This window comes from Aotus nancymaae, unplaced genomic scaffold, assembly GCF_030222135.1.
Source record: "Aotus nancymaae isolate 86718 unplaced genomic scaffold, 86718_ANA_hifiasm-v0.15.2.pri h1tg000002l, whole genome shotgun sequence".
NCBI lineage: Eukaryota > Metazoa > Chordata > Mammalia > Primates > Aotidae > Aotus > Aotus nancymaae.
Genome location: NW_026988413.1, coordinates 12,764,810 through 12,908,988, shown reverse-complemented (window position 1 = coordinate 12,908,988; position 144,179 = coordinate 12,764,810). Strand labels below are relative to the sequence as shown.

At 36.5% G+C, this 144,179-nt stretch overlaps 1 protein-coding gene across 1 annotated transcript; it reads right to left on the bottom strand.

The window, feature by feature from the left end:
* Positions 1 to 37,641: 37,641 nt before the first annotated feature.
* Positions 37,642 to 38,781, bottom strand: LOC105713670 (rho guanine nucleotide exchange factor 5-like). Its single transcript, XM_064381063.1, is given in 3 exon segments — positions 37,642 to 38,141; positions 38,144 to 38,679; positions 38,681 to 38,781. Coding segments are annotated over 3 exon segments (1,137 nt in total).
* Between the last annotated feature and the right edge of the window lie 105,398 nt (positions 38,782 to 144,179).

Here is a 144,179-nt window from a genome sequence, read left to right as displayed (position 1 = left end):
TCAAAAGCAGATAAGGATTAAGCAAAACCAGAGAATTTAAAAGAGCAATCATCTGGGAAGAACAATTCTGCCTCATTCTTTGAGATATTCACTCTGGATTTAATTCCAGGTAGAGTTGCGTGTTTGGCTGATCTGAGGTCCCATGCCCATGCCCAAACAACCAGAGACACAGAAAAACTCATAATTTAGACATTTTACCTTCTGTATTTTAAGTTGTATATTGCTTCCCACAAGACTTATATATTCATATGCTATAATCACTTAATAATGAGTATCATTGCTTTGAAAGGAAAACATCTATTTGACTACCTGATGAGAAAAAGATAAAGGATATGTCCATACTTGGACACATATACAGAGGGATATCAGAGTTTCCTGAAAGCAAAAACATAGTCTTATCAGAGTGTTGGTCAACAAGAAATCCAGGGAAAATGAAGGAAAACAGCAGTCAGTGAGGCACACCTTAGAGTGGATATGTAGTCATGATCGTTGTTGTGTTTTCCACAGTGTGCAGTAAAGGGTTAACTCATCAGGCCTGGTTTGCCCAAACCCTACACATTCTAAAGACCTTCAGGATTGGCTCTTGACTGTCTTCTGGAAGATAACTTCTGAACCCTTGGAATATTCTGCCTGATAAAAATGTTTTAGTATACCTGAGATGTCGGGCCACACAGGTATGTTATGCTAACAGTATGATTTATGGTGATTGTTTTTGTAAGAATTTCTAGGCCTTTGAACCATGATAAAGTAGTTTACCTCCTGGGGAGGGTTGAGTGTGAGTAGCTAAGGTCAGTCACACGGGCACTACACGGCTGGGAGACTGACTCCCAAATAAAACCCTGGACACCAAGGCTCAGGTGAGCTTTCCTTGTCACACTGTTGTTGGGAGAACTGAGTATTGACTGGGTGGCTCCCCTGGGAGAACACAGCTCTAATGTAATGCCTGGTTTATTCTGGAATCTCCTTCTATACCTTTTTCCTTCGCTGATTTCAATCCCTATACTTTTTCTATAATAAACTATAACCATGACTATAATAAATTTCTGGGTCCTGTGAATCCGTCCAGTGAAGCCTCAAATCTGAGAGTGGTCTTGGGGACCCCAACACACATGGGAAGTGAGATTGAAAGACTCAAGCCATTCTCTCTAGTTATCAGCCTTTTCTCCAGGGGTTGCTATTGTAATGTGTTACTCAATATTATGTTCTATTTTTATTCAAGATACATACAATGCACATTGGATAGGAGGAAGAAAACAATAAATTGGAGACTTAGTAATTGACCAAATGCTTCCAAAAACATTGTGTAATAATATAAGAAGCAAGATCAATAAGGAGCAAACAAAAAATATTTGGAAGTTGACATTGTTCATGAAAGCAAAGCAATAATACAATACTTCATATCATTTTCTTCTCAGAATGCAGTTTATCATACACTGTTTTTGCATAAAATGTTTTTCGTTAACTCTCCCTTTTGCTACCTTCTGGAAATATCCCTTATTTCTTTATGGGGTTGAGTTGGCAAGATGTGAGTTACAGTGACAAAACAAACATGATAAATTTCTGCTGCCCTGTGAAATTCTTTCAGTGTGGCGTTCTTTTGCTGTTTAGAATCTTAATGTTACGCTCAAGCAGGCCTTTCCATCCATCAGATAGCAGGCTGCCATCTGTAGAAGTGCCAGAGTGCTAAGATTTATGTGTTACTATTTAAGGAATTTAGGTTTGGCAATTTCATGCTGTTCATTTGGCCAAACAATAATATGCTAATTAACCTGCTTGACCTAAATTATACAGTACTTGGGGATGTGCGGCCAACCCAATTGCTCAATTGGCTGAGCATTCCTGACCCTACAGTTTTGCATATAAGAAGTTTTACATCAAAAAACAAACAGTTATTGGATTGTTCCACTTCACCATCTGAAAGGAAATTCATTCTCTTCAGTTTACTAAAGGAAATTTATATTTAATTTGGTTTGCTATGATTATACCAATATTTTACAATTAATGTGCATCATCAAGAACAAAAATTTTACTTTCTCAGAATCATTTATGTCTTTTATTTGGCTAACATACTGATAACAAGAGTAGATATTCATATTTATTTCAGCTTGTGCTTAGGACATGAAATTAAAGATACATATGTTGGTTTCAGGTTATATAAACTCCCAAAAGCTATGTACAAAAATATATATATATGTGTTTATGGTATTTTACTAGGAGAGGTTTTCTTAAGATTCTCACAATGGATTCTTGCTCCCAAAATAAAATTTTAAAAATAGTTATTGGATATTAAAATTAGAGGTCCTTTTTAAAATAATTTCTTTCTGTGGGCCCATATCTCTGGTTTATTATTTATTCTGTAATGCTGGAAATTCATTGTGGTATTTCTCATTGCCCTCTCCACCACCACTACCAAACTGTTGATCTGCTTTTTTAGCAGAACTCAAATAAATGAAACTCTCTGATAATCAGAAATAATTTAAAACAATAGAAAAATAGAAGAAAATTATCGCAGGGAATCTCTTTGAGGGTTAAACTCCCTAGCACAGTTCATATTAGTGTTAATAAAACTGCTCAGATCCCAAAGATTAAAATCTTTTGATATCTTAATGTCAGAAGGAGAGAAAAAGCTTAGAAAAACATGCAGTAGGGAGATGAAAACTTGAGAGAATAGAGAGAAAAAGAAAAATGACAAATGGAAGAGAATGTGGAAAAATATACAGATATTTTTAAATGTAAATAACATATGCATGTAATAAAGACGTAACCAAAGCAAAAAACTAGGTGCATATTTCCTGTAAATCATTGCTTTACAAACTTTACAGGGTACAAAAATTATCTAGGGCTCTTGTTAAAATGTAGATTCTGACTCAGCAGCTCTGGGATGGATTCTTCCATTGTGCAGGTCTAACAAGCTTGCAGGTGATACTAATGATGGTCACAGGCCATATTTCAATTAACAAGCCTATAAACTGTCAATTTCTACATACTGCCTGAATTCTACAATATCTGTAAGGCAAAATTAAAGCTAAGACACTTTCAAAAAGTTGTGCTAATAGTAAAAGAAAATTATGTGTTTGATGTATTGAAAAGAAGTGAGAATAAGTTTAGTGGAAGAATGCAGTATTGGTTCATCTATGATAATAGGCATTACATAACGAATGCCTGCTGTCTTTGCTTAGCACAGTATCAGGTAAAGATGATGAAGGTCTCTAATCAGTGTGATTGAATTAGTGCAAATGAGAAATAATATTTAAGTGTTTTCCATTAAATGATCCATTAAATGTATGTATTTTTGCCCTAGTTCTTGCTAAGAAAGCATTGCTTTAATTTTTTTCTTTTAATTTTACTTTAAGTTCTGGGATACATGTGTAGAATGTGCAGGTTTGTTACATAGGTATAGATGTGCCATGGTGGTTTGCTGCACTTATCAACTGATCATCTAGGTTTTAAGCCCCAGATGCTTTAGGTATTTGTCATAATGCTCTCCCTCCCCTTGCCCCCCATCCCCTGACAGGATCTGGTGTGTGATATTCCCCTCCCTGTGTCCATGTGTTCTCATTGTTCAACTCCCACTTATGAGTGAGAACATTTGGTGTTTGGTTTTCTGTTCCTGTGTTAGTTTGCTGAGAATGATGGCTTCCTGCTTCATCCATGTCCCTGCAAAGGTCATGATTTAAGCTGATAAGCAACTTCAGCAAGGTCTCAGGATACAAAATTAAAGTACAAAAATCATAAGCATTTTTATACACCAAGAATAGACAAGGAGAGAGCCAAATCATGAATGAACTCCCATTCACAATTGCTACAAAGAGAATAAAATACCTAAGAATACAACTTACAAAGGACCTGAAGAACCTCTTCAAGGATAACTACAAATCACAGCTCAAGGAAATAACAGGGGACACAAACAAATGGAAAAACATTCCATACTCATGGATAGGAAGAATCAACATTTTGAAAATGGCCATACTGCCCAAATGCTATTCCCATCAAACTACCATTGATTTTTCTCACAGAATTAGAAAAAACTATTTTAAATTTCATATAGAACCAAAAAAGAGCCCGTATAGCCAAGACAATACTAAGCAAAAAGAACAAAGCTGGAGGCATCACCCTACCTGACTTCAAACTATACTACAAGGCTACAGTAACCAAAACAGCACAGTACTGGTACCAAAACTGATATATAGACTAATGAAATAGAACAGAGGCCTCAAAAATACTACACATCTACAACTATCTGATTTTCAACAAACCTGACAAAAAATAAGCAATGGGGAAAGGAATCCCTATTTAATAAATGGTGCTGGGAAAACTGGCTAGCCATAGGTAGAAAACAGAAAGTGGACCCCTTCCTTATGCCTTATACAAAAATTAACTCAAGATGGATTAAAGGCTTAAATGTAAAACACAAAACCATAAAAACCCTAGAAGAAAACCTAGGCAATACCATTCAGGACATAGGCATGGGCAAAGACTTCATGACTAAAACACCAAAAGCAATTGCAACAAAAGCCAAAATTGACAAATAGGATCTAATTAAACTAAAGTGCTTTAATTTTTTAAAGGCTATTTACCAAGCACTGTAAGTAGCTTTAAAGTTCTTCCCCATGTTTCCAGTACTGTAGCTTTTATTTATTTTTTTTTTACAGGTGACTATTTTTATTAATACCCAGCTTCTTTATTCAAATATAAGCAGAGAAATATATAATCTTTCCATTTTCTCATACAAATTGAATACTGTACATTCTCTTCTAAACTTTGTTTTCTTCATATACTATATTTTGTACACCTTTCTATATCAGTATATAAGATAGGATGCTTTTATTCTTTTTTACAATGGTATAATACAAGGATTTATTTAACCAGTCTCCTATTGGTAGATTATTTTCCTAAAATATATGACAACATTAAACCCAATATACTTTGTATATTTCCATATATTCTTTTGTTTAATTTAGATTTGTTTTCTTTCTTTCTTTGAATGATCCATATATTTATGGACTGGTGCCATATCGCTTCGGATATGGAGGCTTTGTATGTGTAAATTTTGGGGATGTTTAAACCTTCTTCACTGGCTCTTTTATAAAAACGCACTTAATATTCTTTTTAAATTATACTTGAAGTTCTGGGGTACATGTGCAGAACGTGCAGGTTTGTTACATAGTTATACATGTGCCATGGTGGTTTGCTCCATCTATCACCCCATCATCTACATTAGGTATTTCTCCTAATGCTGTTTCCTCCCCTAGCCCCCAACACCTGACAGGCCAGTATTCTGTTTCAGTTCATCACTGATTAAAGTTTAACAAATTCACCACTATGATATACCAGTGCTAATCAGAGCTTTGCCTGCCACAAGTGATGGGGTCCTCATTATCAGCAGGCTAGGTAGTGATCCAGCTTAAGCATCTAATTTTAGAGTCTTCCCCTTGAGTACAACATTGGCACCAATTGTCATAGATTGTGTTCTTCCAGAAACACTCTAACATTTGTGTGCAAGAGGTTTATTGATGGGGTCAGTGAGATCAACTCCTATGAGATTTAAGACAAGCCACATAGGGCAGAAGAAAGGAGATGGCCTGTGATGTAATTCCAGCAGAAGTTATAGGAAGATCTAGAGCTAAGATGTCTTTTCAATGTTGCCCTTTTGAGGAAAGAAGCCCAACAATTTGCTCCTATGCAAGTTTGATAAAAGGTAAAAATTAAATTGATGTCTGTCTCTGCATATACATATTTGTTTTTTGATCTCTCTTATTTCAGCAGCTAAAAGATCCAGTCCCTTATGTTTGCTACCCATTCCTGCTGGGATATATATATATATATATACACACACACACACACACAAACATACACACACACACACACACACACATGTTTGTGTGTGTAGGTTGAAAAACAATAAAGATAAGCAAGGAAATAATCTGTGCAAAATTTACTGTTTGATATGGTTTGGCTGTGTCCCTACCCAAATCTGACCTTGAATTGTAATAATCCTCAATTTCAAGGGTGGGACCAGGTAAAGATAATTGAATAATTGGAGTGGTTTTCCCCATACCGTTCTGGTAGAAGTGTATAAATCTCAGGAGATCTGATGGTTTTATAGATGAGAGTTCCCCTGCATGAGCTCTTTCTTGCCTGTCTCCATGTAAGACATCCCCTTGCTCCTCCTTCATCTTCCTTCATGATTGTGAGGCCTCCCCAGCCATGTGGGACTGTGAGTCAATTAAACCTTTCCTTTATAAGTTACCCAGTCTCAAGTATGTCTCAATTAGCAGCATGAAAACAGACTAATACGCTATACTCAACTGGATGAAGAGAGGGATTGGTTATCAGGGAGGTCACACAGGAGTTTAAAAGAATAAAGTATTATTATTGTGATAGCATTATTAATATTATTTAATAGTAAAGTATTGAAGTATGATTCTTTATTCTTTTAAAGGAAGAGGTTAATATAAAGCATTATTTCTGAAGCTGAGTGCTTGATACATGTGTGTCCATTTTATTTTCCTCTGTTAACATATACATTTAAATGTTATGTATTTATATTTTTATTTATATCTTTTTAAAAGAAAAAATAATGAAAATAAATGAAAATGATTAATTTTTTAACATAACATTTAAAACAAGTCAAGAATGTGGTGTGACTACTAAAAGTATTAAAGAAAGGGATTTCCAGTATCTCAAATAAGGGGATAGATAATGCTAACCTGATGGCATTAGTCAGTGAACTTGAGGACTGCTAGGCACTCCAATCAAGGCAACCTTTATGGAGAAGAAATTATAAATTTAGCCATGAATATCTTCTCTAGGGCAGGAAACACTTTATCTGGACATTTGTGCTTCCTTCAAACATTCTATATAAAAAATTCTGATCTGTGAAAATGTTTTTGACTTATCATGACGACATGAAAAGGTGAGGTCAGGAGCAATAGGAAAATCAGAAATAAAAGACAGTTGGTCTTACAATAGGAAGAATTTCAAACCAAACACCAAAGAAAGAATTAATTCATTTAGAAAAATGTATGTTTGCTGTTACTAGAAATGAGAAAATATAAGCTGGACCACTACTTGATCTGAATACTACAGAGGGAATTTAAGAAAAGAAGCAGTTACTAATTCTTTCATTCATTCAACAGATATTTATTGAACATTGTGGCAAGTGTTGGAAATAAAATGTTAAACACCAAAGACACAATCCCTGCCTAATCATGCTAAAAATCTAGTTTTCAGACATTAAGAAACAGAATACTTTTATTCAAATGAAATGTATACACAGTCCCAATATTTAAAAGAGATGAATGCAAAATACATTAATTGAAGTGGAAGCAGTGAATCCTGTTCATTGACGCCACCCCCCACCCCAATATTTTCACTGGCAACACACACACACACACACACACACACGCACACACAGGACATAAAGAATCATCACAAAAATTAGGGATTTAAAAATTATTGTTTTTATTAAAAGACTACATGATATTTAACATAATTTCTAATTTTCAGATTTGATAATAAAAAAGTTGCTACATGTGTTTGTGACATGCTCAACTCAGTCTCATTTATTTTGAATTAAATGTTCATTCTCTAAAGATATCAAAATATATTTACATTTTAGTTCATTTATTTGATCACATTCTTTGGCCACAATTAATAAAATCTTAAGCAAATTAACCATAAAAATTATTTATTGATGTTTTTAAAGGTTGAGTAGTAAATCTAAACCATTTTGATTTCTTAATGATAAAAAATTTGGTGAAAGCTAATTTGGAAACCACAATTTTAGCAATAAATACTAGTTCTATGTAGAGAAGAAATCTGTGGGTAATTGGTCTGTTATGTTTAGTAAAAAAACTTTATGGAGGCACAGGATAAATTATAGTGAAATTTAATATTCTAATTAATGGATGTGTCTTATATTTGTTTATTTGACAACAACGAAAAAGAAAATGAGTAACTGTTTTTTATAATGTGTAGGCATTCACATTCTCATGCCCTTTTCCTCTTTTCCCTTTCTTACATCAGAGGAAATGCTATAGTCTTCACATTTCAGAGCTTAGGTCAGGACCTAGGCAGGAAAGCAAAATTATTTGAATAAATAACAGGTTGCCACCAAATGTCACTATGGAAACACAAGAATGAATGTTTCCATAGAAACTCTAAGCCTCCCTACTATACTTATAATGGTATTTATTTGTGGTAATACTAATTTTTTGTTGTTTTTTTGTCATATAGAACAAAAATAAGAGGTATCCGTGATAGAAGAGTTGAGACCATAAATGTTTCATAAGTATGACCTAAGGAGAATCTATTTATTCATACAGCCAGTTATCTCTTTGTGCTTGTATTCAATAAATAGTGTCTCCTGGTTTTGCCAGTCACTATTCTATGTCCCTGGTATACAGCAGTAAATAAGAAAGATAAAACTTCTAAGCCCTGAAAACTTTGGTATTTGTGAGAGTAACTGAAAAATAGAATGACATCCAACATAATTCAATTGTCTAGTTCCACATAGGGCTAAGAGCTCAGAATTAATGACACAATTTTGGGTACATTAAGTCAGCACTCAAGCCATTTAAATTTTTTTCCAGCATCTCCATCAAACTAACCTATTTACCCTAATTACTTACATAAGTACTCACCTACTCCTCAATACCGGGGCTGTTTGTTAGAAATATCATTTTCTTTCCTCTTTTCCAAGTGCCCCTAATGTTGTTATATGTTAATATTTCTTTACCCTATTTTCTGAAATAATATTGCTGTTTGGTTAACCTTTCACTAGACTGTGAAGTTTGAGTTGAGTGGGGATATGGGATCCCAGGGGTAATAAAGAGGAATGCTATCCTTTTATGGCTGGCTCTAGGACGTTTGCTGGAAAAATGGAGAATAATGTTAAGAATTGTCCTTGACTGCAATCATTATTACTGTGTTTCAAGAGCAACTTGTGTAGGTGTTAGAGGAATATGTGTGGATTTAGTACAACAACCCAGGAAATTTTCAATAGAAAGGGGTAATATCTTAGAAATTATTCTTTTCCTTTCTATGTGTAAAAATAATAGTTAACACTTATTTAGTGCTTGCAATGTGTCAGCCATGTTTAAGTGATTTATATGTATTAATTAATTTATTTTCACAATATCCCTAAAAAGTAGATCCTTTTGATTCCTATTTATTTTACTGCAGAGGAAAATTAGGCATAGAGTTACTAAAGTCATGTAGATATTAAATGGCAAAGTGATAACCAAACCCAGGCATATTGGCTTGAAAATCTTTGTTCTAATGGCTATGTATACTACTTTCCTCCCTCTAAAATTAAAAAATGAAAAGGGTAGAAGAAAAATGAAAAGTAAAAGTTATGTTAGTCGAGTGTCTAACTCACTCTGCATGAAACACTTCAAATGCATTTTCTGATTTAATGCTCATATTATTATAAGTTTATTTTACTATTCTTATTTTTAAAGTTAGAGAACTGAAACTTGGAAATGTCACATAATTTTTCTAAAGAGACATTGCTAAAAGTTGGAAGAATTAGTATTAAAATTCATGACTGCAGTCTGATCTTACTCCTCATGGTATCTCCCTAGCTTGGAATCACAACAAATGGAGAAGAGTTTTTTTTTTTTTTCTTCTTATGTGTCATCCCCTTCATCTGCATTTTCTGCCTAGCCCAGGATATCCTTCCTTATTGATACATGTACAAAATGAGTTGTGGATATAATAACAAACTAGGCTAATGATTGTTTTTCTTGAAGTTATCTAAGTGGAAAACATGATACCATACACTTTTCTCTCAAAGAATCATGTTTTGATCAAGTGTGTCATAGCATTTAAACTACAGGCCATTGACTAATTCCAGTCCTATGCTTAGTGTTGGTAACTGTAGGTCTTAGTCATAAGCTATTTATATGAACCAGGAGGCAAATTTTACTTGTATATTTTGCAAGGACACATTATGGTTAATTGAATCTACATGATTAAAATTAAAGATATGTTCTCTTAAGAACTCTGTTTGACAGTCATAAAGAAATAAAATAAACAGAGATTGCCAAAAGTTAACTTTCATTCATATCTGTTAAATGCACAGTAAAGTATTATATAGTGACAAGACATTTCTTCTGTGTCTTCTTGGACACAAGAAAATAAACCCAAAAAGAAAACTTGAACTGAGGTTCAACTTTTACTACTCATAACTAAGTAAAGTTGAGTATGCTTCAAAGGAAAAAAAAGAAAAAGAAAACAAATGCCTTCTGTATATTAAAATGTGTTTTTATCTCACTAATTTCTGAAGGTGTATTAATAGTAAAATTTTGAAATTTTACTTTCTCTCTCATACATGCACACACAAATACAAGAAGATACAAGAACACACAAATACTGCTCTGCTATTCTGTAGAGCAATTACACGTACGCCAAAGACCTAAACTCTTATTTGAGTTTTACAGGCTTACCATTGGAACATGAAGCTTAACTGACTGACAAAGTGTAAGAGCCTCCTTGCTCTACAAAGATTACTTTTAAAACAGAACTAACATTTGGGCAGATATTATATTTTTCTCCAGCATCATGCATTGAATTTCCAAGAGCAACAACTGTTTTTTAAGTTATTCTCAACACCATCATTTACTGGCACACCATAATCCTTCTATATTACTGAAGACAAATCATTTCCAGACGTGTCTAATAAGAGAGAGTCACCCATCCATAATAGTTACAAAACCTATTGATATCTTGACATTTTATTTTCATTACTTGTGAATATGCCCTCCACTAACTGAGCAAGGCCACCTCCGACCACAAAGGTTAACTTGTTTTTCCTGAAATAGAGTTAATGTAGCCTATGAACTCATGATTCATATTTGTGAAAGACAGAGATTGAAAGAGGCTGGTCACAACTAACTGTGATGAGAGAGGCAACTATGTCATCAAGGCCACAGTTCGCAACTCACTTCTGGAGGCAGTGAGGTAATTTTAATGCAGATAATGTAACTGTAGAAAGAAATATTTTTCTGACCTTTGATCTTGGCAGTGGATGCATCCGGGATTCTCAAGCCATAGGAAGCACTCTGAGTAGCAATTTCTGGAAATCTTTAGAGAATTAAGAATCTCTAAGACATATCAAAGCACATGCACTTATTATATTTATGAAATTTTACAATATATTCTACATGGCTGACAGTATTTATAGCTTTTTAATATGTGTCTCTGTTTGCATTTACTGATTGTGATTTGTCTTCTTATTCACTAAACTTGTATCTCAATGACATTTTACAGTTTCTAAAAATGAAAAAAACACTCTTATAGTAAGAATTTGCTATCTGTAAAGGATATCAAAGACCCCAAAGCAGCTGTAGTTGTCCCACACTTTTTTAAAATTAAAAAATACCAGTGTCATTGGAATAGATGCATAGTTGACTAAGGAAATGACTTTAAGGAAATAAAGAATTTGTACCTCAAATTTCTAAAAATTGTGTAGATAATTTGACCACATTACCTTAAATCTTAGCCTGTTTTAGCTTGATTCATCCTCAGTCAGTTTATCAGCCTTTCTCTGAAAGTTACTTCAATTCCATGGATATTCTCTTGGTGATAATCAAAAGATAACCCTGAAGCATGCCTTCCTAATGCTGGTAAATGCTTGTTCTGCTCATGACTGAACTTTATATTCTTGAATTTTTAATCTGGTTTTGCAGCCTTATTTTTTTATATTTGAAATGATGAACGCTGGGGAAAAAGTGACCTGTATGACCATAAGCGTAAACTGTAAAATCCTTAAATTGCTTTTAAAATCATCATATTTCAGACTGCAGGTCTGATTCAGCACCTAGCTGTCAAGGGAAGCTGACTGTGGCCTGTAAGCACCATTGGTATGGAAGCCCTCTTTTATCTGGAGTGCAGTACTTTGGAAATACTACTTCGTTACTTTGCCAGAATATATAGAAATCAATGTTGGTTTCCCAAGCAAGAGGAAAAATACTCTTCCTTGAAAGTACTAAATTTTTATCCATACATGTGGCTTTGCATGTGGAGCACAGATCAGAGTCTTTATCATAATTATTTCTTTTCTTTAAACTAACTGATAAGTTCCTGAATATAAGGTGTTTGCAACAATCCATCACACAGGTTTTCTATCACTAGTCTCACATTCTACAAATAAATACCAATTCTTTTGGAGAGGAAAATTCATGACAGCATTTACTTATCGTTATTTTCTGTGAAAGTAAGAATGAGTGACCATCAGAGGCATTCCTAATGGTAAACATTAGGACAATAGTGAATTTTAGGACACATTTAGAGTGAACAACCATTAATTATAATTTTAAACTTTTTCTTCAATAATTATGAATTTGATAACTCATTCACTTATAGATGTCTCTTGAGAATAGCCCGAAGCCACTCTGAATGCTCTATTCTCTAGCAAAGTGAGAGTAATCCCTGAAAGCAGATTTCAAGAAAGAAGACAGGAGCATAAGAACACAAGGCATTTAGTGGTAGATGCATGGATTTAGGGTTGAGGAAGGTTAAAATCAGTATATATGTTTTTTAGACTTTCTGAGGTTAATGTAATTTTTGCATGTACTGTTGTCTATATAACCCTCCTTTCCCTTACTGTATTCTAAAACATAATAAGCAGAATGCACTGTGTATATTATTTCTAGGGGTGGCAACATAAATAATTTTTGTGTTTTTCTGTTGGTTAGATGTCAAGGACTTGAGATTGAGATCACATCAATCTCTGCCTCTGATATCACATGGCCATCACCCTCATGTGTCCCTATCTCTGTGTCTTCCCATGATCTTCTTGTAAGGACACTGGACATGGATTTGGAACCACCCCAATTCTGTATGACCACATCTTAACTAAGTACAATTGAGCTGACCCTATTTTTAAATAAGGTCACATTCTGAGGTTCTGGATGAGCATGAATTTGTGGGGACACTATTTAACCCAGTAGAACATGTTTTAAATTTCCTTGAATAGATAGTTGTGTAATTATTAACAATTCATAATATAAAATTAATGTGCTTTCAAATTTACTTAAATGTCATTTTGCAAAATTTTTGCTCTTGTATTTTAACACTTTAGCAAATTGATACATGTATATCAGTTTTATGAATTTCAATTAATGTATGTCATTTTCTAAATAGAACTGGTTATTAATCTATTCTTTTATTAATGAAAGTATAGTTTCCGAGTTTTGCCCCTACAAACGATACTGCAAAAATCCTCATTCACGTTTCACTTTAGGCATGGGTAAAAAGTCTCCAGGTTAAAATATCTAAGAGAAAAATAGGGGGGTCAGAAGATAAACAAATTCTGTCTTTCTAGACATATGCAAAGACTACATTTTCAGCCTTTCTCACATTTAGATTGGAGTCACGTGACTAAGTTCTGACAGAGAAATGTGAGTGACGTGTAAAATACCTTTGGAACCTCTGTCCTTTTACTTCTTCATCTATGCACTGGAAAGCAAAAGACCAACATGGCAAGATCACCAAATTGTAGAAGCACATGCCATTCAATAGCCACTAAGAGTAGACCTCCCAGGAGAGTTGCCTGATGGAAAATATCCATATTTTTGGCATTTAAGTCACTAAGATTTTTGGGTTGCATAGCAGCTAACATTATTTATGCTAATTAATACATAATTGGTACTTTAGGATGGGAGACTACCCAAACGAAAGCCTAGGTAACAGGATACTGTTAACATACCCTAGAGAGATGGGGACCTGTGTTGGCAAAACGTTTAGTAGGGTTGTTGCCTACGGAAATTTGGACAGCAAATCACATTCTGATTTAGCTTGTGTGTGTAGGGGAGATAGACGGAAAAAATAAATTTATGTTTTGTAGACTGCCTACTACTAATTTTATTACATGTAAAAGATGATCATAGCAGTGAAGTAGCTGGTTTACAGGAAGTAACTGAAGAGTTACCCTAAGAAAATGGAGTTTTGCAAGGTTGGAAAAGCCTACCATCTCCATATTCTTAATAAGAGGAGATGGAACTTAGATATATTTTTAACCAATAAGGCCATACTTTTATCAGTTTAATAACATTATTTAGGCTAAAGATAAAATTAACAGTTTGACTTCCCAACCAATTGTTTTTCAAGATAGACAAAATGTAAAAAGAGAAAGAGATGGAAAAAAAAAATAAACATTGCTAGATACTGGCACACTGAATAACCATAAACAAAGAGATGAAAAGGTTATTGAGTTTTGAGGAAGCTATCACAAAAAGATAGCTTTTACATGTTCTTTGAAAACAAAGAACGTGTAAACCCCAGATTGAAAACATTGCATTTGAAACTTCAAGATTTAAACTGCTTTTGAGCTGCCAAACCTCCATGAAGAAGGGGTAAGTTTTCGAGTTGTTAAGACCACAAAAGGGCATGCATCCACACTTCTTGAATAATGGAGAGCAGGTACAGCCAGAGACCATGGAAAACAATGCACCAAGAAGTTACGTTGTTGAAAACTAATCTTGTTTTCTGTTGCTCTACTGTCTCCCATTAGAAGCCGTGGCTTGGTTCTGGCCAGTTGCGTGTATGCAGAGCTTTTATATGCCACTTCCTGGCCTCACTCCTGGAACCTCCTGTGTGACCTTCCGTACTGTATTCTCCATCTGTGCAGCTAGACTGGAAGCGCTCTGTGTTGGGGGAGCCACAGGATACAGATGCCCAGTGTCCTTTGACGCACTATGTAGGAGAGCTACCAGGAGTGTCGTCCTGTGAGGAACATTTGTATGAGACTTGTTATGGGATTTGAAGACTGTTGCAGTAACTGGCATTAATTAACCTGTTTAACCCTCACATTGTCAGTCTTCCTGGAACTCACAGATTGACCTCCAAAATAACTATATTGATTTATGTAGTTCACTCACTCAAGGTGGTATCAGACACTTTCATTTATGATTATCTTACTGGAATTGTTTACCCCTTCTATGTAGATGTGCATACCCTGCCTTTACGGGAGATTTTCTTAAGTTATTTTTTCTTCCCCTTCAATTTTTACGTTCTTTCTCTTTCTGGAACTCTTTTCCCCCAATGCATTCTGTATAATTTCCTTATATTGTTGCATAGTCTCTTTTCATTCACTGGGGTATTTTTTAAAAAGTTGTAATGGCTTTATATTTTGTTCATAGATGTATATATTTTTTCTTTTTCATTATATAGCCATTCTGTTTTCACAATGCCCTTTTCTTTTCGTATGTCACTTTAAAACTTACTTTCTACTTTTAATAATTTTGGCCCAAAGTAGTTTTCTATTCTTTGGAATTTAAATTTCAAATATACTTTACTATTTTTGTACTGCTTAGTTTCACTTACAGTTTCTTATTTTCTCATCAGTTTAACCATTTTTTACTTATAAATAATTTTCAGAAGGGAATATATGTATTTTTTGTGATATGACCTATTGCCTGTTTTAGGAAGAGTCCTTTCAGACTGATTTTGTATCCCGGAAGTAGCTAAAAAAACTTTTGGACCATAATTTCTCAGCATACGTATTCCCATATCACACATGTAGTGCAAATTCAAACCTCAAACCTCTTCATTGAGTAGTGATCTCAAAAGACATACATTTTTCCTCTACTCAGTAGTTTGGGTAACAAAAGATTCTTTGAAGCTTCCTTAAGGTATTTCTGGTCCTATACTTTGAAATTTCTCTAGCACTGACCTTTACTGAGATTTGAATATTTTTGTTAAGTGCTGTAGTTTCTGCAGAAATCTCACTTTCAACTTTCTGTCTTGTTTGGGCTCAAGGTTTTGTCTACCTACTGTCTCTGAGGGAGTGCAACAAGCCAAGAGAAGTATTGAACATTTGCCTACTATGCCGAAACATGATAAAAATCTTAATGTAGGAATCCATAAAAACAGGCACTGTGGGGATGTACCAACAAATTTACAGATTTATAGTTTACACACTCCTGTGAAAAATACTGCTCTTCCTCCAGAATGCAGCACTTTGGCTTCAGTGAATTTATAATTCGTTGAATTTACTACCTACACACAGACACAGACACACACACACACACACACACACACACTCACACACACACACACAGGTTAAGTATCAGTGTCAACCAAGCCTTCACACTACACTCCCATTCCTCTGTGGCAGCTGAGGCACATCTCTTTCAGATAGTACCATTCAGGGACACAGTTTTAAGATGCAAGATGCAGATTTTGTTGGAGGAAAGGTTCCTTTGAGAGTGACTGACCATTCTTTACAGCAGTAGACAATCCGTTGCTGGTCTACTTTGCTTGTGGGAAGAAAGGAACTATGCATCAGAAATCTCCTTCCAAATACTTTTTGAATACTTCACAATGAATTGCTAAGGATGTTCTTGTTGGAGACTCACTCTCCCCGATCTGAGTGAAAACCAAAGTGTGTAAAGTGTGTGTTTGTGTGTATGACGTGCATGACATGTTGCAGGGAGAGGGAAGTAGTAGGTGTGTTTTATACTTGAAAAACTGCATTTTGTTCCCGTTCATCAAATTCATCTTTCTACTTAATTAACTTCCCCTAGTCAGTTAGTGTAGGCATATAGAAAATGCAGACTAGAATAGATTTTCAATATTGTTTACTACTTTAACTAGATTTTTTACTATCATGAAGCAAAATCAGGTGTTGAACATGTAAGTCAAACATCGTACCAAAAATAAATCCCTGCCTAGTCTCTAGAAGACATTTGAGAGTTTGTATTTTCAAGTAATTAATTCTTCTAGACAAAATAATCTTGACTTCGATTTTACCTGCCGTTAGACTATAGCAATTTGACACTCACCTTGAGGTTTTGCATAATCTGAGTTTTACATTTTATTATTTGTCAAAACTAAGGGTCATGAATTCATATTAGTCTACATAGCCTACCTACTAGGATATCATGAGTTTGTGAAGGCGCAGACTTTGGGGTGCTTATGTTCATAAACATTTTAAATATTAAAGTATTTTTAAATGATTAAGAAATAATTTCAAAATAATTTAAAGGATTTGAGTTATTTCCATTAATTTAATTTAAATAACCAATATGACTCCTTTTGGAATTACCTTACTCTGAATAAGTAGGTTAATGGCAAACAAGCAAAAATAAATCAGACTATCTACTTGCCAGTGCAAGTGAGAGGAGAAAATGCCATTAGGAAAATGAACTAAGCAGTGATGACCTCTGCCTTTGGCTATCAGCACCTTTGGGTGATGTCAATTCCTACCGAAATAAATTAAGACAACTACAAGCTGTGTTTCGGAACAAATTTTATTTAACTCAGTGCCTAGATACCTCGTCTCACTATAGTAGCAATCATTTTATTTGTTGAATTGCAGAGTAAAGTGAAGTTAAAATAAGGAAATGTATCTCCTCAAATCAAAAATAGATTATTATACTCTCTTGTATTGAATTACTTAAAATATATGGTACAAAGTGATATTATCTAAAAATTGTTTTCTGTTTCTTTTAAAAGACATGGAGCGTTTTTACGTTTGGTCAAATGGAATACTGCAAAATAATTCACTTTGAGACTGTTGCTTAATTCTCGAAATGGTAGCCACAGAAAATGAGCTCTCTTCTTTTTTTTTTTATTTCTATTTATTTATTTTTTTTTAACTTTTTTTATTGTATTTTAGGTTTTGGGGTACATGGGGAGAACATGCAAAATTGTTGCATAGGTGCACACGTGGCAGTGTGATTTGCTGCCTTCCTCCCCATCACCTATATCTGGCATTTCTCTCCATGCTCTCCCTCCCCACCTCCCCACCCACCGCTGTCCCTCCCCTATTTCCCCCCAGCAGACCCCAGTGTGTAGTGCTCCCCTCCCTGTGTCCGTGTGTTCTCATTGTTCAACAATGAAAATAAGCTCTCTTCTTAGTCTACTTTTATCACTGAAGGAATTACAAGTAATATTGAAGAATGATATTCAGATAATCTCCATTATAATTTTGATGGATCTAACATTTGATAAATAATCTTTGTATTCACCAAAATTTGTGATTTTTTGGTCTCAAAAATAAAATTGTCTTCATTATGAATGCCATTTCTTATGCCTCCAAATTAATATCTACATAATTATAGAATCTCACTCATTATGTCTAATTTCTGAATGTGTATATACATTTCTAAAATATCGAGTAAATTTCTAAAGGTAAGCAGTTTGGTTAGAAACTAAGGTTTATGTTTTTCAGCTCAGTGCACACCAGATTGACCCTAAAAAAGTACAAATTTGCATCATATACAACCAGCTATTAAAGTATGAGGATCTGTGATTATAAAATTAGGTAAAACCAAAGAGTTGTACCGCCATATTTTTATAGTTTCGAGACTTTCTCCACTTCAGTAACTTTAATTACTTACCTAAGCAAATAAACATATGAAAAGGTGCTCAAAATCACGTCATTAGGGAATTGCAAGTTAGCATATGTCCAAACCCTAATCCCAGTGTGATGATATTAGGAGATGGGGCATTGGGGAAGTGATTAGGTCATGAGTGTGAAGTCCTCATCAATGGGATTATTGCCCTTATTAAAGAGACCCCAGAGAGCTCTCTAGCTCTCTTGCTGCCTCATGAAATTCCAAGAAGATGGCAAGCTGCAATCTAGAAGAGGACCCTCACCAAAGACGGACCATGCTAGAGCCCTGCTCTCAGATGCCCAGCCACCAGAACTGTGAGAGGTAAATTTTGGTTGTTTATAAGCCACCCTGTGCATGTACTTTGTCACAGCAGCCCAAAGGAAGACAGCAAGTAAAACATAAAAGGTATGCAGATTGGAAAAGAAGTAAAACCATCTTTATGTGCAGGTGACATAACTGTCTATGTAGAAATCCTATGATAAGTAAAACAAAGAAGTAACTAGAATAATAAATGACTTTAGCAAAATTTCAGAATAAAATATAAAAATCAGTTGGATGCAGTGGCTCATGCCTGTAATTGCAGCACATTGGGAGGCTGAGTTGGGAGGATCTCTTGAGTCCGGGAGTTCAGGACTAGCCTGAGCAGCATAGTGAGGTTGTCTCCACAAAGCAATGAAAAGAAATAGCCAGGCATGTTGTGTGCCTGTAGTCCTGGTTACTCAGGAGGCTGGGGTAGGAGGATCACTTGAGCACAGGAGTTTGAGGCTCATGGTCACAAATGAAGGTCAGAAGATATAGTGAAAAACATCACCCCATTTATAATAAACACAAAATGTAAAAATAGTTTTGAGGCATAAGGAAGGCTTCACAGCTCTGACCAATGTTCTGTGTTTTTTATTTGGATGGTTGAAACTTAGATATAATATTTGAGGTTAAATTACTGAACTGTATTTATGTTTCATAAACTTTTAAAATACGTGTGTTATTTACAAATAAGAATAAAAAATAAATATCACTAAAATGCTAATGTATTTTTCTCATTTTACAAAGAATCATTTTGTGAACTCTGAATTGCCGCAATTTACTTTGAAGATGACTCGATTAGACAATGGTAACTAAATTTGTATGGAATTATGTATCTTATCAAGACAATTCTACTTAAGACAAATTCAATATATCCTTATGATAATTTTTCTTGCATCATTTAACCTTTTTTCTCTATAATAGAGACTTCTATTTTCTTCCTGAAAATATGTGGAGTCTTAGTAGAATGTATGACAACAGGTAGTAACTGGAATGAAGTGAATATCATTTAAACAACACTGATTTTTATTTTAAAACATCCAAGAAATAAAAAGTATGAAGTGTATTTATTATTATTTTTAATTATATGTTAAGATCTGGGATACATGAGTATAATGTGCAGATTTGTTACATAGGTATTCATGCGCCATGGTGGTTTGCTGCACCCATCAACCCGTCATCTACATTCGGTATTTCTCCCAATGCTATCCCTCCCCTAGCCTGCCACCCTTGACAGGCCCTGGTGTGTGATGTTCCCCTCCCTGTGTCCATGTGTTCTCATTGTTGAACACCCACTTATGAATGAGAGCATGCAGTGTTTGGTTTTCTGTTCTTGTGTTAGCTTGCTGAGAATAATAGTTTCCAGCTTCATCCATGTCCCTGAAAAGGACATGAACTCATCCTTTTTTATGGTTACATAGTATTCCATGGTGTATATGTGCCACATTTTCTTTATCCAGTTTATCATTGATGGGCATTTGGGTTGGTTCCAAGTCTTTGCTATTGTGAACAGTGTTGCAATAAACATACATGTTCCTGTGTCTTTGGAGTAGAATGATTTATAATCCTTTGGGTATATACCCAGTAATTGGATTGCTTGGTCAAATGGTATTTGTATTTCTAGATCCTTGAGGAATCGCCACATTGTTTTCCACCATGGCTGAACTAATTCGAAGTGTAAGTATTTATATTCAGGTATTATGGAGTTTAGCTGATCTTACTCCTTCCTATTAGCACATAATTATCATTGGTCCAGGCAAGGTCTCTACTTTATTTTGCTCTGTTTGATTTTATTATATGTATTACTATTTGCCCTCATTCCCTAATTCCATTATGATCCTGTTTTGTTATTTTGTTTTTCCTTCTCAAGAATGATGTCTCATTATTATTCTTACTATTCACAATATTTCCAAGTAGACATTATGATATGGAAAATTATTTTTAGCATTATTTGTGCAGGTGTATGTATCTATATATGTATATGCCACTGCAAGGTTATCTAACAGTTTCCTTCTTTTTTTCTTATATTTTATGTATCCTGAGCCACATTATTTTGGTAGGATAATTTTCTAGTTTAACACAAGGATTTTGACCCTTTGGTAGGGAACATGATGCAGTGGAAAGAATTCTTACCTGGGAAGCAGGGCTGGGTTACAATTAGGATACGTCAAAAACCTACTCTGAGAATCGGGGGAAAGTAGTTCTTCATTTGGAGCCCATTTTCTCACTCATCTTACAGACTAGTTGGTCGAAAATATTTGTAATACAATGTTTTCAGATGTTAGAATTTCAAAAGCAATTAATATCAACAAAACCATGTAGGCAAACATATGACTGACAGTTTATAAAATTTTGCTAAGTCAAGATAATTTTTTTTTTTTGAGACAGAGTCTCACTCAGTCACCAGGCACCAGGCTGGAGTGCAGTGGTGCGACCTCGGCTCACTGCAACCTCTGCCTCCCAGGTTCAAGCAATTCTCCTGCCTCAGCCTCCCAAGTAGCTGGGACTACAGGCACGCCACCACACCCAGCTAATTTTTTTGTATTTTTAGTAGAGATGGGGGTTCCACCATGTTGGCCAGGATGGTCTCGATCTCTTGACCTCGTGATCCACCCGCCTCGGCCTCCCAAAGTGCTGAGATTACAGGCGTGAGCCACTGTGCCCGGCCTAAGATAATTTTTCAAAAATATATGTCATCACCACTGGCATAATTTTATATAGCAATATCTTCAGTCCCAACTTGTATTTCCTCTACATACTCATCCATTTAGCAGCCTAAACAACGTTTACAACTTTGAGTTCCAGAGTCTCCTAACACATGACCAGTCCTAAATTAAATTCACTTTCATTCTGTAGACTTGTTTGATAAATAATATCGCCATTCTGCCTCTCAAATTTGAAATATCCAAGTATTTGGCTTATTCTCTCTTTTACCATCTGTTAAAACCTTCACAATTATAAAATCCCCTTAATTCCAGCTAAAACACATCCTGTAAATTACCTCTCTTCACCCATCCTCACTGCCACTGCCTTAACCTTCTTCTTGAGTACTTTTCAGTGCTGTTATTCCAGCAATTTTCTAATTGTTTCTGTTCTTCTCACTCCCTTCTCAAGTGCATTTTCTAGGCTGTCACTTTTCAGAATATGGAATCCGATTATGTCGTACATATGCCTAAATTTTCTGCTGATTGATTAGTAAGAATTAATATCTGAACTCCTCAGCTTGGCACCTTGGACCTTTAAAAGTATTTTCCTAATTTGCCTTTCCAGTTTTAATTCCCAGTTTCCCAACTGGCACCTTATACCTTTTTCACACAAATGTTTTCTCTTATTTTCTGAGAACAACATAATGATTTTTGCCATCCTGTGCCTAGTTTATTCTTCCTGATATGCTGTTGTCTTCTCTCTGCTGGCTAAATTTATTCTATTCCTCAAAGAATTAAGATAAATATTTCTTCACTTTATAAACTTGCACAGGATTAATCATTCCTTCCTTAATTCCCTACCCGCATTTGGTTCTGTGATATTCTGAGAGAAGGAACATTTTTTTTCACTGTTGTGTCCCAAGAGCCTTGTATCACCTAGAAAAATTAGATAAATTAAATAATATACTTATGCAAAATGTTGCAAAAATATCAAGCTGTTGAATGGTGTTGCCTTTAATATTTAAAATAGTGGAGCTGAATATTAAGCTTTTGAGGTCAGTTAAATAAGTGTTGAACAATGTTATATCCTCTGTGCTCAGTGCAGTGTCTGTCACATAGCAAATTCTCAATAAACATTTCTTAAGCAAATGAACTACTAAATGAGTGAAGGCTGTGAGCATAACAGAATAGAGAAACTCTTCACAAAAACTGAGTTGGAGGGCTATGAAAGAAGTTCCATTATCCTCAAATTTCACACCTACTAGCCTGAGACAAAGGCTTACCCAGCAAAGCTAGTACACCACTGACCTACCAGGCTTGTAACTGTACTTTCACACCATATATTCTTGATATCTTCAGTGGGCAAAATTATGAATGGGCTGCTTTCCAGGTAAGGTAATTGGTAATTGATTTGATTAAGACATGCTGTTTTTTTTCATTAAAAAAATCTTATCATGAATATTAACAAATCATTTCCACTGATATTACCTGCTGAAACATGGTTTCCAATAAGGTATACAAGAGGAAACTTTAGATATAGGAATAGGTAATTATAGGTCTGGAGTCAGGAAACTTCCTAAAACAGGGAGGCATATCCCATATGTGAGAACCATGAATATCTTTTCAAAAAATGCAAAGATTATTCTTATGCATATTAAAGATTAATCACTGTAGTCTAAGGGTGAGGACTGAATATGACCTTGGCTAGGATCAATCCCAAATAATGGATTGTCCCCTAGCAAGTTTTAGAGTTTATTTTTTACCAATGTTGGAGAAGTCTTAGGAGAGTCAACAAGTATTAATATAGCTTTGAAAGTATTTAACTGAAATAAATGGAATAACAAAATTTCTCTTGCATTGTTTATTGGAAAACTGAGTCAATCATCCATCAGGTTCTGGAAGCTCTGCAACCACCAAAAATTATTATAGAATTTTGTGTGGGATTGATAGTTTGGCAAGGACTTTTTAAAGGAGAAAAAAACACACAGAAAAAATTTTTTTGCACAAACTAGAATATCATTTGTTGAAGTTGAATACAATATACAAATGAATCTCTAAAAATTTTAAAGAAGAAAACTTTAAAACATTTCTTTGGGAAGCAAGAATTGCAGCTCAGAGAAAACACACAGATAAGATGGTGTTTAGTTATCTAAAGAACAAAGAGAAGGATAGATGTTTTACAACGAAAGGAGAAACCCCATCTCTACTAAAAATACAAAAAATTAGAAGGGCATGGTGGCACACACCTGTAGTCCCAGCTACTTGGGAGGCTGAGGCAAGATAATTGCTTGAACCCGGGAGGTGGAGGTTGCAGTGAGTCAAGATCACGTCATTGCACTCCAGTCTGTGCAACAGAGCAAGACTCTGTCCCTGCCCAAAAAAGGAAAATCTGCTTTCCAAAAATTTAAGGATATTTCTTATTAAGTCTAAGATTGATCTATTTGTGAATTTTTCCTTACCTGAGAAAAAGTCACTAGATCCCATGAAGTCTTAGTAACCAAAAAACTTCTGTCATGACTCCAGTGGAAATAGAGATGGCATAGCATTTCCAACTAATTGCTTTGATCTAGACTTTAATTAATTAATTTTAACAATTTCTTTTTCCTTATGCTGTCTCATTGAGTCAGTTCTTCCAGAAACTCAAGAACAAAGAGAAATTGTTTACTTTTTTTTTATATTCAAGGGGTTTGATTTTTTGTTAGAAAATCAGTAAAATTTGGATTTCCACCAAGATTGCCGAATAGGAACAGCTCTGGAGCGCAATTCCCAGTGAGAGAGATGCAGAAGGTGAGTGATCTCCACATTTCCAACCGAGGTACCAGGTTCATTTCAACGGGACTGGTTGGACAGTGCATGTAGCCCAAGGGGGGTGAATCAAGGCAGGGTGGGGCACTGCTCCACCTGGTAAATGCAACTGGCCTGAGGTTCTGGGACATTACCCCCTCTGCACTCCAGTTCAGATACTGTGCTTTTCCCATGGCATTTGCAACCCACAGTCCAGGAGAACGATGCCATGTTGAAAAGTGCTGTGAGTTACCAACACAGATCTAAGCGACAGCTCTGGCCAGCCTGGCGCCACAAGTTGTTGGTATAGATCTGGGTGGAAGTTTTAACTAGTGCAGAGAGGGCCTGTGGGATGGATCTACCCACCCCCCCAGAAAGAGGGAGAGCTGAAAGCAGGGAGACTGGTGATGTGGCTTGGCAGGTCCCACCCCCACAAAGACCAGCAAACTAAAGCCTTCTCACTTGAGAGTTTCGCAGCCAGCACATCATTTCGAGCTTGACCAGGGATGATCGAGCTCAGTGGGGGGAAGTGCATCTGCTATTGCAAAGGCGGGTCTAATCGCAGCTGTTTAAACAAAAGCCAGAGGAAGCCTACACAGCAGCCTGCTGAGTACGAGGCAGCCCAGCAGTGCCTTTGCAGGCAGACAAGGGACAGACTACCTTCTCAAGTGGCTCCCTGACCCGTGAATAACCAAAAAAAATGACTCATACAAGAGAGCTTGGTCTGACATCTGCCTGGTACCCTTCTGGGATGAAGCTACCAGAGAAAAGATCAGGCCACAATCCTCACTGCTCTGCAGCCCCTGCGGGTGATTCCCAGGCAAGCAAGGTCTGGAGTGGACCTCCAGCAGTCCTACAGCAGAGGGGCCCGACTAGTAGCAGAAAACTAAAAAACAAAAGAAATAGCTTCAACATCAACAGAAAGGATGTCCACTCAGATAACCCATCTGAAATCACCGACTTCAACAATCAAAAGTAGATAAATACATGAAGATGGGAAGAAACCAGCACAAAAAGGGTGAAATAATCAAAGATCAGACTGCCTCTCCTCCTCCAAGGGATCACAACTTCTCACCATCAAGGGAACAAAATAGGACGGAGAATGAGTTTGATGAATTGACAGAAGCAGGCTTCAGAAGGTGGTTAATAACAAACTTCTCTGAGCTAAAGGAACATGTTCTAACCCAATGCAAAGAAACTAAAAACCTTGAAAAAAAGGTTAGAAGAAATGCTAACTAGAATAACCAGCTGAGAGAGAAACATAAACAACTTGATGGAGCTGAAAAACACAGCATGAGAACTTCGTGAAGCATACACAAGTTTCAATAGCTGAATCGATCAAGCAGAATAAAGGATATTAGAGATTGAAGATCAACTCAATGAAATAAAACGAGAAGGTAAGATTAGAGAAAAAAGAGTGAAAAGAAATGAACAAAGTCCCCAAGAAATATGGGATTATTTGAAAAGACCTAATTTATGCTTGATCAGTGTACCTGAATATGATGGGGAGAATGAATCCAAGCTGGAAAACACTCTTCAGAATATTATCCAGGAGAAATTCCCCAACCTAGTAAAGCAGGCCAGCATTCAAATACAGGAAATACTGAGAACACCACAAAAATACTCCTTAAGAAGAGCAACCCCAAGGTTCATAATCATCAGATTCACCAGGGTTGAAATGAAGGAAAACATGCTGAGGGCAGCTAGAGAGAAAGGTCAGGTCACCCACAAAGGGAAGCTTATCAGACTCACAGCAGATCTCTTGGCAGAAACCCTACAAGCCAGAAGAGAGTGGGGGACAATATTCAACATCCTTAAAGAAAAGAACTTCCAACCCAGAATTTCATATCCAGCCAAACTAAGCTTCATAAGTGAAGGAGGAATAAAATCCTTTATGGACAAGCAAATGCTGACAGATTTTGTTACCACCAGACATGCCTTACAAGAGTTCCTGAGGGAAGCACTAAACATGGAAAGGAGCAACCAGTACCAGCCACTGCAAAAACATACCAAAAGGTAAAGACCAAAGATATAATGAAAAAACTGTGTCAACTAACAGCCAGTAACAAAATGGCAGTATCAAATTCACAAATAACAATATTAGCATTAAATGTAAATGGACTAACTGCCCCAATCAAAAGACACAGACTGGCAAACTGGATAAAAAGTCAAAACCCATCAGTGTGCTGTATTCAAGAGACCCATCTCATGTGCAGAGACACACATAGGCTCAAAATAAAGGAATGGAAGAAGATTTACCAAGCAAATGCGGAGCCAAAAAAAGCAGAGGTTGCAATCCTAGTCTCTGATAAAACAGAGTTTAAACCAACAAAGATCAAAACAAAGAAGGGCATTACATAATGGTAAAAGGATCAATGCAACAAGAGGAGCTAACTATCCTAAATATACATGCACCCAATATAGGAGCATCCAGATACATAAAACGACTTCTTAATGACCTTCAAAGAGACTTAGACTCCTGCACAATAATAGTGGGGGAGTTTAACACTCCACTGTCAATATTAGACAGATAAATGAGACAGAAAATCAACAAGTATATCCAGGACTTAAACGCAGATCTGGACCAAGTGGACCTAATAGACATCTATAGAACTCTCCACCCCAAATTCATAGAATACTTATTTTTCTCAGCACCACATCTCACTTACTCTAAAATTGGCCACATAATTGGAAGTAAATCACTCCTCAGCAAATGCAAAACAAAGGAAATCATAACAACCAGTCTCTCAGACCACAATGCAATCAAATTAGAACTCAGGATTAAGAAACTCACTGAGAACCGCACAACTACATGGAAACTGAACAACTTGCTCCTGAATGATGACTGGATAAACAATGAAATGAAGGCAGAAATAAAGATGTTCTTTGAAACCAATGAGAATGAAGAAACAATGTACCAGAATCTCTGGGACACATTTAAAGCATGTCTAGAGGGAAATTTAAAGTAAGAAAGTTTCATTTGTTATATTGGGTTCATGATCTCATTTCTTGGGTGGTAAAACTTTAAATTATATATATTCACACTGCCGCTACTCATGGAAGACTGCTTTGACCATTTCAAAGTCCACATGTTAATTTAGGCTGTGTTAGACAGATAGAAATCCCTAGCACTGTATGGATCAGAGTAGATTCAAATATGGCAACCTAAACTAAATACATCTTGTTATACTTTAATGTATTTTATTATGTCCCAGCCATGAAAGCATTTTACTCTTCAGTGGATTTGTGTACCTAAGTGAGTCATTGGCTTTAATTACCCCACAATGTAAGGCAAAAATGTCTGTAATAAAATGTGGTTTTTACTTATATATTTCAATATCTCTTTATTACCTATGCAAAACCTTGAAATTAGCCCTCACCCTCTTCATTGTTTTGCTAGCAGAGTGCATTATTCCTTTGGCCTTGGAGTCTTTACAGTTTAACTTAATGCTTAATATGGTAGAACATGCTTCTGCCAATTCTGTCCTTAGTTTCAGCGTAGATTACTGTGTAGATGAAGGAAGAAACTGTGTTATACCTTCAATTTGTGTTTCCAATTATTCATCCTATCCCAGGAGTCAGCATTTGTTAATGTTGCCAAAGTACAATTAAGGTCCACTAAATGAAGTCAGGAATTTTCAAGGGAGTGATTGTTCTTGACTTCATTCTCTTCCTCCATCCCATTTTCAATATTGGGAATGAATAAACAGTTTTAGGCACAGCAATTAACCAACAAAATTAGCACTCTTTTGTTGTAAACCTAGCTAAAGTTAAGTCAAAAATAATAAAGTATTTCCTCACAAGGGGTGTGTCCTATGTGAGTGTGTCTGAATGCAGGTAGGTGTAGTGAAAATGGAGCTTCTGTTCTGGGAGGACCATTTGCTCTGAGGATCTCACCCACCTCTGCACAGTTTTGTGCATATCTTGGAAGGTCTCAGCTGTCAGGACCACTTTTCCATCATGAGATCACCAAAGACAACTGAGCACTGCAGAAGGAAATTTTAGTATGAATCCAACCTAGAGAAAGGCTAAGCTGTTTGTCATTAATTTGGATTGATGCAGATACAGCTGGAAGGTCTCTTGACTAACTATACTCCTTTATGCCTTCTTTTGTTAGAGATAGGAACAGAGAATGCCTGTCTGGAAAGTGTTGGCATATATTTTTACTACCCGATTTTGGTGGTAATCTTGGCAATATTAATAATTTAAAGAGATAAGTTTTACTATAATATTTTCTTTTTCTTTTAAGACATGTGAACTCTGTTACTAGTTATTTTGTAACAGGGAGGAGCACACAAAGATAGCATCAGGAGGAAGAGACTCAAATTTCAGATTTTCACTTTATTTAAACATGTCAATTACTGTTACTCTTTCTAATCTTCTGTTTCCTTGGCTGTGAATCGAAAGTCTGGATTAGAAATTTCTAAGTCATTTACATATATAAAATTAGTAATTATTTCATGTTAATATTCCCATGTAAAAATTCCTCATTTTAAATCATGTAATTTATTATGCAACTAATATAGCAACCAAATTAAATATTGTAAATGAACTCTACCACGTTAGTTTTCAGATGGCCCAAAATCCAAAACTATTTTGCCAGCTCTCAAAACTTTTATCTGCTTTCTTCACATTTATCAATGTTATAACCATGAAACACAGCTTGGCGAGAACATTGGTAGCCTGAAGAAGTATAAAAGGGAGATGGGTTGCATTTTCAATTTTATTAAAATTCTTATTTTCCACTAGCTATATGCTTTTTATTCTTGGCCTAATTTCCTTTTGGCTGTGGGCAACTTTTCATGGGTTTTACAATCTCTTCATAAAACACAACCTATTCCATTATCACATTACATACCTCTACAGGCATGTAATATTTTTCTCAATTTAGAGGTGGAGAAATAAAGGCAAGAACAGTTTTCAAGGTTTTAACTTTTCATTAAAGTGCAATTTATTGGTTTTTGCCCCTAGTCACATGTTAACCAATATGCATGATAAAATGTTTGAAACATTTTTATTTACTGATTTATAAATCACTTATAATAGGTAAGAATGTTTTTTAGATAATTACCAATCAGTAAATTATAACATAATTTTAATTTTGTTTTAATTTTTATAAATTACATATATAAATTGATATTTACTATGCTAACATATCAAGGTAAAAAATTAAAAAAAAAAATCACTCTTTGTTCTCAGCTGTGCTGAATAAAGTTTAGATTTTATAATCTCCAATCGTTGAAACTCCTGTCCACCGGATGAAAAGAAAACTTGATGAAGTTCTCTGTTTCCTGGGTTAATGAGTTTCTTTTTAGACTAAATAGTCTACTGAAAGCTTAACTCTTCATCACAGTTGGCTTTATGCAGTTACTTTTCAGTTTTCTGTTGGTTTATTTTATTTTTTATTTATTATTATTTTTTTGAGTTGGAGTTTCATTCTGTTGCCCAGGCTGGAGTGCAGCGGCACGATCTCAGCTCACTGCAACCTCCTCCTCCCAGGTTCAAGTGATGATCCCATCTCAGCCTCTCAAGTAGCTGAGATTACAGGCATCTACCACCACGCCCACTAATTTTTGTATTTTCTTGTAGAGGTGCGGTTTTGCCATTTTGGCCAGTCTGGTCTTGAACTCCTGATCTAAAGTGATCCACGTGCCTTGGCCTCCCAAAGTGCTGGGATTACAGGCATGAGCCACTATGTCTTGCCTATGCAGTTACCTTTTTGTTCAACATGCTCTTTAGGTTATGAGTATTTGGAGTTTCACCCTTTTCACTGCTGCCTTGAGGATCACGTCTCAGTGAGTGAGTGAAACACTGCTTAAAGGTCCTTTGTGGATGGGGAATGGGTCTGGACTTAGCATATTGCTCTTGGGATTTTGGTTGCTGGCAGAATTTATTTAGTTCCTTGCAACAGGAGACTGAGGTTCCCATTCCTCACCATCTGTTGACCACAGATCTCTCTCTCAGCTTCTAAAAGCTGCTTAAGTTCTTTCTCATGTGCTCCTTTTATCCTCAAACCAGCACCAGTGTGCCAAGTTCTTCCCACAATTCAAATCTTTGATGCCTTCTGCCTCCTTCCAAGTGCAAGCTATTGGCTTTTAAGGGCTTTAATCTGACTGGATCAGGCCCACCTGAAAGTTTCCATGTTTCAAGTCAACTGATTTGGGACTATACATCAGCAAAATCCCTTTAAAGCAGTACCCAAATTAATGTTTGGAAAGCTAGAATCGTGGAAGTGTTATCTTCAGAATTTTAGGTGTCACGATGTGCCTTCTCATCCCCAAAGAATCATGTCCCTCATGAAACCAAAATATATTTACCCCTTCTCAGGTTTCCCAAACGTCTTATTTTATGACAGCATTATTTCAGAGTTCCAAATCTCATCTGTACCTTATCAGCTCAAAACTCTAATGTCTCATCATCTACATCATCAGAATCCGATATGGATGAGAGGCTAGCTACCTCCCTTTCTGGCTTGGAGAGAGAATTTGTTTCCAAGTTCATTCAGATTGTTGGTGGAATTTAGTTATTTGTGGTTGTAGGAGTAAGTCCTGCCTCCTTGCTGGCTCTCCACCAGGGCCTGCACTCTGCTCCTAGAGGCCAATGTCATGGCATCTGCAAAGTCCCTAGTGCTGTATAACCTAACATATCCATGTGTGTGGAGAGTTTTCCAACACCAGCAACCAATTATCTGATTTTCCAGACACTGGGTGTCCAATAATTCAGTTTGATGCTAACACTAACTACCGGGAGTTATCACAGGTGCCATAGCTTAAGGACTCAGTCCTACAAGACTGCTGGCAACTTCAGACACCAGTCACAAGTCCTGAGCCTTCCAAACTTCTGACTGACCAAGCTGTAAATTGGGGGTTTCCATGACCTCTTCCTAAGATTGAATAATTTGCTAGAATGTCTCACAGGACGCAGGAAGTCAGTTTATGAGTTTATAATAAAAGATACAGGAACAGTCAAATGGAAGCGATGTATAGGGTGAGGTACAGTGGAAAGCACTCTACACAGAGCTTTCATGCCCTCTTTGGACACACTGCTCTCCCAGAACCTAGGTGTATTCGCCAACTGGAGAGCTCTTCGAACCTCATTGTTCAAGAGTTTCGTGGGCTTAATCTGCAGCACTGGATCCCTTTCCCAAAAGTCAGTAGGTGGGGCTGAAAATGTTAATACCTAGTTATTTGGTCTTTCTGGTGACAGGTCCCATCTGCAGCTATCTAGGGACTCCCACCCTAAGTCCATGAATGAGCATAAACACAGGTGTGATCAAGTGAGGCTCATGAAGAATAATAAAAGATAGTCATATCACTCTGAAAATGTCAAGGGTTCTAAAACCCTTGACAGAGACCAAACACATTTCTTACTGCAGTTGGTCCTTCAGATTCATGGTTCCACATTTTATAATTCAACTAACTTTGGATCCCCCATTTTTTCATCTAATTGTTTTCATCCACAGTTGAGAGACTTGAGCATCTGTGGATTTTGGTATCTGCAGGGGGTCCTGGAATCAATCCTCTACAGATGAGAAGGGCTGACCGATAACAGCATAATATCACATTCAGTTTCTGGGGGTTGGGGAAGGACAACTTTAGCAGTCATTCTGGAGTTCTGCCTCCTGTGGGTGGGATGCTCCTTAAGGATTTCTGGAGCTCTTTCTGCTCTCTCCCTACCCTCGCTACTCCTAATCAGGCCTCAATTCTGAATATTTGTGGAGTTTCCCATACATATCTACTAGTTCTAAAAGCAAGAACTCTGTTCAGATTTATTTATTCCACCTTATTGTTCTTCTTCTCATAATACACTTAAGTCTGACAGTACAGACTTTTCATTTGCTCTCTGTATTTTGTTGTGATTTTTCTTAAAGTGAAACTCTGCAATTATCTTTGCCAAGTTTGGTTCTTATTATGGTTGCCATGAGATAATTTGGTTCTTGGGAGTAGGATGTTCAAACATGACTGTACATTCACTTTGCTCTGATATGAGTGAGGGAATCTAATCTCTTTATCCAAAATATACAGAACATATACAGGAGACAAATGGAGATTCATATAATTGAAAAAATACTGCTATGAGTGGGCGGGAGAAATTAAATATAATACACCAGGGAATGAAATGGCTACCATTGTTCATCTAGTATAATATGTGAGAAGGCAGAGAATATGAACCCTGATACTACCAGTTGGCAGGTTAATGTGGTCATGGCTTCAACTTTCACAGTGAAGTAGGAAGCAAACTCATGCACTGAGAATGAAGATGATGGAAGAAGTGAAAAAAAATGTGTTTGGATTAAATCAGAGAGAAATTAGATGAATATATGCAGGATTTTTATTGCTGTTGCATATTATATTAATTATTGGGTAATGCTTTTACATCTGATTTTGTTTAGCTTACTTTTGACATCTTATGGTAGAACTTTGAGCCAATATATTGCTTTCTAAGAGTTTTTTCCAAGTGCTTTGGTGTGCTGAGATAGTATTCTGTCAATTCCAGAAATCAGGGTATTCTCTGTGTTAGGTATTTGCTTTTATGCTACAACATGCATGATTTATTTTTTGTTAATGACTTTTAGTCACTTGCATTACTTTTTGTTTCTAACATAGCTTTTTCTTAGAATGTCAGTGCCGTTTGTGACTAAACTCTTAAACATCGTACATAAAGAGGAACCAAATATGTCAAAGGCAAATTAATCAGCATATTTATTCCAGCCACAGATTAATACTGTGATGATAAAGAAAGAATCTAGTATTATAAAATAATGCTGTATAAAAATTAGTCCAATCATGGAATTCAACTCATGTATATAAAGTAAAAATCAAGGCATTCAAATAAATGCTGAACTGAAAGATTATGTTGTTCAAAACATGTTAAATTCCTAAAAACAGACTTTGGGGAAGTAAGTGGTTAGGCATTTACACACTGTGCAGAAATGTTTATCTAGTCTTATTAAGAGAAAGACATTTATAAAAAAAATGTTGCAGGTAACTTCATGTTTTGTCATTCTCACAATGTAGACATTAAATCTAAATACTTATAATTTTACTGGTAAACTCAAAAGCTGTTGTTATTTGAAGTGGAAAGTAATGGATGACAAAGATGACATCACACTTCTCAATGGAAACAATGTAGGTGAGCAAACTCTCTAAAGTCCTGAACAAATAAACTGTTAACCTAGAGTTCTAGAACTGGCAAAAAATATCCTTCAAAAACAAAGGTGAAATAAAGAAATTTGAAGGTAAATTTAAAAGCTTAAAAGAAAGCGTTTACAGCAGATTGACAGGCAGAAGGAAAATGCCAGATGGAAATCTCTCTACACAAAGGAATAAAAAAGCACCAGAAATGGTAATGATGTGAATAAAATAAATAAATAAATAAATAAATAAATAAAACACCATAGATCAATAGTTCAAGCTTAGCAGCACCATTTGAGTGGGAGAGTAAATGTCTACATATATTTGAAGTTATGTGTTAAGGAAATGACATTCTATATAAAAGCTCATTAAACAAATAATGTTAAATGAAATAAACAGTTCTTTCCTTAGATATAACAATGTATTTTGTTATTATAAATAAATAGCAAATTTCTGTGCTTTAACCTTCTTTGCTAGATGCACTTCTTTTAATTTTCCCATGAATTCCGAACTTACCAATGAACAAATATTATCAGCTCCAGTACCTTGTCCATAATTTATTTGCCGCTGCATATTTTTTCCTTCCCCACACCCCTCTCTCTTTCTCTCTGTTTAGAAAATTATTCTTGGTTTTAGGGGCACAGTATAGGTTAGTACTGAAGGAGCCAGAGATAATTAAAGCACAAATACAGATCCAGTGTGATTATTGACTCGAAGGACTTAGACATTTACAAGTAAAGAAAATGCAAAGTATTTCTAGAAAATGGTCTAAATGTAAGTACATTAAAAATGTTATGCATATAGTAACAAAATAATTCATGCCACTCCAAATAATATGTACTCTCCTAGGCAATATTTTGCTAGTGGTGATTCATAAAGCCCAGAGGCAAGGTGTGTAAGCTACAAAATGCAATATCAAATGTTTGAATAATTTTTGATTTCCCTAAAAATATTTTTAATAAATATTGTTCACCTGGTGATCAAGTTGCTATTAGAAATAGTTCCATGTGCATGCATTTGATTTTCTCTATCATGTTTGTCAGCCAAAGTATAGGATAATTAACTTGTAATGAGCTAAGTCAAAAGTTTATAAATTATTTATTGCATGCAGGTTAAATACAAATATGAGAAACTAGTTCTTCAGAAGGAAGTATATAATTTAAATGTAAACCAGAAAGACTACAACTATATATGAAGAAAATCAGTTTTACTGATGACATGGATTTATTCTTTTCATTGCTTTGTTTGCCATATGACTTTGTATATGTTCATAATTATACTTTCATTGTTTGCATGCCTGTCTTGTAACAAAGCCAAGGTATTCTTGCAGGTAAACCCCATGTTTACTGCTCTTCATATTTTGATATGGTACACTTATGGTTTTTAGCATGTAATACAGGGATTATAAGACCTACGACACATACTGATCAATGAATGACAAACACTTGGGGTAGATACAAAGAGAACGAAACATACTTTGAAAAATCAATTTACATTGGAATCACAGCCTGTAGAAGGTAGGTTGAAACTTAATGAACTTACCCAAGTTAGTAGATTGCCAAGAAAAAATTGTCATCATTTTCTATAGAATTTAAATAGACACAGGGTCTTGATGTAGTATCTAAAATGCCCCGACTAAAATAAAAATTACTTAGTCTACAACAAAACCATAGAAATATTAACTGATATAGAAAGAACAATGCACACAAACACTAAGATGATGCAGATGCTGAAAATTATCTGATAAAGACATTAAAACAACTTTTCCCAAACTGCTTGAATAACAATCATGAAAGCTTTCTTATTTATTTTCTCCTGTATCTCATTGCAATTCTTTAATATCATTATTTTGAATTCTATCTCAGGTATTTAGTACAGTTCTTTTTGTTGGAATCTGTTGCTGGAGAATTACTGTGTTCCTTTGGAGGTGGCAATTTGTTGTTGTTGCTCTTCTTTGTTTCTGTGGCCCTTCATTGATATCTGTGCCTGAGGTGTAACAGTTACTTCTTCTAATTTTTTGAATTGGCTGTCATTGGAGAAGACTTTTTCCTACAGCTTTATCTGTGGTTTCATGTGTGTAGCGCACTTTAGCTTTGATTTTGGATTCTGGCAGTAGTATGTTTTTTATATAATTGCTTTGGCTGTAAACAGTATTAGTGGTGTCTGACTTTTTCAGTGACTTAGGGTGCAGATGTTAGTGAAGGCTGAAGGAAACTTTTTCTGGGAATGGGATACCATCTGGACCACTTTTCAGGACCCCATGGTGGCAGCAATAGGCCAGGTATGCTTATCCTTGAGGCCCCTCTGTATACATATGCACTGGCACTAGCAGGTCCAGGCAGGACTATCCTTGGGCCTCCAAATGCTTGCTTGAGTGCCAGAAGTGGAAGCAGGTGGTCAGGTACGACGTTGGTGAGTCCTTGGACCCCTGAGCGGTGTGTGTGATATGAGCAGTGATAGTCGTAGTAGTGGGACAAATGCTTGGGCTTTCAGGTGACACTTGCTGATGTTAGTGGTGGCTGTGACAAGCTGGGCAGGCCCCCAGGATAAGTTTCCAGATGCCAGCAGTGTTGGATAGGATGGAGCAATCTCCAGGCCTCCCAACAAGTATGCTTGGGTATCAGTAGCAGTCATTTCTAGACTTGTTCTTTGGCTCCCTGGTGGTCTGCAAGTGTACCTGGTGACCTGTTGGGTGGATTGATCACTGGACCCTCAGGTAGCAGGCTTTGTCACTGTCCTCAGACTCCCCAGTGGCAAACACAGGTGCAGGCTGTGGCGATCAGGGCAGGATGTTCCCTAGATCCCTGGTGGTATGCTTGTGTGGTGGTGGCATCAAAGGCAGTGAGTGTTGAAATGTTGTCTTTAGGGCACATGCACATATGTGGCAGCTCTGCTGTTGAGGGGGCAGCATTACTGTTAGTGACAATGGCCCCACAAAGAGAAGTTTTAGACTCTGGGATTATGTATTTAATTTTCCAGTGGTGACAGTGGCTGCAGCAGATGGTGAACAGAGTCTGTTTCCAGAGTACTTGGACATGGGTGGCATCCCATTGCTGAGGTGAGGCAGGGTTGCTGGCCCAAGACATGTGGGTTTCAGACTCTGGGGAGCATGCATGCTCTTTGGTTCCTTTCATCCTGGAGACAGCCTCTCTGTTGCTCTGCACTGCCCTTCTCCCGGCATGCAGGAAACTATGGGCTAGAGTGCTAGGGCCCCTACTACTCTACTGGGTCTAACTCACCACTACAGCCCTCCAGGTGAAAGTAGGAGGATGTTAGTGGGGCTTCAGGGATGTGGCGATACACAGGCTCTTGGGCCTCATGTCAGGATGCAGTTGGCTTGGGTTTGGGCTCTCAAAATGACCCTTTACTGCAGTTGCATGGGACTCTAGGATGGTGTGGGACCCAGTGTGAGCTCCCTCTCTGGAGCAATACCATTGTGCAGACTACAGGGAAATCCTTATGCCTGTCTCAGATTACAGGGGTTGAGGGACTCTCATATAGCTAGGATTACAGAAATCTGCAATGAGAATGTGAGCGAATCTTTTACTTGACCTCTCCTTGCACTGGGGAGCCTCTGTGGGCTTCCAGCACTGGGCTGTCCACATCACCTCCCTCTTCTCAGGTGTCTCGTGTTTCCTGTCTCTTCTCTGCTGAATTCCAGTACTCTCCTTTAGATGTTCTATTCAAAGTGTGATTATCTACTCAGTAAAAAGAAGCTATTCTTTGTGGAGAAGTTGAGTGTGCTGTGCCCCTAGTCAGTCATCTGGGAAGACCTCCATCATTATTTACAAATACATTTAAATACTCTTAAAACACTGAAATTTAAAGCACCCTACTGACCTGTTTTTTTTTTTTTTTTTGAGAAGTGCCAAGTTTATTAGCGTGAGAGAGTATTACCCTCACATTGCCACCAACAGACATAGATCTCAGAGACACACTGACCTCTCACCAATAATTATGGAGAGTTTCTATGGTTGGAAGATACCTTAGAGGTCACCGGGCTGACCCTCCCATCTGATGCGTTAACCTCTCTTAATCATCTCCCTCCAGGAGACTGAGGTCAGATTCTGTTTAACAAATGGCCATCACTGAAACTCCGGCCAGCTCTGACTCTGCACCCTAGAGGCGGAGAATGTTGAAGCACTGTAAGGCAGTCGCAGGAAAGTTCCTTGGCTCAGACCCCCAATGGTCCCTTTTCCTAAAATAAAAGGTTCCCAGAATCCAGTGCAAAGTCCCTCGAAATCCCCTCACCAAGCACAAAGCACAAAAGGAGGCCTGGACCGAGGGACTGGGTTAGCTGGATTTTGTCCTCGGGCTTTGGGAAGGCCTGGTTCTCTGTCCACAGAAGGCCTCTCTTGTAGGGTTCTGGGGCCAGCCCTTGCCACGAGCGGCTTGTTCTTCAGCTCAGGAAACTCTAATCAGAGAACATTAGGCTTCCTGTTCCACCAGCTGCAGCTTGGCAGTCTTGACTCGATGAGCTTCCTTCAGGTTCCGCGCACAGACCTCTGGGTTGGAAATGAACTCCACCTGTTGCACGGGAAACCAGCCTCGCTCCCCGTCCGAGAGCCTCACGCCCTCCAGCCAGCCGTCACTGCTCTGCCGAGTCACCATCACCACGTCAGCTTTCTCCAGGGCCAACTCGTCATTCTCTCGGGGCTTGTAGGCTCGAAGACGCTGCACTTGGGGGGAGTCGTAACACTCCAGAAGGTCAGACTCCTCACTCGGCCTGGCCAAGGCTGAGATCCGCCTAAGCTTTTCACTTGGCGTCTCCGTGCGGAAGAGGAACTCGGCCCGGACGCCCTGAGTGTTTTGCCGCAGAAAGAGTCGGAACAGGTTTTTGTGAGGTCCGTGTAGCCTCATTTCACACTTCTCCCGGCCAGTGGAGGAGAAGGGAGCGTGGTCAAATACCAGGAATCGGCTACCCTCTGGGGCCGAGACCCCAGCAGACAGTCATTGAAGAGGTGCAGGTGGACTGGACGCGCGCTCAGCTCCCTTCGCAGCCCTGGGGACACCCTGAACTCCAAGGCGGTCAGCTCCCCGCTCTTTAGCAGCCAGCGTGACTGAGAAATGAGGGGGAATATTTTGCACTCGAACTCCATCTTCTGGCTGAGGAGGTAGATTATTAGCTCCTCGGTCTGTCGCATTCTCTGGGCGTTGTCATTGCAGTCCCGGATCAGCTGCTGCAGGGCGTGGTGCGCCTTCGCGGCCTCTGCTTCCTCCCAGGAGCCAGGCTGTGTTCTCTTCAGAATGTTCTGGAGCAGCAGTTTGAGGCGGGTGATGCGTTGGAAGGGCAGAATCAGAAAGGACTTGAGAGAAAGGCGCTGGCAGACGGGGTCGCTCTCCAGATTCTTCAGGACCTCTCGGAAATTGCTGTTGCTATTCATCAGATTCTGGAAGGTAAGTTCCTGATAGGTCTGGTTGGTGACATAAGGCAGGTAGACCCGGCGGAAGTCTGGGGCATGGTCAGGATACTTGGAAGGAGAAGATATTATTCTCAAAGTTCTCTTCCAGGTCTGAAAGGAACGTGGCACTGACGTCTCGCGCATCCTGTAAACCAGGCAGATTCATACATTTACATAGTTTGCTTGGTGTCTGCAGTAATTACATTTTGTGCCAGTTAGATTAGGCTGAGGTTTCTTGGTAGTGAGTCAGCTCCCACATTTAGGGGGCATTTAGAAAGCATGTGAGAAGGTTTGGTGTTAATAATAGTTGAAGGCTGGGGATGTTAGGTATTCGGCAATGTAGGCAGCACTTCTGATTAGCAAATTCTTGCTTCTTTAAACTGTAGAGATAACTTCACAACAGTTATCTCTACAAAGGTGAGAAATATATTTGTTTGTTTGAGGTGAAAATTTAGCTCCATAGTAAAAACGTAAGAAATAGTTTTTGTATTGTTTTTATATATATTTTCAGGAATGCAAATGTTGTGTAAATTGAGAAAAGACTTACTTTGTTTTGCTAAGTACACTACCAAAATTTGATCACCATTTTGACAAATTAAGAAAACAATGACATTCTAATTCGTGAATTTTAAACTGCCAATTCAACATGCACATAACGGACTGTACTTGTAGCTACTGCATTGGGAGATTACACGTAACATCATCTATTTCATTATACGCTTCAGTGTACTCATGCTCAAACATTAAAATGATCTATGTATTATTTGATTATAAATCAATTTCTTTTTATTTCACCTTTATTATACAGTAAGACCGCTATACTGAATTAAAAATTTATATGTAGGTAGTTTTTTAAATCATTTATGAATTCATTTCAGAATGAGTGTATATTTCTTATAATAAAAATGTGCATTATGTTTAAATAGGTTGTGAATCATGGCCTAGGCCTTTTGATATATATTTGGTTCCATTTGTTTCCCAGATTTCTTACAATTTTGAAAAGGATTTTGGAGAAGGGTTGATCCGACTAAAATATTAACAAAGAAATTCTAGTTTTTTCATTAGGCAGTGGATCCATATATTTAAATGTACTAAGGCCTAACCCAGTTTCTATGGGAAGGATAAGAAAAATGACCTTGTTTTTTATTGAAAAACCTATAACCAAAATCAAACGTACAAACCAGACCCCAATTAATTTCTCAGTAGCTTATTTTAGTGGTATTACTGACACTAGGATAGAGGCTATATCTACCAAATATTAGTAATATTCCTCTCATAGGTCAAGGAGCAAATAGATGTATGTAATAATTTCTATACAATTTAAATATAAATTTGATAAAATATCCAGTTTAGTTAAAAACTCAAACAAAACAGCATCAACTTAAACCTCATTCTTATAAAAAAATTTTAACCAAATAGATCCTGAAATTAAATGTATAATTTGAAACTATATGAAACCGTTAGAAAAAAAAAAATGGGAAAAATCTTGGGGACTTAGGATTTGCCAATGAAGTTTTAGAACTAATACTAATTATTTGAAGAAAAATTGATAAATTGCATATCATCCTGATTTAAAAAAAAAAAACTTTTTTCTTTGAAAGACTGTAAAGAGGATGAAAAGAAAAGCCACAGACTGGAATAAAATATTTGCAAGTCACAATACCAAACGCTGGTGAGGATGCATAGAAACTGGATCATTCACATATTACTGGTGAAAATCCCAGCCACATTGTCAGCTCCTCTGGAAAGCCATTTGATAGATACTTATAAAACAAAATATCTGTGTACCCAGGGCAAAGACTAAGGTCAGGTAAGTGAGGCACTCACCTCTGTTAAATGATTTTAGGAGGGTACCAAACATCAGTAATTCAGTTAAATGACACTTTAATGCAATATTTAAAAAAATAAAAATTAATGCAAAAAACCCACAATGAACAAATTTCAAAATTTTAAATGAAGATGGTATTATATGATCTAGCAAATACACTCCTGGGCAATTATCCCGGAAAAATTAAAACATGTTCACATACAACCTGTTCATGAATGTTCACGGCAGCTGTGGTCCCAAACTGATATTACAACACAAATGTCCTTCAAAAAGATAAAGGGGTTAAACATATTGTGGTACATCTACACAATGAAAACACTGTGTAGTAATAAAAAAGAACAAATTGCCAATGCACATTACAAGTTGGATGAGTCTCAAAGGCATTATACTATGTGATGAAAGCCAGTCACATGTTTTAGGTTTCTTTTTATATGGCATCTCACTCTGTCATCAGGCTGGAGTGCAGTGGCATGACCTCTGCTCACTGCAACCTCCACCTCCCAGATTCAACAAGCCATTCTCCTGCCTGAGCCTCCTGAGTAGCTGAGATTACAGGTACACACCACCATGCCCAGCTAATTTTTGTATTTTTTGTAGGAATGGGGTTTCACCATGTTGGCCAGAATGGTCTTGATATCCTGACCTCGTGATCTGCCCACATTGGCCTCCCAAAGTGCTGGGATTACAAGCATGAGCCAACACGCCCCGTTGTTGTTGTTTTGTTTTTGTTTTTTAATGAAGAATACCCCTTCAGTGATTAGAAGAGACACAGGATGAAAATAAATATTTTAATTACAGGTTCTGGGAGTGAATGGCATACCTGAAGGTCACATGGATGTTGGTCGATGAAAGGAAAGAGGGACGGAGCTTTATTGATGGGTTTAAAGCAAGCAGGCACAAGTTTTAGGAGGTCACCTGTGACTGAGAGGTGGTTACTGTGGCATATCTGCATCTGCACAGTTCATATGGGGTGTGAGGGTTAGCAGGGCCAGACAAGTGAGTTGTAACCAGCTATCTCATGGGAAGGTGGTCATCAGGAGGCAATTGTATAAGACAAATATTTGGATCAACCACATTGGGGACCTGGGTGAGGAGTAGAGCTGGAAACTGTCAAGGGTGACTAGGCCCTGCTTGTGGTTTGAGAAAGCGAAACTTACATTCACAATGGGGACTGATGCAACATAAAAGTATAAGAATTCACTATATAACAAAAATGACATGGAAGTCAAATGCTAAAGGTTACCCAAGGAAAGGAAGAAATTCGGTAACAAAAGAGATACCATGTTTTTAACATTGTATATGCATATACATATATATACACACACATATAAGTATATTTTATATATGTATGTAAACATGTATACAAATATATGTATATTATATACATAAATATGCATATAATTATATACATGTGTGTAATTATATACATACATATGCATATAAATGTGTATATTATATACATATGTATATAGGTATATTATATATGTATGTATATATAAATATACACATAATATACATATATACATATGTGTATATACACATATACATATATACATATGTATATATATACATCTGGTGAAAATGTGTATATATGTATATGTATATAAATATGTATATTTATGTGTATATATACATATATATATATTTGAGATGGAGTCACTCTCACCCAGGATGGAGTGCAGTGGCATGATCTTGGCTCACTCTGCCTCCCAAGTTCAAGCAATTCTCCTGCCTCAGTCTCCCGAGTAGCTGGGATTACAGGCGCCCTTCACCACACCCAGCTAATTTTTGTATTGTAATAGAGACAAGGTTTCACCATATTGATCAGGCTAGTCTTGACATTTCATATATTTGCAAAAATACATTAATTTGTCATTAAAAAATTACTAGTGTCTTGGCCCTTCCTCTAGTTCCTAACATGATAGTAGAATCGTGAAGATTTTTTCCTTACTAAAGCATATTTACTATTAAAAATTGAGTGCATTCAGCTATTTGAATGCAAATTATTGAAATAAGATTAAAGTAATAAGTTGCTTTCAAAAAAATTGTTATGCTATATGATTCCATCTATATAGAATTCTTGAAATAAAATCCTGGAGATGGAGAAAAGATCAGGAGTTACTAGTGACGAGAGGGTGGCTATAAAGGGGTGGCGCATGAGAGCTCCTTTGCAGTGATGGAACACTAATATTTTTATTTTCATGGTGGTTACACAAGCACATACATGTGATAAAATTGTACAGAACTATTCACACTCACAAGGAGTGCGTGTCAAAACTGGTGAAATCTGAATAAAGTCTATAATTTAGTTATCAGCATTGAATCAATGACAATTTCTGGTTTTGACATAATAATATAATTATATATGTTGTTAACATTAGGGGAAGCTGGGTGAAGATTAACAGGACTCTATTATTTTTGCAACTTTCAGTGAGTCAATAATTAGTTCAAAATGAATAATTAAAAACACATAGAAGGATAGTTTCTTCACCAATGTTGAAGCACCCCAAATGGTACTGCCTAATGTGGATCCTATTTAGCAGACTTTAAAAAGCTTTATTCTATTTGTGAATATACTCTTACACTCTGTATTGCTTCTGATGGTATGTTTCCTTCCACACTGCTGCATCTTTTAGAATTCTTGTAAAGAACTCTTTTACCTCTGCATGAATGCACTACATTAACAAAATTCTGAATCAGAGAAAAGCTCTGGTCATAGCACGTCCAGCTGCTTTGCCTCACTGGAAGGAACCATGTGGGTGGCCAATGAGAGCCAGATGTTTCAGGTCAGTGTGATGGTAAAGACTGGGTCATCAACACAGGAGAAAAGGAGATGACCCAAATCTGAAAGAGTAAAACATGACCAATTATATTTAAAAAGATACTAAGTTGCTTGCAAAATGATGATGTTTGAATTAGAAACTGAGAATTGGCATCATTAAGACACACCAAAAGATTTAAAGAAAACTTTCATGATTTTAGTGTCTTTGTTAATGTTATGAAGGCTACAGAGAAGCTCTTCTTTTTCTTATGCTTTAGTAGCATGTTAAAGGTGCCTTCATTCACTGATGTAGTCATTCATAATTTAGTTGATATCTTAACAATTGTAAGAAAGACGTTAGGTGAAGTTGCATTGTCTTTAGTATGAATTTTAGAAAGTAGAGTCAGCAGCATGAGAATTATACCCAAAATAAAATTTCTCAAAAAATGACAATATACTTATAAAAATGGGAGTAATTATAGCTCTTTGTATAGTTTTAACAAAAATAAATGTATTTTATGTATGATTGCATAAATTTCCCCAGGATTGTAAAAGTTTTGAAAATGGCATCTCCTCACTCTAGTTTTCAGATGGTGGGAATTAGAGAAAACAATGATTAGGAAATTTCTGTGTTATTATGAATAGAATTAGATAAGTCATGATCTCCTTTTCGGAATAAAGACATGAGAATTCTAAGGACAATTCTGCTAGCATCAGAACTGGTATTATTAAGTCCTGCCACATTCGTTTTTTGGCCTTCTCCAAAAACTGATGACCCTTAAATGGTTTGCTCAACATTTAATTAGTTAGGTGCACTGAGAAACACATTATCTGTCCCTATAAGTTTTATTTCTGTTCAAATAGGAAATTTTTTACTATAAATTTTCTGAACAATTTCTCAGGAGGAATTTTAAGATTCATCTCGCTATCAGTTAATCATCTATGAATCTATCTACCTATCTTATCTAATCACACACATTTGCAATCTTCATCTGTCTCTAGTACACCACCACTGCACCATCCTTTCTGTTTCTTTATTTCTCAGGCTGTTAGATGCTTGGAAATAACATCTTAAAAGGCAGTCATCTAGCCAGTGCATCCTGTATTACATACTCTTGAGTATGATTCAATTTATATTTGCCAGTTGTGCAAGATGTCATGTATGGAAAGCTTATTAACTGATATCCAATTTCCAATATATTCCACTGACACAAATTTGCGTACTGGGAAGCTGCTAGTAAATTAATCCTTAATTTTGTCTTCTTTCTTCCCTTGGTTGTTTTTCTTTTCTCATGTTTATACTATGAAATTTTTCGTTGTATAGGAAGTAGAGAAGAAGAGCATGAAGAAGCTGTGTGGATGGCTACATAGTTGGTTACTTGGCTGTACCAAATTGATTTTATTTCTAGGGACTCTGGAAGTTCAGATTTGTACTATGCCAAGCTGTCAGCAAGCCTAATTCTCAAGAAACTGTAAGCAGTCTTGTTTAGCTGGTTACTAAGGATGCAGTTACTAGGAGAGGTGTAGAGCTGGAAACTGTCAAGGGTGACTGGGTCCGGTTTCTAGTGTGAGAAACTTAAACCTATACTCACAATCAGAAACAGAGGCAACATAAAATTATGTGATATGAAATTATCATCACGTGGGAACTATTGCTTCATTCATAGTTCTTCCAGGGGAGACAAAAACTAGTGCTTTTGAGAATTCCATCTTTCACTCTGGAATAAGCAAAATAATGACAGAGTAGAAAACTTACGTATTTAAATATATTATACCCAACCATTTCATTTTCAATCAAGGTCCACCATTTCTAATGCTCAACCAAGTTTTTGATCAGAGCTTGAGTTCACCAGAACCCCTGGAGTAGTATAATTATAAAAGGTTTAAGAAGTAACAGGGGGTACTATTTGAATTTAACTGTTAATGATGGCAACAAAGTAATGCAGGGCGTAAAGAAAAGACTGCCCCAGGGATCATAATTTAGTCAACTGAGACTTTTCACTGCTTTATTTCTATTTTAAGTGTTTAATACTACTAAGTTTGAGTCACATGTGGCTGCTCTGGACACTAATTGACTATTTAACAAACATTTCACTTGATATATGTACTTGTAAAATTAGACAAAGTGAAAAGAGCTGAGGAATGATTGTTCTAAGACTTTCTAACAGTAAAATGTCTATAATGGCACTGCATTTTATTTTGTGTTGAAGGCATAGTGTGGATAAGAAAGAAGAAAAAGAAAATGTCTTCAAGACATCTTGGATGACTAAGCCAATAGTGATAGTAGAAATTAAATATATATATTCATTTACATGTATTTTTTGCATGTTTAATGAGTACTGGTCATTTAAGTTATTAAAAGCAACTGACAGTTTCAGGTTTTGACAGTTAATAGCAGATTCTTTTGTCAGTGTTCAAAACTTTTATCAATTTTTGTGTGTGTTTGTGTGTGTGTGTGTGTGTGTGTGTGTGTAGGTGCCAGGCAGCTGTTAAGCAATTGCAAAATTTTTAGTGATCCCTAAAACATACTTTACATGAGAAAAATGTATTTCCTTTAGGGAAAGAAATACAATTAAAATCAATTTTATTCCTGGATTCTCCTTGGAGTTATAATATTTTAGTTGTCTTCCTTTTTATTAAACAAAAAAACCTGAATTTTTATCAGTTGAAAAAAATTGGAGCATAGAAATATTTTATGCAATATCTGAATTGCTAATTAAGTGTGGGATTTATTTTAGGACCGTAGTTTCTGAATTAGTGGAAATAACAGCTGTGACTGTTCATGCTGTGCATTTGAGACTCCATACTCTTAGGCAAAATGTGTAGCGTATAAAATAGACTATCTCTAATATGGGACACTAGAATTTATTATACATTTCTTTTTACACTGAGAAAAACTGACTGAGGTTTTTATCTGCTGTTAATGTTCTTCACAAGACACTTTTCTCCCTGCTGCCCTAGCTCTGCTATGTAGAGGATAGTTTTGTAAAAAGAGCAGTTGGTTATTCCTAAGTATTTTCTTCAGCTTTAACCCTGTAGAAACTGATTGGAAACCTGAAAGCAATTCTACAGGAAAATATAAAATTGTTTGTAATGTGATTTGCATTTTATTGGTGTGTATTTTTCAGGAAACATCTAAAAAATTATAAGGCTGGTTTACATTTACATAAAACAGGCAGTAAATAGGACAAAGTAATGTAATCTGCAAAAGACATTCATTTGATTCTACTTTTGCCACTACGTGTTCATGGGAATACCTTAAACTCTGTCTTAGTTTGGCCTTACCTGCAAAAATAGGAATAATAATAACTAAAATACAGAAGATTTTCTAAGGAATAAATGTGGAAATGAATTTTAAAAGCTTTATTGCGGTAGAGGTTACATACATAAACTCTATCAGTTTTAAATTCACAATTCAATGATTATATTTACAGAATTGTGCAAACACCACCTCAATCTCATGTTTAATTAAATGATTGCTATGATTGCTATGGTTGTCGCAATTGTCGATGGCTCTCCATGCCTCCTGGCCCTTCATGATTCAATCAAATGACTGATCTGGCTATAGCCCTACATCAGCTGACCTTAGGATGTGGACATTATCTGAGCAGGCCTCACATGAAAACACAGGTCTCTTAACAGCACTGTTTTCTCTGGCTGGTGACTGAGGAAGTAGTTAGAGAAATTCAAAGTGTGAGAGGGGCTTGACTGGTTAATTTCTCCATTGCTGAAGTGGAGGGGCTCCTGGGGCAAGGGACTGAGAGTGGCTTCTATGAGCTGAGAGTGGTCCCTGCCTGTGGCCAGAAAGAAAATGGAGACTTCAGTCGCTAACATAAGAATTGAAGTTCAAGTACTTTTGGGGGAAAGATGTGGGGTATGCCAGCAGAGGGTTGGAGAAGTTCAGTAGTGGAGTTTTGGTAGCTACTAACAGGTGCTTTTTGCATCTAGCTACCACAGGTGGCCCCTGGGACTTTATTTCTTAGAGGAAACCTGAGGCTAGGGCAAAATCACGTCTCAGGACTCTCCTATCCAAGAGGAGAGAAGGCTGGGGAACTGTTACACCAATGACGGTAAGGCATTCATTGAGGACTGCCTTATTAATCCCTGACAGTATTAATAAGCTGGCACTTAAGGTGACTCCTGTCCATAAGCAAAGTGTGTTTCCAGGGCTTTGAAGAATAAAAACAAATAAATGATTTTCAATTATTTAAAAAATGTAAGCTATGTTCTGTGGTTTTGAGACATTGTTATTTTTTTCCCACTGTAACTCCTCCTTCTGGTGAGGTGTTCCTGTTATGTTGTTTTAGGGCTTAGATCCAAGGAAGCCGTGTTTGGTCATTTGACCAAGAAAAAATCTTGCCTGATTATCAGGCATCTAGTATATGTTTACTGGATTATTTTCCTGAATTATTTATTTCATTATCTGGTGTATTTGCTTGTATCTCCAACATTTGTATTGGTTTCTGATTGTTCTTGCTTTATTTCTCTCAACATTGTAGGTGTTCTTGTTACTGGATGAATCTAGAATTCTTCTATCTGCTTGATTCTTTGATGTTAGTTAATACAAACTCATGGCTTGTCATGTTCTATTTTTTTTTCCCTTGATGCACTTTTCCTGCCTCTGACTCGTCTTCAATATACAACGAGTTTCACTTTACCCCCAGCCACTAGAGTAAATTGGTCATAGAAGGGATCTTGCTTATCAGGCTGGCAGTTGTAGTTTCAGGTGTGAAGCAGAATCTTACCAATAGTTTCTTTCCACACATATAACTGTTGAGTTTCAGACGAGGTGAGCTTCACTATAAGTATTTTATTTGCTGTCAAAATAACTATTTAAATATCCCATTCAGTTTGCATACATATCATAGAGTAATATTTAAAAGAAATAAACACAAATTATTCCGCTGGAAACATGGTATTTATATAATAATCAAAATTAACATTTTGTGTCATTCTAAAGGTGAAAAACCTGTTTTCTTCAACAAATGGGGAGAGTTTGAAAATAGATATAAACAAGCACATTTATTGTAGCATTGTTTACAATAGTGAAAATAGTAAAAATTGGAAACAACTTAAACTGATACAGACATGGATAATTTTCTCAACAAATGGAAAATTTTAAAATAATTAAGCAAGATTTATTCATTACAACATGGTTTAATCTCCAAAAAGTCATGTTTAAATGCAAAATGCATGTTGCACAATGAACATTTGCAAATTGCCCTTCTGGTTCTCAACTGTATCAGTCTGTTCTCATGCTGCTGCAAGGACATACCTGAGACTAGGTAATTTATAAAGGAAAAAGTTTTAATTGACTCCAAAAAGGTTTAAAGAGTTCCAAAGGGCTGTGGAGGCCTCAGAAAACTTGCAATCATGGCAAAAGGGGATGCAAACACGTCCTTCTTCACAAGGCAGCAGGAGAGAGAAGAATGAGAGTCAATCAAAAAGGAAAGCCCTTTATAAAACCATCAGATCATGTGAAAACTCCCTGACTACCATGAGACTAGCATGAGGGAAACCGTCCCCCAGGATTCAGTTACCTTCCACTGGGTGCCTCCAGCAACACGTGGGGATTATGAGAACTACAATTCAAGATGAGATTTAGGTGGGAACACAGTCAAACCGTATCATCGACTGTTCTCATTAACTTCTTGTTGCCAATTTTTGATTCTTGAACTCATTACTCATGGCCTGTATTAGCTCTGCATTTGCTGTTACCTCTCTCTAGGAGACTTCTCCATAGGTTCTTTGCTGTTTCTCTTCTGTATATTATTCACATTTTTGTTCATCAGTCTAAATGTTTTAGCACCTCCCACTCCAACACTCTATTTCCTTATCTTTTTTTTTTTTCTTTTGAGACAGGATCTCTCTGTTGCCTAGACTGGAGTGCAGTGATGTGACAGTAGCTCACTGCAGCCTTAAACTCTTGGTCACAAGAGATATTTCTGCCTCAACCACCTAAACAGCTGGGACTACAGGCATGTACCACCATGCCTAGCTAATGTTCTAATTTTTTGTAGATACAAGGTCTCACTGTGTTTTCCAGGCTGGTCTCAAACTTCTGAACTCAAGTGGTCCTCCCACCTTTGCTTCCCAAAGTTCTTATCCTTTTGAAAAAGCAATTATCACTTCTTCATAGCATATTGTAAATTTATGTGTTTTGTTCCTTGATTGTTTAGCAGAGAAAGTGCCACAAGAAGGTTGTTTAACTAAATGAATATCTATATTTTAATATCATTTATAACAAATTAAAAGATTATTTCCACATATGAATTCATATGTATGAATGACACAAACTTCCATAGGAGACTGAAAAATAAAATTCCTCATGACAAACAATGAAAGAAATTACAGAGGGAGGGGTACTTATGTGGCATCAACTCCCGAAATAATGTGTTTTTAATTTAAACTATCTGAAGTAGATTTGCCAGATGTCTGGATTGGGTGAAGCAGGGTGTTAGGTACTCCTGTGTTCATTTTATTAGTCTTTATTATAGAGTTTGGGGTGCTTGGAATAATTCAAAATGAAAATGATTAAGCAAATAAAAGACTTGAAGAGTATCAGAGATGGGCTATGGTAAATTGCTGACTTATTTTTTTTCTTCGTCTTGCTTTAAATTAACCTTTTTATTGCCTTAGTGATGAAAAAGTACATTTAGCTTTATGTGAAAGTGAGCTATAATGAAGATATGGGAATAAAAGAAAGGAAAGTGCTTACACAAAATTAAACTGTTGACCTTAAAAGCACCAGTAAAGTACATTTTCTGGCAACAGCATTTTCTGTTTTAAAGTGGAAATCACTACCTATATAGAGAAGTAAAACAGAAAAAAACAATTGAAGGTTTTACCCTTTCCCCTGAAATTGGAAGAGGTAGTTTGTAAATTCTGGTAATGATTAATTAAATAAGGAATACAGTCACTTTTATTAATTTTTAATTAAGACAGCAGGAAACTGTTACATTATAGTTCTATAGTTATGTGTTGCTCAGATTTCATTCAGAAGTCTATGAAAATTGCTTTAGTCGTAATGTTAAACTAAACAAAATTTCTCCTGATTAAACTTCTGTGTTTGCATTTCTTTGTTTTAAGTCTTGTGGGAAACTAACAAGAAACAAAGTTTAGACAATATCTCTTGGAAATCAGAGACTGAGGCAAAGCTAACATTCTCAGGCTTTAGTGGTGCAATCCCAGGGCTCTATGTGTGAGGGAAGGCAGGAAAACAATTATAAGCAAATGGGATTTGGGGTTTGGTGTATTACCAAGACAAATAGCCTTACAGGTCGTAGAACTAGTTGCACAGTCATGTGGAATGTTTCCAGGAGAGGGCTCCTGGAACAGTTTGTCCACGGTATGGAGGAAGGAAGAATTTATATATCAGACACTTACCATAGTCTGACTTGCGCTGGTCAAAATTTGCACAAAAAGTGTTAACTCCTTTGTACTCACTTGGCTTTGTTATCTGGCCTAAGGTGTAGCACTAGGCAAGCCAGAGCTTCTATAGTTCCAGTTGGGTCCAAACTGGGCCCTGGACTCCTGGTGTCTTTGCTGCAGCATGTGTGATGGCGACCTGTGGTAGTGCCGTCTTCATGACTGGTGGGGGCTGAGATATCCTGAGGCATTAGATAATGAGGAGATGGTGAGGAGAAAGAGGATGGATAGTGATGGCCAGGGCTCTTCTTTGAGCAGAAACGGGAGACTCAGGGGACAGCTGGAGCTAAGAAAATCTACCAGGTCACAAAAGCTGTGATGGATGGTAAAGAAGTTAGAGACTTAAAAAATGTCAATGGACAGAATTTGCCTTAGCTGAAAGCTTCGATATGTCGTAATTTCCCTGCAAAAGCAGACTGTTATTTTGGATAATTTGGTTACTGCATAATGCAAAAAAAAAAAAAAAAAAAAAAAAAAAAAAAAAAAAAAAAAAAAATGAGGAGTGATATTAATCTTATTGAAAGCAAACACTTTAAGCCAAAAAAGAAAAGTAGTTTTTCAAGTGAATTTTTTTAGTGAAAAGGATTTGGATGAGGCTGGAGTTCCATTGTAGCTAACCTAGTAGATGACAATTTGTTTTCAGGTAGATTGTGGTAGGCTCCTTGAAAGACTCATGCAAATTACACTTAATTTCTCAAGTGTGAGCTAAGGAAGCTTTTTTTCTGGAGGAATGAATTTCTGTTTTTCCCACAAAGATCTAGAAATCCTTTCTCTACATAATCTGGAACCACATCTAGTGTTTCTTGAGAAAATATCCAGTACTACCTGCTAAGAGATGTCACCAAAATGAACTGAGTAAGTCAAAAACTAGGTATTGGCATTTTGTCTTGACAGGCTGCCTGAGATGATCTACTCTATAGGGTATTTTGTACAAAGCTTCAACTGTAATATTATGTAATAGTGTTAGAATCACCGTTTTCAGAAATCATTAGAGGAATACATAGAGAATTTAAAATACAGAAAGACAAATGGCTGAGTGCATAGGCTTTGGGATTCTAGTTCCACCTCACTGGCTGCATGACTGTGCAAATTTCTTCTCTTTTAACTGTTGAGGAGTAGGAGGATAATCCTATTTAACTCAGATTTATTGTGAAAATTAAATGAGATCATTTATATAGAGTGATATACCTAAGTCCTTGATATAAGTCGATTTTATCTACTAAACACTTCTTTCCACAAATTCTTAATGTCTTGGATTAATCTTGACCAGTTTTAATCTTTAGTTTCATATTACGTTTTACAGAAGCATAGACTTCCATGATAAAGAGGGAGTCTAGTGTAAATTAATTCTTCCGTTATTTTATTTAAAATTTCCTAAATGTTTCCTATATTACATTATTACCTTATTAGTAAGCGGTCATCTAGTCTCTGAATATTTCTCATGGCAATGAACTCACTACCTTTTATTGCTGCCTATTGGACAATGTTTCTTTTATTCTACTAAGTACAATTGCTGTAGGCCTCTAATGTGAATTATAATTTCATGATCATAGTAGTTAACTACATTTTATTTTAACTGACTTGTTCATGAGCAATTCCCACTGACATGTGAAAAATAAATTTTTCGTGATGGCAATGATAAAGAGAAAGAAATAAAACTAATTTATATAATAATTAGTTTAGTTTTAATTGTGTACCATTAGTATTTTTACATTTTTAATGCCTGAGGTTGAGAACACGGCTGCACATTTGTATTGTAAGTTCTAATTTGCAAATACCCTGCAAAATTTGGGAAATTATTCTTAGATCAACTCCACCACCAATGATAAAAACAGAACCGGCCATACTGAACCATAGTCACAAAAGAAACCCTTTTCTGTCCTGAAAAGTCCAGAATATATTGCTTTGATTGTTCCCATTCAGTATCTACAATAGGAAGATAAAATATCACCTTCCTCCAGGAATCAAATAGAATTAGGCAAAATAACTTGAAGGAATGCCTCTCTTCACATTATCACATTTTTCAGCTTGCATTATCCATTCACTATGGAAATGTGTGGTATATTTTTCTTCTAATAGAGGGTAAGCACTGACAGCCCATTGTACTGAAGGTTATGTTATTAATAATTGCTATAAGGGCTGGAGAGAAAGGAAAGGAATCTTGTACATATAAATGTAATAAACATCCTGTCTTTTCAATCATCAGCAGGTACTGAATTCTCTATCCAGAGGCCTGAAACTTTTAATTGATTCTGATAGGAATTAATTGCAAGAATAGCATACATGCAGGAAATGCTTCAATTTTTTAAATGGTTTATCTCACAGTCTTGTTTCTGATTATGTATCTTGAAAAATATAGCACTCACAGCTGAAGAGAAAGAAGGGAACTGGGCTGAATTTTGAAAGTAACCATAAGGTCTTCTAAGTATTCAGATTAACACAAAGAGAAATTGAAACATGATGCTAGTGAATGCACTGGTATTGTCCATAATAAGCAGATCCAGCTATTTACAAATGACAGCCTCTAGCAGCATACTTTAAACTACATGCATCTTATTTATTACAATTAGAGTAGATTGGGACGATGATTACTGTGTCCATACTTATTTTATTTTCTTGTAAAGAATTAATTGAAAATGCCTTTGATATGGTTTGGCTCTGTGTTGACGCCCAAATCTCATCATAAATTGTAATCCTGACGTGTTGAGGGAGGAAGCTGGTGGGAGGTAATTGGATCGTGGGGTAGTTTTTCCCATGCCCTTCTCCTGATAGTGAGTTCTCACAAGTGTTGATGGTTTTGAAGTGTGGTACTTCCTTTCTTTCTTCCTCTGTCTCTCTCTCCTGCTACCATGTAAGAGACACCTTGCTTCCTTTTTGCCTTCTGCCGTGATTGTGTTTCCTGTGGGCTCCCTAGCCATGCAGAATTTTGAGTCAGTTGAACTCTTTTTGTTTATACATTACCCAGTCTTAGGTAGTATCTTTATAGCAGTGTGAGAATGGACTAATACGGCCCCCAAAATGTTATTGGGTAGTGTTTCCAATGCATACATGGGGGAAACTCATCAATAGTAATAGTCTTGTTTTCATCTCAGTATCTCCCCCTGCTAGTCCTATGAAAGCAAAGAAGTTTCTGAACTCTGAGTCATTATATTATGTTTTGTGAAATAAAGGGAGCTTTTGTGCTGCTTATATCACTGGGATTTTGAGATCAGATGATTTCACACATGTTAAAATATTTTGGTGTTAAAAATGAACCTAGATAATGTTAAAAGGATTTTATGTAATTGAATGTTTAACTCCAAGCAGATAGACTTTTGGAATTTTATCATCTGGAAGTATTATTAAAATTTAAATACTTTAAAATGAGTTTTTCCAACAGATTAATATTCTATTGCTATAAGTAGGCAAAATGAGTATTAATATAGTTTGAATATGTGTCCCCACCAAATCTCATGTTGAATTGTAATCCCCAACCTTGGAGGTAGGACCTAGTTGGAGGTACTTGGGTCATAAGGGCAAACCCCTCATGGTTGGTGCTGTCCTCATGACAGTGAGTGAGTTCTCATAAGATCTGGTTGTTTAAATGTGTGGCACCTCCCCCTAGTTCCCTTTATTTCTCCTGCTTTTGTCGACGTGCCTGCTCTTGCTTTACCTTCTGCCATGAGTAAAAGTCCTCCCCAGAAGCTGAGAAGGTGCAATAACATTCTTGTACAGCCTGACGAATTATAAGCCAATTAAATGTCTTTTCTTTATAAATTGCCAAGCCTAAATATTTCTTTATATGAATTCTAGCATGGCCTAACACAGACAATCGGTACCAGATTGGGATCTTGCTATGAAGATATCTGAAAATGTGGAAGTGACTTGGAACTGGGTAACAGACAGAGGTTGGTAGAGTTTGGAGGTCTCAGAAGAAGAGAGGAAGATGAGGGGGAAATTTGGAATTTCTTAGAGACTGGTTAAATGGTCGTGACCAAAATGCTGATAGTGACATGGATAGTATGGCCAGGCTTATAAGGTCTCAGATGGAAACGAGGAACTTATTGGGAACTGGAGCAAAGATCACGCATGTTATGACTTAGCAAATAATTTGACTGCATTCTGTTCATGACATAGGAATCTACAGAAATTTGAACTTCAGAGTAATGACCTAAGGTGTCCAGTAGAAGAAATTTCTAAGCCACAAAGTGTTCAAGATACGGCCTGGCTGGTTCTAACAGCTTATACTCAGAGGCAGAAACAAAGAAATGGCTTAAAGTTGGAATTTATATTTACACAGGAAGCAGAGCATAAAAGTTTGGAAAATCTGCCACCTGGCCATATGGTAAAGAAAAAAATGCTTTTTCAGGAGAGGATTTCAAGCAGGCTTTGGAGCAATCAGTTGCTAGAGAAATTTGTATAAATAAAAAGCAGCCCAATCCTGATAGCCAAAACAATGCAAAAAGGCCTGAAAGGCATTTTGGAGATCTTTGAGGTAGACCCTCCCATCACAGGCCCAGGGGTCCAGGAGGACTAAATAGTTTTGGGACCCAGGCCTGGGGCACCACTGTCCTGGACCATCCCAGGAGGTTTCTCCTTGCATCCTGGCAACTCTGGCTCCAGCCTCTGGTCAAAGGGGCCCATGTACAGCTTGGGCTGCTGCTCCAGAGGGTACAAGTCATAAGCCACATGGTGTTAAGTTTGTAGGTGCACAAAGTGAAGAAGGCTTGGCTGTCTCTGCCTAGATTTCAGAGGATATATAGGAAAGCCTGAGTGCCCAGGCAGAAATTCTGGAGGGGCAAAATCCTCACAGAAAACCTCTACTAAAGCATTGTGAAGGGAAAATATGGGATTGAAGGCACTGCCTAGTAGAGCTGTGAGAAGGAGGCCAGCACCCTCCAGTCCCCAGAATAGTAGATCTACTGGAAGCTTTCATTCTGTGCCTGGAAAAGCCATGACACTCAACAACCTGTGAGAGCAGCCATGGGGACTGACCCCTGCAGAGACAGGGGCAGAGCTGCCCAAGTTCTTGGGAAGCCACCCCTTGAATCAGTGTGCTCCAAATGTGTGACATGAAGTTAAAAGAGATTTTTTTTTGGAGCTTTAATATTAAATGACTGCCCTGATGGGCGTAGGACTTGCTTGGGTCTTATAGCTCCTTTCTTTTAGCTGATTTCTCCCTTTTGGAATGGAAATGTTTACCCAATGCCTGTAATCTCATTGTATCTTGAAAATAAATAGCTTGTTTAATTTTACAGGCCTATAGATGAAAGAAGTTCGTCTCCAGATGAGACTTTGGGCTTTTGTGAGACTGTTGAAAAGGCACGATTGTATTTTGCAATGTGAGAAGGACATGTAGGGGGCCAGGGATTGAATAATATACCTTGACCATGTATTCCCACCAAATCTCATGTTGAATTGTAATCCCCAATGCCAGAGGTGGCACCTGATGGGAGGTGTTTGGGTCAAGAGGGCAGATCCCTCATGGTTTAGTGTTGTCCTTGTGATAGTGAGTTTTTGTGAAATCTAGTTAAGTGTGTGGCACCCCCCTTCAACTCCCTCTCTTTGTCCTGCTTTTGTCATGTGATGTGCCTATTCCTGCTTCACCTTCTGCCCTGAATAGAAGCTCCCTAAGGCCTCCCCAGAAGCTGAGCAGATGCCAGCACCATGCTTGTACAGTCTGCAGAACCATGAGCCAATTAAATCTCTTGTCTTTATAAATTACCCAGATTCAGATATTCCTTTATAGCAATGCTAGAATGGCCTAACACAATTATATCTCTAAATACACAGCCAGTTATGTATATTAAAATATACATACATTTTTAGGTTTCATTCATCTGTGACATTTAGTAACTTCTTTTACCAGCCACTTTTCTAAGTGGTATCTTAAAAAAAATTTATTTGCATATTGAATTTATTTAAAATGACTTAAAAGTCTAGAAAAACTGCTCAATATATTGCAAATTGTTCAAGATATACATTACTTGCTTAATTTCCATAGCAATCTTAAGAGATAAAGTATGTTAATAAAGTAGTTTATAGATTACAATATTGCAGATATCTTTATTCTGCCCAAGAAAAGAAACAGTATATACTATATTTAAACATAATATACACTGAATTTATATAAGATATATAGAGATAAAATTTAATTTCCACTTTAAAGAAAGAATAAGATATTGTATATACTGTTTGATTTCCTCAGATAACATGTACTACATAATCATAAAATTATTTGAAAAATAAATTAATATAAGAAAGCTTTGGAAAAGGAATTAAGTTATATAAACATTATTCAACAATGCTAAAATGACAATAGTAAAACAAGATAATTTTCTGTGTATGTTGAGAATAAATATGTGATAAATATATGCTGAGAGTATCTTTCAGATATTAAACATAGACAAAACAGTTCTGATTACAGCATGAGAAATAAAAGGCTAAACCTGAATATTCCAACGCAATAACCTTAGTTTTCTTTTGAGCATTCTGAAAGGAGAAAGTTGAGAATGAAATACTAATTAAGTAGTTTTAAGGAAATGTCTGAAAAATGTGCGGTATAGAATAGATGATCTCCCTCAATTCTCTCTACCTTCATATTTCTATATTTTAAATAGGGGCAATGGCCATTAGTTTATAAGGAGAAAATGCGAAGACTAAAAGATATGACTTTAAAAAATACCATAACCAAAAAATTATTGGAAGAATTTTATTGGCAGGTGACTAGGCTTCTATAGTTTTCTTTACAATAAATTTGCACAGTCTCTTTCTACATTCTTGAGGCCAAGAGTGAGAATAATCATCAAATAGAGTAAACAGTTCTTACCTGAAAACCTTTTGTATATGTGAAATGTGGATAGTGGTGCTGCCTGTCAGAACTTAAATTTGTCTGTATCTTAAATTAGGAGACATTTTAATTTTTAACCTTGAGTGAATATTAATACAACTTGGTAAGAATAGACTAATTAATTTTATAAGAAAATAATCATAGAAACTGTATATTAGGTTCCAGTGATGGCTTATCTTTTTGTTATCATTTTTTCTCTTTTTTTTTTGATATCATACAGAACTCAATTTTAAATTTATTTTTCCTGCATTTTTTTTCAAATAACTCAAAGTTTTCTGATACTGTTCAACTAAGGTAAACATGTTCTGTATAATTTCAAAAAACGTTTTCTTTCCAGACACTCTATAAATAGGCTATATCCTCTTATAGTCCTGGTGGGAGGGATGTATGCGAACTGCTTTGTTGAGTACCTCTGAGACTCACGTAATTACTGCAGAAACCTCTTTAGCAAACTTAGTTTTCAGTCCCTTTAAGAGGATTGCAGAGAAAAGTTGGTTAAACTGGATAGCCAACTGAAGTGGCAGAGTAGACCAGAAGCCAGGGAGGAACAGCAAGGTAGGAAAATGGAAGAGGCAGAGAGAATCTCAAGGCCCAGGTAAGAGAAAGAGTGGTCTGTGGCTTAACATCCCTCCAAGCATTCTTATACAGTTTGCAAAGTGACCAGATTTGTTGTCTTCAGTGGAATACAGAAACTATGCTCAAAACTTCTTTTGATGTTTGGCTCAATAGTTTCACAATTTATTCTTTTGCTGTACTGATTCCATGCCTCATCTCCTATGTTTTACCTGGACAGTTTAGGAAAACCCTATTTGTTTTTTAAGACAGTTGATTATCATGACAGTAGTCCCTCCTTATCCATAGTTTCACTTTCTCTAATTTCACTTACCCATAGTCCACTGCTGTATAAAAATATTAAGTGGAAATTTCCAGGAACAAACAATTTATAAATTTTAAATTGCACACCACTTTGAGTAGTGAGATGAAATCTCCCACCTGCTGCCCAGGACATGAATCATCCCTTTGTCTGGTGTATCCACACTGAAATGTTGTCCACCCATTGGTCATCAACATTTTCTGATCCTGACATCCACCCACCAACAGCCTCACGGTTGGATAATTCAGGATCACCTAAAGCAGATGATGCCTCTTCTGACATATCATTAGAAGGTCAATAGTAGCCTAACACCACGTCACCTCACTTCATCTCATTATGTAGTCATTGTATGATTTCACATCACCACAAGAAGAAGGGTGATTACAATCCAATAAGATCTTTAGAGAACTCAGTCACATAACATTTATTACAATATATTGTTATAATTGTTCTATTTTACTATTTGTTAGTCTATTACTGTACTTAATTTATAAGTTACACTTTATCATAAGTATGTATGTCTATAATGCTTGGATGTATTAAAAAACATAGTGTATATAGGGTTCAATTCTATTCATGGTTTCAGGTACCCATTGTGGTTATTGGAACATATCCGCCAGATAAGGGGCGGGGGGAGAAACTACTATATGTTTTTATGTAATTAATACTTTATTTATTTATTTATTTATTTACTTACTTATTGAGACAGGGTCTCACTCTGTAGCCCACCCTAGCACAGTGGCACAACTATAGTTCACTACAGGCTTGAACTCCTGGGCTCAAGCAATTCTTTTGCTTCAACTTACCAATTAGCTGGGACTACAGGCACAGGCCACCACACCCAGGTTAGTTTGTTGTTGTTTAAGAGATGAGCTCTCTCTATGTTGCCCAGCGTGGTCTTGTGTTGGGATTCACTCAGGGTGGGTTACAAAATATTAAAGGAAATGTTAGGGAAGTTATAAAATTATAGTCTCAAACCTTTTGGAAGGCTGAAAGTTTTTGGAAAGGCTGAAAGTTTTGGAAGGCTGAAAGCCTACAGGCTTTCATAAGGTAATAAGTTTTTATTACCTTATGAAACAGCCTTAAGAATGGCAGCCAGTTCTTACATTAGAGTATTAAGTCATAGAGTGAAGATTAGGATAATAAAAGCTTCTTTAATTAAGTCTGTGTACTCCACATTCCTTTGTCTCTACTCTGTTTACTCATGTAATCTTTGTGCTGGATGGTCTTCTCGGGGGAAGTGGAAGAGGAATTACCTGTTAATGCTGTTTATTCTAGGCCCCAAAACCAAGATCTTTTATCATTTATAAAACCACTCTTTTAACCATGTTAGTTATCCACAAGCATGTTAACTTAGAACCTCTGTTATTAAATCTATACTAAATGAATGTGAGGAGGAGCAGGGAGTGGTAGTCAGTTAGCTGCAATTGCGCTCTGAAAGCAGCCAACGACCATCCTTAGCAACTCAATTCACTGTATTCTAGCATGGGTGAGTACATTGATTCATCCGTCGCTGAGTCCAGGTCTGCAAGACAGACCTCTGCAAGTAGCGATCAAAGTCTCAGTTTTGCACTCCTGGCCTTAACAATCCTCCTACCTCAACCTCCCAAATTCTGGGATTAACAGATATGAGGTATTGTGCCTGGCCCAATAATATATTCTTAAATGTTAATTTTGCTCTGATTTGGAAATTTAGTTCTTTACCTGACCCTGAAGGCCTGGCTTCATCTCCCTTCTCTTTCTTTTAACAGAGAATGAAAGGTATTTGCAATTTAAGAACAATATGCTACCAGCTTTGATCTCTGCTATTATTCCCGTGGCAGGTTCAGATTTACTAAAGTGAACACCACTTCAGTCCTAGCAGTGTGTTATACATGTATCCTGGTGATTTACCTCATAACTCACACAGCACAATCTGGTGGTGAAGAGCTTGATTTCTGCACTCAGTTGAGCTGTGTAAATAGTAAGGAGTTCTTATATTTTTTTATCCTAAAGTGCTTATAACCTATAATCCTATGTTTGACCATTTACTCTCATCCTTTCTTTACTCCTTTTTGCTTCATATTATTGAATTATAAAAATTACCTTGGTCTGTTGCTTTATGAGTGTTTTCAAGTTACATAATAAGCTCTGGTTATTTTTTTCTGTGTTAAAATTCCTTGAAAATAGGGACTATTTCCTATTTTTTGAATATTACTAAATAGATTCTAAGACAGTTTACGAACTCTTAAACACTATATCAATGTATTTTCATTTAGTTAAAGAAATGAAGTTCATTACTCTAATTCCTAAATTACCACAAATTTAAATTTAAAAGTTAATTATTTGTGATATGTTTTTCTTTTTAATTAAGAAAACACTCAAATATATATATATGGAATAAGCAGTTAATTATCTGGTTCTGCTAAATGTTATATGTAACTTGAGTTATTTTAATTTTAAATACTGATCTCTCTGGATGTATTGTGATATTATATCTTGTTTGGCAATTTCAAAGGAGTTTAGAACAGTCAGGAGTGTGTTTGTGTGATTGTCTCCATTGTAGTTCATACTTACTTTCAAATATATCTAATTGGAGCGTGCAAGTTTGTACCTTCTTTGATCGTTACTTACATATGACATTGTGCTAAGTCTTATCTCAAGCCTAGCAGAGTGAATGGCAGGCTGAATAGTGCAGCAAGAGCTATTTCTTTTCCTCCTGAAATATTGATGACCACAGAACTTAATGCTGTGCTTAGCCTTGAACTGTGATCGCAGCCTCCTCCAACTGAAGCTTAATGGGCCTAAGGGCTTATTGACTAATAGGGAAGGCGAGTGTAATAACCCACTGACAAGGTTTAAGTTTCTAAGAAATAGTATTACAAAAGCAAATTATTAATATCATTTTGGAAAATTAACCTAGAGAAATGTCTAAGATAACTTCTTTTCTTTTGGAAGAAATGTAGATGTGCAATGATAAAAGAATGCCGCACTCAAACAAATCAGAAATGGTTTATATGCAAACCAAAACAGTTAACACCGAAACTAGCAACTTTACTCAAATGCTGGTAAATTTTAGAAGGGAGAGAAAAACCTGAAACAGACAACAGCCCGTCCAGCATAGCTGCCAACACTGAAATGCTGCTCAGCCAGGATTAAGCTAGTAGTGAGAAGTGGAGGAGTATATTAAGTTGAGCAAATATTGAAGCAAGTGCCTGCAGAAGGAAAACTCAGTTTATTCAACTCTTGCTCTCCATTTTCCTTCCCCACTCACCAATTTACTCTTTTGGCTGTTTAACAGATATTTGTTGAATGAATAATTTAAAAAAGTATACTCCCGAGTTACTCTGTACTTCAGTAAATTTAGTACTTACTGATGTTTACTTTATTTGGAAAAGGATTATGTGGATGTAAAGACACTTCCAGTTATAAAATACAGTGTGAAAGAAAACTTTTTTTATATTATTTAAGTCACATAAAATACTGCACAGACACATGCATGCTTTTCTTCTATTTTCAGATCTACTTTGTATAACGTGACTGTTGTTGACGTGTGTTTTCGAGACTTCTATCATCTTAGTTTTTTTGACTGTTCTGTCTTGATATTTATCCCTGATTCATATGTTTACTTACATACTGTGGAACATGGAGAACAATTTAAAACAAAGGAAATGTCTTTCCAGGAGCTTTCTTTTACCTCCAAGAAGTTTTGTAAGCCTTCTGACAAGTTTAGTGTCAAAGAAAAATTTATCAGTTAGCAAATAATTTTAGTGGACAATATAGAGGCTACCGAAGAGCCTGAAGTAGAGAGTTTGGAATGTTGAATTTTATGACCAAGGTATATATATGCCATTATAGAGGCTAATTCTGCACTACAGATGTCATGAAAATATATTACCATTAATCTCCTAAGGTGAATTTTACAAGAAGACCTTGGGAAGATGCATGAAAGCACAAAACAGGGGAACATGCATTAGTTTTCTTGGATTATAGTTCCCTGGAAGGATTAGAGACTTGTTTCACTTGATGGCCTCTTTTAACAGTACATTTGGAGGGGGTGTGGGGGGGAAGGACAAAGAAAGAAAAAAAAATTGAAAAAAAATTGTAATACCAATCTTAGCAGTGTATTAAGTTATCAAATTTTAATGTTGAAAAATATTTTCTTTTTTAAATGGCAGGTTTATTTCTTTATACCATGATGAAATTTATTCTATCATATCTTAAATAAATGGATAGTTTACAGCTCAGAGCTGGTGGTAAGCATACCCATGTCACTTTGAGAGGGGAAATTTGGAGTTTAAGCCTCAGCTCTCTTGCTTAAACCTAAGTTAGTCTCTCTGTCCTTATGAGTAAGCATTCTGGAAAATATTATAGAGTAATCAGAATTTTAAAAATTCTGTAAGGGTACTAGGTTAGCAATACATTGATGTTCTTTTTTACCTTGCCAATTAAAATAGTCTTTTCTTTTGAAAAGGAAAATAGCTCAGCAAAAGACTGCAGTTCTATACATTTCATTATTTTTTGAAATTTTGTTGTATTATGAAGAATTACTCGTCCTCATTCGCTTCATGACTTCTTTTAAATATAAAGAGGCAGCCATTAATCTTTATTTTATTGTCTCTAGATGAAACACTTGTAGGGGCCAAAGGAAAATTTCCCTTTAGACCTTTGAAGGTTTGCTGAAAAATCAGAAAACCTGGCTTCATCAATTCAGATGCAAAAATTTGCATCTGTAGATAGAAATTTTTATCTACAGATGCAAATTTTCATCACAAAGACGGATTTTTCAGGGCTACTTCTGTGTGCAAGGCTTCTGAACAGCCATCTCAAAATGTCAAAAAGGTATATTTAATGGTAAAAAAAATTTGATTTCCTTTACTCACAAACCCCTACCCCCAAAACCCACCACTACCACCACCAACAGTAAAAACTCTGTTTCTCAAGCATTCCTCACAGTCATCAAATCCTTCTAACTCCTCCATATACTTTTAAATAGTAAAATTCACATCCTGACTCAGAGATACAGAAGAATGGAGGAATAATTTTGACATAGAATGCTTCAGAGGTGTCATTTTACAGAAATAGCAAATAGTTTGGAGGGTGGGATGCTGAGAGATTGCTGAAAAGTTATCTGGGAACTAGATTGAAACAGGCCTCAAGTGCCATGCTAGTTTATTTAAGTACTTTGATGATTTTTTATTTTAATGGAGGAGGTATTGATGTTTTTCCGGAAATAATAGACCTGGATTTGTATTCTTTTGCATGAGCTACTCTAAGGGGTAGAGAGGAGAACAGATTGGAGGTGGAGGCTCTGGCCACAGAGTAATCAAGAGTTAAGAAGTTTCTGTAATAGTCTGGATAAGAGTGATGGGGTCTGACCAAGAGCATGACAGTGAGCATGGGAGAGGAAGAATCAAGAGAATTACCAGAAGGAGGAGAGAAGAGGGAAAGTTAATAATTTTCTTATTTGAGCAGGTGAATAAATGGAGATTTTCTATAATTATATTTTTAATTTTTATATGTACATAGTAGGTTAGTATATTGTGTTAGTCCATTCTCATGCTGCTGATAAAAACATACCCAAGACTGGGTAATTTAAAAAGTAAAGAGATTAAATGGACTCACAGCTCCACATAGAACTGAAGAAGCTTCACAATCATGGCAAAAGGTGAAGAAGAGCAAAGGCACATCTTACATGGCAGCAGGCAAGAGGGCATGGGCAGGGGAACTCCCCTTTATACAGCCATCATATCTCATAAGACTTGTTCACTATCACTTGAACAGCACAGGAAAAATTCACCCTCATGATTCAATTCCTTCCCACTGGGTCCCTCCCATGACCATGGAGATTATTATAACACAAGGTGAGATTTGGGTGGGGACACAGAGCCAAACCATATCATATAATTATGGGATACATGAGATATTTTGATACGGACATATAGTGTCTAATAAATACATGAGGGTTAATAGGGTATCCATCACCTTAAGCATAAGTTATTTCTTTGTGTTATAAATGTTCTGATCGTACTCCCTCCATTATTCTAAAACGTACAATAAATTACTGCTAACAGTAGTCATCCTGTTTTGCTATCAAATGTTAGACCTTATTCATTCTATATAACTATATTTTTGTACCCATTAACCATTCTCACTTTCCTCCCCCCACTCCCCACTACCCTTCCCAGCCTCTGGTAACTGACATTCTACTCCCTATCTGAAAAGGGATTCTAATCACAATTGCATTAGGGTGATTAGAGAATAGGTGAAGAGTAGGGTGGGTGAGTGAGCAGAGGGTGGTAACATCACTTAGAGACAGTTCCTGTTTGAATTGTCTATGGAATGTCATAGCAAAAAACAGAAGTTTTTATCAAATGCTTACTAAAGTAATGAAAACTGTATCTCTTCAATTGCTATTAATTTATTTGGAAATGTTTAAATTTCAGCATGTACTCCACTTGAGGAAAAAATACCACATAGCATTAATCATATATTCTGGAGTTCAGATAAAAGGTCAGAGAAGCAGTGTTTATGGAGCAAGGAGTCCCTAAGGGTTCACTCTCTTGTGATACTTCCTCCTAGATGCATTTGGTTGTCACAGAAACAAAAATGCATGTGGTACAAACATTAAAGCATATTCATACATTGTATTATTACTTATTTCTACATGGCTAAATCGATATTATTTTCTGTGTCTTTGTGTTCATAAGAAATTATCAACATTTGAATAATAACTTTTAAAGTACATTGGCATATATGTTCACATATAATCCTTGCAAAATCTTTTGAACAAGGCAAGAAAATGCCATTGCTTGTTAAAGAAAATTTAAAAATAGTTAAAGGCTAGATATATTTTCTAGGTCACAGAAATATATATATTTATATATGCAAAATTTGAATTTGAACTTAGCTCTCCAGATTAAATTTAGTGCTATTCTTAAATTATCATGAAAAGTAAGAGTTAATAGATGCATAGAACTTTGCAAGGGAAAGCAAAACTCTCCACCATAAAAATCTGCAGGATTCTTATACTGCGGCGATCACTGCAGATGGCAACGTGGAGTGAGAGGACCATGGCAGCTAGGCGAAACTGCATTCTGATGGAAGCAAATAGGAGAAAATCATCACCATAGCACTGGGGAGACTTACCAATTTCTGGTAAATGTTACTGCTTAATTATAATATTATGAAGATGTCTCATACTAAGGATTTTTTTTTTCTGAGGACTCATAGAAGGGAAAAGTGTATTCAGTTAGAATTGACAATTGAACCAATTTACAATACAGGCATAACTATAGGACAACTCATTCAGGGTTCAAGGTCCCAATGTATAAGAAGAAAATAGAGGTTATAAATAAGGCACTCTGGCTGAAAGAATAGACAGATTAACGGAATAGACTAGAGAGACCAGAATAGACTTACATAAATATAATCACCTAATCTTTGACAAAAAAGAAAAGACAGTATAATGGAAAAAAAAATAATATTTTCAACAAATGTGCTACAACTGGGCATCCACATCCAAAAATAAATATTAAAAAGACTCTAGACACAGATCCTATATCTTCACAAAAATTAACTCAAAATGTATTGTAACCTAAATATAAAACAAAAAGCTATAAAACTCCTAGAAGATAGCATAGAACAACAATCTAGATTAGTTTGGTATAGTGATGGAGTTTTAAATTCAACACCAAAGATCTAATCCATAAAAGACATATTCGAGATGGCTTTATTTAAAATAAATCCTTCTGCTTTGCAAAAGATACTATCAAAAGAATGAGAAGACAAGTCACAACTTTGGAGAAAAATGTTTGCAAAAGACTTATTTGATAGAGGACCCTTATCCTCAATATATAAAGAACTATTAAAATTCAGCAATAAAAAATATTTTTAAAAAAATAGTCCAAATGCCTGAGTAGAGTCCTCACCAAAGAAGATGTGCAGAAGGCATATAAGTATATAAAAGACTATTCAATATCATATGTTCTTAGGGAAATGCAAATTAAAACAACAATTACACACCTCTTAGAATAACCAAAATCGAAAACATTGACAACACCAAGAACTCACAAAGATCTAAAGCAACAAGAACTCTCATTTGTTGCTGGTGGAAATGCCAAATGGTACTGCCACTTTGGAAGACAATTTGGCAGTTTCTTACAAAACTAAACATACTGTTACTATACAACCAACCAATCACTCTTCTTTGTATTTACTCAAAGGAATTAAAAATGTATTTTCATACAAAAACCTGCACATGAATGTTTAAAGCAGCTTTATTCATAATTGCCCAAACTTGGAAGCAACCAAGATATCCTTCAGCAGGTGAATAGATAACTAAACTGTGGTACATCTTAATGAGGGACTATTATTCTGGACTAAAAAGAAATAAAAAGATGTGGAAGAAACTAATACATACTACTAAGAGAAAGAAACCAATTTGAAAAGGCTCCATAATGTAGGATTCCAACTGTATGACATTCTGGATAAGACCAAATTGTGTGGAGATTAAAAGGATCATTGGCTTCTAGGGAAAGGATGGCTAGATGGAGTGAGGGGATTTTTAGGGCAGTGAAACTATTTTGTATGATACTACAATAATGGACATGTCATTAATTATTGTCAAAATCCATAAAATATACACCAGGAGTAAAACCAAATATAAACCATGGATTTGGGTGATGATACAGTTTGAATGTTTGTCCCCTCCAAATCTCGTGTTAAAATATGATCCCCAGTGCTGGAGGTGGGGGTGCATCATGGGGTGGATCCTTCATGAAGGGCTTGGTGCCATCCCTGAGGTAATAAGTTCTCACTTTGTTGATTCATGTGAGAGCTGGTTGTTTAAATGAGGCTAGCCACTGCTCTTTTGCTCACTCTCTTGTCATGTGACACACCTGTTCCCTGTTTACCTCCCATCATGATTCTAAGCTTCCTGAAGCCCTCACTAAACCAGAATCTGGCTCTATGCTTCTTGTGCAGCCCGCATAACTGGGAGCCACAGTAAACTTCTTTTCTTTATAAATTACCCAGACTCGGGTATTCTTTTATAGCAACACAAAAAGACTAACAGAAGTGATAATGATATGTCAGTGAAAGTTCATCAATTGCAACAAATGGACCACTCTGGTGCAAGATGCTGGTAGAGGAGTAGGTTGTGCCTTTGTGGAGGCAAAGTGTTACGTGGGACATCTCTGTACTTTCCTTTCAATATGGCTGTGAACTTAAAACTGCTCTACAAAATAATGCCTATCTAAAAAAATAAATAAATAAGGCCCTCTGGATTATTGGTTGAAGTCAGTGATGCCTGTTATCTTAAAATTTTGTGATGGGATTATTGAATAATTATTTCTCTTTCTCAATCTACACTCCTTCATTCAAGCAGTTGGTTGCCATTTGCTCCTGGACTAGGGAAAGGAATTCAGTAACATGGAAATTAGAAATATTCTGCAAATATTTTTGTCTTTTGTTCCAAAAGCCTAAGCCCCAAGAAGAAATGGTATTTGAAATTGGGGCAGAGAAAAACTGATTTATAAACATGCAGTGGAAAAATTGGCTAGAAAAAACAAAGTCCCTTCCCCACCTTCCCCGAGTCTCCTCTTTAATATGGTTGGAAAAAGATGCAGTGAAGAGAAAGTGATGAGAAAAGGAAACAGAGTAGAAAAACACAGTGGTAGGCTGGATCCAGCTTAAACCAACCCTCATGAGCTAAATTTACACATTTCTGGGTTCAATGACCTTACATTGGGAGCTTGAAATTGACTATGGACTATGGCGGGAGTATTTATACCACAGAAATTGAAAATTGCTACAAATGAGAGAGAGTGTGTGTGTGTGTGTGTGTGTGTGTGTTGGTTTACTAGTATCATCCTCTGGTGTTTAGTGAGTTGGTTTATTTCTACACATTCTTTCCAGCAGCCCACTGAGGAACTAACAAGACTAATATGACCTTGAAGAGTATTTCAGCTACATTCCCATGCCCAGCATGGTGAAGGATGCAGCATGAAAGGGTGCTGGACCTGAAGCCATGTTTAGGTGGTAGTTGATGTTCATGTTGGCTTTAGGATGGATACCTTGACCTGCTGGCCTCCTATCCCTTCATGCCTTGAGAGTATATATGCTACTCCACACCTGAACAAAACCTAAGGCATTAGAAATCAGGACAAACATTTTCTCCTCCAAAGACTGAGACTATTGTCGTACTAACCCAGTGAAATAGTGGTGCAAAATTAAGTTGAAATAATATAACAGCAACTTAAATTTATTTCACAGCCAAGTATGTTAATGGAGAGGCATACCTGCTATGCCTCCTACTAGTTTATGCAGTAAAGAAATTTAGAGAAGCAAATTTTAGATGAATTTAAAAAACTATTATATGTTAATTATAGAAGAACCATAGAACATTATAGTGAAAATATTATCTAAACTGTAACAGATATATTCAGTGATTATAGCTATAGATTCAGAGTATTAAAAGCTTGCTTGGGGTAAGTCCAAGGGCACATACAACTATATTTTTAAGTTAACATGGACATTGATTTATTGATGCTACATAATAATGTAGAATTTTATGATGGTTAAGTTATTTCCAATGTAGAGAGGCATGCTTTCTCCATCTGTTCTGAAAGCTGACCCTTTGTAATATGTATGGCATATCTCTGGGACTATACAGTACTCCATTACAGGTAAAATAGTGCATCTGAATTTCAACCGATAAATATCAAAAGATTGAAAGACTAAGAATGAATGAACAAACCATTTCTAACTCCAAAAGGACTAGGGAAAGAGCTGTTACAGAGTCAATAAAGTCAAATTAGAATAATGTGAGAAAAGAATGGACTCTCACTAAAAAATGACAAGCATATGAAATAATGCATACGTTAATTAGCTTGATTTAGCCATTCCACCATGTATACATATTTCAAAATAACATGTTACACATGATAAATATATTCAATTTTTATTTGTCAGTAGAGAAATAGATAAGTAAAAAATGTTAATAGAGAATGAACTCATATAGTTATAGCTTTTGTGGTTAGAACACTTTATCCATTCTCCTAGCATTTTTTAATAATATATTATCATTAACTGTAGTCACCATGCTGCACAATAAACCTCTAGAACTTATTCTTCCTAACTGTAATCATGTATATTTTGACCAATATCTCTCCCTGACCCTCAACCACCCCAGGCTCTCACCATTCTATACTCTAATTTTATTAGATGAACTTCTTTAGAGTCTACAAATGAGTGAGATTATGCAGTATTTTTCTTATACTTCAAAACATTATGTTGTATATGATAAATATATATCATTTTACTTGTCAACTAAAATAAATTTGAAAAAAGACTCTACAGAAATATTTAAGTGATACTTATCTCTCAGCATGTTTTATGCACTTTCAATAATGCTATGGTTTGGATGTCTGTTCCCTCCAAAACTCGTGTTCAAATGTGATCCCTAAGATTGGAGGTGGGGCTTAGTGGGTGGTGTTTGGAACACAGGGGTGAATAGATTAATGCCCTCCCTTGGGGATGAATGAGTTCTGACTGTATGGTTCCCATGAGAGCTGGTGCAAAAAAGAGCCTGGTGTCCCCCCACCCCCATCACTTCTTGCTTCCTCTCTTGTCACGTGATCTCTGCACCTGCAACTCCCCTTCAACTTCCACCACCAAGAAGCCTGAGGCCCTCACCAGATGCATGATCTTGAACTTTTCCAGACATCAGAATCATGAGTCAAATAAACCTTGCTTCTTTACAAATGATCCAGTTTCAGGCATCCTTTTATAACAATATAAAACAAACTAAGAAAAATAACATATTAATAATAATAAGATACCTAGAGATTTTTTTCTTTGAAAGAATAACACTGTCTTACTCTCTGTGTAGTTTCTTTGTTTAAGAGTAACATGCCAGGTACTTTTCTACCAGGATGCCTATTTAAACGGCAATGGTATAAGAATCATAAGCAACTGAATGAAAGGTATTCACTCCAAAAGGGATCGACATTTTACCTTTTACCTCTACCAGAGATATCTAACATTAGATATCTCTCCTTTAAACAAGCAAAAGTATCCAGCTTTATTTAGGTCTCTTAGAAAAAAAGATTTAAAATCAATTAATAAAATGTTAAATTCTCTATTTTTGTTAAAGGGACAGTAGAGAAAAGGGTAGGATAAAAGCCAGATGCTGGTTTGTAACCCCTAAAAATATTCTGAGCAAATGAATATCCTAATTACAAACAATATTACTGTCATGGATTATATTTGAAATTACAACAGCTAACCTTTCTGATTTTCTTATTTCTGTATGTGTGCTATGTGACTTTATGTCTATAGAGGACACGTACACACATGCACCATTGTCTTGGAATAAGTTACAAAGGCTAGCATAGGTCCTTGTGGAAGGATTCCCTCCACTGATTCCCCTCGGAAAGGCAAATGGTTGTAGAATACCAAAAACCGTATGCAAAAATGGCAAGGAAAGAAGTTTTTAAATGATATTTAAATAGAATTATAAATAGAAAATAGATTTCCTAAAGTGATCTGGTGGGTTTTAAACATATTTATTCACTCTCAGTGGCTTTTATATTGAATGTTCTCAGTGTATAAATCAAAAGATCATTTTTAGCTGCCAGAGTTGTAAATTCCACCTGCAATCTATTAATCAAGCTATGTTCCTTTTCTCTGACATCATCAGCAGTAATAAAGATTCTGCAAATGGAGCTCAGCTGACAGTGTTGTAGTTGATGTATGAGACAAAAAGAATCCAGCCTGCTTTTTCATAACTGCATTGGTTCAGCAGGAGGTAATGGTGTTAAAACCTGATTTCTATTACTGAAGTAAGTAGATATTGGGCCAAGACACCTAGGGAGACAAAAGAGTGTTGAGTGAATTTTGGCAAAATTCACCATCTGGCGTCAGCCATCCTTACTGTTTGCTTCAGTTTTTGTGGTCCCCTACCCATTAAATTGTATTTTGTTTCATTATAATAAAAGTGCAGATGGAAAGGCTGATAGGCAAAACAAAATCACAGGATTCCCCCCCAAAGTGTAGATTTATAATTCTTTCTAATGGATTGTCACTAATTTATTAGAATTGAATAATCAACCAGCACAAAATGTTTATTACATGGCTCAAGAGAATGACCCAAGCCAAATTCCCATGAAATGTCTAAAAGGCAAGAATGTGTTGTAAAAGGAAAGGCAGGCAAAATGTGTACAGTTGGAAACCAGCATCACAGACTATTTTTAGGAAGCATCCAGTTCAACCTCTAAATTATAGGTATAAATAATACAAGTTCAAAAGCTGGGTAGTGAAATCATATCTGAATCTGAATTTTAAGACTTTTTTCCAATCTTCATTTTGTCACGTTGTGTTCATGTAAACCTGAAGTTTAATCCTGACTGTACCATTTATTGGCTTTGCATTGTGGGCAATGTTTTTTCCTCAGAGCTAATTTCCTCCTGTCTCAAGTGAAAATAGCAATATATCAATACAAAATTCATAAGGTTGTGTTGAGGATTACATAAGACTGCTTATTCAAAGTGCCAAGAATAATTCCTAAGACATCTTAGGTGCCAAATGGAGGTTCTGTAATTAGTGTACATCACCATTGTGATGGTTATTTTTATGTATCAACTTGGCTTAGGCTGTATTGCCCAGTTCTTTGTGAAACACCAATCTAGATGTTACTCTGAAGATGTTTTGTAGAAGTAGTTAATAATCAGTTGACTTTAAGATAAAGGGATTACCCCTGACAATGTGGATGAGCCTCATCCACTCAGTTGAAAGTTTTAAAAGACAAATCTGAGATTTCCAGAAGAGGAAGCGTTTCTGCCTCAAGACTGTTACATAGGAATCCTGTCTGAGTTTATAGTCCAATACCCTGCCCAGAGATTTTGAGGGTGAATTTGCCAGTCATCACAATCACATGAACCAATTCCTTAAAGTAAATCTTAATCTTTCTCTTCCCTCTCTCTCCCCGCTACCCCTACCCCTAATTATCTGTTTCTCTGAAGAACCTTGACTGATACAATTATAAAAATAATTTTTAAAAGAATGAAGCTAATGTCCCCTCACCCCTACAATAGAAACATTTTATTAATCTGAGAACAATGTCTGACTCTGTACTCCATTGACATGCTTTGCTGCAATCATTTTATCCTTACTTCAATATACAAAATATCACATTTGTATCAGGCATGGGCCTTGCCTCTCTTAATCCATGCTCTTCATTTACAGATCAATAAACAATATCACCACTCTTCTTAGAGAAAGAATTTCTCAGACAGAGAACTCAGCCAGATGTCCTAATTAGTTATTTACTAGATTACCACATTCAAAGCATACCGCTTAGTGTTTAGATTACTTTCTTGATGACTTCATGTAGCAATCTGAATACATACTATGTAGAATACATCTTCTATATTAGCAAATGGGATGGAATAATATTTTCATACCCTTTAAAAACCTTAATTATTTCAATCTCATGATAAAAAGGAATAATTTCAAATAAGAATAGATAAAGAATAAAAGGAAACTGCATTAGATACCAATGTCATAGTTTTTTTTTAATTTCTCCTGCCTCCATCGTCTTTCCTGAGAAAAAATGCTGATCCATTAATGCTATTTCTGGATACTGATATTGATGATAGCAAAGAGATTTATAAAAATGAATTGTTTTCATTTTACATGTATATATTTTTTATTGCATTTTAGGTTTTGGGGTACATGTGAAGAACATGCAAGATTGTTGCATAAGTACACACATGGCACATTTTATATTTATATATTTATATTTATAAATAAATATAAGTATAATTTTATATTTATATTTATTTTAAAATCTTGTGGTCATTTCATTGATCCTCATGGACTTATTTTAAAATATGGCATATTTAGGATTTGGAGATATTTTAAATTGGGGTACAGCATGAATTTGAGTTAGTAATCTTCAGAAAGAAAGAAAAGCTACATTAAACTTACAAATAGTTAGAAACCTGTGTTCCACTGGAGTCAGAGAATTGCCTCATCCATCCATGAGTATAACCCTTTCTGAGGCTGCCCAAATTTATCCAGCAGAATGAGGCAGCCCTTCTCTTGACCTCTGAGTTAGTGTCAGAGGAGGCCTAGAAGAGAACCAGGACTTTCACTACCACTCTAACCTAATTGTAAGGAGGCCCTATCTCTTTCTGTCCCTTTCTCCCCTCTTCCCTGTCCCCTGTGTGTTAGTAGAGGCCAAGTGAGGGCAGTAATGTAAAGTATTCCTACCCTTTCTAGCCAAGGGTGTATCATTAGAAACCAAGTGGGAACCTGGACTTCTATTCCCACATAGAAGAAAGGATATAGCGTCAGAGGAAGCCAGCTAAAACCAGCTTAAGATTCTCATAGCATAAAGCCACTGATTATTACGATGATAGGGCTATGGTTATATAGTGGGTGTAGGAAAAAGTACAATTTTCCAGGCAATTCAGGTGCAGCATCCCCAGCCTGGGAAAAGCATGACAAGCAGGGTTTCAATAAATTTCAGAGATGAAGTCTTCATCCCACCCCAGGGAAGAAACTGTGGCCAGCCCCAGGAAGGTACAACGGAGGATAAGGAACATTTATGCCCAAATGTCCAGGCATCAGTCTAAAATCACTCATCATACCAAGAACCGAGAATGTCTCAGCTGGAATGGAAAGATAGTCAACAGACGTCAACACTGAGATGATGGAAAAGGTTAAATTATCTGACAAAGAAGTTAAAGAAGCAGTTATAAGATGCTTCAGTGAGCACTTATGAATATGCTTGAAACAAATGAAAACAATAGCAAATCTTGGCAAAAAAAATAGAAAGTCATAATAAAGAAAGTAGAAAATACAAATGGAAATTTTATTACTGAAAAATGCAATAACTGAAATTTTTAAAAACTTGATGGATTCAGAAGCAAAATGGAGGGGACAAAATAAAAAATAGGAGAGTAGAAATCACCCAACCCTAACAACCACACAAAAGTGACTGAAAATGAAAAGAAAAGATCCTCAGGGACCTGTGAAAAGATGAAAAATGTCATCAGAGTCTTGAAGGAGAGGAGAAAAAGGGCAGGGCTGCAAAAATACTCAAAGAAGTAATGGTTTCTCAGAAGATATAAACTTGAACATTTGAGAGCCAAGCAAACTTTGAATAAGATAAATCCTAAGAAATACACATCAGGGTACGTTATAGCCTAACTGTTGAAAATGAAAGTTGAAGAAGAAATCTAGAATAGGTAAAGAACATTCAAAACCCAACAGGAAACAAAACAAAAAATCCAATTAGAAAATGGACAAAAGCACAAAGAGATGCTTTTCAAACTCTTTTTTTTTTTTTTGAGATGGAGTCTTGCTCTGTCACCCAGGCTGGAGTGCAGTGGTGCGATCTTGGCTCACTGCAACCTCCGCTTCCTGGGTTCAAGCGGTTCTCTTGCCTCAACTTCCTGAGTAGCTGGGATTAAGGGTGCATGCTGCACACCCTTAATCCCAGTCAATAGACACCAACACTGAGAGACAGAAATATTTCAAAAAATGAACACAAAAAATTTTTATTTTTGTATTTTAGTAGAGATGGGGCTTCATCGTGTTTCCCAGGATCATTTTGAACTCCTGAGCTCAGGCAATCAGCCCGCCTCGGCCTCCCAAATTGCTGAGATTATAGGCATAAACCACCATGCCCAGCCACTTCTCCAAACTCTTGAAAGCAGCAAGACAGAAATGATACCTTACTTACAAGAAAAAAAAAATAAAATTACTGGTGAGTTTTCATCTTAAACTATAGAGGCCAGAAGAAGACGACACACTATTTTCTTCAACTTTATCCTAGACACTTCAAAGTGCCATAGGAACATCAGGCAAGGAGGGAAATAACAGCTGGACAGGTGCTATTGACCCTGATTATTAGAATGATAGGGTTATAGTTATACAGTGGGTGTAGGAAAGAATGTAATTGTCCAAGCAATTCAGATGCAGCATACCCAGCCTGAGAAAGTCATGACAACCAGCGGTTCAATAACTCTCAGAGATAAAGTCTTTTTCCCACCTCAGGGAAGACACCATGGCCAGCTCCAGATAGGTACAGTTGAGGGTAAGGAACATGCATCTACAAAACTGTAGGTTAGGGCAGGTGTGGATATGCTTATTAAGGTGAAAAGAACATCATAGGAATTAAAATGAAGAAGGGAAGGAAGTGCTGGAATGATAGATTTTCAGGGTTTGAGACTAGGCTAGATTTTAGTTTTTGTAATGATTGTTTGTTGTTTTTCCTCTGCTATGTTCTGGTTGTACAGGTTGAAAGAACAGGTTCTATACTGAATGATGAACTAAGAAATAGTTCTGCCAGTAAAGTGGAAAGGGACAGCGTAGGAGGACAACAAGGATCACAGCAAACAGAGCAGTGCCTGGAAGCAGAAAGAAGGCTGCAGTGAGAGGAAGAGTCACATACATTGGCAGGTGGTCTCTCTCTCTGCCAGGTGACTGTAAACCCTGCCATTTGCCATTAATTGCCTTTGATGCTTAGGTTTGTTGGTGAATTTAGGATCTTGGTGAAAACATACATAATTTATTCTCCAGTACTTTTCTATTCAGACTTAGGAACTGATTCAATTATGGTCAGATTCTATGATGAATAATAATTATTGAAACCAATAAGCTAGTGTAAAAAAGAAAGAAAAAAGGAAAGAGGAAAGAAAAGGAAAGAGATAAAAAGAACATGGAGAATAAGAAGAGGAGAGAGGGAAAGGAAAGGAATGGAGAAAGAAATAGAGGGAAGAAAAGGAAGAGGAAAAAATCTGAGAGTAAAGATAAAGAAATAGTAAAAAAATTCCATGTAGAGGAACTGAGATGATGGATTAGTCTGTTCTCACACTGATAAAGGGATACCTGAGACTGGGTAACTTATAAAGAAAAAGAGATTTAATGGACTCAGAGTTCCACCTGGCTGGGGAGGCCTCACAATCATGGCAGAAGGCAAAAGGCACGTCTTACATGGCAGCAGACAAGAGAGAATGAAAAAATAAGTGAAAGGGGAAACCCCTTAACAAATCACCAGATATCATTAGACTTATTCACTACCACGAGAACACTATTGGGGAAACAGTCCCCATATTCTATTATCTCCAACCGGGTCCCTCCCACAACATAGAATTATGGGTGCAACAATTCAAAATGAGGTTTGGGTGGGGACACAACCAAACCATATCAGATAACAAGTATTTTTATCGTTGAATCCTTAAACATCTATTTTTGTGAACATTTAATACCCAATTTGGATAAACAGAGAAAAGCACAATCCAACTACATATACTAGCATCTCAGAGATATTGTGGATTTGGTTCCAGACCCCCATAAATAAAACAAGTAGCACTATAAGGTGAGTCACGCAAATTTTTTTATTTCCCTGTAAATATAAAAGTTACATTAACAAGATACTGTAGTCTATTAAATGTGCAATAGCATTACATCTAAATATATATGTATATAGAGTAATTTAAAAATACTTTTTTGCTAGTAAATACTAACAATGATCAGAGCCTTCAGGAAGTCATAATGTTTTGGCTGGTGGAGGGATGATCTTGTTCTGAGATAGATGACTGTTCACTAATCAGATTGGAGTGACTGTGGCAAATAAAATAACAAAGTTTGTAGTATAAATTGTCTCTTCATTTCATGAAAGATGTATCTGTAGCATGTGATGCTGTTTTATAGCATTTTACTCATAGTAGAACTTCTTTCAAAACTGGGGTGAATCCTCTTAAACCCTGCTGCTGCTTTATTAATTTGATTTATGTAATATTCTAAATCTTTTGTTGTCATCTCAACAGTGTTCATAGCATCTTCATCAGAAGTAGATGCTGTCTCAATAAACCACTTTCTTTGCTCATCTATAAGAAGCAACTCCTCACTGTGAAAGTTTGATCATGAGATTGTGGCATTCAGTCATATTTTCAGGCTCCACTTCTAATTCTTGTTCTCTCGCTATTTCCATTACATCCATAGTTACTTCCTCCACTGAAGTCTTGAACCCCTCAAAGTCATTAATGAGGGCTGGAATCAACTTCTTCCAACCTCCTATTAATATTGCTATTTAGACCTACTCCCATTAATCACAAATGTTCCTAATGGCATCTAGAAAGATTTATCCTTTCCAGAAGTTTTCAATTTACGTTGCCTGGATCCATCAGAGGAATCGCTGTCTATGGAGCTATAGCCTTATCAATGTATTTCTTAAACAATAAGACATGAAAGTCACAATTACTCCTTGGTCTATGTGCTGCAGAATAGATGTTGTGTTAGCAGGCATGAAAACAACATTAATATTCTTGTATATCTCCATCAGAACTCTTGGGTGAATAGGTGTCTTGTCAATGAGCAGTAATATGTTGAAAGGAAACTTTATTTTGAGCATGATGTCTCAACAGTGGGCTTAAAATATTTGTTCCAGTTATAGAACATAGGCAGAGTAGATTTACCATGAATCTTAAGGGAAGTTTCAGAATGGTAAATGAGCACTGGGTCCTCAACTTAGAGTCCCAGCTGCATTATGCCCTGCAGAGAGAGTCTGCCATCTTTGAAGATTTGAAGCCAGGCATTGACTTCTCTTCTCTAGCTACGAAAGTCCTAGATGGCATCTTCTTTAAATAGAAGGCTGTTTTGTCTACATTGAAATCTGTTGTTTTGTGTAGCCACCTTTATCAATGATCTTAGCTACATATTCTGGGTAACCTACTGCAGCTTCACCAGCTCTTGATGATTTACTTTGCCCTTTTATGTTACAGAGATGGCTTCTTTTCTTAAATCTTATGAATCGACTTCTACTAGCTTCAGACTTTTCCTCTGCAGATTTCTCAGGTCTCTCAGCCTTCCTAGAATTGAAAAGAGTTAGGGGCTTTCTCTGGAATAGACTTTGGATTAAGGAAACAATTTGGCTGATTTGATCTTCTATCCAGACCATTATAACTTTCTCCATATCAGCAATCAGGTTATTTCACTGTTAGGAAAAAGAGGCCTAGCTCTTGGCCTATCTCAGCTTTCAAGGTACTTTCCTCACTAAGCTTAATTGTTTCTAGTTTTTTTATTTAAAGTGAGAGAAGTGTGACTCTTCCTTTCACTTGAGCACTTAGAGGTTGTGGTAGAGCTGTTAATTGTCCTAATTTCAATATTGTTGCATCTCAGAGAATAAGAAGGCCTGAGAAGGAAAGAAGAGGGGATGACTGATCAGTGGAACTGTCAGACCCACACAACATTTATCCATTAATTTTGCTATTTTAAATGGGTGAAGTTGGAGCACCCCAAAGCAATTACAATGGTGACATCAAAGATCTCTGATCACAGATTACTGTAACAGATATAATATTAATGGAAAAGTTTAAAATATGGTGCAAATAACCAAAATCTAATACACAGACCTAACAACACCATTAGACTTGCTGGAGGCAGGATTGTCAAAAACCTTCAATTTGTAAAGTACACAGTATATGTGTACTTTATGTACACATAAAGTACAGTATATGCAATAAAGCTAAGCTCAATAAAATGAGGTGTGCCTGTAGATCATTTCATAACGATTTCTGAGTGAATACTGTGGCTAAACTTTAATAGAGAAAACAATCTTCGCTTTGACTTCCATCTGACCTACTATCCAGCTGCCAGAGAGAAATTAAATATTTTTATACAGACATTGACAATGACAAAGGTTAAGGAAGTATGCATTACTTAGTTCTACCCCCAATAGTCTTTCACATCTACAAGGAGAGACGATGCTGTGTTGCTAATTTTGAAGTCTTCCCCCAGAGAAAATGAGGCTAATATAAACAGAAAACTCACACAGATTTTTCTGTAGAGTTAATAGACGTGTTATATTTTGTAATGATGGAACCCTGACAAAAATGCTTTAGAGGCGTGGAAAGGGTTGAGGGAAGAGTTCACTGTGTGCCTAATCATTGCCTAACTTGAATCTAGAAACACACCATGGCAGAGATAACATGACAAGCAGCTGAAGGTCAGGAGGCCAAGTGCATGTGCCAAACACACCTTCAGTTACAAAGGGTCTTCTCCCCAGGAATGGGAAGAAGCTGTATGATGTGCCCATGTACAAACTTATGGAATGGGGTCAGAAAGGGTGGATGCTCTATCGCAGATTGTTCTCAGAAAACATGCTTCCCCCTGGCCAGCTGACATTTCCTCTCAGCTTTCAGCGGGAGAAAAAAAAAGGCAAGCATTTTCAGACGTGATGGGATGGAGGATGATGGAGGGGGTCAGAAAAATCGAGGTAGGATGTGTGCAAAAGGCAGCTCTAGAGGGTGAAAATAACTGCAGTTTTCCTGGGAGAAAGCGAGGGGGCTGAGGGCTTGATTTTGGGAGAATTAAGAGAAAGACAGCTAAGTAGTCAAGGTGTTAAGACGATGCTGGGATAAGGAGTTTGGATTTGATCTAATAAGTACTGAGATTGCTGTTCAGAGAGATAGCTAACATATGTGAGAGCACTTCGTAAGTGGAAAGACTGTATGCTAATGTGAGACATTACTACTGTTGTTCTCATCCACTACAGATTCCTGAGCAGGGGAGTGACATGATACACGCTCTGCTTTAGGTGAGGAGTGTGGGGATAATGTGCAGAAAGGTCTGTAGAGGAGAGCGCGCAAGAGGCAAGGAGATCTGCAGGCCTCGCTGATGCCAGAAGAACTGAGGCATTATATATATATATATATATATATATATATATATATATATATATATATTTTAATTGTACTTTAGGTTCTGGGGTACATGTGCAGATCATGCAGGATTGTTGCATAAGTACACACATGGCAATATGGTTTGCTGCCTCCATCCCCCCATCACCTATATCTGGCATTTCTCCCCATGTTATCCCTCCCCAACCTCCCTACCCCCCATTGTCCCTCCCCGAGCCCCCCCAAAAGACCCCAGTGTGTGATGCTCCCCTCCCTGTGTTCATGTGTTCTCAATGTTTAACACCTGCCTATGAGTGAGAACATGCAGTGTTGGATTTTCTGTTGTGTCAGTTTGCTGAGAATTATGGTTTCCAGATTCATCCATGTCCCTACAAAGGACATGAACTCATCATTTTTTATGGCTGCATAGTATTCCATGGTGTATATGTGCCCCATTTTCCTTGTCCAGTCTATCATCGATGGGCATTTGGGTTGGTTCCTCATTCCTTGAAAAGTGAACGTCCTCCTCTGCCTCCTTTCCCTCCCCACCATGCCCTTATTAAAGCCTCCTTTTTGCCTGAAGGCAATTAGATCCTGTTTCAGTTTTTTAGGTAAAGACAGAGTGGTAAAGAGTGTGGAATTTTACAAGAGCTGGCCATAGTGGAGATCTATCTGTGCTGCTACTTCTGTATTTGGCTGAGTGCACCTATCTCTTCCTCCTTCACTTCTCATTCAAGAGACATGGGTGTCACAGTGGTAACACAGATCTGTTTGTGGTTCTAAAAAAAAGAAACTGAATTAGAGCAGAAGACGGACCTCTGATAATTGATTACTCATGGCTTGGGAGCTCCTAGATACATACATTATACTGCTAATCCAATATAAGGTGAACTCAGTATCTTGTTTCTGCTTCTTCAAAAATTAAGCTTCTAGGCAGGGCATGGTGGCTCATGCCTATAATCCCAGCACTTTGGGAGGCCAAAGTGGGTGGACACTGGAAGTCAGGCATTTGAGACCAGCCTGTCTCTACTGAAAACACAAACAATAGGGGCCATTGTGGCATGTGCCTATAATCCAGGCTGCTCAGGAGACTGAGACAGGAGAATCGCCTCATCCTGGGAGGCTGAGGTTGCAGTGAGCTGAGATCGTGCCACTGTACTCCAGCCTGGGTGACAGAGCAAGACTCCACCTAAAAAAAAAAAAAAAAAAAAAAAAAAGAGTAAGCTTCTAAACAAAACCCCTTGTGGGCATTGTAATAAATTTTAATACCTCATTAACAACAACAGAATGAAAAAAAATGCAGTTTTAAACAAGATTAAGTCCTTAGGCATGGAAAAAGACCTGAGGTATATAGAAAGGTGAAAACATTGCTTAGAACAAAGGGTCAAGATGGATAATACAAAACTTCAATTCAGACAGAAAAATGAGTGTCCTACAGGTTGAGTGATGGATTGCTGGTAACAAAATTAGAAATCAATATGCTGTATAGAAATTAGTCAGTGTAAAACCAATAGCAAAATACAGTAATCATTTTTAGAGATGAGATTGAGAATAAAAACAGAAGCACTTGGATCAAAGTGAAGTTGCTGCAAATTTGTCAAGGGAAAAAAAGCAAAGACTGTCAAAATATCATAGCCTTTTCTTTTTCCTTCTTTCTGGGAAAGTTTAAATAAACAAAAAGGCCCCAAGCAATCAACCCATATAAGTGGGTCAGGAAAAAAAAACACACTAAGAGTAACATTTGCTGGTAAGTAATAGTATTTGCACACATCATTTGGTATTTACATCATTGCAACAGGCATCTTTCTGTAGGCTGTCTTGGAATGCTAGTCGGATTATCAGCATGTGGTCACCATGCTTACTGCGAAGCTAGGAAGAGTGGCTGATGAGGTCTGAGCCTTTTAATCTAGAGCCTTTCAAAACACGTGCATGTGAATGAATGCACGTGTGCACGTGTGCACACACACAACCAACTACTCACCCTGCCTTTACTCAAGGAAAGTGTGAAAAAGACATTAGCTTCTAGACTTTCTTACTTCATAATACCCTATAGTAAAGTGCTTTATAACTTACTATCATACTTATTTATGAAATAGCAAAAATAAGAAAGAGTAAGACTCCTTCCTGTAGCCATGGGGTTGTTGTAGGGCTAGGGAATTGTGCACCTCTGTGATAGAAAGCAAGAAAATGAGCTCAAGATCAAAAGGAAGGCAAAGATAAAGGAAAATAATTAATCACCTTATAGTGAAAGCAAAGATGCGTGCCGGAGCATAAAACATGCATGTGCTTCGGATCACATCTTATCATTTATAGATCTTAAGAGGGAGCAGTTGTTTGGTTCTGATAGTGCTTTTGTTCTGTCTGCTCTGGGTTCACTTGACGGTGTGGTTTAGGTAGACAAAATGATGAGCCTAGGGCATATGCATAAGGCCTTGTTGTATATGAAGCTTAATCTGTCTCACTCTGCGTGGAAGAATCCCCTAAAAAGAATTAAATATATCCAGCTTGAGGTCATAATGGCCCTCTCGATTATTTGCGTATGTGATTGGAGTAATTTAAATGTAAAGATAGGGTTAATACATACAATCACCATAATATATTAATATTTTTTCTTCATGCTCATACTAATACTTCATACCCATACTAATAGATATGAAGAAAAAAGATTAATAATGTGTAATGGCATTCTGACTCACTTGGCCAGTCTATTGACATTTGGGGAGGTAGATGAGGACCAGTAGACAAGAGAAAAACAGCAACTGTATAGGAGGTGATGAACCTATGTAGAGTGATATGGTAGAAGAGTTAAGTCTTCAAGGGAACCAGTGACTGTACTATTTGACAAAGTCAAACCAGTCTTTCTTAAAAAGGAAGTATGGGAAACAGACATGGAATTTTTCCAGAAGAGATAAAAACATTGAGAAATGATGTATAAAAAAAAAAGAGAGAGATAGGTATTGGATAAAATATAGTGAAGGTGGAACAGCATTGGTCCATAGAGAGAAGATCATCATGAAAGCTGGTGAAGAGTTCCATGCCTGCTGTGAGAACACAGCTTACTACAAATGAAAGGTCTTGAATTGAAGGCAGCTCTATAGCATGAAATATAAAGAAAGGAGTGCTACCCTTCCACGTACTTTCTAATAAAGTATTTGGGGGTCTTCCTAGCTCAACTTACGTGCTTTTGTTGCATTAGATTCTAATATATAGTTTGAGAAATGTGCATGTTTTTAAATATTTTCAGGGATTTTATTTTATATCCTGAAAATGGTTATGTTTTATAGTAGTTCTCTTTTTTTGTCCCAACAGATTCACTAACAAAATGGACACATTAACTTTACACTATGGCACAGTTACAGATTATATTTTAATATCAGACAGCTGTTTTTGTGTTATGTATAGATCCAAAGAGGGCAGTAGGAAAGAATGCAAATGGCTCTGTAAGCCGGTCCCCAAATGCTGTAAAGGCGCTCAGAGCACAAGGCCTTTTGCGGATGTGTGTGAATCAATGATACCATTTCTAAACATTAAAGATAAATTGAATTTAAGGATGATAATGAAAACCTTGCATTCTTACTAATGATAACGCCCCACTTTTTTAAGAGACCTCTATTTACAACTTCAGATGTTTAGAACACAGCCAATTAATCTGTAGTGAGCAAGAAAAGATATTACCAGACCTCTGGGAAGTTATTAAAGTAATTAAAGTTCATTTAATTTTGGTGAGAGCATACATTTACATAACTGCTGAAAAAAAATTTGGCCACATGTATCTAGAACCCAATTTTTTTTAATAACCTTAGAATTTGAATTAACAACTACAAACCCGGGTCAAAGATTTCATTGGAATAAGATGGTTTTCATGTAATTATAGCCCCAAATGGAAATAAAATACGAACATTATGTGAAACAGAAGGAAAATGTTCGACAAACCATGACATAGTCACATTATGAAGTTTATGCAGAAATCAAAATTATCTTTGAAAATAATTGACATGGAAAAATATTCCAATTTAAATGATAAGTGAAAAAAAGCAGGATACAAGCTGTGGCATTAAAAATAATAATGATAATCATTCTAATAGTAATAATAAAATATACTAAACATAGAAAACATATTAAAATACAGAATTATTTCTGGCAGCCAAGATTAAGCGTCATGTATTTATTCTGCATATTTTAACTCATGTAGATTTGATAATTTAAAGGGCAATGAACATATATTAATTTTACAGTCAGAAAAAAATTACAGTGAACAAAAAAATAACTTTTATAAAATGTAAGCTCATATACTTTACTTTTGAATGATCTCTCATAGCCAACAGATTCTTATTTTAAACATTTACTGATTGGATTTCAAGCCAAAAGCAAACTGGTAGCAGGAATTTAAAAGGAGGGATGATGAGGAGCTACTATAAAGAGACACAGTGACAAAAATATGAAAAGTAACTGACAACTTACTACCCATGGGAGAAACAGGAATATTATAGGAAAATGTGCAAGTCCTCTAAAATCATAGAATACTGAGGCCATTTTAAGTGAAGACTAATGAGTTACCAATCCCAAGAGTCTTTCAGAAAATCAATAAAATGTGAAAGAAAAGTTCTTTGCTAAAAATTAAAATAGCTTCATTTTAGTGCCTGCTCCTGACAATTCCTAGCATGTGATTTTTAAGAAATTTATGTAATATCTTTAAGACTCAGAATTCTCAGTTTCTATATGGAAAACAAGCAAGTATTTTTTATTAGTTTATACATCTTTTTTATGATCCACCAAGGTCATGTAAAAGCGTTTCAAAAATCCCATTTGTATATTTTGGATGCTAGTAGTACATGGTATATTAACTAATGCTAATAAGTCCAAATCAATAAAAATTTAAAAAGTTTTTTTTTCTGTGTAGTCTAATAGAAATTAGAAATTTAAAATTTAGAAATATAAATACATATATATATTTATATACATTGTATATATGCAAGTCAATTACAATAAATATATTTTGTCCATCTCTGGAACGTCTCTTCTTCTGGGAGATATTGTGGCATGATGGAACGACTTGGGGTTTGGGGACAGGCACACTTGGCTAAGGTCCTGGGCTATTTTACCACTTGGCTAAATGGCCTTAAGTAGGTTTATTCTCTCTGAGTTTTAATGTCTTCATCTGAAATTTGCTGAACACACATAAATAGTAGTCAATGCTCAGTATTTAGTAGTTATCTCATTTTTAAAAATGGTTTAAGAGTCTTTCATCTTGAAGAAATTCTTAGATGGAACAGTTTGATCTCAGAGAATTTTGGATAATAAGGTGCATCTGCTTTTCAAAATTCTATAGGATCAACCTGAGGATGTATTACCTGACATTTCAGGTGATAAAATATTACCTCATTTACTAGACAATAACTAGATAATGCCTCCACCTCTGAGCACACTGTGGTAATAATTGCTCTGAGAAAAACCTTGTCATTGAGGAGATTGAAACTATTGGTTAGATTATATTTTAAACTATTTGTAAATTTCAATTATTCATTCATAATCTGGTACCAATAGAGATATTAATGGCTCTATTACCATGGCTTTAAAAAAATGCTGTATCTTAAAGTTGGATAAGAGAACCAGTAGTAGTCAAGAAAATCTGAATATTCATACTCCTCATTAATATCAAGCACAGGAACTATCTTGTAAACTTAATAGTACTAATATTGCCTGTTTGGCATGCAGATTTTCTTGAATTTTTACAGTATAAAAATATTGCTTAGAATAAAGGTATTCTAAAGTTATGAATATCTGTCGAGGACATATTTCATGATGTTGCAAATTCAAAGCTGGTGAAACACAGTAAGAAAGGGAAATAGATTGGGAATAAAAACATCTGCTTCTATTAAGATACACAGATGGTTCTCCAGGAAATCTCTGTTTTGAGATTGATTTGAACCAGTTCTCCCAGCACAGTACGTGTGTGATGGGTCAATATTTTCTTCTCATTTTTCTGACTTCTTTTGGGGGTTATAAGTCTGCTTTAGGATTCCGGAGTTGGAAAAGCCACCTTGCAACAAATCTAATGTGATTTTCTATTGTCTTATTTAACCATTGATGTTTGCTTTCAAAGTCATATTAGTTATGGATATCACAAAACAATCTTCCACACAGTAGAATTCTTCACTTTGGACTCAGGGAAATACTGGGTTTAAATGTATACTTGGCTTGAGGATTTGTAGCTTCCTCAGAAGCCACTGCAGTCTCTCCAGTCTTCAGGTATGCCTCTCCACATTGCCATCTGTGGCATACAGCCTAGAAGTGGTCCCCAATGGCCTCCTCTTTCTGGTATTCATGTCCTTGTAGTATACCCACCTTTTGAGTATGTGCTGGATCTGGTAGCTTGCTTATAGCAAATAGGATAGTGGCAGCAGTGACAGTATGCCACTGACAAAATTGGGTTATAAAAAGTTTTGCTTCCATCTTGGTATTATTAACTCTGGGGAAGCCCGATAGCACATTGTGAGAAGATTCAGGAAGCATGTAGTTAGACCTATGAGGCCCAAACATCAATGGAGAAATGAATTCTACAAAACACTATGTGATTGACATTAGGAACTGTCCTCCTGCTCTGGCTGAGCCTTGAGATGACTGCAGACAGCTTGACTGCATCTTCATGAGAGACTCAGAGCTAGACCTGCCCAGAGAAACCGTGTCCATGTTCTTAACCTTCAGAAACAGTGTAAGATGATAAATATATGTTGTTTTAAAATGCTAAGTTTTGGCGTATTTTGACTATTGTCCTCCACTATTTCTTTAGTAGAATGGGCATAATAATGGCATCTGCAAGGGGGGTTGTAAGAATTAAAATATGATAATGCATATATAATGCATCTTTGCAAAGCACTTTTCAAATTGCACTGGGGTTAAAAATTTTAGTCCAATAAAAGGCATGTCTGTTTTCAGAATGCAAGCAGTTTGAAAAACAAGCTATTTGAATTTTGGTTATGATGAGGTACAATTTTAAAAGCTATTTAAATTAGAATTTTATATACAACAAAGCCTCATATGGGAAAATTTAATCATATATATACAAAATTGCTAAATATTGATATATTAGTTATACACATAGGAATATGTTTTTAAGAAAACATAGTTATAAAATAACAGATGAGAGAAATCTGATTAATATATACTGTTGTTAATATCGAACTCCAGCTAAACCAAAGAAAGAATCATATGAACCCCAGATGTTCTTTCAGCTGGTGGAAAAAAGAAAGGCAAGCAGAATGTACTTTATTTGGACTTATCTGGAGTCATACTTGCCTCCTGACCTCAAAGCATTGTTGTGAGGGACTAATGAGATAATGTGAATGGTCAATGGTCAAAATAAATATCAATTCATTTAATAGAAAAATTAATAATTTATTGAAGGTCTTCTCATTTCTACTTTGGTTATGTTGAGTTGCACCTTAATTAAGATGAGAGGCTTTATAAAGGATGATAATGATGGTGATTATAATGGATACCTTAAGTTTGAGATGGGGACAGGAAGTCAGAAAAATCTGCTTTCAACAAAGTAGGATACTTTCCATTCATATTGACCTGGAAATAATGTCAAACAACCCCAGTCACTGAAGGTGCTGTTCAGAAAAGTACTTGACAAACACTGGTGAGTGAATGTGGAGAACCTTGGCAGTTGGATGTGTAAGGTTGTGCCATGGAGAGTCAATAAGATGGGACAGGATCATCAATCAGTATCATGTTTACGTTTGCTCTCAAAGGTGACTTAGAACAGTGTCAAATCTGTAGCAACCTCTAAATATGCCCTTAGAAATTAAAAAATACCATTAAAGAATTTTTGATGATAATAAGGCTAGACATTTTTGTCACAGGTCGTGCTGTCAGCAGGGTGTGAATGAATGCCAAGTAGAGTTCATTTATGTTAAAACATTATACATATATATATCACCTAGTTCAAGAGGAGATAGTCTAGTATGGATGTATAGATGAAAATAATTTAGGGCATCTAATTTTTTAACCCAAAAAACATATATTTAAAAATTGAGATTTTAAATTTGAGGAGGTAATACATGCATATGCCAGATACTATGTAAAAACACAAAGACTCTGGGGAAACCCTGTAGTCAAACATATTAGAATTTCTGCAATGAAACTTATGATGATATTTGGCTAGATAAAGAAATACTGTGGGAGTTTATTTGTATAGTAATACACTTGTACAAGAAATGCAGGGAAAATAAAGACTATCCATATTCTAGTACTTCCTATTTCTATGGAAAACATTTTGTTAAAATTCAACCTGGTAATGATCAAATGAAAGCCAAATATCTATATATATTATAGCATTTGGTTGCCATTGGGTCTTGAATAGATGGATACATCATAATGATATTAGTGTTGCCAGAAGGTTGTATTTGGGCATTTGATGATGGGTCGAGTTTATGATTCTTAAGTGATAATACAGCAGTTGAGAACAGGATTACCGCTAAATAAGTTTGAGCACTAGGTTTAGATGGGAAAATATTAGTTTTTACAGCTTTTCAGATTGAGGTGTGAGAATGAATAATTATGTATATACTACATAAATAGATTAAAATTAAAACATTTTTAATTTCACTTTAGATTGCTAGATCACTGGTACATAAACAGTTAAGCTTTAAGTAAGTGGACTCTTTGGACTGTTTTATTAATGAAATTGTCATAGGGATGTGCAATTTGTCACATTCTGTTTAATTTTCTATCATTATTTTAACTGAGCAAAACTGCACAGTGGACCAGAGTTGCTGGGAATAAAATCAGATTTTATATTTAATTATTTTCAGTAATCAGCATGGTTCAAACATCTGGAAAAACTAGAATCTGATTTTTTATGTTTATATGCAATGTGTTTATGAGAATAAATATTTGTAATTAATTTATATGGATGTTTCTATCATAAGGATATATTTATACCTATAGATATAAATGTGAAAAATATATATTTGTTAATTAAACAAACACTTATCAAGCCTATACCAAAGTCCTAAAAGGAACTATGATCAAAAAATGAAAACAAAATTGGTATACCTTGCATTGTGCGATTAGGGCTGTGATTCTATTTTTAGTTGATATCAGAAGAAAGATGGCTTCACATATGGATATTTGAGTAGCTTGATTGGGATTACATTTAGCTAACTACTGATATAATATTTCAATTGTTATTTTAAAGAAATCAGGCCTGTGCAGTGGCTCATGCCTGTAATCCCAGCACTTTGGGAAGCTGACTCGGGTAGATCACCTGAGGTCAGGGTTTTGAGACCAGCCAGGCCAACATGATGAAACCCCCATCTCTACTGAAAATACAAAAATTAACTTGGCATGATGGTGTGTGCCTGTAATCCCAGTTACTCTGGAGGTTGAGGCAGGAGAATTGCTTGAACTCATGAGGCAGAGGTTGCCATGAGCTGGGATCGAGCCACTGCACTCCAGCCTTGGAGACATAGTGAGACTCTGTCTCTAAAAACACAAAGCAAAAAACAAAACAAGAAACAAAAAAATATTATTTGTGATTCCATTAATACAATAATAATAGGGTTTAATATTAAAATTTTTATTTATTAATAAAACCTGTGATATCTGCCATATGCCATACCCTTCACCTAGGGAAGTGTCCTAGTCTCTGAAAATTAGTTCCTAAATTAGAGTTATTGAGACCTTGTATTCCTACCACCTGTAACAAATTTCAAAACTGAGAAGAATGAAGAATTCCAACTGTCTGATCCAAACCAAATGCATCTGGTTTGAAATTAATTATTGCATTTTATTGACAAGACTAATCTCAATAATTTTCTAAGGTTTTATAAAATGTTAAGTAGTTTTAGCTCTTATTAGGATGATGGAAAAATTTAATTCAAAGGTTACCAAATTTAGAGAGGGATTTCAAACAGCTGACAAGTGCTTACCTCCTTATTTTAATAAAAAAGTAATCTTAATCAGAGAAGCCATGTGCCTGCTAGATCTCTTTGAACTGCGTCTAGAGCCAGAACTTTTCTAAATGTAAGGAAAAAGCCATTAATTAGCTTTATAAATTTTATATGAAATTTGATTAAGTGAAAAAGAAATGGAAAGAATACACATATTTGCTGCATAAAGCTGCCTTTCATTTATAAACTCACTTGTTATATTCAACAAGGCCCTTCCCGGTTCCTCCAAAAGCAAAACTCCCCTACTCTCCATAGGTACAGGCCTTTCATTTCTGTTTACCTTATCTGGACTAAACACACTGACTGAGTGTGTTCATGTAGTCTCAAAAAAGTTTTCAAAGTTACTAGAGTTTATATAACAGCAGTTTTGGCAAGCTCACTGTGAATCTTGTTAGCAGAGGAAGTGGAGTAATGGATCCATTTCTACTCAGCATGAATCCAGTTAGCAGAGGAAGAATGTTTAAAAAGGTGGAATTTGGGATTAGAGAGTTTTGCTAAATCTCTGCTCCACATTGTGACACTGGGAAAGATAGTTAACCTCTTTATGTCTTGATTTTCTCTGATGTAAAATGCGGTTAATAGCACTCACTTTATGCAGTCATTTTAAGTATAAAAAACTCAGGAAAATGACTGGAATAGTTAGGTGTTTAATACATAGTAGTTATTATTTATTTATTTTACTTTAGGTTCTGGGGTACACGTGCAGGTCATGCAGGATTGTTGCACGGGTGCGTACATAACCAGGTGGTTGACTGCCTCTATTCCCCCTTGATCTATATCCGTCATTTCTTCCTATATTATCCCTCCCCACCTTCCCCACCCCCTCAAGTCCCTCCCCTACCCCCTCAACTGCCCGCAGTATGTAATGCTCCCCTCCCTGAGTCCACGTGTTCTCATTGTTCAACACCCGCCTATGAGTGAGAACATACGGTGTTTGGTATTCTGTTCTTGTGTCCGTTTGCTGAGAATGATGGTTTCCAGATTCATCCAAGTCCCTACAAAGGACATGAACTCAATGTTTTTTATGGCTGCATAGTATTCCATGGTGTATATTTGTCATATTTTCTTTGTCCAGTCTATCATTGATGTGCATTTGGGTTGGTTCCAGGTCTTTGCTATTGTACACAGGGCTGCAATGAACATGTGTGCATGTGTCTTTATAATAGAATGCGTTATAGTCCTTTGGGTATATACCCAGTAATGGGATTGCTAGGTCAAATGGAATTTCTATTTCTAGGTCATTGAGGAATTGCCACACTGTCTTCCATAATGGTTGAACTAATTTACACTCCCACCAACAGTGTGAGAGTGTTCCTATTTCTCCACATCCTCTCCAGCATCTGTCTCCAGATTTTTTAATGAGATCACCATTCTAACCGCCGTGAGATGGTATCTCAATGTGGTTTTGATTTGCATTTCTCTAATGACCAGTGATGATGAGCATTTCTTCATGTTTGCTGGCCTCATATATGTCTTCTTTTGAGAAGTGTCTGTTCATATCCTTTGCCCACTTTTGAATGGGTTTGTTTGTTTTTTTTCTTGTAAACCTGTTTTAGTTCTCTATAGATTCTGGATATTAGCCCTTTGTCAGATGGGTAGATTCAGAAGTTTTTTCCCATTCTGTTGGTTGCCAGTTCACTCTAATGATTGTTTCTTTTGCTGTACAGAAACTCTGAAGTTTAATTAGATCCCATTTGTCTATCTTGGCTTTTGTTGCCATTGCCTTTGGTGTTTTAGTCATGAAGTCCTTGCCTATGCCTATGTCCTGGATGGTTTTGCCTACATTTTCTTCTAGAGTTCTTATGGCGTTAGGTTTTATGTTTAAATCTTTAATCCATCTGGAGTTAATTTTAGTGTAAGGTGACAGGAAGGGGTCCAGTTTTTGCTTTCTGCACATGACTAGCCAGTTTTCCCAACACCATTTATTAAACATGGAGTCCTTTCCCCATTGCTTGTTTTTGTCTGGTTTGTCAAAGATCAGATGGTTGTAGATGTGTGGTGTCGCTTCTGAGGCCTCTGTTCTGTTCCACTGGTCTATGACTCTGTTTTGGCACCAGTACCATGCTGTTTTGATTACTGTAGCCTTGTAGTATAGTTTGAAGTCTGGCAGTGTGATGCCTCTGGCTTTATTCTTTTTGCTTAGAATTGTCTTGGCTATGTGGGCTCTCTTGTGGTTCCATATGAAGTTTAAAGTGTTTTTTTCAAGTTTTGTGAAGAAGGTCATTGGTAGCTTGATGAGGATAGCCTTGAATCTTTAAATTACCTTGGGTAGTATGGCCATTTTCACAATATTGATTCTTCCTAATCATGAGCATGGAATGTTTTTCCATCTGTTTGTGTCCTCTCTTATTTCCTTGAGCAGTGGTTTGTAGTTCTCCTTGAAAAGGTCCTTTACATCTTTTGTTAGTTGTATTCCTAGATATTTGATTCTCTTTGTAGCAATCGTGAATGGCAGTTCATTCTTGATTTGGCTCTCTTTAAGTCTGTTATTGGTGTATAGGAATGCTTGTGACTTCTGCACATTGATTTTGTATCCTGAGACTTTGCTGAAGTTGCTTATCAGCTTAAGGAGATTTTGGGCTTAGACAATGGGGTCTTCTAAATATACAATCATTTTGTCTGCAAATAGAGACAGTTTGACTCCCTCCTTTCCTAAGTGAATACACTTTATTTCTTTTTCTTGCTGATTGCTCTGGCTAGAACTTCCAATACTCTATTGAATAGGTGGTGAGAGAGGGCATCCTTGTCCAGTGCCAGATTTCAAAGGGAATGCTTCCAGCTTTTGCCCATTCAGTATGATATAGGCTGCGGGTTTGTCATAAATATCTTTTATTACTTTATGATAGGTTCAGTCGATACCTAGTTTATTGAGGGTTTTTAGCATAAAGGGCTGTTGAATTTTGTCAAAGGCCTTCCCTTCATCTATTGAGATAATCATGTGGTTTTTGTCTTTGGTTCTGTTTATGTGGTGGATTATGTTTATGGACTTGTGTATGTTGAACCCGCCTTGCATCCCCAGGATGAAGCCTACTTGATGGTGATGAATAATCTTTTTGATGTGCTGTTGCATTCAGTTTGTCAGTATTTTATTGAAGATTTTTGCATCTATGTTCATCATGGATATTGGCCTAAAGTTTTCTTTTTTAGTTGAGTTTCTGCCTGGTTTTGGTATTAGGTTTTGGTATTAGGTCTCATAAAATGAGTTAGGGAGGATTCCCTCTTTTGTATTTTTTTGTGTAGTTTCAGAAGGAATGGACCAGCTCCTCTTTGTACATCTGGTAGAATTCAGCTGTGAACCCATCTGGATCTGGACTTTGGTTGGTTGGTAGGCTATTGATTGCTGCCTCAACTTCAGCCCTTGTTATTGGTCTATTGAGGGTTTCAACTTCTTCCTGGTTTAGTCTTGGTAGAGTGCAAGTGTCCAGGAATTTATCCATTTCTTCCTGATTTTCTGGTTTGTGTGCATAGAGTTGTTTGTAGTAACCACTGATGGTAGTTTGTATTTCTGTGGAATCAGTGGTGACACCCCCTTTATCATTTTTTATTGCATCTATTTGATTCTTCTCTCTATTCTTTTTTATTAGTCTGGCTAGTGGTCTGTCTATTTTGTTGATCTTTTCAATAAACCAGCTCCTGGATTTATTGATTTTTTGAAGGGTTTTTTGTGTCTCTATCTCCTTCAGTTTGGCTCTCAGTTATTTCTTGTATTCTGCTAGCTTTTGAGTTTTTTTGATCTTGTTCCTCTAGCTCTTTCAATTTTGATGACAGGGTGTCAATTTTAGATCTTTCCTTGTTTCTCATGTGGGCATTTATTGTTATAAATTTCCCTCTTGACACTGCTTTAAATGTGTCCCAGAGATTCTGGTAAGTTGTGTCTTCATTCTGATTTGGTTGCGAAGAACATCTTTATTTCTGCCTTCATTTCATTGTTTATCCAGTCAACACTCAGAAGCAAGTTGTTCAGTTTCCAAGTGGTTGTGTGGATTTGAGTGAGTTTCTTAATCCTGAGTTCTAATCTGATTGCACTGTGGTCTGATAGATTGTTTGTTATGATTTCCATTCTTTTGCATTAGCTGAGGAGTGATTTGCTTCCAATTATATGGTCAATTTTAGAGTAAGTGCAATGTGGTGCTGAGAGGAATGTATATTCTGTGGATTTGGGGTGGAGAGTTCTCTATGTGTCTATTAGGTCCGCTTGGTTCTGCTCTGCATTCAAGTCCTCGATGTTCTTGTTAACTTTCTGTCTCGTTGATCTGTCTAATATTGACAGTGGAGTGTTGGAGTGTCCCACTATTATTGTGTGGGAGTCTAAGTCTCCTTTTAGGTCGTTAAGAACTTGCTTTATGTATCTGGGTACTCCTGTGTTGGGTGCATATATATTTAGGATAGTAGCTCTTCTTGTTGCATCGATCCTTTTACCATTATGTAATGCCCTTCTTTGTCTCTTTTGATCTTTGTTGGTTTGAAGTCCCTTTTACCAGAGACTAGGATTGCAACCCCTGCTTTTTTTTTGGTCTCGATTTGCTTCGTAAATCTTCTTCTATCCCTTTATTTTGAGTCTATGTGTGTCTTTGTAGGTGAGATGGGTTTCCTGAATACAGCACACTGATGGGTCTTGACTTTTTATCCAGGTTGCCAGTCTGTGCCTTTTGATTGGGGCATTTAGGCCGTTTACATTCAATGTTAATATTGTTATGTGTGAATTTGATCCTGCCATTTTGTTACTGGCTGGTTTTCTGGCCCATTAGTTGACTGAGTTTCTTCATTGCATTTTTGGTCTGTGCCATTTGATGTGCTTTTGCAGTGGCTCGTACTTGTTCCTTTCCATGTTTAGTGTTTCTTTCAGGAGCTCTTGTAAGGCAGGTCTGGTGGTGATGAAATCTCTCAGTAATTGCTTGTCCATAAAGGATTTTATTTCTCCATCAAACATGAAGCTTAGTTTGGCTGAATATGAGATTCTGGGTTGAAAGTTCTTTTCTTTAAGGATGTTGAATATTGGCCCCCACTCTCTTCTGGCTTGTAGGGTTTCCGCTGAGAGATCCATTGTGAGTCTGATTGGCTTCCCTCTGTGGGTGACCTGACCTTTCTCTCTGGCTGCCCTTAACATTTTTTCCTTCATTTCACCCCTGGTGAATCTGACAATTATATGCCTTGGGGTTGCTCTTCTTGAGGAATATCTTTGTGGCGTTCTCTGTACTTCCTGTATTTGAATGCTGGCCTGCCTTACTAGATTGGGGAAGTTCTCCCGGATAATATCCTGAAGAGTGTTTTCCAGCTTGGATTCATTCTGCCCATCACATTCAGGTACACCGATCAAGCGTAGATTAGGTCTTTTCATATAATCTCATATTTCTTGGAGGCTTTGTTCATTTCTTTTCACTCTTTTTTCTCGTCTTGCCTTCTCTTTTTATTTCATTGAGTTGATCTTCAATCTCTGATATCCTTTCTTCTGCTTTATTGATTTGGCTTATAAAACTTGTGTTTGCTTCATGTAGTTCTTGTGCTCTGTTTTTCAACTCCATCAAGTTGTTTATGTTTTTCTCTAAGCTGGTTATTATAGTTAGCATTTCATCTAACATTTTTTCAGGGTTCATAGTTTCTTTGCATTGGTTTAGAACATGTTCCTCTAGCTAAGAAAAGTTTGTTATTACCCACCTTCTGAAGCCTGTTTCTGTCAATTCGTCACACTCTTTCTCGGTCATGTTGTGTTCCCTTGAAAGAGAAGAGGTGTTCTGGTCTTTGATAGTTTCATCTTTTTTGCACTGTTTTTTTTCCCATCTTCATGGATTTATCTAGCTTTGATCGCAGGGAGCTGCTTGATGAGGTCGCTTGTCTGTCTGTCGAGGCACAACTGGGCTTCCAGGGAGTCCTTCAAGTTGCTAGGTAGGCTTCCTGCATCTTTTTTGTTTACATTGGGAGGTTAGGCCTGCCTCTTCTGCTGACCTGGAGGTGCTGCTGGGTGGTCAAGAACACCTTCCCATTGCTACGTAGGCTTCCTGTGTTTTTTGTTAAAACATGGAGCCTAGTCCCTCGGTGGAGCTGGATCGTGTGTGTTTTGTTAAAACATGGAGACTTTCTTCCATGGAGCTGGATCATGCAGGGTTCAGCTCAGACTCAGGCACTGGCTGTGTAACCCACTAGAGTTAGTGCTTCAGCTCTTTGGAGTTTGTGGGGGAGGGTAGGGACCCACTCTGCCACGCTGTCTGTCTCCGCACTTTCAGCTCCCTCTCTCTCTGGTCACAGGGGAGGTACCTGACCTGCCGCACAATCTGTTTCCACTTTCAGCTCTCTCTCTCTCTCCCGGCAGGGGGAGGGGGTAATAGCTCAGTCTGCAGGCTCTCCCAGTTGGCTTATGGGCTTATGCATTTGCTTAGATCTGTGTGACAATCTGGGACACCATCCTGGATTATTATTTAACTCCACGCTTGTAATTCCCGGTGCTTGACTGGCAAAGATCTCCTGTTCTGTGGATTGCTGAGGCTTTGGGGGAAGTGCTGTATCTGGACTGGGGTGCCGGAGGGGGAGCCTCCGACTCACCAGTCAGATGCACTTTCTGGGTGAAGCAGCACCCCTCCCTGCCTCGGTCTGCCCTGCCTGGGCTTTGCTCACCCTGCAGCCAGACCCGTTGCAATGCACCTGGTACCTCGGTTGGAGCTCGGAGATCTCTCGATTTCTGTGTCTCTCTCGCTGGGTGTTGTGTACCGGAGTTGTGTCTATTCAGCCATCTTGTTTCAAATAGTAGTTATTTTTATTGTAATAATAAATACAGTAGTCCTCAATGCAGGGCTCTGAAGAGGTTTTCTGGTAGTCACTGAAATTATAGAAAATAGTGACCAAAGTTGAAAAGTTTTTATGTAATACAGGGCAGAGGGTACGTGTGTCTTATTGCAGCCTGACTATTACAAAATACCACATACTGGGTGGCCAATAAACAACATAAATCTTTCTTACACTCTGGAGGCCAGCAAATCTGAAATAAAGTTGCTGGCAGTCTGGCTGTCTTGTGAGAGCACACTTTTTCATAGATGGAACATTCTCACTGTGTCCTTACATGGCAGAAGGGGACGGGGACTAGCTAGGTTTCTGGGGTCTCATTTATAAAGGCAGTAATCCCATTCATGAAGGCTCTGCCCTCATGACCTCACCGGCCAAAGACCTCACCTGGGAGTTCAGATTTCAATCCATGAATTTAGTAAGGACAAAGGCATTCAGACTGTGACACCGTGCAAATAATTTAGACAGATAGTAGGAGAGTATTACAGTTGTGGATGATCTGTTTGACAACAACACCATTAAGAGTTCATGTTTCTGGTCATGGAGCCACATCCTTCACTGTGAACATCACTGGAGGCAGGGGCTGGTGATGCAGAGCACTGGGGCAGGCTTCTCCTGAGGCATGAACAAAATGCTGAGCCTTGTGGGGATTGGCCCCTTGGTTTCCGGTCACTGAAAGCCTTCTATCCTTTTTAAGACATTTGAAACAACTAAAGTCACAGCAATCTAATGCCGTGTTGGCTTCTCAGTATCAAATCTTTGATAAACTTGGTAAAGTAAGTTTGTTCTTTTCCAACTCAGAGAACAGAGCCATATATAGGCAAAGTGCCAAAATGGACAGTTTGCAGTCCTGGTCTTTTGCTCCTTATTCTTCCACCCATGTGATGTGGATTTCTAGACATAGTATAGACACATTTTCCAAATGGAGCAAATGAGATCAGAAATTTATATATTTTTAAATGGAAGTGCCTAGAAATTAAATACCGGTTACAACAAATTGTCTTTTGTCTTCAGAGTATCTGTTATTCCCCCATATCCTCCAAAGAGCATCTATAGCAGCACGTCTCTCTGCCTCAGAAATGCAATCACGTGGGTGATGGATTGGTAAAAATGTTGTGTTATATAATCAGTGAACTTACTTACCTATTATGTCTGGAAATAAGGGCAACTGAAACAAAAAATATTGGGAGCAATTGGAATTGGTAAGTAAACATTATTGTGAGCACTCGATGCTCTTCCTCAGGTCTTAAGGAAAAGTTGCCTAGGAATTTTGTGGCCAATAAATTTGTAAATCTGTTTTTGTCCACTTGGGTAGCAGCTTCAAACATTCAGCTGATGCACTACTAGTTCTGCCAAATTGTTTAGGCAGCATCTCTCTTTAGAAAATGAAGTCAGTGTTTAGATGGCATTTAGTCTGACCCCACTGGTTAAAACTGAATTGATGAAACTCAATTTAACAATGACCTGCTGGTGTTTCTAAAATAGCAAGTAACAGATTTTTGCACTAGAAACATATTGTTCGGGGCTCTGATATGACTAGTGAAGAGCAGACAAGCAACAATAAGATGAAATTTTTATTAAACATGTGATACCCAACACTTCAAATTTTATCTGTTTTAAGTTTCAGGATGAGATAATCAATTTTTCTGAAGTTGTATCATGATTGGGTGAGATAATTTAGAGAGCACAGAAAGCGTAGTTCAAGAATTGGATGAGCAGATAATCAAAGGGCATAGATAATAGTAGAGAAAGAAAATAAGAGGTTAAGTGAATGTTTTCAAAAATCAAAGTTGACGATAATGGAGACATAAATAGAATAAAGGTGCATTTGCAGTGGATCTATGAGAATTTATTTGTCTTCTATTGAAAAATATTATTTACCATCAAAATTAATTTGGCTGTTTTTCCTAAGGTCAAAATAAATTAAACTTTTGGAAAAAAGGCTGAGGCTGATCTGTGACAAAGAAGATCCAAATGGCTTGTGGAACTTAATCCCTGGTCTGCTCAAGCTACAATGTCACAAAGCAGATAACTGAATAGTTTTTGCTCTCATTCAGATACACGCTATGTTTTAGAACAAACCTGGATTTTCAGAGAAGGTCTCCTCCAAATTAACAAACTTCATTTTATATTTATCAGTAACTAAAGATTTAAAGTGATATTCCCAAAGGGAGATCAGTTTATGAAGATTCTGAAGATAAGTGGAAGGGGGATATCTCTATATTTTAAAAGCAATATCCAGGCCTTTGCTTAGAGGTAGGTCAATAAACCATTCTTTAGTCCTGGAGTTTATTAGAAAATGTACTTTAAAAATAACATTGCCATGAGCTTGCCAAAAGGTAACTAATTGTAAATCCCTTTCTTTCATCAGAGGTGGTGGTGGAGGTAGCAGAAACAAATCCAGTGTGTTAGAACTAGTGAGTATATACTCTGAGCTTGGCCTCAGGATATTATGGACTCTGTAATGAGAAAGAAAACAAAGCCGCTCTGTATTTTCTCCAGATAGCAGCCTAGACCTCCAAAACAAAGGGTTTTTGTTGCACAGCATACATTAAATATATCATATCTTTATATTTCTGGTATGGTAATAAAAATGCCTTACAGCAGAGAGAGTGCTTTAAAATCACTTTATAAAGAACAACATAATTATATAAATATCAATTTTCAAGTATAGTATTTATTATTATTTGCATAATATATTATATTTAAGGCTAGGTTGGCCAGTGCTTTGTGAGTTTAAAATGACAACTCTTTTATATTTAAAAAAATTATAAAACTGTCCTTACATAAAGATACAATGTAGGCTGGAGAGAGTCTATGAGGAACCAAATGCAGAAGAAAGAGTTCAGACAAACCATATCCTTCTGAAACTCATGTGCACAATGCTATAAATTAGAATCTCACCTTGATAACTTCTGTTTTAAATTACAACTTTATTTTTTTTTTAGTTTTTCTAGAGTAGTGTTATAAAGGGCTAGCTTATCCTACTATCTATTACTTCATCCCGGCATGTGGGTACGAGAAAAAAATGGAGAGTTATAACTCCTATGACTGGTTGCCTACTTGATAATAAAATGAATGTGTAAAAAGAAGCCTAAGGAAGAATATTTTATTAGATCAATTAATATTATAGAGGAGTTTTGTTCCTGGGTTAATCATTGGTATGAACTCTTAGCTTATAGTTAAGGTTTGGGGCGAGTCATAAAAATGACTTGGAAAGGACACCTCTGTTCTTTATTCTCTATCAAGGACTTTAACTCAGAATTATTCAATTTGGCACCTGGAGATTTCTCAAGTAACACATGGGCCAAATAAATTATAGGAAGGCTTACCTTTCAAGGGTGTTTTCACTCCTTTTTCCTAGAAATTTTTGAAGATGAAGAAACACAAGAACAGCCAGATACTTTCTCAGTTGTACTAATTGGAACTATTTTAAATTAAAAACAATATAGAATACAGTTTAATATAAATGCAACCTAGATATTTGCTGCTTTCTCTAACCCTTCTCCTTCCTTTGCTAACCCATGAGATGGTCTGACTGAGGTAGGAGGCAGGGCTCAACTCTCAAGCAGATTGAAGACTGGCTGAAATAAGGAAGAGAGGAAGGCAGCTCTCCATAAGACACGGCAACTCACCAGCGCTATGACAGTTTACCATTGCCATGTCAACACCCAGACGTAACCACCCCGTTACATGGCAATGACCCTGAATTTACCACCTTTTTTTCCCTGGAAATTTCTGAATAGCCCACTCCTCAATTTGCATGTAATTTAAAGTATATACATATGACTGCAGAACTGTTTCTGAGCTGCTCCCTCCACACACTGCCTATGGGGTCGCCCTGTTCTGCAGGAGCAGTCACTGGAGCTGTTACACTGTTGCCTCAAGCGAGCTGTTTTCTTCTTCTGTTACTGGCTTGCTCTTAAATTCTTTCCTGAGTGAAACCACAAACACTTTTGGGTCTGACCTGCCTCGTAACTATAGCTATCTAGTTTGCCTGCGTGATCTCTGTCCCTGTAGAATCCTGTCTACTGCATTGTGGCACTCTTTCTTAATTGCAGTGGTACTAGTAACTCTGTGTTCCATGCTTCCTGATAAACTCAAACCCCTCTCTTCTGGAGATGTCAAAAAATGTGCTAGGAATGATCTCCTTCCACTCTTCTCATTGCCTTGCCAACCTTTCCATAGACAGGTTCGCGTGATGTTACAAGTGATTTAAGATGTGAAAATGACAAAGATTTTTGATCTAGCTAAGTGTTTTCAGACTGCAATAGGCATCTATTATTGAATCATTTTTGGACAATTTTGTGGATTGTAACAAGTTTAGAAACATTAAAATTAAGAGACTAAAACATATTACAATTCATTGTTCACAGAAAGAGTAACTATAGTTTTGCAAGGATTTTTGTTCCATCTGTACATATAAAATGTATTTCTTACTGTGGGTTTGTACTGGATTTAATAGTGTTCTCGCTACATTTATGCCCACTCAGAATCTGTATATGTGTCTTATTTGGAAATTAGGTCTCTGTCAATGTACTCAAGGTAAGATGATGTCATGTTGGGTTAGGATGGGCCCTAAATCCAGTATGACTGGTGACCTTATAAGAAGAGGAAAATTTGCACAGAAACATGCAGGGATGAAGGCCATCCATGTAACAATAAAGGCAGAAACTAGATTGATACAAGTGCAAGCCAGGGCACACCAAGAAGCGATTCTCCTTCAGAACCCGCAGAAGCAAACATCTTCTCAGCATCTTGACATCATCTTGATTTTGGACTTTTAGTAAAAGAATAAATTTCTGTTTTTTTTAAAATTTTATTTTATTTTATTTTACTTTAGGTTCTGGGGTACACGTGCAGGCCATGCAGGGTTGCTGCATAGCTGCGTACTATATCCCGAATTTCTCCCCATGTTATCCCTCCCAACCCTTCCCACCCTTTGCTGTCCCTCCCCTATCCCCCCACAACTGCTCCCAGTGTGTGATGCTCCTCTCCCTGAGTCCACATGTTATGGTTTTTAAACCACCGAGTTTATAGTACTTCGTGATGGCAGCCAATAACAAACTGATAAAGGATTGTTAACCAAATTTTGGTCTGTGGCCTTGCCAGCTTGGACTTCCTTTTAGTGTGCAAAAAAGGCATCTGATATTTTAAAGTATTCAGAAGACAGAGACATTCAGAGGCTTCTTCTTGTCTTTTCCTGTTATCCTGCCTTTAACTGAAGGGCTTTGTAGCAAGTAAATCCCTTCTTAAATTGTTCTGTGTGACAACATCACAGGCTTCCATAAGGAAGAGGTACCACTTTTCAATTACATCCTAATGAAGAGTATTTCTGTCTTTCATAGAAAAGCATCTACTTCTTAATTATTTCCAGAGCCTTTCACTTTCTAGTAGTGTCCGAGACTTTAGCTTGGGTTTCACTGATTGATAATTGTCTCCCTGCAATTTCCTGGGCTCCTGTTCAGTGAGAACTGGTAAATCATCCTTCAATTCTAGCTTAGCTTGCTCAGTAGAAAAAGCCACAGACTCACTAATTGTTTTACATATAATTCTAAGGACACATCAAAGATAAGTATTACTTTGTTTTTTAAAGATGATATACTCTAAATTATGTTTTGTTTGTTTGTTTTTCTCCAGCTAATCTGTAGGCTTGGTCATGTTTCACACTAAACATCATAGATGTTGATGTCTGCCCTCTCTGTTTCCAGCAGAATCACACTATCTTGGCTTGATTATTTTTAATTCTCATAATATAGCTGATAGAAGGTTGGGAGTATGAGGCAAAATACCAATTATTTGCCATAAGATAAAAATAGAATGGTATTAAGATTCTAGTTGAACCTGGTGTAATGAAACCTACTCAGTTCTGATAACAATATGTAAACATATGCTCGTGGATTAGCAAATACCTGAGAGAAAATATATCTAATTTTCTAATGAGTTAATTACTGCTTTTGTGAAGGGGAAGAAAACAACACGAAGCAACCTTATAATTTAGAATCTAGGTTAATATTTTAAGTATTAGGCATCATAAATATTTTGCTTTGAACTGAAACTTTAAAAACGTAGCTATTGTTGAAGACTTTCTTAATAATATTATGTTCATTTAATATGGAAAAGGAATGGAAACTTTAAATCCCAAGGAAACAAATGATTACTTAATATTTTATAAAATGAATAGTCTTGTCTCCCATTCTATTCATATTTACTTTAAAATTATTTCCTGTCTATTATGCGCCAGGTCATCTGTGCTGAAGAAGTAACTGTGAAGAAGACAGATGAGGTTTCTGATCTCTTGAAGTATATGGTTAATGAATGTATCCCTTTATGTTATAACATTAAAATCTTAGTGTAAGAGCTTTGCATCTCAGAGATATTCTATGGTCCATATACTAATACTGACCTAATTTGACACTGTGTGGAATTCAGCCTTCTTGGGGAATGTTGATAATAGGGGCATGATCAATATGATTGTGTGACCTGAATCAATATCAGGACTCCTAGACCATTCTGATTAGTTACATCCTTGTAATTAGTTTAATAATTGTGAAACAAATACTTAAATGCTCAGTGATTATAAAAATGTGAACTAATTCAGAAAATATGGAATAAATGTGTGCAATTCATTTATTTTTACCCAGTTGCATTTTCTTCTCCAGGGATCTTTCACAAAATCATGAGTAGTTCTAGCTTGATCTTTTATAATCATGGCATGGTATTCCAATTATAGAAATATAGGTTGATATATTTAAACATGTATTATTAAAAATTCTACAATATTTTAGGCAATTCTATACTATCATGAATGATGCTGCAGAGATCATCCCTGTATGTATATCTTTGTGCACAAATGCTCAGAGTTTTAGTTGAGTATATTAAGTGGGACACCTAGTGACAGTCAGTAGATTTAAAATTTTGATGGATGGTAGTACCCTCATTCACTAGACTAAGCAGCAACATATTCTCACTCACTAGACTGAGCAGCAACATGAATACTAATTTTCTTACAACTGAACAAGCACTTATTATTTCATGCTAGTAACTTTTGAGATTCAGATGAGTAGTGACTAATTTATTAATTGTGTTTCTCTGTTTATTGATGTGGCCCACAAGTGAGAAGGGAAATAAAACAAATTAATTGCAATAAATTTCATTCATGCTGATCCTTTAATGGGAGGGGGCAAGTAGTATGTAGAAAAAACTTCTCACTAGTGAGAGAGAGAAGCCCATGGGCATTGCTTCTTAATCGTGCAAAATCCTACCCCCTGCAATTAATTAGAGTTTGAGCCTTGTATAGATGTACGCATATTTCTCACTTATCTGTGTTGTGATATTCTATTAGAAACTCCAGGGCAATAAAATCTAGTCTTGCTCATGAATTTAAGGGAATGTGATTAATTATGCTTGCTGTGGTCCTCAGGTAGACAACTTACATTAAATTTTGAATGTTTGTTTCTGTTCTAAATTTTCTAATTATTTTTTAACTTAGAATCATTATATTTTATTAAGAAGCTTTTAGTATCTATGAATAAATCTTACTATTTTAACCTTTATTAATACTTGAAACAATGTTAATTCGCTAAAATCTTCTGAAGTAATTCAAGATCATTTTTAATAAACTGTAATATTTGATTTACTTTTATTTAGATGTGTTTTACTTCAAATTTTCTGAAGTAGATTAGAGGATTTTTTTCAGGTTGTTTTTTGGCTTATAATTTTCTTAGTTCGAATCATGTTTATACTAAGTTTGCATACTGAGTTATGCAATTTTATACATTTATCTATACTAAGAAGTTTAATGACCTAGACTTTTTAGCTCTTGATGGTTTTCACAGAATTTCTCTGTGTAATGAACTGGGTTGGGTTATGTCAGGAGTTGTAGCACAGATCTGAATTCTTTACATTTTCTTATTTTTGGGGAGAGATGAAGTGGAGAATAATTAAATACGGGAAAGATTTCAGAAACCTCAGGGCCTTTGTGTGATGATACAGAAGTGTGTTGGAATAGCTGGCATCACACTCTGCTGAGCCTTCTTGCTGACCTCACTGCCTCCTCTCCGGTGTCTGATAATGATTTTTCTCCCTTGTTTGAAGAAAGACACTGTCAGTGTCTTGTCAGAGCAGTTTACCTTTCAAGAGGAAGTTAATTTTCCTCATGTCCTTTCTCCATCACTCCTCATTATCTCCACAGCTATAATTAGAATCCAATTCCAGTATGTGTGGGAGACCAATTATGAAGTCAAACATGTAGGGAGAAGGCTTACCAAAGGATTTCAGGGCTTTGCTCATTTAAGGGGGTGAGGTGCGGGAGAGACATGGAGAACACAGGAAAAATGTGCCCTGGGAAATTTTATCATGTGGGGAGGAAGGTAATTTTAGATTTAATTTAATGTATTGACACAAATTCACTTATCAGAATTTTTGAAGGAATTTAATGTATGATTCTATGATTTCTTCTGCCTGATGAATGAAAGCTAGAGTAAAATTTTTTGAATGATGGTGATTTGTCAACACTTCCTTGATATAAGTTAGAGAAGGATGTATTGGACTTAAAAGTAATTCAGAAATCTTTAGATTGGAGACACTAATGAAAGATTTTTTTTAGTTGAAATGGGCTCTGAATTTAAGTTGAGATGATAAGATCCTAAGTATAGTTAAATAGCAGTTTAACATCACAAGAGAGGGCTGCATCTTTCTGCCCAGAATCAGAGCCCTTTGAAGCAGTGACCAAGAGTTTTTCTTTGTTTTGTTTTGTTTTGACACAGGGCTTGCCTAGGCTGAACTAGGCAGGAGCTCAGTGATATCATCATGGCTCACTGCAGCCCTGACCTTCCAGTCTCAAGTGATTCTCCAACCTAAGCCTCCTGAATAGCTGGGACTAGAGAATTGTGCCACTATGCCTGTAAATTTTTTTCTTAATTTTTGGCAGTAACAGGGTCTCACTATGTTACCCAGGCTAATCTAGAGCTCTTGGTCTCAAGGGCTTCACCCCCCTCAGTCTCCCAAAGTGCTGGGATTTGGGGCACGAGTCACTGTGCAGGGCCAACCAAGAGCTTTGGAGGAAAGACTCTACATTAACTTCCCAGCTGTAGCTTAAAATCTTCCTCCTGATTTTCTGTAAAAGAATCTGGCTTTATCAGAGTAATTACTAACTGAAAAAATGACAATCACCAATCATTTCAGTGACATTAGCCCTAAAAAACCATTATTTTCTTGGAATCCACTTCAGTCATTTTCTGGAGGGAAAACCTGCAGACAGAGCAGAGCTGTCTAGTAGAATTACAATGCAAGCCATATGTAATTTAATTCTAGGAAACACATTAAAATGTAAAAAAGAAAGAGAGAAATTAATTTTTCTACCCCAGAAGTGGGTGTAAAACCTTGGTAGGGAAATCATAACACTGGCTTCTTGGGTTTCAGAGCAAAGACAAGTTCTCGGTGTGCATCTGGGAAATAACTGTTGATCCTGACAGATGATACCTGACAATGGCACACTTAGGAAACCATTAAACCTGACATATCCATTAAGAGCTGGATTGTGTAACCAATCTAATCACAATGTTGGTTTGATTATTCCAGGAGTTAGTGAAAGTTGTATATGTGGCACTGAACATATCCTGAAAATCACATGTACGTTTCATGAGTAGATGGCTTATAATCCCAAAATACCATCTTGCTACATTGTTATATATTCCTTTTCTATGGTTTTATGGGATGCTTTTTATTACTAGTTGACTAAGGGGGAAACAATTCTAAGTTTGGTTTGCACAATATGCTGCTACCATTTGAAAGTGGAACCTGCTACATTAGAATCTCAGACCATGTGACACCTAAGAACTGTTGAAAAAGGAATCTTCTTAACAGATCTTAGACCAGAGAAGCTTATCTACCTTGGTCCAGATAAGAGATGGCCTGGCCTAATGGTATATATGAATTCATAGTCTATTTAATTGGAGAGATAGCCTATTTATTTGGAGAATTGGTAAAAATGAGATTTTGGTAATATATATGCATACAAATCTCTGGGATAAATTCAGAAAATGTGTCCTCTATGATTAGTCATTTATGTAGAGGAAGCTTTTATTACCAGGTGAGCAAGATGACCTGCTGTATGGATCATCGCATTTATATCTGATCAAGGAACTTTATAGAACAGGAAAACGGGCAATGAACGAATAGAGTGTTCTTAAAATTATCTCATCTCCCAGACACAGTGGGGCTCACAGAACAATGAGTGGTCCTACACATTACACTGGTTTTTTTGTTTTAAACTTTTTTTTTTTTGAGTTAGAATCTCGCTCTGTTGCCCAGCCTGGAGTGCAGTGGTGTGATCTTGGCTCACTGCAACCTCTGCCTCCCGGGTTCAAGTGATTCTCATGCCTCAGCCTCCCGAGTAGCTGAAACTACAGGCATGTGCCACCATGCCTGGCTAATTTTTATATTTTTAGTAGAGACGGGGTTTTACCATGTTGGTCAGGCTGGTCTAGCACTCCTGACCTTGTGACCCGCCTGCCTCAGCCTCCCAAAGTGCTGGGATTACCGGTGTGAGCCACTGCACCCGATTGACACTGTTATAATGACAAAATGGGGGAGAACCCCTGGAGCTTTTACAAGCAGTAGCTACTCTGTAAAAGGCAATGTATTTTTTAAGCTACTCATTAATATCCAGTACTATTTCTTACAAAGCTAAGCCATCTAGGACTGAAAAGTCAAGAGGCAAAGTTGAGTGTTGTCCTCTCACTATTATTTCTAAATGATTTTTACTTTCTATTTCCACACTCCTTGGGATTGATGGTTAGAAACTGTATTATCCAAGGAATGAATGCTTCTAATAGATGACTCAATTTTCCCCCTTTGGATTGGGGTTGTAATTGCTTCCCAGATATTTTAAGCTCCAAATGATGTGGGCAAAGAAAGGGGTCAGCTGTCTTGCTGGGTTATTTATTGAAACTTTAGTGGAGAAAGATAAAGTAACACAGTAGGGGCAGGGAGGAGTAAGAAGGGAACTGACAGGATGTCTTGTCCAGAAGTAATATGTAAGACAACTGTCACACCTGTAATCCCAGGACTTTGGGAGGCCAAGGAGGGTGGATCACGGGGTCAGGAGTTCGAGACCAGCCTGGCAAGATGGTGAAACCCCGTCTCTACTAAAAATAATAATTAAAAAAAAAGTTAGCCGGGCATGGTGGCACGTGCCTGTAGTCCCAGCTACTCAGGAGGCTGAGGCAGAAGAATCACCTGAACCCAGGAGGTGGCGACTGCAGTGAGCCAAGATGCACCACTGCACTCCAGCCTCGGTGACCGAGTAAGTCTCCATCTCAAAGAAAAAAAAAAAAAAAGACAACTGTAAACCTGTATAGGTAGAACTAATAAGATCTCATATTTCTCAGGAACAAGTATTACCATACCATCTGGAAGAGAATTTCCAACTTCTGTGGTGCTGGCTTAAGGCATACCAAAAATGGAATGGAAAGCGATTATAAATTTTAAATACCAGCTATAGTCTTGCCGCTAGCTGCCCCCCAAAAGTGATATGCTATCTATTAGTATTTTATTCCTCTCTGTGACATGAATATACATATGATTTCAAGTTAATTTTCATTTTATTTATTTTTCCTTCTTGATATTATTGTATATAGAATTTGTTTGTGGAGGTTAATTATGAATTTTGGTCTATGAATAGCTGATTATTGAGAGAATTACAAAAGAAGCAAAAGGGAAAAAAAGACGTCATTTTAATATTCTTAACTTGCAGCTGATAATTAAAAGATAAACACTTGAATTGTCTTTTTGAGGAGAAAGTAGGAGTGTGTTTGGGCTACATTATACAGAGTTGCACTAAGTTAATTAGGAGATTATGACTTTTTTATTACTGAAGAAGGACATATGTGGATACTAGAACAACACCTAGAATATAATAGTTATTCAAAAATACTTGTTGAATATAAATAAATGCTGAGCTGCCAGTGAGATTGATTATGAGGTAATTTTAATTTAAAAAGTCTTTTGTTTTATTTTGTTTTTTGAGACAGAGTTTTGCTCTTGTTGCCCAGGCTGGAGTACAATGGCGTGATCTCAGCTCACCCCAACCTCCGCCTCCTGGGTTCAAGACATTCTCCTACCTCAGCCTCCTGAGTAACTGGGATTATAGGCATGTGCCACCACACCCGGATAATATTTTGTATTTTTAGTAAAGATGGGGTTTCTCCATGTTGGTCAGGCTGGTCTCCAACTCCTGACCTCAGATGATCTGTCCGCCTCGGCCTCCCAAAGGTTTTTTGGTTTTATATCATCTAAATCTCCTTCCTCTTTGAGAATAATTGCCCGTTTTGTATGAGTCTTGGTGACAGGTTGGCCATGCGCCTAATGAAACTTCCATTTTGACATTTCAAATTCAGTTTTTCATCAATAAAATTTAATCATGTGAAGGATTAATAAAATTGATAAATCTCTAGCAAGATTAACCTATTTGGGTTTTATTTCACAAATTACGATGATCAGAAATGATAGAGGGGTTATTACTACTTGGCCACCTGACTTTAAGGATAAAGAATATTATGAAAAGTTTTAGGCCAATAAATTTGAAGATTGAATGAAGTTAAAAAATGTTCTTGAAATACACATCTTACTAAAACTGGTACAAGAGGAAATGGAAACTCTGAGAAAGAAATTGAATTACACATTTTTACGTTTTCCATGAACAGAATTCCAGGTCCATATGGTTGCTCTGGTGAATTCTGGCAATCTGAACAAAGAGTTTATTCTAGTTTGACAGAAACTTTTTCAAAGTCCTACAGAGATATCCTTGACAAAAGTTGTATTAGCTTTCCAGGTTTGTTTGCTGTATTGAATATTGAGATAATAATTATTAAAAATTACTCTGCTTTCTTTTAAAAAACAACAAAGTACTTTATTCATGGTAGTCAGTAATTAAAAATTTTTTTTTCCTCCCGAGATCAAAGGATAGTCAAATTGCCTTATCTGTATGTTTTTGAATGAAATCCACTGATTGATGTGATGATATTTTTGGGAATCAATGAGTATTTGATGACGTAGGCCATAAACAGCATCTTCTTTGGACAAACTTTGGGAACACTTGTTTTTATTTTTATAATTTTGACTTTTATTTTAGATTCAGTGGGTACCTGTGTGTGCCAGTTTGTTACATGGGTATATTACGGCATGCTGAGGTTTGGGGTGTGATTGATCTTGTTACCCAAGTAGTGATAATAGTCCCCATAGTTAGTTTATCAAACGTTTCCCTTCTTCTTCTCTGCCCTCTTTAGTAGTCCTCAGTGTCGATTGTTGCCATCTTTCTGTGAATGAGTTTCCAATATTTACTCCCACTTATAAGTGAACACGTGCAGTGTTTGGTTTTCTGTTGCTGTGTTAATTCACCCAGGAGATACTCTTTTTTCTTAAAACTTTCCTGAAACTAAGAGAGCTGGCTTTGTCTTAGTTTTTTCCTCCTAGTGTAAGCACAGGTTGATTGCTTTCTTCTTTAAAAAAAATCTCAGGCCAGGTGCAGTGGCTTATGCCTGTAATCCCAGCACTTTGGGAGGCCAAGGCGGGTGGATCAAGAGGTCAGGAGATCAAGGCCATCCTGGCCAACGTGGTGATATCCTGTCTCTACTAAAAATATGAAAAAAATAACCGGGTCTGGAGGCGTACACTTGTAGTCCCAGCTACTTGGAGACTGAGGCAGGAGAATTGCTTGAACCCGGGATGTGGAGGCTGTAGTGAGCAAAGATCATACCACTACACACCAGCCTGGGCAACAGAGTGAGACTCTGTCTCAAAAAAAATAAATAAAAAATCTTCTCTTCCTTTTTCCATCCACTTGAACAATCTTTCCAAGCTGGCCATTTACTCCAACGACTTTAGAATGATCCCTCCCAAATTTCTCCGCTATCTTAAATTTTCAGCTGATTTTTAAGCATATCCCCTATCTGCTTTTAAGACACTTCCATAAATGTATCTTTTTAAAACTTCAATGGAAAAGACTAATTATTTATTAATTCAGTAAAAATTTACCAAGTGTTTACTATGTTAGACTTCTTATAAGGAGATAAGAAAATAAAGGTATCATTGAAAGACACATATTAAAGTAAAATGAGATAAGTATTGCAACTGGAAAATACAGCAGTATATCACAAAATAGATTTCTCAGCTTATTTTCTTATCTTTTTAATGTCACTGACATCACCATTCAAACCTATTAAAACTGAATTCATATGAGTGTCTCTTTGCTTTTTATTCTACTTTATATCCAACTGTTACTGAATCCTTTCAATTCTTCTTTTTCAATGACTTTTATTTCTCCGTTTTCTTATAAACATTTAAAAATTTTGCTGTAACATAAAAATATTTTATATGCCATATGTTGTTAAATTAATACATACTTAATATAAGAATTTCAGCAGTCACTGGTATGAAAAGTGGAATTTATCTCTAACACTCAAATCTGTGAATCACTGTTAATTATTTTATTTTTCTAGTTAATTAAATGTTTGTCTATTTATTTAAAATATACATGAAAATCTGCTTACCTAATGATTTTATTTGCTCTTTTTAATCAAAAAAATATGTATAATAGATATGTGAAAACATATAAATAGATCTTATTCTGTTTGAAAGTTAGAGTTACATTTAGTTTTTATTATATTAAAATATGTTTAGCACATCTCTGATATTTATATTTCTATTGTTGCAAAGTTACAAATAATATCTTTTTTACATTTTTATATATTTGATTTTGATTCTATAGGGTAGTTTTCTAGAAATAGAACAGAAGATCAAAAGAATTATATATTGAAAATGTTGATGTACCTTGCCCATTATAATTCAAAAAGCTGTGCAAGTTTGCCCTCTGACAAAGCATGTATATATAAAATTTCATATTTCCCACTGTCCTATCCATTGTTACATACTATAATCTTTGAACTCTTTCATCTTGAGAAAAAAGATGGATTATTACTGCTTTAATTTGCAATTTGGTTGATTATTAGTAGGCTGAGTTTCTTTTCATGTGTTTTACAACCAAATACAAGTCCTTCTGTGAACCCAATAATGTAAACTTGGTTAAGCAATAATTGGGTAGTACATGTGCAAGTTTAGAAATTATACAGCTAAGAATCTTGTAATTCTCATAACAAATTTAGAGAATTAGTGTAGATTCTTATATAGTTTTGTTATGTAACCCCTCCAATCTTGTCAGAGGGGTTACATAACAAAATTACCTTAGTTTTCCATATATGCTATACCAGTCTGTTTTCATTCTCCTAGTGTCTTATCTGCAGCCCAAGCTACCTCATATCTATTAAAACAGCAGGTAAGCATTAGGGATAATACTGTACCTATATATCATATTTTCTCTGAGAAAATGCCTTTCCCCTTAGTGTTATTAAGAGATTAGTGATTTTATGAAAATCTGCTATCTGCTTTGTGTTTTCTGTCTAAAGTTCACTAGTACCTTTGGACCATCACCTGACCATCACCCATCAAAGCACATCCCAAATCCTTCCTAGATTCTCTTTCTCTGCTTTACTCTCTCTTCTTTCCCTTCTTCTTGGTTTTATCTGCTTTTTTTTTTCTTTTCTGTGAAACTCCCCTAGATTGGACCAGTCTATAAGCATTTCTCCCTCTATATTTTTTTTTTTTTTTTTTTTTTTTGAGATGGAGTTTCGCTCGTTACCCAGGCTGGAGTGCAATGGCGCGATCTCGGCTCACCGCAACCTCCGCCTCCCGGGTTCAGGCAATTCTCCTGCCTCAGCCTCCTGAGTAGCTGGGATTACAGGCACGCGCCACCATGCCCAGCTAATTTTTTTTTGTATTAGTAGAGATGGGGTTTCACCATGTTGACCAGGATGGTCTCGATCTCTTGACCTAGTGATCCACCCGCCTCGGCCTCCCAAAGTGCTGGGATTACAGGCTTGAGCCACCGCGCCCGGCCTCTCCCTCTATGTTTTTATAGAACGTTTGGTTTCACCTGCTTCCTTGGGACATTTTTCATCTTATTATATAGAATGGTAATTTTTCCTATATTATTAGGGGTCTTTAGAATGTTTAATGCTTGACTCCTAAATATTTCATATTTTCTCAAAAGTAGATTGTCTATTACTTGTTCATAAAACACTGTCACATCCTCAACAACCATAAGTAACCCTTTAATGAGAATAAAATTATAATCCTCAAATGTTTCCGTTAGAATCTGTTGCTATCTGCTCACTTGAATAATTTGCTCCATCTATATCCCACTTAGCTCAGTATTTGTAGTTTTTGCTGCGGTAGTAATTTCCTTCCATTCTTTTCTATTGGGATTGAATTAGGCCTTCATGTTTCAGAGAGATGCATAGAACCATGATCAATTAATTTACTTCATCTCCTCTGCCAGGATAAAAGCCGTTTGCATATAAACCAGTGGTTCCCAATACTATTATTCAGAGAAGACAATAGTATTAGGAACCACTGGTTCTCTGAATTCTTCTGATGGAGATACTGAGAAAGATATTCATAGAACCTGAAAATAATAGGTTAGAAAGACTGTCTTGTCACTGGCTTACCTTCTCACCATATGGAGCTAGTATCAAATACTGATATAGTATTTGCGCTCTAGATCTAGCACCTTAATTATAAGAAGCAATATGATTTCTTTGTTTATAAAGTAACTTTAAATGGGTTCTATCCACTATGTCTAACAAAATACTGCCAATACATCTCTCTTTCATATGTCTTAAAGCACATTTTCTCTAGTGGTTTGTGTATTTTCAAAGCATACACTTATTCTTGAGCACCTCTCACTATGAAACAATCAAAAGCTCACTATGGACTACACAGTCCTCTCTTTCCTTCCCTCTCCATTAAGGGGTTTTGAAAACGTGTTGAGAGCTCACTGTGCATTCTCCACTCCCCATCCACAGTAATGCTGACTTGGCTTCTGTCTCTTCCACTACTTTGAAAATGCTATCACTGAAATCGCTAATGCTTTCACATGGATGAATCCAATAATTATTTTTCTGCATTATTTATTGTTTCTGCTACATTTGCTGTTGCATATTTTCTCATTCACATAACCAGCTTTCCTCTTACCTCCTCTGATACTGTTTTATTCTGGTTTTATTTCAAATCTTTTATTGCTTTATCTTGCACTCCTGGATTCGTCTACCTAACATTTTGATATTTTCAAAGATTTGTTCACAAACCTTTAAAATTTTTTACTCTATTTATATATTTGCCTTAAGACCCATAACTTTAATGTATATTTACCTGCTAAATATTTGCAAATTGTGAATTCTAGTTTCTGGTAATAGTGGGCTAGATGATTCAGATCAGCTAGTGTATTCCACTGCAAGCCTATACACATGCCAAAAATGACAAAAGTTGCCTTTCTTAAATAATCAAAGTCCTGATGACATCATAGTCATAGTCCTTATGATCGTAATTCTCAGATAAGATTTGAGGCAAAAGCAAAACAGGAATTCAGAAAGGTAAGCAGAGCACAAAAACTGTTTTTCTGTTAAGAGCATTAAACATTTATGTAATGGCTTTATCCAGAATAGGATGTATAAACCGAGGCAAAGGGTCCCTATAAGATGGGGTTCTAAGAGAGACATCCCCCACTATAACCTGGGCACTCATGGGGATGAACCAGAAGTAAATCAGCACTAGGTGGACGGGCAGCTGCAGTTTGCCTTGTCTGGGTGGGTCATGGAGGCTCAAGTCAGAATTTGAGACCCCAGCACACTCGCAGATGTATTTCACACAAATACATACAAAACTTCTCTGAAGATTTTTTTTAATTCTAGACGTTATATTATTCCTATATATAATTTTCAAATACACTGAGCTGCAGTGTCAAAGATCACTATCGAACAAGCACACAATCAAAGCTTCATGAGTGAGAACCTATAGAAACAAGACAGCAAAATAGACCCACTATGTTTTCAGATATCAGAGCCATCAGTTATAGATCATAAAATAATTGTGCTTGATGTGTTTAAAAAATAAAATACACATTCAAAATTATATGCCGGAAAATGAAAACTATAAAAATGACAAGCTATATTTGGAAAAGAAATAAAACACCTATGAATTCAAGATGCAATAATAACCAAAATTAAATATTTGCTGGACAGGTTTAATAACAGATGGAATGGATGATTTGATCATTAAAACCTTGATCAGAAGGAATTAGCCAGAATGTAGTACCAAATGCTTGCAAATGTGTACCTCTCATCCAGGCCAGTATGTCCAATTGCTTTTCTAAGTGTACTTACTTGGGTGTCCCCTAAGTATTTTAAATCAATACACCCAAAATTGAGCTCATTCCTTTTTAACTCTCTGGATCGGATCCTTTACTCTCCAGATGTAACACTTCCAATTTATTTCCTCTCTTGGTGTTTTGGACTAATCTGGGCTGTATCCTCGTTATTTCCACTTCACTCAGCCCCAACATCCAATCATTCATCAGATCCGGTGTAGTCTCAAGCACCGCGATCTCCTGTGCCTGTCATCTGTTGTCTAGCCCCAAGAGTAGCTTAATAATCACACGCCTCTTGATCTTTTACCTACAGGACTGCAGTGTACTTATCTACTAACACTCTTCTAAAATGCAGATCCAATCATTTCAATTCCTTGTTTCTTTCTAGCAATGTTGATGAAAACATTTAACCTTTAAGTGGCTTATCTAACCCTACCTGCCTCTTTTACTTCATTCACTGTCACTCTACCCATGAATATTTGCTTTGATCATACTAAATTATTCATATTCCCCACGTGCATCTTCTCTTTTTTGACTCCTAAATAGCTTTTGTTTATTTTCCCTGAAACAGCTTTCTTCATTCGTGTTCCGATTTTCTCTATTAATTGCTTGCCTAATTTAGATGCCCTACTATTGCATTACCATGGCTCTCTGTAATTATTTATCATACCCCATAGTAATCATTGATTTGTGTGCTCTTTGCTAGATTGTGAGCTCCATTAAAGACAATTCTCTCATGTTGTATGACTAGCTCCATGCTCAGCATCTGGCATATAATAGACAATAAGTAGTGAATGAATATATATGTTCATTTATAATAATATGCAAGTAATATTATTTAGGTGTTTATTTTGCTAATAGGTATTTAGATCATAGTTCTAGCTGGTCTAACATTTTTATTTTATACTCTTCAAGGGTATACAGATTGTACAAAGAACTACTGGAGATACATAGTTTATTGCAGAATATAGAGGATTGTTATGGTTTGAATGTACATGTCTCTCCACATGTGTCTTTTTAAATTTTTTTCAAGAATAAAGTGGAAGCAGGCTGGTGTGGATCTTAGTCTCAGTGTTTCTGGAATGAGAGAAGAGGTGGAAGGGGTCCAAAGTCTGGCTGCTGTTTTCAAGGGAACAGCCTGGGATGAAGAGGAATGGGTGCAGAGTGAGCAATGGTGTGGCTTCATCATCCCACATAAGGAGGCTGGTTAGCAGTGGACAGTTGTAGCTTGTCCTAGATAAAAACTTAAAGCTGCTTGGGCTTAAGTTGGCATCTACCTGTGTCAAAAACCGGGACTAGGGCCCCTAAAAGCTCTCAGCTAGTTCTTTTCTTTCTTCACTCTCGGGGTGGTTGGCTTAGTCAAAGCAGCCCAGCTGGTTTGCCAGGCAAGGGCCTCTGGCTGGAGACACCAGAGGAAGCTTTGGAACAGCTACATTACAGGTCTCCCATCCTCTGTGTGGGGACAAGAGGAGTGGAGGTGGCAGCCATTCTGGCTCATGTCTCCCTGATAGTTCTGGCTCATACATGGCTAATGATTATGAGGCACTGTGGTGTGGCACTATCTAGCTGTTACTTTCTTGCCTGCTCTGCTGAGTAAACAGGGGCCCTGTCTTAGCTGGACTTGAAATCTGTTCCCTAGGGAAGGCCACTGTGTCCCCAAGTAACCAGAAAGGAGGGGCAAGGGCAGGGTTGGCATCTCCTGTTCTTGCAATCCAAGCCAGCTCCCCACAACCATGGCCACCCCACATACTGATGTAAGCATGGAGCCTGGGGCACCTATTGGCAAAGGTGAAGTTTTTCCCCAGAGTCCTGGCAGGAGGCACCCACCAGCTAGCGCAAAGGCTAAGGCCAGAAAGAAAGCACAAACAGAGACAACCCAGTAATCAATGTGACAGTACTGAGAGGCGGGCCTTTTGGGTAGTGATGGGCATGAGTGCTCTGCCCTCATGAATGAGATTAGTGCTATTATGAAAAAAGATTGAAGGGAGTCAGTGCCCTACTCCGCTTTGCCCTTCTGCCTTCCACCATGTGAGGATGGAGCAAAAAAGCATCATCTTGGAAGAGCGTGGGTGAGCTTTCGTCAGTTGCCAAACCTGCTAGTGCCTTGATAGTGGACTTCCCAGTCTCTAGATCAGGAGAAAGACATTTCCATTCTTTAAAAATTACCCAGCAGAAGGTATTTTATGATAGCAGCAGGAACAGACTGAGACCAGGAAAATTCTCAAGGAAAGATTTAGCATTAAAGTATGAGAATGACCTTTAATGTCATTACTCCTGCAATATGCATATTTGGAACCAGAAATGCTAGATATGTTCTAAGTTTCAGAAGAGAGGCTGTCACTTCTCAGCTTTTCATATTTATAGGGTTTTAGGGAAAAGGAAGCAAATGCCTAACTATGCAAAATGAGCGTTGTCTAGTTGTTATGGGCTGATTGTGTCTCCCCAAAATTCATATGTTGAAATCCTGACCTCTGGTACTTCAGAATATGACTGTATTTAGAGATAAAGTCTTTAAAGAGGTAATTGAGTCAAATAAGTTCATTAGGGTGAGCCCTAATTTGATGTGAATGGTATCATAAGAAGAGAAGCAGACAAAGAAAAGGCTTTGAGAAGACGCACAAGGACAAGGTGGCCGTCTATAAGCCAAGGACAGAGGCCTCAGGAGAAATCAAACCAGCTGACGCTTTGATCTTGTACTTCTGGACTCCAGAGATGTGAGAAAATACATTTCTGTTTTTTTTTTTTTTTTTTTTTTTTTTTGAGATGGAATCTTGCTCTGTCCACCAGGCTGGAGTGCAGTGGGGCAATCTTGGCTCACTGCAACCTCCGCCTCCCGGGTTCAAGCGATTCTTTCGCCTCAGCCTCCCGAGTAGCTAGGACCACAGGCACATGCCACCACGCCCAGCTAAGTTTTCTGTTTTTAGTACAGATGGGTTTTCACCATGTTGGCCAGGCTGGTCTAGATCTCTTGACCTCGTGACACGCCCACCTCGGCCTCCCAAAGTGCTGGGATTACAGGCGTGAGTCACTGAGCCCGGCCTAAATTTTTTAAGCCACCCTATATGGGGTACTTTGTTATGGTATCCTTAGAAAACAAATACACTGGCCCAGGAAATGACCTTATTATTCAAAGGAAAGTCGAAGTTTTCATTAAAGACCTTGAAGCTCTCTGTTGAGCCAGTTTGTCTGTGCTTACTCTTTGCTAGATTACCTACAAACGAGAGCCCTGGGGGCCACTGAGCAGAAAAGGGTTAGTGTCTGCCCTTACCCAAGTTACATGAAACACATTTTAATATAAAGGAGAAATTTTATTTATATATATAATAACATATATATTTATATTAGTTCAACATGTTTTAATATCTATTGGATTATTTTATTAAAATATTTTAATATGGTATATTACATAAATAATAGAATATATTCTATGAATATATAACATGAATATATAAATAATGTATGTTATTTTTACATATTTTAAGAAATATATTATTTTTATCTTACACATATTAATCTAATGTTTTTTATTTTTTCTGATTATTCTATAAGAAAATGTCTTTGTTAATATTTTTCTCATTTAAAAACTTTGATTTTTAATTTATAAGGATACATTATAATTGTACATATTATGGGGTACATGTAATATTTTTATATAAATATGCAATGTATGATCAAATCAGGGTAATTGGGATATATCACCTTAAATATTTATCATTTGTTTGTGTTAGGAATGTTCCAATTTCACTCTTCTAATTATTTTAAAATATACAATACATTATAGTTAACTTTAGTCACCCTATTTTACTCAATATTATTATTTAAACTGTGTTTTGTACCCATTAACCAGCCTGTTTTTGTCCCCCTTTCCCCATTACTCTTCCCAGCCTTGGGGAACCATTATTTTCCTCTTCATTTTCATGAGATTAATTTTTCTAGCTATCAATTATGAATGAGAATATGTGATATTTGTCTTTCTGTGCCTAGCTTACTTGGCGTAACATAATGTCCTCTAGTTTCTATCTATTTTGTTGCAAATGACAGGATTTCATTCTTATTTGTGGCTGAATAACATTCCATTGGATATATGTACCATGTTTTCTTTATGCATTCATCCACTGATGAAAAATGAGGTTGTTTCCATATCATGGCTATTGTGAATAGTGCTATAATGAATATGGGAGTGCAAATACTGCTTTGATATACTGATTTATTTTCTTTTGGATACATACCTAGCAGTGGGATTGCTGAATCATATAGTAGTTCTACTTTTAGCTTTTTTGGGGGAATCTCTATATTGTTTTCCACAGTGGCTGCAATAATTTACATTCCCACAAACAGTGTGTGAGCATTTTCCTTTCTCCAGGTCCTCAACTGTATCAGTTATTTTTAAAAAATCTTTTTGATAAGAGCCGTTTTAACTGGCTGAGATGATATCTCTTGGTGGATTTGATTTGTGTTTTTCTGATGACTAGAAATGTTGAGCATTTTTTCATATACCTGTTGGCCATTTGTACGTCTTCTTTTGAAAAATATATATTCAGATCTTTTGCCCATTTTCAATTGGTTATTCGTTGTTTTTTTTGATACTGAGTTGTTTGAGCTCTTTATATAGTTTGACTCCCATGTCAGTTTGAGTAGTTTGCAAATATTTTCTTCCATTCTGTAGGTTGTCTCTTTACTTTATTGATTGTTTCCTTTGCTGTGCAAAAGCTTTTGAGCTTGATCTCATCGTATTTGTTCATTTTTGCTTTTCTGGACTTTTCATTTTGAGGTCTTACTTGAGAAGTCTTTGCTAAGTCTAATGTCTTGTTTCCTGAATGTTTTCTCCTAGTAGTTTTATAGTTTCAGATCTTATATTTAAGTCTTTAATGCACATTGATTTTATTTTCCTATATGGTAAGAGATTAGGGTCTAGTTTCATCCTTCTGCATATAGATATTTAGTTTTCCCAACCCCATTTATTCCAGAGTACTTTTCTCAATGTATGTTATTGATATTTTTGTAAAAAATGAGTTGGCTATAAATGTGCAAATTTATTTCTGGATTCTCTATTCCGTTCCATTGTCCTAAATGTCTGTTTTTATTCTGGTGCCATGCTGTTTTGGTTACTATAATGTTGTAGTATAATGTGAAGTCAGGTAATGTGATGCCTCTAGCTTTGTTCTTTTTGCTCTAGTACTTTGGGTATTCTGGGTCTTTTGTGGTTTCACATGAATATTTGTGGTTATTTTCTCAATTTCTGTGAAGAATGTTATTGATATTTTGATAGGGATTGCATTAAAGCAATCTCAAAGATTGATTTGGGTAGTATGGGCATTTTAACAGTATTAGCTCTTCTAATTCATGAACATGGGATATCTTTCCATTTTTGTGTCCTTTTCAATTTTGTTTAATTTTTTCATGCTTTTTAATTATAAGGATCTTTCTTCTTTTTGGCTATTTATTCCCAGGTATTTTATTTTATTTGTAGCTATTGTAAATGAGTTTCCTTTTGGTTTATTTTTTCGGATTGTTCACTGTTAGTATAAAGAAACGCTACTGATATTTATATGTTGATTTTGTATCGGCGACTTTATAGAATTTGTTTATAGGATTTTAGGTGCAATATTTAGACTTTTATATCTACAAAATTATTATGTCATCTGCAAGTAAGATTAATTTGATTTCTCCCTTTCCTGTATGGATGCCCTTTATTTCTTTCTCTCATCTTGTTGCTTTAGCTAGGACTTCCAGTACTATGTTGAATAAGAGTGGTGAAAGTGGACATCTTTGTTTTGTTCCAGATCTTAGAGGAAAAGCTTTCAGTTTTTTTCCCATTATGTATGATACCAGCTATGGGTTTCCTTTTAATCTTAATTAGTGATAAGAGTTTAAACTATTTTGAAACATTATTCACTAGCATTTTTGCTTTTTTGAAATAGCATTTAAGTTATGCTTGTTTAGTTGAAAAAGCAGTAACCAACCTTTAAAAAAGAAAGGAATTAATTCTAATATGTCATAAAGACTAGAGCGAGAAATTTTTAGAAACAATAAAATTTGCCAATTTCTCTGCCTAATCCTGATTTCTCTACACATTTCTTATGCTTGTTTTTTCTTCGTATATGTTGTTCACAAATGATTTTGGTTTTCTGTGACTTTTCTTTCATTTTTTTTAAAAAATTTAAATACATAAATATAAAGCTAATTGTATGACAAACTTTCATTTACCATCACCTAGCGTCAACAATTATTGGCTTTGCCGATACTGTTTCACATTCCTCTTATTTTGTGTGTTTACATGTACATACATATTCCTGTATTATTTAAAAGCTAATCACGGTTATTGTATGTGGCTCAGAACTTTTTTCTTGATATAACTTTCATGTCATTGTAAACATTTGGGTATTAACAGTAGTTCATTAATATCATCTAATACCTAGTTAACTTAAATCACAAAATGTATCAGAGATGCTTTTGAGTTTGCTGATTTTTGCCTCATAAAGTTATTTTTCTTCTCCGTTCTCATTAATTTCTGTAAATTGATAGTAGAGCTATAGGCTTGCTATTTAGGCAAGAATTCATTATGGGTGACCTTTTACTATTACATCATTAAGATAATGATAAATAGTTTTAGCACTTATTTACTTATTTTCAAATGGTAATGTATTATTTTCAAATGGTAACTTGATCTTCCATCTTTATTTGCAGAAATTCTATGAATAAGAAATTTACTACATTAACCATTTGGCACTCCGCATTAAAACATAAGGGAAAATAAGCAATGAGTCAATGCTCTAGCAAATTCAGTGGTGTCCAGTGATATTTATTTTTTTGATATAATTATGTTATGAACTTCTATATACTTGTATTTCTATTTGTCATAGTCATTATTATTTCTTTCTTCTGTTTAAATTGTCCAAGTGGGGGGAGGGCTCTGTCAAGTTATTTTTCTTCTATGGTCATAACCTGATTAGACTTTTAATGCTTTTTTGCCTTCTTACATAGCAGGATAGCATAGCCTCACCTTTTGTTTCTAAATACTTTCTATCAGTGTAGTGGGCTATTAACATTTTTAAAAGAAATATCACTGATGTATTTTTTTCTGATACTTGCTCAAATTTAAGGTTTCAAGTTTTACTTAAATTCTTTGATTTTATACTTACTTTTTTTTATCTTTTGTGGAATACCATGGTTCTTAACAACTTTAACGAAATTATTTTATCTACAACCCACCTATTACGATAGGCCTACTAACTATAAGACTATTCAATGGAGTTTAAAATTCTTTAAAGTTATTTATATTATTAGGCTACTTTAATCTAGGCATATATAGGAAAATATTTTACTTTCATTTGAGCAATATTTTTCTCTCTGTGATTTCAAATCGTTATTATGTTAGATACACTGTCTCCCTACCCCCACGGTTTTTGGGTTGTTTATATGATTTAATTTTTAACAAGTAAAATATTTACTTAGTTTCAATGTTAAAATAGTAAGTTATAATTCCATAAAACTTGCTTTTATCCTTGTCCTTCCATCTGTGTTTCCCATCAGCTGTAGGTAACTTGATTATGTTTATATATTTTCATACTGATACTTAAAAATATGGAAAATTAATTAGCAATTTGGAAACAAACACTTTACATCACGTTATACACCTAAATAAATGCTGTGATTAGTGAATAGGAACATGTGAAAATAAAATTAGTTAATTTCAACAAATGGCATTTAATGCCGATCGAGTTCTGAAAGAAGAAAATAACCATAGAAGCTTTAAAACCAACAGAACAAATGTGGAAACAAAGAAATTCTGTCAAAATAAATTACCCAGTTAAATGTTAAATGTTATTATATAATATTTGGTAATAAATGTAACAAAATAAATTATAAAATATAATAGGTACCATTTGATAAGTACTCTTTTCCTGAAAATTTTACAATCATCTTATTTAATACTCAGCATTCATAATGTTTATTTTAGTATGCTATTTTATAAGGGAAGAAAGTTAGTTTAAAAAGACAAATTAACTGCTAATGTATCCTCCAAAAATTCACATGCTGAAGCCTCAACCCCCAAGGTGACAGGATTTGGAGATAGGACCTTTATAGAGGTAATTAAAGTTAAATGAGATCTTAAGGATGGAATCACCAGGCTTCTGGTTTCATGTGGTGGCCTGTTTCTTCCTTGTGGTCCAACTATAATGGCAAATCTAGTTCTAGCAGGTGTCCTGGCCCCATATGGAGGCTGGGGTCTCTGCAGAGGCCTAACCTCTATGGTGTCTTCTTTATTCAGAAGGAGCTGGTTCTGTGCAAGCAAGTCTCATGGGTTTCTCATAAGCTAGGAGTTTCTTGAGATGGCCTGGCTCAGCAGGGTCATCTGCTTCATTGGGGTATTTACATCCCATACCAGGGTGGCCTGGCTACCTTGGATGCTCATCTGAGGCTTTATTAGGGGTCACAGTGTAAAGGCATTTTGGAAGCCTTTGTTTCTCCATAAGAAATATTATGTTCCAGATTTACAGGTCTATGTGCATAGAGTTGTTTGTAGTAATCTCTGATGGTAGTTTGTATTTCTGTGGGATTGGCAGTGATATCCTTTACTGTTTTTTATTGCATCTATTCGATTCTTCTCTCTTTTTTATTAGTCTGGCAGCAATCTGTCTATTTCGTCGATCTTAAAAAAAAAAAACAGCTCCTGGATTTATTGATTTTTTTTTGAATGGTTTTTTATGTCTCTATCTCCTTCAGTTCTGCTCTGATCTGTGACCACAGGCGAGTGTACTACCTGTCGGCACCGGTTTCCTCCTTGGGAAATCAGAAGGTTGAGGATGGCTGCCTTTTGCAGCTTATATAAAGCCCTGATTTGATACCTAGCTGTGGGACGTCTTGGCCTATTCTGTTGGAGGATATGTAATTGGGTAGCCTTGCAGGAATCAGCCCTTGGTAATTCAAGTTTCCCCCATTAGGCCTAAGACAGGGGCCAGCAAATTTTCTATAAAGGTCCAGAGAGTCTCTGTCACATCTACTCAGCCCTGCAATTGTTGCTCAAGCACAGTCCAGGTAATATGCAAATGAAGGGGTGTGGCTGTGTTCAATAAAACTGATTTACAAAAACTCATGGCAGCTGGGTTTGGCCTGCTAGCCACAGTTTGTTGCCTCCTGGACTAAACTAATCTAGCCCAGAAGAGGCTGAGTCAGGGTGCTCCTTCTGTATAGGGGTCCAACGAAAGGCATTTGGCCAAATGGTCAGCTAGTTTCACTATTGAGCACATATTATTTGGGGCAGAGTAGAAAGGGGGTGCCCCAAACAGGCACAGAGTTTAGGGATAGCAGCCTGCGGAAAGTATTCGTGGACACTTGCACCCTTCCAAGACTAAACCTGGGAGAAATTGAAACCCTGAATAGACCAATAACAAGAGCTGAAGTTGAGGCAGCAATTAAGAGTCTACCAACCAAAAAAAGTCCAAGTCTAGATGGATTCACAGCCAAATTCTATCACACGTACAAAGAGGAGCTGGTACCATTCCTTCTGAAACTATTCCAAACAATACAAAAAGAAGGATTCCTCCCTAACTCATTTTATGAGACCAACATCATCCTGATACCAAAACCTGGCAGAGACACCACTAAAAAAGAAAACTTCAGGCCAATATCTATGATGAACATAGATGCAAAAATCTTCAATAAAATATTGGCAAACCGATTGCAACAGCACGTCAAAAAGCTTATCCATCACAATCAAGTAGGCTTCATCCAGGGGATGCAAAGCTGGTTCAACATATGCAAATCTATAAACGTAATCTGTCACGTAAACAGAACCGAAGTCAAAAACCACATGATTACCTCAATAGATGCAGAGAAGGCCTTCGACAAAATTTAACAACCTTTATGCTAAAAACCTTCAATAAACTAGGTATTTACTGAACGTATCTCAAAATAATAAAAGCTATTTATGACAAATCCACAGCCAATGTCATACCGAATGGGCAAAAACTGGAAGCATTCCCTTTGAAATCTGGCACTAGACAAGGATGCCCTCTCTCACCACTCCTATTCAATATAGTATTGGAAGTTCTAGCCAGAGCAATCAGGCAAGAAAAAGAAACAAAGGGTATTCAATTAGGAAAAGAAGAAGTCAAATTGTCTCTATTTGCAGATGACATGATTGTATATTTAGAAGACCCCATTGTCTCATCCCAAAATCTCCTTAATTTGATAAGCAACATTGGCAAAGTCTCAGGATATAAAATCAATGTGCAGAAATCTCAAGCATTCCGATATACCAATAACAGACAAACAGAGAGCCAAATCATGTATGAACCCCAATTCACAGTTGCTACAAAGAGAATAAAATATGTAGGAATACAACTAACAAAGGATGTAAAGGACCTTTTCAAGGAGAACTACAAACCACTGCTCTAGGAAATAAGAGAGGACACAAGCAGATGGAAAAACATTCCATGCTCATGGTTAGGAAGAATCAATATCATGAAAATGTCCATACTGCCCAAAGTAATTTACAGATTCAATGCCATCCCCATCAAACTACCATTGACCTTTTTCACAGAACTGGAAAAAACACATTAAACTTCATACAGAACCAAGAGAGCCTGCATAGCCAAGACAATCCTAAGCAAAAAGAACAAAGCTGGAGGCATCATGCTACCTGACTTCAAACTATACTAAAAGGCTACAGTAATCAAAACAGCTTGGTACTGGTACCAAAACAGAGATATAGACCAATGGAACAGAACAGAGGCCTCGGAAGCAAGGCCTCACATCTGCAACCATCTGATCTCTGACAAACCTCATGAAAATAAGCAATGGGGAAAGGATTCCCTGTTTAATAAATGGTGTTGGGAAAAACTGGCTAGCCATGTGCAGAAAGCAGAAACTGGACCCCTTCCTGACACCTTACACTAAAATTAACTCCAGATGGATTAAAGATTTAAACATAATACCTAACACCATAAAAACCCTAGAAGAAAACCTAGGCAATGCCATTCAGGACATAGGCGTAGGCAAGGACTTCATGACTAAAACACCAAAAGGAATGGCAACAAAAGCCAAAATAGACAAATGGGATCCAATTAAACTTAAGAGTTTATGAACAGCAAAAGAAACAATCATTAGAGTGAACTGGCAACCAACAGAATGGGAAACAATGTTTGCAATCTACCCATCTGACAAAGGGCTAATATCCAGAATCTACAAAGAACTAAAGCAGATTTACAAGAAACAAACAAACCCATTCGAAAGTGAGTGAAGGATATGAACAGACACTTGTCAATAGAAGATATTTATGAGGCCAACAAACAAATAAAAAAAATATACTCATCATCACCGGTGATTAGAGAAATGCAAGTAAAAACCACATTGAGATACCATCTCACACCAGTTAGAATGGAGATCATTAAAAAATCAGGAGACAACAGATGCTGGAGAGAATGTGGAGAAACAGTAACAATTTTACACTGTTGGTGGGAGTGTAAATGAGTTCAACCATTGTGGAAGACAGTGTTGCAATTCCTCAAAGACCTAGAAATAGAAATTTCATTTGACCCAGTTATCCTATTACTGGGTGTATATCCAAAGGATTATAAATCATTCTATCATAAAGACACATGCACACATGTGTTCATAGTGGCACTGTTTACAATAGCAAAGACCTGGAACCAACCCAAATGCACATCAATGATAGACTGGACAAGGAAAATGTGGCACATATACACCATGGAATACTATGCAGCCATTAAAAATGATGAGTTCATGTCCTTTGTAGGAACGTGGATGAATCTGGAAACCATCATTCTCAGCAAACTGACACAAGAACAGAAAATCCAGCACTGCATGTTCTCACTCATAGGCAGGTGTTGAACAAGGAGAACACATGAACACAGGGAGGGGAGCATCACACACTGGGGTCTGTTGGAGGGGACTAGGGGAGGTGCAGTGGGGGGTAGGGAGGTTGGGGAGGGATAACATGGTGAGAAATGCCTGGTGTAGATTACGGGAGGATGGAGACAGCAAACCACCATGGCATGTGTGTACCTATGCAACAATCCTGCATGATCTGCACATGTACCTCAGAACTTAAAGTACAATAAAAACAAAAATTAAAAAAAAAAAAGAAAAGAAGTCTTATGTTCCTTCTGTAGAGTGCTTTGCAGTTGGTTCTGGAAGTCTGAAAATTAGAAGACACATTCAAGGACACTTCCAAGAAGAACGGCCTAAGAAGTTGCAAGTCTAGAGGTATGCACAAGGTCATAGCTGTGGCTCCGATATCGGTCCTCAGATGTACATCCAGGCAAAAGTGGGAGAAAGTGTACAGAAGATGCTATCTGCTGAAAAGCCCTTCAGGAAGCCAACTGCGGATCTGGAGACTTGTCAGCCTCTGTAATTATGTGAATCAATTCCTTACAATTATTCTCTAGGTTCCGTTTCTCTGAAGAGTGATGACTGATACTCTTCCCTGGGGCTGCACGGCTACAGAGTGAAACAGGAGAGAAGCAAATTTTCATTCATCTGGCTCCAAGTTTTATGTACCTTTTTATTACACCCTTTATAAAACACTTATTAACTATATAAATACTACAGATAGTAAATAGAAACATCAGAAGAACAGGTCAGAAATAATTTACAAAAGAGAAATATACACAGGAGAATTAAGATATTTTCTCTTTATTAACACAATTAAGTAGCACCATACAGTTCTCAAAATTCTGTCAACAATTATTTGTTGGAAATTGGAAATGTATCATTATCTCACTACTATTACTCTGTTTCTGGTAATAAACCATAAAGGAAGAATAAAACCATGTTTTTTCTTTGCATTTCTGAATTACTGGTTACTTATCAAACAACTTCTTCCAGATGTGATGATTGCCTTCCTGAAGTTAAATTTATTTGCAATGCAGAAACTTGAAAACACATGAAAAACATAAACAATAAAAACACTTAGTTTAAAAAAAAATAATTCCTGGCCTGGCATGGTGGCTCACACCTGTAATCCCAGAAATTTGGGAGGCTGGGATGGACAGATCACTTGAGATCAGGAGTTTGAGACCTGCCTGGCCAACATGGTGAAACCCTGTTTCTACTAAAAATGCAAAACATAGCCAGGCATGGTGGCATGTGCCTGTAGTCCCAGCTTCTTGGGAGGCTGAGGCATGAGAATCACTTGAACCTGGAAGGCAGATGTTACAGTGAGCCACGATCATGCCCCTGTACTCCAGGCTGGGTGACAAAGCAAAACTCTGTCTCAAAAAAAAAAAAAAAAAAAAATTCTAACAATACAGCAAATAAATAGATTACAAATGTTAATTTTATAAATTATAGTTTAGAAATTAAGTCTAGTATTTTCCTTTTACTACCTTTAGTTTGTTTTATTTAATGCAGGCAATAGACATATGAAGTAATTTTATGTCTGGTCTTTCTGATTATAGATATGTCACCCTAGAAATACAAGGATTGTATTTTATCTATGTATCTTTCTTTCACAGGCCTATGACCCATGCAGGGTGACTTAGCAGTGTGATATTGATTTAATATCTCAGCCAACTAGCACCTACAAAAATGTGAGTTATGAATATTAGGCATATGTTTTAGAATCAATAAATACTAAGCCTGAGAAATACAATGATAAGTACCTAGCCACTATGCAAGATAGTAATAGGCTAAAATGAACAAAAACAAAACCAAAGTAAAAAAATACAAGAATGTTTGGCCAAGAGATAGTTGAAGTTTGAGAAGACATTTCTTACCAAAAACATGGAATAAGAATTTAACCTGTCTTGAGTAGCACAACATAGTCAAATTAGGAGTGATGAATGTAAATTACATTAGTCCAAAGGAAGGAAGTAGTGTCCAACAGAAGGATAAGGCTCTTGAAAAAGAAGTTTTCTGTTCCTTATGTTTAGGTAGAGGCTCAGGATCTCAAGGTGACTATACAAGGAATCCTTGTGCCACACGGTTCAGTGAACCTTGACAGTTTACTTCAGCTTGAAAGTTTACTTTATATGTGACATGATCCTGTGTCATCATTTGAAGTCATTTACAGGGCCATATGATTTTCCACTGTATTTTCCATTCTTGAGTGAATTGTTTTATTTAACTTAACATATTTTATTCTGACAGTGTCTTGTAGAATACATTTTTTTCTTAACTTGGTTTATGATGGTTAGTATTTATTTAGCCTAAGTTCTCTGTTCCCTCCTTTCATCTCCTCTCCATACCCTGCCTCCCTGGACCATCTGTCATTTCTTCCTTCCCAGGGAAAACACATTTTCATTTTACAGATATAAACACTGGGAGTAGAAGAGTACTGTTGAAAGTGAATGAGATGGATATTTTTTAATAACCGTTCATATACCACAGAAAGGACTCCGTTACTCTCCTTCTCCCTCTAGATGTTTCTTTCACTTAACTGACTTGATATTGTATATATATTTTATCTGAGGGAAAATTAGAAAGACCAGGAGACAGGGCAGAAATGCTGCTGCCGCCAATTCATCTTCACTTGCACTTTTTTCACCGAGCCTGTCAGAGGCTACTGGGAAAAAGAGACAAAGCTCTGGAGTGACAAATAGGCCCCTTGATTATTTTCAACAAGTCACAAAAAAGTAGGACAAAATATCTTAATGTTTTCCTCTTTCCTTTCATCTTTCATTCAACAGAGGTTTGCTGTCATTTATAAAGGTCACCGGGCCTGTGAGGAGACAGGCAGGGAAAAAGTTTGGTCCATTCCTCAAGCAGACTTTTAAATAGTGACTATATTGAAATACCATAAAATAGGAGCTTGAAACTAGAATATGTCTCAGTGTTTTAGGGGAATAGATTTTATTAGGCTACCCACAATCTCCTGTCTACTTGGGGTTATTGGGAGCATCAGATAATATAGCATTTTCATGTAGAAAGAATGGGAATGTGAAAAGCACATTTTTTTTCTTGTTTCTCCGTAGAAATAGTTGATTGGTTTCAGACAAGAAGTCCTAAAGAAAAAAAAAGTTCATAAGGAATACTCTTTGGCACTTAATGTATGTACTGATTTATTTAGTAACTTTCTCCTCCTCTTGGGAGGCATTGTGAAGTAATACACTCCTCAAACTGTAAATGTGACTGAAGCTACATGAATAAAAGATAGACTGAAATGAGTATCTATAGCCACTTAGCTACAGCCACTTTAGGCTTAGAATGGGCATCGTACCTGAAGGATTTATACTAATTGAGGACTTTTAGAGCTTGCATTGGATACAGCGGCTCCAATTTACTTCTGAGATAAGCCAGGACTGTACTTTTACTGGGAAACTTGTCATGGTAAATTCTTACCTGACAACGTGATGCAGCGGCGACAAGGAGAATCAGCTAATGACTCCTTAGAGAATGCCTGCTCCCTGAAAGGCACTAAGGGGGATGGGAGTCAGAAAACCATTCAAGGAACTTCTAGCCATCAATATGACATTAGTCATCATCTTACTTGGTATGGCAGCATTTGAAACAAGTCTGTACTCCTCCTTTTCGCAAACTTTCCGTGGACTCCCAACAAGACTCTTTATCTCCTTATATTTTACTAGCTGTTCTTTGTCGACCTCTTTATTACTTGTTCTTCCTCTACATTTTCGAGCACTCCAGGATCTCATTTCTGGGGTCTTGTTCTCATTTGACCGTCAGCCCCTGGGTGATCTCATATAGACTCATTGCTTTAAGTGCTTTCTATATTCTGACAACTCCTATAGCGTCATCTCCAGCCAAGACCTCTGCCTGGAACTCCAACAGAAGCCTGGCTAATCCTCATTTCCACTTAGATGTTACAGGAATACATAAGCAAAAATGTTTAAAACAGAGTTATGATGTTTCCCAACATAAAAAGTTCTTCAGGCTTTCCTGGATCTTTTAACTGACCCTTCATGGGGCTCATTTCTCAAGGAAAAACCTGAAATTCATCTTTGAAACTTCACCTTTTCTACCGCCCACTCTAATTCAACTCACATGACAGTCCAGTAATCTCTGCTTTCAATATCACATTGAGAATCCTTGGATTTCCTCCTCCTACCTCCAGCACCACCACTTGTTTACATCTTTGTCCGTCCTAACCTGATAATCAGCATGGCTGCGTTTCTCATATTCCTCAGATCTCAGCCTAGATGTTTCCCCTCCCTCTTTACTATTAACAAGCTGTTTGTTGTTGTTTTTATACACGGAGCTTAGTTAATACAATTTTGAGAAAATACGCTTTTATTTTATTTCATTATTGTTACTATAAGATCCATAAGGGTATAGACATCAGCTCTCTCATTAACACTGGGTTTCCAGCACCCAAAGTCGGCCTTGAAGTATTTATTGAAGATTATGAATAAGTGAATGATCTCATGAGGATTTTTATAACTATCAACTACTTACTTCCGTAGACTGAGCCTTGGATACAGCTGTCAAATAAGATAGAATGTTTGATGTGTTCTCTTGATGTAGGTCTGCCTTCTTTTAAATGTGCATATGTAGAGAAAGAAGCAGAGTGTTCTAAGAATGAATGTGGAAAAAACATGAGCTGAATCATTGGGGCAGAGAGGGCAAGGATATATGAAGAGAGCAGATTGACAGACAATTAAAGTTTTCTAAGGAGAGGAAATTAATGTCAGAAATGTAGGTCAGGGCCAAGTCATGGATAGCCTTAAAAATTGAAGTACCCATTTTATCATCTCAGCAGGAAGGGGGCTAGGAAAACTTTTAAGCAGAGAACATTATGAAAGTCTTATTTTAAGATATTTAATCTGGTAATATTGGAGAAAATGAGTCTGCCTTCAGCAAAACAAGCCAGCTAGCTAGGTCATAGTGGTGTGGGGGGTAGAAAAATATGAATGTACATATAGGCAGAGTGAATAAAAGTGATGCAATAGGTATTTCCAGCTAACAACTGAGTGCTTATCTAATAGGTTTTATATAACAGCTGGATGCAGGAAATAGGAAAGGAAATCGGTAATGCTTACAGTAAAACTTTTAACACCTGGAGTTGACAGAATGGCAGTGCAATGAACAGAAGACAGCAAGGTGCAGGCAGTGAAGCTGGAATGCGAGTTCTAGCTTTCAATATGATAACTTCAGGTAATCATAGCAACTAAGAATCTCCAGGTGGCAGTGAATAATAAAACTCTGGCCTCTGAGGTAGGATTCATGTGCCACTGGTTTTCAATAGAGATAATACTTTAAATATTGAGAATAAGTGAGTTTTCTAAAGCAAGTCTTAAACAGAGAACAAAAATTTGAATTGTGAGGGCTAATTTTGACATGCTGAATTGGTGTGCCTAGCTGAACATAATGAGAAGAAAAACAAAATGAGAGAAAAAAAGAAACCCAGAATGAGAAAAAAGAGTGATCAAGCAGACATCACAAAAGAGAAAAGGAGAAAAGAAATGGTTTGTGTAATGACAAAAAAATCAGAAGGAAAGTTTTTCAGGAAAGGAATAATGAAAATGACCAAATGGTTAAACAATCAAAAACAATAAAGACTTTTCAAGAAGTATTTCTGTTTGGTGTCTGTGGACCAGTATCAATATTTTCTTTATTTTCTTTTTTTTAATTGTACTTTGGGCTCTGGGGTACATGTGCACATCCTGCATCCTGCAGGATTGTTGCACAGGTACATACATGCCACGGTGGTTTGCTGTCTCCATCCCCCACCGCAACCCCCACCCCTGTAGCCTACCTCAGGCATTTCTCTTGATGTTATTCCTCCCCATCCTCCCGCCACCTGCTGTCCCTCTCCTCCCCTCCCCTCCTCTACTCCACTACCTAGTCCAGTTAGTGTTGTTTCCTTCCCTGTGCTCAAGTGTATGTTAGAGGAAGCTGGCTTATTATATGATCTTAAAAAGTGAATGGATTTTGACAAAACAATGCAATTGATATAATAACATTTGCAAGATAGATTTGTCAGTAAAAAAGAGCAGAACTAATTTTAGAGCTACTTAACCAAATTTTAGAAATGAAAAAACCATAGATTACTTTTTAATTTAATCTTCCTCATTGCTGATGTCATTTGGCTCTGTGTCCCCACCCAAATCTCATGTAAAATTGTCATCCCTGTGTGTTGGAAGAGGGACCTGGTGGGAGGTGCCTAGATCGTGGGGCAGATTTCCACTTTGCTGTTCTTGTGATAGTGAGTTCTCACGAGATTTGGTTGTTTAAAAGTGTATAGCACTTTCTCCATTGCTCTCTCTTCCTCCTGCTCTGCCATGCTAAGACGTACTTGCTTCTCCTTTGCCTTCTGACATCATTGTAAGTTTCCTGAGGTCTCTCATTCATGCTTCCTGTACAGCCTGCAGAACTGTGAGTCAATTAAACCTCTTTTCTTCATATATTACCCAGTCTCAAGTAGTTATTTATAGCAGTGTGAGAATAGACTAATACAGTTGCCTAACAAACATACCAATGTATCTGACCCTAGAAGATGTAAATTTATTTGACTTGATATTTATTAGTGATTATACAGATTTTCTTGTAATTTTATTTGATGTAATATCATATTACTGATATTTGACAGTTATAAAATTATATATAAATGTAGAGATAACTGAAAAAGTACAATTTAAAAATTTTTTTAGTTAAGATAATCCCAAAATTCATGTTTTATTTTTTCTTGGCCTTGTAAGACATTTACCTGTTTTGTGTCTAACCTAGCTTTCTTATTTCAACATTCTTTTTCCACCACTGAATGTATTATCCAACTTTCAGAAATTTCCATTTGAACCGGATTTCTCTGTCATATTTCATTAATGTGTTAAATAAAAGATTGCCATGTCCTCACTATTCATTTGAGAGTTATGTTTTAAAAATTTGAAAATTATACTTTGACAGTGGCAAGGTTTTTCTTTTCTTTTTCTTTTTTTTTTTTTTTTAAAGACTAAGACCTTTACACATTGAAATATAAGGTTAAAAAGCCCAAGGATAACATAAGGTTCTATCTGGAAGTGAGACTGCCCTGCCATCCAGTAACTAACAAGAATGTGAGTTACACTCTATTATTAGGTATAAGAGAGAGATGGTCCAAGAACAAGCAAGTCCAGAAAAATGCATTCTATAGTTTAAAGTCAAGAAAAATAAGCAATTTAGATAAGTCCAGGGGAGTATAGTGTACAGTTTTAGGTTTAGAGTAAAAAATTACACAAGAGATTTGTGTAACATATGTGAAACATAGTGTAGACATTCACATAAAACAATATAGCCATTTCAGGTACTTCATATCACCCATCTCAAGAAGAAAGCAAAAAGATAATGGAGTGAGTTCATAGAAGAACCCAGGAGAGATAAGATAAAAATTTTAGTGTGAAAGTTCTTTCTCTGCATCAAAGGTCTAAATTAAGGGAATAAGTCAGTTAGCCTAATCCCTAGACTTGAGTTTCTTCACCTATCCAATAAGGGCATTGACATTGCTATAATAATTTTTAACTAGTAAATTTATTTAATTTATTATCCTAACATGAGGGTAAGAACTGAGGATGCTCATGTTTACCCATTCAACAAATATATGTGTTATATCTATTATTTTATGCACTTTGTGAAATATAACATGATATAAAGTCTCCAAATTTTCAAAAATCTATTTTTATAGATGAGTTTATGTATGACCTATGTATGAACTGTTTTATCAGTAAATTATAGGTTGTGATCCACTTTGTTCAAGCATCGATTGGAGAGTACAGCATTGTGGATGAAATGTGACAATGTTTCTATGTTGAAAGCATTCTTCTATTATCTAGACTGACATAAAACAATACTGGAGGCCGGGCGCGGTGACTCACGCCTGTAATCTCAGCACTTTGGGAGGCCAAGGTGGGCAGATCATGAGGTCAGGAGATCAAGACCATCCTGGCTAACATGGTGAAACCCCATCTCTACTAAAATTACAAAAAATTAGCTGGGTGTAGTGGGACGCGCCTGTAGTCTCAGCTACTCAGGAGGCTGAGGCAGGAGAGTCACTTGAACCCAGGAGGGAGAGATTGCAGTGATCAGGCCACTGCCCTTTAGCCTGGTGACAGAGTGAGACTCTGTCTCAAAAAAACAAAACAAAACAAAAAAACAATGCTGGAACATGGTAGGCATTGAATACAAATCAGCTCAATGAAGAAGTGCCTACATGAACAAATGGAAGAATAAAGTTAGGAGCAATTATTTTTTGTGTAGCCTATATTTATAGTTGAGGAAACATAAAATAGATAAGCAATAAAGAAGTAAGATAATTGCAGATTATGTTAAGTGCCATCAAAGAAAAAAATAGGTTTATGAGTTAAAATAACAAAGGGAAACATTGTCCCCCCAACACCGACCACCCCCACTTTCACTACCACTGACAATGACGTATGGAGAGAAACGCAAGCAGCTGGGCTTTTGTATCTCCTATTACAGTCAGTTACTGCCTAAGGGCCCCAAAGGTGGCTGCAACAGATATAAATTCCTGGCTGCAACAGATATAAATTCCTAGGTACTTTTGGGTCGTTTAGCCTGTGGACAAAGAAGGCCCTCCATCCAAGAGCTACATTCTTCTTCAGAAGAGTGGCCCCTGTAAGCCTTTGGAAGTGAAAGCACACTGAATCAAGGAAGAGGTACACAGAAATGGTAAAGGGCCTGAAGGGAATCTGGGTTGATAATGTCCATTGAAATGGACAAACTTGTCTACAAGTATCTTTATTGTCAGCACTCAGAAAATCCTAGTGACTTTGTGAGATATTTCTGAATGATTTTGACTGTTAAAGTTGTCTTTTGAATTTAATAACCCTCACAAGATCCCAGATATTTAACCTAATCACGAGATGAAAATGATGCATTTTCTTCTCTGCCATAACTTCATTGTTGCTATTTTACGCTGCAAAGCAAAATTGGCTAAAGACTAGAGGTGGCATTTTCTCTGATATTTTATTTAATAGTTGTAAATATTTTGTGGTTTTTTTTTTTAGAGCTTTAAGCTATCTTCAATGTTTTTGTTTCACCTTATTTTAAGTATTAAATATATAACACTTAAAATTTAGATAATACAGAAGGTAAAATTTATTTTAATAAAATCTAAGTATAAGTGATTATCTCTGCAGCAATTGGTGCAATTTATTTCTAAAACAAAGAAAGGACCTGGGTATTGCCTAGGTTTTCTTCTAGGGTTTTTATAGTTCCAGGAATCTTAATACAGAAAATCATAATGCTTACAAATATGCTGAAGTGTTAGGAGAGCAAATGTTAGGCTAAATTGCCAGCTTTCTGTAAATCCTGCAGTAATCCCAGGAAACCATCATTAATGATTGTGGCTGCCTGGTGGAGAAAAACATCCAGAAAAATTCTGCAAAGCCTTACAGAGGGCAGTAGTCATCTTTACTTGCATTCCCCTAAACCTTACTCCATGTCTCTCACTGGTAAACTGGGATCCAGAGCTGGCAATGGATTCTGGGAAATGTGGGTTCTAGGATTCTAGCTTCTGTGACACAGAGAAGATTAATGAACAGAATAATGAATGCTGCTTGGCAAAACAAAACAGAACAATATTCTGGAGAGTTCTCCAATCCCTGAGACTTCATGGTGGATACTGTGATGAGGCATTCAGATTCTTCTGGAGAAATGAAGGATTTATTCTCCCAGCAGCTAGGAGTGCTGCTTGCAGAACACTCTATGCTATCAGCTTTCTTTGGGGACAGCTGCAGCTGAAGAGCATCACCTGGCCCAGGAGCACCCCCCTTTTTCAGGAAAGCCCGTAATGTAACCACTGATGGATAAATGTGAGGGCTTAGTGGCTTGGCTTTCTCATGCCAACTTCTCACTCATTCCTTCCCTGTAAGGTCAGAGACTGTGGCACAATTCTGTATCTCCCTGTGGCCAACCCTGCTTTTTTCTCTTCCCTTCCCTTGATTTTAAGAACATCACTTAATAAATCTTTTGCACATTCATCTCCATCTTGGGGTTGGTTACTGGGGAGCCCACATGTGGCAAGCACTACCTTCAAATTTGGTTCATCAGAATTTGTACATACTCTTCTAACTATATTTGAATGACAAACAAAAGCATAGATAGCAAACTTCTGAAGATAACCTAACTATGTTTCATATAAATAACACATTTGCTATTTTAAAAAAAGAAAAAAAAATTCCAAACATCTATGTATTCATCTTGCAATGATGTTCATTGCATATTTTACTCAATACGTGTTTTTAACCATTGTAGCTTAAATATACATTTATGTTTTTAAATCGCCTTTACACTTTAGGTCAATTAGTAAGGGGAAAAGGGGAAAATAATAACACATGCAAGCCTATATGTATAGCTACTATAGTTTTTATTTCTGCAAATGGTCACAATGCCACAGTTGATGTGTATAATTTCCCTGTCTACTCTGTATTTATGCTCCTTTTGTTCTCAGTCAGCATCACCATAGGCAATATTATTATTTTTAACAGGTAGAATGACCCAAACCAGTATTCCTACAGGATCTCATCTTCTGGTTGTCATATTAGATTATTATAATATTTTATTATACTGCCTGTAGAAGTACTAAGGGGTAGACCAGAAAAATCTCTTCCATTTCAGCATTGTATCCCTTCTCCCTATTAGAAAGATAGCCCCCATATTTCCAAGATACTCAGAAACAATCATCTTAACCAGTATAAGTATTAGCCAGCTTTTGCTATGACACCAAATACCCTTAAAACACTGTGATTTATAACAGTAAATATCTCTATCTTACTTATGGTTTGAGAGTCAGCTGCAGTTTTGCTTGGCTCTGTCTAACTTGTATCAATGTGGCTCTGCCCCACATTTGATCCTAAGATGGAGGCTGATGGAATACTCCCTGCTAGTCCCAGGGAGGTGTTTAGGAGGAAGCTGGCTTAAGCCTATTGATGCATTATCATTCAGGCTTCTCACCCTCATGGCAAATATCACATCCATGCACTTCTCATTGGCCAAAGCATGTCATATTGTCAAGGCTCATATTATTGAGTTTTATAATATGGAGTTTGCAAGTTCTGATTCTGTTTCACTGAAATTTAGTTTATCTGTAAAAACCAAACTCATTTTCTTTTTAATAGAAAATTCAGAAAATCACTATTTTTATGAATTCAGTCAATTCACAATGATCATTTCTGTTGTCTTTGGTTTTATTTCTGCCATCTTGCTTTATCCTCCCTTGTTTTCATCTTTCCTGTTTTCTCCTTCCTTCCTTTCCTCCTCATACATTCCTGCTGTATTTATTGCTTTTTATCTCTTTACTTTTCTATGTTTATTTGAAGTCAAGACATTCTAATAAACAACCAGATAGCCAAAAGTAACTCCATAGTGTGATCTTGGAACACACAACCTCATCAGTAGAGACAACATCCCTGGAGTACACAACAGGTTAAATTCTTATCTCAATATATATCAGGACAAAACCTAGCTTGTGTTACATATGTAAAATCATACCAATTGTATTTAATTATGTTAAGTATATATGCATAATGCCTGACAAACAGGTAGAACAATAATAATTCTTAGCATTAAATGTGATTGTAAATTTGTAAACTATATTTTTAGACAATACTAAATTTTGTTCACAAAACCTGCTCTAACAGATTATTTTTACCTTACCACAGAGAAATAGATAGATAAAAATAGATGATTATTGGAAAAACCATTACCAATTAAACCAGAGTCTCTGGGAAAGGAACCCAGGAGTGAGTATTTTTTAAGGGTTCCTAAGGTATTTAAATGAACACTTCATCTGACATTCACTGAACTAGGTCAACAACCCCATCTTGTTCTTCATCCTTTACTAACACCTTTCTCTAAAGATGACAGGTCAGATTGGTGAGTTTCATTAAGAAACAAAGTTCAGCTTCTTCTTTTCCCTCTCTTCCATCCAGTCTGTGAGATTATGTGCTCTGATCTGTGATCTATCTCTGATAAAGGGCCCACCCTCATGGAATTCTGGTTTTGTTCTTTCTTTGTTTTGGAACTAAATTGCACCAATTGCTACAGAGATAATTAATCACTTATACTTATTTTGTTTTAACTTTTTGTTAGAAACAGGGTCTCATTCTGGGCTTGCGTGCAGTGGCACAATCATAACTCACTGCAGCCTTGAACTCCTGAGCTCAAGCAATCCTCCCACCTCAGCCTCCCAATTAGCTAGGACTACAGCTTCACAACACCATGCCTGTCTCTGATTTTTTATTTTTATTTGCAGAAAAGTTTATGAGTGATTTTATTTTATTCTTTTCAGCTTTTATCTTAGGTTTTGGGGGTTAGATGCACAATTTTGTTATATGGGTAAGTTGCATGTCCTGGGGGTTAGGTGTATAGATTATTCCCTCACCCAGATAATAAGCACAGTACCCAAGTGGTAATTTTTCAATTTTCATCCTCCTACCACCCTTGCCCCTTAAATAGGCCCAGGTGTCTATTGTTTCGTTCTTTGTGTTCATGTATACTCAGTGTTTGGCTCCCAACTATTAGTTGGAATCTGTGGTATTTGGTTTTCTGTTCCTATGTTAATTTGCTTAGATAATGGCCTCCAGCTCCATCCATGTGGCTGCAAAGAGTGTGATCTTGTTACTGCGGAGGGTGTCCAGGTTCTTGGTGTCGTGATCAAAGAATTGGACAAAACACAGAAAGAAAGCAAGGAAGGAATGAAGGGATTTGTTAAGAATGAATGTACACTCTACCGTTTGGGAATGGGCTTGAGCTTAAGGGCTCAAAGGCCCAGTTACAGAATTTGTGGAAGTTGAAATACCCTCTGGAGGATTCCCTTGGTCACCTGGTGTATTCCCTATGTAAATGAAGAGGATGAAGTAAAGTTGCAAAGTCATTTATGGCATATGCCCTATGGAAAGGATATTTCCTGTCACAGCTGAAGTATGAATCGACCTTATGTTCCCTGTCTCCAGACCCTATTTTCCTGCCTCATTTTCCATGTGAGAGATGTGATCTTCAAAAATCTTTATGGGAGGCAGAGGGACCAATGGTCTTTTTTCTGTAACTGCTTCATGCTTCAGGTAGGTAGCATAATACCTACCTACTGGGGATCACAGAATTCTCTCCCTGCTCTGTCTGCTGGAGGCAGGGTAGCTCCTTGATGGCCAGGGGTGGTTTCTCCACCTGGAACTGGCTGGAGCCTTTGTTGTATAATCATCTGAAGCTTGATGGTCTCTAGGTGAGAGGAAATGAATTTGGTTAAGAGATTTAATGGGAATTTCAAGAGGTGGATACCTATGCTGTCAAGAATGTTATAGAGATTTGCAGGAGAAAAAAACAATACCTGGTTTGTAAGGATCCCTGTGTTTTCTTAAAGTCTTAGCATGAGTGGCTCCAGTTTAATTTGGTTTGGTCTGCTGGGGCCTAGTGCATAAGCTCAGTCTAAAGCAATGGCCTCCCATTATTATTATTTTTTTAATTCCCCCTTTTTGGTCAGGTTTTCACTCAGGTGAGAGTGTAACCACAACTTAGGGCCTTAGGGCCCCTCTCAGTTACCATCATTTTGGGTTTCCAGTCTCAGCACATCATTCATAGGTTATGGTGTCCTTATGGTTGCACATTTCTTTCAGTTCTTTTTGTTCCAGTTGAAGAGAGACCATATGACATTCTAGAGATGGTTGCATGCTAGCATTTAAAACCTTTGAGAGAATACAGCATGCCAGGGAGACTATTATTTTGACCACTGGTAGGACAATATCAAGAGTTTGGAGTATGTACCTTACCCAAGTTCCATATAAGTTAAACCTCCTAAAGCCAAACAGATTAAGGAAAGAACTAGATAAAGAGTTTACTCAGTTAACTAAGCAGTCTCTTTGTTCCCCTACCACTGAAAGTCTATAATCTTCATTTAATGTATTTCTCCATAGGCCACAAGTGCCAACAGCTGCACAGATACTTCTCTGTTTAGCTAATTCTATCATAACTTTCACAAGAGAATTTAAAGACTGTTGTATAACTGTAGCCTTTACAGTAGAATTTGCTAAAGAGCCTATCATGGGGAATACATTTCTAATCCTTGCCTCTTTTACTTTAAACCATGGAAAAAGGACCTAACAAATGATGTCCTTCTAGAATAGTGAAGTCCTCCTGTAAATGTTCTCTTTAACCCATGTTGTAGGTTAAGAGGACTGCACCAATGTTTTGTTTTTGACTGATTATGAGGCAATGTATGTACCATTAAAGTTTCTTACCTACATTCGACCTTTATCCTTTATCTATCAAAGTATAAGGTTATCTATGTATAATGCTGGCTGCAAAATCCTTCACAAATAAAAGTACACCCCATAAGTGCACATAATAGACTCCTTTTTCACTTCTATTGTTCATAGAAGCATAAGCAAGAAAAATATTCAAAGATAAGTTTCATGATGGTAGAAGTCTTAATCTGTGAACTTGGGGAAAGCTGCTCACATCAAGGATGCCATCTTTCTGGGATAAATTTCCCTGGTTAGTTTTATGTTGCGGGTTCCAATGGGTGTGCAGTTACAAGAGTGTGAAGGGATCCTTCTTAGTTGTGAGATTATGAACCCAAAGTTCAAGGTTCCTAAGTTTTGTTGTAGTGTGGATGGCAAGGACAGTCTTTCTCTGATGTTCTCAGAAGGTCTGAACCATAAAAAGCTTTTTTTTTTTTTTAACTTGGTGAAAATACATTGTGGCATAATAATCTACTGTTATAACATCAGCCCTCTTGCTTGGGAAAGCTTTTATACAACCAGAAAACATGCAATGAAATTAACAGTTGAATGAAATTTCTTTATAAAATGTTTAAACGACCTACCAGTGACCAAATGTACCTGCAGCTTTAATTGTTTTCCCAAGAATCTGAGACAAAACATTGATTCTAAACTATTTTAGTGATTTGTAAGTTACCACACCAATGTATCCAGTTTGGATTATTTTATCTTTTCCATGATGAGTCATGGAATGCAGAAATTTAAATAATAAAAGCTTTAAGGAATCAGGAAGAACAAGGTGGCCATCCTGGTCCATGCTTAATTAGATTAAACTTATATCCTCTTGAATTCCAGTTGTTTTCCAAATTAACATGCATAGCACTGATAACTGATGGGTTATAATAGGTAGTTTGACTTAGACTGTGGAGTTTATGCAAATGATATATTTAAACAACTTCAGTATCAGCTGGTTTAACATCAAAAACTGGCAAAGTATTTTCTGACATTTAATTAGTTTTTTGTTCTACTTGGGTTAGTAACTTTATACAAGGAAATTTGGTTATTTCTGTGGTTTGCAATAACTTAATAGCCATAATTATAATTAATAGCATATACTTAGACATTAAAATTTTTAAAACTCCATATAATTTTGGAGCATATATTAGTATTAGTCACAAAAATATAACCTAAAGAAGATTGAACATCATTCTTTAGATTCTTTACACTGCTGGTAGTTTCTTCTGCTGTGCAGAAGCTCTTTCATTATATTAGTTCCCATTTGTCAATTTTTGATTTTGTTGCAATCGCTTTTGGCCTATTCATCATGAAATATTTGCCAGGTGCTGTGTCCATAAGGGCTTCATAAGGAAAGGAGAAACAAGATCTTTGCAGACAAGCAAATGCAAAGGGAATTCATTACCACCAGCCTTGCCTTGCAAGAGTTCCTTACGGAAGTGCTAAATATGGAAATGAAAGACCATTACAATCCACCATAAAAACACTTAAGTACATAGACTTAAGTACATTGACACTATAAAGCAACTACAACATCAAGTGTTCATAACATGCAGCTAACAACATGATGACAGGATCAAACCCACACATATCAATATTAACCTTGAACATAAACAGGCTAAATGCTCCACTTCAAGGCATAGAGTGGTAAGTTGGATAAAGAAGCATGACTCAAGTATATGTTATCTCCATGAGACACATCTCACATGCATTGATATCCATAGGCTCAAAGAAAAGTGATGGAAAAAGAGTCTACTAAGCAGATAGAAAAAAACAAACAAGCAAACAAACAAAAAACTGAGATTGTTGTTCTAATTTCAGACAAAACAGAGTTTAAACCAACAAATCAAAAAACACACAAAAAAAATGCATTACATGATGATAAAGGTTGTAATTCAACAAGAAGACTTAACTATCCTAAATATACATGCTCTCAACAGTGGAGCACCCAGATTCATAAAACAAGTTCTTAGAGACCTACAAAGACAATTAGAGAATTACACATCCCACTGACAGTATTAGACAGATCATCAAGGCAGAAACTAAAAAAAAAAAAAACTGAAGTTGACACTTGGAGAAATGGACCTAACAGACATCTGTAAAACATTCCACCAAACAACAACAGAATGCAGAAACATTCTTCTCATTTACGCATGGAACATACTCTAAAATCAACCATATGATTGGCCATAAAACAATTTTGAACAAATTAAAAAAAAATCGTACCAACCATGCTCTTAGACCATAGCATAAAAAATGGAAGTCAATATTAAGCAGTTCTTTCAAAACCATACAATTACATGGAAATTAAATAATTTGCTCCTGAAAGATCTTAGGGTAAACAATTACATTTAGGCAGAAATCCAGGAATTCCTTGAAACTAATGAAACAAAGAGACAACATACCAGAATCTCTGCGACATAGCTAAAGTAGTGTTAAGAATATAGTTTATAGCACTAAATGCCCACATCAAAACCTGGCAAAGGTATAACAGAAAATAAAAACTTCAGGCCCATGTTCCTTTGAAAGAATTAATAAGATTTAGAGACCATAGCTAGACTAATAAAGAAAAAAAGAGAAGATCTAAATAAGTCAATCAGAAATGACAAGGGACATTATCACAAAAATCCCTCAGAGACTGTTAGAAAACACCTCTATGTACACAAAATAGAAAACCTAGAAGAAATGGATACATTCCTGGAAAAAACACAACCTCACAAGATTGAACCAAGAATAAATTTAATCTCCAAACAGACCAGTAATGAGTTCTGAAATTGAATCAGTAATAAAAAGCCTACCAACTAGTAAAAGCCCAGGACCAAATGGATTCACAGCCAAATTCTACCAGATGTATAAGGTAAAGTTGATATCATTCCTATAGAAACTATTCCAAAAAGTTGAGTAGGAGGATCCTCCCTAACTAATTCTAGGAGGCCAGCATCATTCTGATACCAAAACCTGGCAGAGACACAACAAAAAGAGATATCTTTAGGCCAGTATCCCTGGTGAAAATAGATGCAAGAGTCCTCAACAAAAT